The sequence below is a fragment of the Neofelis nebulosa genome, chromosome 12, assembly GCF_028018385.1.
Source record: "Neofelis nebulosa isolate mNeoNeb1 chromosome 12, mNeoNeb1.pri, whole genome shotgun sequence".
Taxonomy (NCBI): Eukaryota; Metazoa; Chordata; class Mammalia; order Carnivora; family Felidae; genus Neofelis; species Neofelis nebulosa.
In genome coordinates, this window is record NC_080793.1 from 21,365,246 (window position 1) to 21,508,062 (window position 142,817).

General features: G+C 43.4%; 3 protein-coding genes, 2 long non-coding RNA genes and 1 pseudogene across 12 annotated transcripts in view; 2 read left to right on the plus strand and 4 right to left on the minus strand.

Annotated features, from left to right (window-relative positions):
* Window positions 1-1,590: 1,590 nt before the first annotated feature.
* Window positions 1,591-43,156, minus strand: SLC31A1 (solute carrier family 31 member 1). The gene is made up of 5 exons (XM_058694480.1): window positions 42,997-43,156; window positions 9,216-9,381; window positions 8,578-8,650; window positions 5,983-6,151; window positions 1,591-4,918 (listed from the first exon to the last, which is right to left on the minus strand). Exons 2-5 carry the CDS (start codon window positions 9,312-9,314, stop codon window positions 4,717-4,719), a joined length of 543 nt encoding a protein of 180 aa, XP_058550463.1. The 5' UTR covers window positions 9,315-9,381; window positions 42,997-43,156; the 3' UTR covers window positions 1,591-4,716.
* A 173-nt stretch (window positions 43,157-43,329) lies between these two features.
* Window positions 43,330-101,646, plus strand: FKBP15 (FKBP prolyl isomerase family member 15). 4 transcript variants are annotated; one of them, XM_058694471.1, is made up of 28 exons: window positions 43,330-43,487; window positions 52,864-52,979; window positions 60,356-60,440; window positions 60,889-60,958; window positions 64,740-64,814; window positions 65,143-65,241; window positions 67,561-67,710; window positions 68,473-68,541; window positions 70,329-70,475; window positions 72,760-72,902; window positions 73,401-73,458; window positions 75,966-76,073; window positions 78,284-78,386; window positions 78,871-78,977; window positions 80,442-80,556; window positions 82,164-82,273; window positions 82,565-82,672; window positions 83,121-83,215; window positions 84,027-84,105; window positions 89,239-89,404; window positions 91,918-92,054; window positions 93,994-94,149; window positions 94,708-94,860; window positions 95,831-95,953; window positions 96,548-96,655; window positions 96,939-97,609; window positions 98,443-98,539; window positions 101,026-101,646. In XM_058694471.1, exons 1-28 carry the CDS (start codon window positions 43,435-43,437, stop codon window positions 101,101-101,103), a joined length of 3,579 nt encoding a protein of 1,192 aa, XP_058550454.1. In that variant the 5' UTR covers window positions 43,330-43,434; the 3' UTR covers window positions 101,104-101,646. The 4 variants fall into 4 exon arrangements, with proteins under 4 accessions (XP_058550454.1, XP_058550452.1, XP_058550453.1 ...); XM_058694469.1 differs by having other exon boundaries at window positions 43,331-43,487; window positions 84,027-84,129; window positions 89,233-89,404; XM_058694470.1 differs by having other exon boundaries at window positions 43,331-43,487; window positions 84,027-84,129; window positions 89,233-89,404; window positions 94,723-94,860.
* On the minus strand, window positions 67,971-68,092 carry LOC131492308 (U4 spliceosomal RNA; annotated as a pseudogene).
* Window positions 98,224-112,768, minus strand: SLC31A2 (solute carrier family 31 member 2). Of its 4 annotated transcripts, XR_009251471.1 has the most exons (5): window positions 112,636-112,768; window positions 108,917-108,983; window positions 106,211-106,400; window positions 103,196-103,451; window positions 98,224-98,447 (listed from the first exon to the last, which is right to left on the minus strand). XR_009251471.1 is itself a non-coding variant. In XM_058694477.1 (4 exons), the coding sequence occupies exons 2-4, from the start codon at window positions 108,981-108,983 to the stop codon at window positions 103,277-103,279; spliced, it is 432 nt and encodes a 143-aa protein (XP_058550460.1). In that variant the 5' UTR covers window positions 112,636-112,768; the 3' UTR covers window positions 102,471-103,276. The 4 variants fall into 4 exon arrangements, 3 of the variants coding, with proteins under 3 accessions (XP_058550460.1, XP_058550461.1, XP_058550462.1); XM_058694477.1 differs by lacking the exon at window positions 98,224-98,447 and having other exon boundaries at window positions 102,471-103,451; XM_058694478.1 differs by lacking the exons at window positions 98,224-98,447; window positions 112,636-112,768 and adding an exon at window positions 111,917-112,272 and having other exon boundaries at window positions 102,471-103,451.
* Window positions 98,550-100,784, plus strand: LOC131491475 (uncharacterized). Its single transcript, XR_009251472.1, has 2 exons — window positions 98,550-99,551; window positions 99,790-100,784. It is a non-coding gene; the product is annotated as an uncharacterized LOC131491475 (long non-coding RNA).
* A 25,932-nt stretch (window positions 112,769-138,700) lies between the features above and the next one.
* Window positions 138,701-142,817, minus strand: part of LOC131491476 (uncharacterized) — a 6,931-nt gene continuing 2,814 nt past the window's right edge. For both annotated transcript variants that reach the window (XR_009251474.1, XR_009251473.1), the window contains exon 4: window positions 138,701-139,463. This is a non-coding gene — a long non-coding RNA (uncharacterized LOC131491476). The remainder of the gene's footprint in view (window positions 139,464-142,817) is intronic.

Consider the following 142,817-nt stretch of genomic DNA (forward strand, 5'->3'; position numbering starts at 1 on the left):
CTCCAGATAGGGAAATTGAGTACATTACCTCGAAGCCTGCAAAGGCCAGGATAGAAGAGAAAAAAAAAAAGGCGGGGTGGGGGAGGGGAGAGAAACTAGCTTCTGTCTTAAGCTGTCACTTCCCAGCCTGAATAGGCACAGAAGCATGAAAACATTGAGCCTCCTTAATTTCTTCTTCCCTCCTAATCAGCCAATACTCAGGGCTGTATATGTAAAGACACTGTATGGAGTGCGTTATACAGATTATCTCATTTAATCTTTAACTCCTGTGAGAGTACTAGATCCTAATTTTACAAAAGGGGAAACTAATGCTCAGCTATTAAGGGGTAAAGCTGAGATTTGAACCCAAGCATATTGATTTCTGAACCCATGTCAAAACTTTATGGCTACACTGCTCTCCTAGTCTCCCCCTGCTGGGTCTACAATGTGAGGCTATCAGGGGCAGAGTGAGAGGATGCCATTCCAGTTCGCAGGAAATTTCCATGCCATTTTATGTATACAGGAGACATTTACCAGATGAGTACATAAGGGCTTATTGCAGCATAAATCCTTTTAGACACAACTAAAACCCCATGCATAAATTGTTATTCCTTAGGTCCTAGTGTTCATTTCTAGAAAATGGTCAGGTGCTCGTGAAGAGATATTAACCTCATCCCGAAGAGCTTACCTTTCAGTTCCTGAAAGCTGGAGTAAAAATCATCAAAAATATACTTACTATCGTCCAGTTGCCTATTAAGTGCTAGGTGGCTTATACATATTGCTCCCAAGTTGAAAATGGTACCATTATTGCCTTTTTATAAATGAGAACACTAAAGTTTAGGGATTATCAAAATCACTTGCCTAAGGTCACACTTCTGTTTTTTTTTTTTAATTTTATTTTTGAGAGAGTATGAGCAGGGGAGGGGCAGAAAGAGGGAGACACAGAATCCGAGGCAGGCTCCAAGCTCTGAGCTGTCAGCACAGAGCCCAACACAGGGTTCGAACCCACGAACCGTGAGATCATGACCCAGGCCAAAGTTGGAGCTTACCCACCTGAGCCACCCACGTGCCCCAAGGTCACACTTCTGGTAAGTGGGGGAGCCAAGATTCAAACCCAGGTATGCTGGACTCCAAAGTCCATGTTCCTCATACTACACTATGGAGGTGACTAGGGATGGTCCTGGATGGTGAGATGCTTTCTGGGGGCCAGTGAGTAGGAATGGCAGATAACAGCAGCGTTCTGGCATTTCTGAAGGGATAGGCAGGGCCAGCGCTCACTTCAAGCCTTGGTCGTGAAGATCCTAGAGGCCCAACTCAGGGCCTCTTGCCCAATAGCATAAACACCGAAGAAGAGATTAGGATATGGTGGGTTAGCTTTTAAATTCAGGAATCCGTGGTATGCTGAGTTATTTGCAGCTTCATGAAGACCCTGCCTCCTGTGAGAAATGTCATGTAGATCTTCTGGCATGTACTCGCTCGTCATTTTAAGGAGAGTAGGACGAAAATGTAAAGGGATCAAAACACTTAAAAGTCTGACATCTTAAAAATTGATGGTAATGGCCAACAAAAAGACCACTTACTCTACTGTCACTCTGGGCAGAAAGACATGCATAGAATCACAAAATCAAAATATTTATTTTGTTCTTTTACATATGACACTGTTAAAACATTCCTACTACAGCAATACTACTCTCCAGGAGCTTACAATCTAAAACGGTCAACATTAATTGTAGACTCAGTGATTAAGGCATTATATCAAATGCAGACTTTGTGTCTTTAGATGTATCTTCTGAGAGAAGCAGCTGGAGAGAGCAGGATCAAAATTAAAGGACATGAACATGTAACCCCTGCCCCCTCCCCTTCCAGCTCCTTATAAGAAACTCTGTGGCTAGATCCCAAGCCCAGAGCCTCAGTCTGAAATAGAATTCCAGACAGTCCTACCATAGAAGTAGTGAAGAAACCTTAATTTTTCATTTGCTGTTGGACACAGAGGACTCCCTGTTCGTGGACAAGGGGCTGAGTGTTCCTCCAACATAGACTGGAGACAGCACCTAAGATTCTGGGACTCTGCAGGTGGTACTAGTAGGCAGCCCTTTACTCAGCTTTTTATAGACATTCCGGCAGAACAACTTCTCCTCAACGCGTGCTTAAGGGGTTTTACAACTTCTGACAGGTATCTAGATCCCCTGCACAGCTATGTCCACTGCATCAGGAGGGCTAAGGAGATTAGTAAACCAGATACATGGGATTAAAGACTGAAAAGACAGAAAGGGAAAGAAAAGCCAAAGAAATGGCGCTACAGGCTTCTAAGAGATGTTGAACAGGGAAGGAAGAAAAGAAATTTGGATCCAGAAGGAACAAAGAAGTCAGGCACTAAACTGATGAACGGAGATACACAAATCAAAGTCAATGAGATCATTAACACAATCCAAGAGCTCAAGAAAGATGGAATTTAAGGTTTCAATTGTTTCTCCTTCACTAGCTTCTTCCTTTGGCAACCTAATCTAAGAATTGCTGGAATTCAGGTTTTACATGACACTCGATCTTGAATACCTGAAGACCTATCCCCAACTGATGTTTCTCTGTTGAGTTTCAAACTCACAGCACTTTGTCTTAACTGGCCTCGATTTTTCTTACCTTACTGATAAAGTCCTGTTTCTGAAAAGGATATTTTATAGCAGCTCATGCCAAGATTTCCAGAGAGCACCAGGGTCACCATTAAACATTGAGTCTTATTTTCTCATGGTTTTATTATTCCTTGGCTTCTGAGATAATAACAGGCTATTTACACCTTCCTGTTGGACTCTGTCGCTACCTGTCATTCACTCCACTCTTGCTAAATATCAGCACAAGTGGTTGGAATGAGAGAAAAGCACAAAACTCTAAATCTTCGTTCTTAGATTTTACCCTCGATCCAGGAAGCTGATAACCCTCTCTTGATTTAAAGCCATGGAACTACACATTCCTTGCTCTCCAATATTTAACTGGCACCCACAGAGAAAGTACAAACTTCAAAACCACAACAGAGACCAACAGAATAGTTGTGTTTTGTCTCCTCTGCCCTGAGGCACGATTGGAGTCTAGCACCAAGGAGGGCAGGATTTAGACTAGCACAGGAAGAGTCACTTCATGCAGGTAGTTTGGACTGGGAACGAGACTGCAGTGTAACCTAACAACTGAACAGAATAAAAACCCAGTGTGGTTCTTCATTGAGAAAAAGAGGTTTTGGTCACATGTGATCTAATGAAACCCCAGAGAGGAACGAAGATGGTCATGTAGAAGATGAGGACCTGCTTGGTGTGGACATGGATGCTGGGGGCTGAGGAAAATCTGATGATCAGCAGACCATACCCTAAACCTCTCCAAAGAGAGGGCTGGGCTTTTGCCCTTCTGACCCATGACTAGCTGATTTTATACTGCAGCTCAAAGGTCTTCCTCAATCTTCAAGCTACTTCTAAGAAACCACAGACCTTTAAAAATAAAGACTAGTGATTTCATACATACTGATAAAAGTTACTTTGGCTATAGCCCTTGGGCACACATACACACAGCTGGAGCAGGATAGATGTTTCTGGAATGATTAAGTATTGACCAGCAGCATTCAGTACACGAGTTAAGCTTAGACATATCACCTACCACCAGCAATTCAAACTCCTGTGCCCAATACCAGGTAGCTCACCGCACCAGGTGACACTTCCTTAGTTTTAAAACAGAGATTTTTCAAAGCGTGGTCCCCTGACCATCAGCAGAATCATCGCCTGGGAACTTGTTAGAAATGCCAATTTGGGGGCTCTGGGTTGAGGCCCAGAAGCTAGTGCTCTAACAAGCCCTTCGGGTGATTCTGATGCATGCTCAAGTTTGAAAACCACTGGTTTAGAGGCCAACATAAGAAAACAATAACGAAAGAAAATGATTCAAAGTCTTGATTCATTCAGCTGTGACAATCCAAGGTACCAAGTCAAAGTATCAATGGTTTTATTTTAAAATATCTATTTCTGTTTTCTCAAATTGATTGTCATCTTTTTTTTTGATTGACAAGTTCATTCTAATCAAAATGTCAAGTAGGAACACAAGTTCATGAGCCAGCCACCTAAGAATGCACACTTCTGCACGCCCCAGCCCTGTGTTTAGTCTCAAACCACCTTCTACACACTACAAAGATTCTGACGCAACACATCACAACTAGTGAAAGGCACAATGTATTTGACACTTATCGAATCCAAAGACTGGAACTCACTTTCAAGTGTTAAGTTTGGGTTCTGGGTTTAGTTGGGCCAGAATTTCCCTCAGCTTCCATCGATCCTAGCTGAATAGAATCTCCTTCCATCACCGACCCAGGAGAAACCCACCAAATTCACACACTGTCTGTTAACAAAATAAAAACAGAGGACTAAAAAAGGAAGCAGGTGATCAAGTCTTGAATAGAAAGCTACCTGGCTTGGACAAGAACATGTAACTTGGATCTAAGATGATGAGGGAGGAGAGATTCTGAGGGAATCTCAGATCATTAGAAAAAACCCAGGGAGGTTATCACCTTAGCTCAGAGACTAAAAGCTAAGCCTCTGTTGAGTAGGGGTGTGTGTGTGTGTGTGTGTGTGTGTGTGTGAGAGAGAGAGAGAGAGAGAGAGAGAAAAAGGAAATAAGGAGCAAGAAGGGAAGATTGGAGTAGGAATCATGTCTTTCAGTCTTGAACTGCTTCCCACTGCAATCGATAAGGCCGCACCATGGAGTTGAACGCTAATGGCAATGCTCTGTGATGTCCACCACCACTGCCTTCTTCCAGCTGAAGAGAAAGTATCCTGTGCCAGCCCCCGCTGCTACTGCAATGCAGAGGTACCCGTTGTAGGTCATGAAGATGAGCATGAGGAAGTAGCTGATGACCACTTGGATGATATGCAGCACTGTCTGCAGGAGGTGGGGAAAGCTCAGCATCTGTTGCCTGGAAAACAAAGAGGAACATAGCAATCAGGGACCCTGAGCAGTGTCTGGGCAGCTCAAGAGAAAGGGGGACAGTTCTGGTCTCGAGCTCAGCTTGAACGGACTCCTCACAGCCATCCAGGCAACTCATGGCTTCTTTGTGTATGTATGTTGTATACGGTCCCTGGAGTGAAACATGATAGGGCTGCCGGGTTAATGAGGATCGGCCAGATACAGTTCTATGTCCGCAGGAGGAGGAGAGGAAGGAGGACTAATTCCCTAACTTACCTCTACCATGGATCCCAAAACAGAAGCCCTGAACCCTCCCATACTTATTTGAACATTTTCAGGCCTTCCACCTTTGCAAAGTTCACATTCTAAAAAACAGAAATAGAATCAAGGGTTGGGTAGTATAGTACAAAGTATTTACAAGGGATCAGGAGGCGTGGCTATCCCCTCTGTCACTTACCAGCTCTGTCACCTTAGGTAAGTCACAACATGTTTGGGCCTCAATAATACTGCGCTTGCTGGAAAGCAGCATATTGGTCTGTAAGAGTCTTCAAGGACTCCAATTTATTTCAGTTTTTTTTTTTTTTTAACTTATTTTCAAAGATAGAGAGAGAGAGAGTGCGTGGGCATGCATGAGTAGTGGAGAGGCATAGCCAGAGGGAGGGCCAGAATCTCAGGCAGGCTCCACACCATCAGCAGAGTCCGATGCAGGGTGAACGCATGGACCGTGAGATCATGACCTGAGCTGAAATCAAGAGTCGGACGCTTAACCTATGGAATCACGCAGGCACCCCTCCGATTTAGTTTTTAAGACCTACATTTCTATTAAAACTCAAAAATCTCGAAAGGCATTTGCCAATCTGTGGGGAAAAACCAGGAGTAATCTAAATACTTTCTTTGACGGAATACAGGTTTTCTATATAGTCTTACACTGTAAACCAAATGAGACTAGAGCTGGGTAGATATAGAATCACCAGTAACTCAAGAAGAGGGCTATTGCTCATAAAAGAGCTGCTTTGCTGCTTAACTAATCCAGCTCTCCAGAAATTCCCTCTGGATCTGGTTCAGTCTTCTTACCCAACAGTTTTGTGTGTCTCCATAAGGATGGTTCCATTTGGTCCTGGGACAGGCATGGAATTGTAGCGGATGCTGACTTGTGACTTACGCAGTAGGCTCTCTCGGGCTATCTTGAGTCCTTCATAAAACATTGCTAGTAAAAACACTGCCACGAAAGCTCCCGCCATTTCTAAGTAGGGAAGGAAAAGATGGTGGTATGGTCAAACATGCAAAATCACTAGGCGGTGTGCTGTCCAAGCTAGAGAGACAACATAAAAAGGGCTCCTTTCAGTGTCTGAACACATTACATTGTTACCTCTCTACTGCGCAGAGAGAAGAGAATAGCAAAGACGGTGGGTGTGACGGTGTTAGTGAAAACCATTGCCTCCACTGAAGAACCTACTCATTTTCTGATTATGATACAAAAAAATCATCTGAACAACAAAAACCTTTAGGTCTGGCTGCTTGATGTCATAAATTTGCTGAACCACACAACATAGAGTACGCAAAAGGGGAATAAGACAACATTGTAAAGTGCTATTTCCTTGAGCAAAGAGAAAAAAAGAGACCTAAATCCAGAAACAGACTCTTCAGGTGGCTGGGTGGCTCAGTAAGTTAAGTGTCTAACTCTTGCTTTTGACTCAGGTCATGATATCGTAGTTCATGAGTTCAAGCCCCGTGTTGGTTGGACTCTGCACCGAGTGGAGCCTGCTTGGGATTCTCTCTCTCTCTCTGTCTCTCTCTCTCTCTCTGTCTTTGTCTGCCCCTCCTCCACTTGCATGTGTTCTCTCTCTCTCCCCTGGCTCTCAAAATAAATCAAGTAACTTAAAAAAAAAACAAACACATTGTAAAACAAATATTTTTAATGTTTATTTATTTTTGAGATGGGGGAGCGGGGAGGGGACGTGGGGGAGGGCAGCGAGAAGAGGACAGGGGATCTGAAGCGGGCTCAGCTCTGTGCTAACAATAGAGAGGCTGATGTGGGGCTGAGCCGAAGTCAGATACTTAACTAACTGAGCCACCCAGGCACCCGAAAACAGACTCAACTATAGAGAACAAGCTGATGGTTACTAGAGGGGAGGGGGTTGAGGGGGGGATGGGTGAAAAAGGTGATGGGGATTATGGAATACACTTGTGATGAGCACAGGGTGTTGTATGGAACTGCTGAATCATTGTATTGTACACCTGAAACTAATATAAGACTGTACGTTAAGTAACTAGAATTTTAAAAACTTAAAAACAAAGTGCTATTTCTTTCTTCTAAAGTTTATTTATTTTGAGAGAGAGAGAAAGACAGAGAGAGAGAGAAAGACAGAGAGAGAGAGAGAGAGAGAGAGACAGAGAGAGAGAGAAAGAGAGAGAGAGCGCACAAATGGGGGAGGGACAGAGAGAGAGAATCCCAAGCAGGCTCTGCACTGACAGTGCAAAGCCCAACGCGGGGCTCAAAGTCACTAACTGTGAGATCATGACCTGAGCCAAAATCAAGAGATGGCACTTAACTGACTGAGACACCCAGGAACCCCAATAAAGTGCTATTTCTTGAATAAACATTTTAGTTCTAAGTCTTTCACATTGTTAATAATCATACGAATATACTCAAACTCCAGATTTAACACACTACTTGAACTAAATGCTTCCCCTTTTCTCCAAATTGATTTTGTGGCTCCAAAGATATACCTTATGAAAGCAGTTTAACTGATGATTGAGCTTGAGCAATTTGAATTTAAGGCATACCCACTTAACATTACAGACACACAGAAATGGGTATTAGTTATCTGCAAAGTAGGAATGACCCTAAGATGAGCCATGCCAAGAATCAGGAATGATGTAGACCAGTTTGGTATGCTAGAAAGAGCACAGGAGTAGGGAGGTCTAGAAAGTCTAGATCCCTGTCCTATCTCTGACATACTAATGCTATGTGATTTAGGGCTAATCATTTCAGCATTTGACCCTTAATGTATCTATCCATATAAAATGGAAGGACTATACTGGATCAATAGTTTTCTACCTAGGGTTATTTTGTGGTTTATGCAAAATGCTTATGTCATTTTTCTAAATGTTTATTTTTGAGGGGGCAGGGGGAGAGAGAGAGAGAGAGAGAGAGAGAGAGAGAGAGAGAGAGAGAGAGACGCAGACAGAGAATCTGAAGCAGGCTCCATACTATCAGCGCAAAGCCCAATGTGGGGCTTGAACCCACAAACTGTGAGATCATGGCCTGAGCTGAAGTCAGATGCTTAACCGACTGAGCCACCCAGGCACCCCCTTATGTCATTTTACCTTGACTATAGTCTTACGTCCAGGATCAATAACTTATCAAATAAGGAAGCACTCTAGAAAAGGATGAAAGGAAATGGATTGCAAAAAGACTCCTATCTGGTATCTAAATAATTATTTTTCAGAAACTCTAAAACATGTTATTTAAGGAAGGTTTACTGTAGGACCAAAATAAGCATTGTGTATCCTTACCTTCTAGGCAGTTAATAGGAAGATGATTATGTATCATAACCATAACCATTCAGTAATTATGGCAGAAAAAGCTGCTGGGTTTCTAGATTCTTTGTCACTGCCTCTCATGTGTCATTCTCGAATACCACCTGATGATGAAGGTTTACTCACCTCCAGCTGTATTGATCACCAAACCAGAAAATAACAGTTCCACATTCTTAAAGCCAAAGTAGAAGGTCATAGACTGCCAGAAAACCAAAACAAGTCAATTAGAGATTTCAGGTAAAGAAGCTTAGAGCATTTGAAAGTATCAGTTCTGGATTGTAAGAAACCTTCACTGAAGTGGGAGGCTCTCTACTTCATTTTAGCACAATCACCATAGACACGCTCTACAAGTATTCTTCCTTGTCCCCACCACCAACTTCTCTCTCTCTTTCTAATTTTAATTCCAGTGTAGTCAACAGACGGTGTTATATTAGTTTCAGGTACACAATATAGTGACTCAACAATTCTACACATTATTCAGCGCTCATCGTGATAAATGCACTGTCCTTTTCTCTTTTCCACACAAAGCAGAACTTAATTCAGAAAAGGGTCAATTTTGAATGGAAGGAATACACAAGAGCCCCAGAAATCCTGGTTCTGGTGTGGCTCTGAAATTAACCTGCCACGTGGTCTTGGGCAAATCACTGGTCTTGTCTGAGTCCGTCTCAGCTTTTCCTCATCAGTAAACTGATCTTTAAAGATGATAACTTGCCAGTCTATTACCCAAGTGGGGGTAAAAGGGCCGCCTCTCCTGAGGTACTCACCATCATCATACCGTCCATTCCCCCGCCATGAGAGTGGTGGGCCGAAGTAGTCGGGTGGTGGTGGTGGTGAGGAGGCACCGTTGTACTGTTGTCAGCCATATGGCTTGTGCCCGTATGGTGGGAATGGTCCACGATTGCAGGAAAAGTTGAGACTCGGCAGAAGATTCTTTAAAGAAAAAGAATTATATATACTGACTTCATGATATAAAATCTTGATTATCTTTTAAATTTTGTTATTTTTATACACCTTATTTTTTAAATGTTTATTTTGAAAGAGAGAGAGAGAGAGAGAGAGAGAGAGAGAGAACGAGTGGGGGAGGGGCAGAGACAGAGGGAGACAGGATTTGAAGCAGGCTCCAGGCTCTGAGCTGTCAGCACAGAGGCAGATGTGGGGCTTGAACCCTCAAACTGTAAGATCATGACCTGAGCCGAAGTTGGACGCTTAACGGACTGAGCCACCCAGGTGCCCCTAAAATCTTGATTCTTGATAACTATTTGTTTCTGTGGGATTTCATCCAATAGAGATTACCTTTGAGGACTGGTGCACAAGGGATTTGTGCCTAGGGTTTCAGAAACTTAACCCTTACTCTGCAGAATTGTTCTTTTGATAGGTATGTTCAAAGTACATCTAAATTTAAACATAAAAAGAAAAGTAGTCTCTTTGGGTTGCAAGAAACAATTTGTATAATGGACAGATTGATGTCATTAATGAAATTTAACTTCTCTAAGGCTTTCTAACCATAAATGTCAGTAGATTAAAAAAAAAAAAAAGTACTTCAAATAATTCACCTAATTGGATGGCCTGTGTTTTATCAAGATATTAAGAATACATTTTCACGTATAGGACAACCAGCCTTCAGCTAATTTAAACTTGAAGAAAAGGTCTATTACTGCCCTAGGCAAGCAATGTGCTCAGAAGATACAATTTCAATCTTAGCTGAGCATTAGAGCTAAGAACACTGAAAACAGGTATAAATTGAATATTCTATATTAAATTAAGTCCAGACGACTGGATATTCAGCCTTGTGTCTTTACTGTCACATTACTGGTTTACTGCAAAAGTCCACCTGGGACATAAACCAAGGAGCAAAAACTCCTGTAGCTGGGGTGGGGGTAGAGAGTGGGAAGCTGAGAGTGAGGTGTTGGTGGATTCTCTTTATGTGTCCCTCAACTCCAGTCTGTGGAGGAAAAGCGTGCTTTAGAAATTCCTGAGCCTGAGTGTGCCTCTCATTCAATCAATCAATATTTATCAAGCTCCTACTATGTGCCAAACTCTGAGCTAAGTGCTAGTGATTCTGTGAATAAGACAAGGTACCTCATGGAGAGAGAAATGACAAAGTAAACAGAACAATTTCATGGTGTGATTAGTGCTGTGAAGGAAATAGGGTAATATGGCAGCATTACTAGGAGGTGGAAAAAGGCATATCTTAGACCAGGAAATCTTTTTAGATTCAGGGAGTTATGTATGTCTAACTTAAAAGCACAAATATTCAGTCACCTATTTTCCCCTCTTCAAACTCCCGTCTCATGATTCTATGACAGCAAGCTTAAGAAACAGGCTTGTATTTCCAGCAAAAGATGAGGCAAAGTATCAGTAAGGGATAATCAAAGTTCAACTCTGAATTTAAGTAATTTTCATGCCAGACACTATATTATTTCGTAATTATAGAGCTTGACAATCTGGTATTATTAATACCATGGACATAAAGGACATTTGTAACAGGCTCTTTGTCCACAAAATTTTTATAGCACAGAGTAAAAACAGAATACACACAAAAATAATCAACACGACAGCACCCAGAAAATTTCAGTAGTGGGAGAAATGTAAGTGGGCAGCAGTTTTCGGATAAAAGAATCATGGTAGAAGGGAGAGAGCATTGGTATCTGAGTGATGACAGATTATAGTTTTTGAGCCGAGCAAGTGCAGTGAAGCAAGCATGAGAAGACTTTTGCCAGCCAGAAAGACTGAGAACACATCCTCATAAAGAGACTCAAGTACAAGTCACAATTTGTTCTCTTCCAATAAGAGTTTGAAAAGTGATTATAACAAAAGAAAACCATAAAGGATAACTTCATTTCACATTATCAACCCGAATCCTGGCCACTGATTCAGTGATTATTTGCAGTGTCTTCCGGTGTAAAAGACTGAGGGAAATAAGATACAGAGATGAACCAGACATACAGTCTTTCTCCAAGGAGCCTCAATGCTAAAAGCTAAACAGGGAAACCGAACAGTTTTAATTTTTCATTTTGGGCATAAGAAGACATGTAAAGAGCAGTTTAAAAAGCAAGATCTTAGCACCACAAACTAAAGATTTGCACCCCTGAAATCCTTGATGAACTTTCACATATTCTTCCCATTAACATTTTAAGACCCACAGGTTCCTACTTGTTTAGGTACCTCATTATAGTTAGAGACACCTGCTCAATGAAGACCTATCATCAAATCTCTTCAGACATATCACTGGCCCGATAATTCATCTGTCCAAATCTAAAGAACGCCTTTCAAAGTATGCACCTGTTTTAAATGTCATCTTTGTAGGATAAATTTCACTTTCAAACATACTAGGAAATAGAATCTATTTTCTTTCATTGTGAGTGGACAATAGATTTCTTGTAATGGAATCCTATGCAAGGCTTGCCCCATAGCGTATGAATAGGAAGGTACAAATCTGGTGGATTAATGTATATACATACACTGCAGACACAAACTCGAACCAATCCTGGGCTCGCTACAAGTCTGTTCCAGCAAAAATGCCATGGGAATATATATATATATATATATATATATATATATATATATATATATATATATCTTAGAAATTGATTATTAAAGCATAAAAAATAAAAGCAATTATATTCTTTTCTCTTCCTACTTGACTTTTCAGTGCTGTGTCCGATGTGTTTGGATAATTCATCTTCTATAGCAAATCAAACACATCTAACCCCTTCTCTTCAGAAGAGAAATTCTACTTACAGGAGGTAAACTGGCAGTTGGTTAGTGTAAGTCTGTTTCTTTCAATAGCTTTAATCTAAGAAGATCCAAGCTCAGCTTCTTCCAGAATAAAAATGGGTACTGAATTGAGAATAAATCAAAGAACAGTGGCACAGCAATATCATTTGCTGTTTCAACTAGTAATCTGAAAAAAATGGTTTAATCATGAGTTGTGCTCTTTTGTCTTTGGTTTATTCAAGCTTCTCTCAACTCCACAGCCAACTTGAACTACTTGCTGCTGTCCAAGAACTTTTTTCTCTAATATAGCTCCACCTCACTGTCTCCAAGAACTAGGTTCAAGGTCTACAAAGTAGCTATAGTTCTTTTATGCAATTTCTTGATTTGTAAAAACCTCTATCATTCGCTTCTCTTCTTATCTTTATCCTTCTACTTCATCAAATTTACAAATTATTTATACAGAATACCAACCAAAAAAAATAATAATCTGAATATATCACTCAAGGATAAAACTGAAAAAAAAAATCTGAGTATTCCTAGCTTTCAACCCACAATAAAATCCATCTCCAATATTTATTTACCAAGCTGAGTGTATAGCTAGATGAAAAAATTAGGAATATAGTACTTCTGTTTATTTTGCAATTCAGGTCAACTAGTTTTCTCTAACAGAGTTCATGAGGGACCTGTGCTGGAGAAGCACCTTCACTTTAGATAACAGAGTGATGAGCTCAACTACACAGCTGGAAACATAGTCAAAGAATTTTGAAGGTGCTCTGGTTGTACAACCTGGGAGACTCACTCACCCTCTCTGGAGCTGGTTCCTGGCCAGTAGAATGTGGAGGACTACTGGGAGGGTGACACGAGATAAAAGGCTTAAAGCATCTAGCAGAGTGCCTGACAAGTGGTAGTGTTATCATTCCGTGGAATATGAGGAGATAAAAGACATTAGATCAGGAAAATCCAATGGATAAACTTTGTGGGAGAAGACAAAACCAAAATATTATGCTTGCTTTTCTCCTACAAAGTATTCTAGCCAAGACCACATTCAAGGCCCTTTCTGCTTATCCTGTCTCCTAACCGAGAACACAAAGAGGCTCTCGACACTCATGTGTATAGTTCAGAATTGCTCTGGTTTGAAATAGTTCCTTCTAGCATAGACAAGTCCCTGGATCTTTCAGGAAATACAAGAGAAAGGTTTAGGATCTGACTACAGAAATCAATCAATCAATCAATCAATCAACCAATCAATCAAGGAAGCAAGCAAGCAAGCATAAGCTTCTACAGAACTTAGTTCATACAGAGTATAAGAAGTTTATTTCTCAGAAGACTTTACACTATTCACTTTCTATCTTATCTTCAGTTGTATACTTGAAGTCAGCTATATGCCAACTTGTTTGTATTGCCCTGAATACTATCAGATGTGGAAAATGAGATGGCACATTCTATGCTGAATGCCACATAGCTTTGTATTTTGTTCTGTCTTTCCCTTTCCCCCACTTAGTAAGTATTGTGCAGCATTTATACAAATAGGTTCTAGAACATCCCTGTATTCAGGTCTAATTATTTCTCAGTCTACTTCTGAGGATCATCGAAAAAGAAGTTTTCTCTATTCCTCTCAAAACAGGCACACTGTAAAGCACCGAGAGGGCCAGATTCTTTGCAAAGTCTAGCATCTTCAGCAAAATAAACGTGAGTTTATGAACAGAAGTTAGGAAATTGGCAAGAAGGCTAAATTCTGATGCCCATTCTGAGTCTTAGCATTGACTTTCCTTTTAATGGATTTATTCTAAACCTCAAATTCTTTTTTATTTTCCTGGTACTGTACAACGATGGATAAGAAACAATAATCATAGGGACTATGGAGATCAGACCCCACAAAAAGACTACACAGAAGTAGTCAGACATCGGCCACATGGTCCCTTTTCTCCAGCTCAGACATAGTCTGGAACCTTAGACAATTGTTTGAGACTGCCTACAGTGTTTCCTGATAAAGAAAATAAGGAAGAGAGTTTTTATTTTTAAAATGATAAAGGTCATGTTCCTCTTCAGATGTGTAAAACCATAAAACAAAGACAAATCTATCGAGTTGCTCTTCTGCTTTCTGCAGTCATTATTTTTATTGAGGACTTCTAAGCTTTCGGCAAGCACAGATAGGGAAAATTCAAGGTCACAGACACTATGCTACCATAAACAGGGATTCATGCTTATGGACTATGTTCTCATGATCAAGCAACCAGTTAAACTGGACTAATCCTGCCTTTTGATGACCTGTACGGGGTCAGCAGATATTCTGAGAAATGGCTCTGGCCTTGTTTCAAGTGCCCCTATAGGTAACTTCAAAATTCCCTTGATGACTGTAATTCCACACTATGTTGTCCTTTGGGGAGGGAGGCCTCTAAGGAGACGCAGAGGTAAAGGAGAGATATAATGCAATAACAAAATAGGGTCTAGGTGTACCTCCATCACATGGCATTCCAGCCCAATATACTAGAGTTTTGTTTTGTTTTTTAAGCTTATTTTTGAGAGAGAGTGCACGCGTATGCGCGCTTGCGAGTGGAGGATGGGCAGAGAGAATCCCAAGCAGGTTTGGGGCCCGTTCTTACAAACTGTGAAATCCTGACCTGAGCTAAAATAAGAGCCAGATGCTTAACCAACTGCACCACCCAGGCACCCCTACTAGGGTTGTTTTGAGAAAAAGTAGTGGCTCCCAGTAAATAGAAGGGGGAAATATAATGATGAACACATAGGGGAAGACCCTTCCCCTTGAAGGCTATATTGTTGTTCCATTCATCCCTCGGCCCTGGCCTCATTCTGATACCCCAAACTGACTGGCAGAAATATTGGTCATAATTGTATGACCACAATAACCACATAACCCACCTAACGCTTTGGATATTTTAGCTGCCTCTCCTTGGCCTGTGTCCTTCTTGAGGACACTGAATTTTACCAATTTTATTTATAAAAGGCTTGAGTAAATCGTAGGTTTACACAGGTTCTCAGCCAGTACTGGCAAAAACTTACGAAGTTCTGCCGCATCAATGTACTAAATACAGTTAAGTAAAATTATGCAGTAGAGGTAGAGAGAAAATAGGTCAGGTCAATAAGAAAAAAAAAGTAAAAGTCCCTAAAATCACAGACACACACATAGAGCTGTCCCCAGATTAACTCTGACAGGTGATGGGACATGATAGTGATGAGGGAAGGGAGCTTGGAGCAAGCTGAGGGCAAAATACAGGCTGGCACCCCATGCCCCCGCCACCCTGCCGGTGGAATATGTGTGATATTCCTCAGACACTCCCAGCTACCCAAGAACAAAGGAAAGGGGTTTAAGTGCTTGCCATGGCAATCTGGGAAACTAAGGCAAATGAAAAATTAAATTCCCTTATTGCCTACAGCCATTGACAAGTCCTCGAACCAGCAGAGTGACCTTGACCTCCCTCTAGGATCTCAGCTGCCTCAAGGATAACACTTTGCTAGGGGCAAAAGAGAACCTTGGCTTAACATTGTCCCAACTTCACCGATCCTATAAGTCCTATAAGTCGATCCTATAAATCCTATAAGTCGACTTCCTTTATCTCAACTGCCCCAGGATATATGCTGGCAATCATACTCCAAGTTTACGCCAACACCTGCCCGCCCCCCCCCACCCTTAATATGCATCCGAAGGGTCTCATGACTGAGGTTTTATTAAATGGTAATAAATGGTGTTTACCTAGCAACAGCTAGCCCCTCAAGGTCCTGGAAACCTTGCTTCCAAAATTCCTTAGCGACTTCCTATATCCCTGATCCTCTCCCAACCTGAGGGTATACAATGAGTTACCTCTCACAACCCCAATGCAGCTCTTCCTGACCATGGGTCCTGTCCCCATGCTTTAATAAAATCACCTTTTTGCACCAAAGTCTTCAGGAATTATTTCTTGACCATAGGCTCTGGACCACCCAACCATCAACCCAAAACTTCATCAACAGGGCACTTGCTACGACTAAAGGTTTATCAATGGTCAGAACTCAGGAGTATAACTGCCAAAAACCCACCACTAACACGACTACTACCAATACAAAAATACTTAAGATTTTTATCCTTTTAAAAATTCTTCAATGAAACAAAGGCTACTGTTGTCCCTTCTAACTTTTTGCCTTTGTTGATAATAAAAATAACTCCAAGCGATCACCTACAACAAATTCTCACTTTCTTTTCTTCATGGCAATGGCTAGGCTGATCTGATAGAACTGGCAAAGAATTCATGTAGTGATTGTTTGCTAATTTCAGTATTATTTTCTTTTTCTTCACCATCTAGCATAGTGAGCTCTACCACTTTGCACCATCCCCTGAAAGCGCCTTTCATGGAAAGAAACCAAACTAAGCAGTTTACATACCCAATAAGAGCAGAGTCTATGTGGCTGAATTACTCATATATCAGACTAATGGGCTTCACCAAAGGTAACTGCCAGAGTCATAAAGGGGAAAACTCCTTCAAACAATTACATTTAAAACTTAAAGAGCCTTCATTTATGAGTAGCCAGTGATCTAGGCAAACAAGAAATGTGGCGTGGACTGACAAGTTTTTAGAAAAATAAGAGGAGCCAGGAATTAGTTAGAGTAGCTCTTTACTGAGAAGTTCCTAGGTTAATAAAAAAGACTAAGAATATCTATGTTAATAGAAAGGACGATAACTCAGCTGTCCTGAAAATCTCATTCTAACTATCCACAGAAAACACAAGATAGCAGACTCTGATTCTATCTCATTCTAACCATCCACAGAAAAGACAGCAAGACTTGTAATCTGATTCTAATCAAAGCAAGACGAGCACTTTGTTTCCAGATACTGGTTCAAGGTCACCCTTTTCTATCATAAATTTCATCCTCCCACATCTCCGGTCCACCTTATTAAGCTGCTCAGGCTCAGCAAGGTAGATAAGAAACTGGCTGGGGCAGGACAGATCCCGGAGGAACTGATCACATGGAAACCTTTACTGGCAGAGAGGGCTATCATTTTCAACAGAAAGTACGCTAAAGACAAACTTAATTTTTAAAATACTCATTGTCCCATTTCTAGATCACCTAAGCCTTGTGGGCAAGCCTGAATGAGCCAGGCTATTACCATGTAAGCAACAAAATATAAAGGCAAGAGAACAAGTTTAAATGTGAAAGGAATGCAGGTGATAAACACTATATTGGGCAAGTAATTTTATATTTTATTTTATTTTTTTTTATTTTATTTTATATTTAATTTTCCGTAACTGTATAAACACTGAATTATATGATTAATCAAACTTCACCCAGAGCTAAAACTTAATTCTATATTTTTTCAGTTCAGTTTCCAGAAGAATAGAATGCTTTTCTATCCCTATCCTTATTATTGGGTTGTAAGTTCTATGAGGACCCTGTCTTGTTTATTCATGAATCTCCTGCATTTCCTAACATCCTGCACACCGTAGTAAGTGCTTGCTGAAATAAATTGTTTTTCTCTGTACTTCTTCCCTGGCAACTTAGACATAAGACAGACAAATCAATTCCTTAATCTGTTAATGACACACTGGGCAAACCTCAATTTCCTCTCTACCACTTTAGTGACTCTGAAATGCTATGTAATAATATTTGATGGATATGCTTAGAAATTATTCAGTAGTTCTACATTAAGAAGTAGCAAAATGTAGTTGATATAGAAGTAACACAGGGGCGCCTGGGTGGCTCAGTCGGTTGAGCGTCCGACTTCGGCTCAGGTCACGATCTCACGGTCCGTGAGTTCGAGCCCCGCGTCGGGCTCTGGGCTGATGGCTCAGAGCCTGGAGCCTGCTTCCGATTCTGTGTCTCCCTCTCTCTCTGCCCCTCCCCCGTTCATGCTCTGTCTCTCTCTGTTTCAAAAATAAATAAACGTTATAAAAAAAAAAAAAAAAAGAAGTAACATAGACAAGTTGAACCTAAACATTGTTTCTTTTTTTTTTAATGTTTATTTATTTTTGAGAGAGAGAGAGAGAGCACAGGCACAAGCAGGGGAAGGGCAAAGAGAGAGAGAGAGAGACAGAGAGAGACAGAGAGACAGAGAAACAAAGGATCCAAAGCAGGCTCTGTGCTGTTAGCCCAGAGCCCTATGCGGGTCCTAACCTCAGGGACCTCGAGATCATGACCTGAGCCAAAGTCCGATGCTTAACCAACCAAGCCACCTGAACTTTTTTTTTTTTTTACTGTTTATTTATTTTTGAGAGAGAGAGTGAGCATGTGCACATGCGTGGGGGAAGGGCAGAGAGCGGGACATAGGGCTGGAATCCATGAACTGTGAGATTATGAGCCAAGCTGAAACCAAGAGTTGGAAGCTAACCAACCGAGCCACCCGGAAAAGTTGAACTTTTTAAGAGTTGGAAGGGGATTATGAATTCATCTAGTCCTACTTATTCATTTCATGGAAGCCTAGAGTATGAAACCACAAAGCACTTGGGAGAATCTAATATTTACATGTTCTGGCCTAATCTGCCTTCACGGATACTTTTATAAAATGTTTGGTGACAAATGTAAGGAGACTGTACACAAAACTCACACCTGTTTTTAAAACGGAAGGAAGAGGACATACCGCTGTTGACCTTCCAGTGGTGTGAAATGCCAAATCCAGATCCTTTATATGAATCAAAATCTCTAGGGCACTAATCCTGGGTAAATGGCACTCTCTTGCAATGGACAGTAGAGAAAACAGACCAAACTGTAAGATAAGATCAACTCGAAAATACTTTTACTCTGCGCATCTACCCAATGAATCACGGTGTGGAACCTGAACAAATGGTATGTGGTATGAAGTAATGGGGTCCCTCACCATCTCTCTTCTCAGAACCAGAGGTGCTGAGAGCTTAAGCAATGCTATTTTAGAAAGCTCTGGAAGCGCCTTTGCTAGAACTTATTATCTATCTTCACTCCCTGCCCAGGACTTAAGTCTTTATTAAATCTGCCTTATTATTTACCCAATGTCACAATTTGGTATCCATTAAATGTCACAGTTTTGATCACCCTTCCTAATCCCAAGTATATTACAAGGTTCACCCAGACTGCTTCCGGTTTTGCCACCAGCGATTCTCTTACAAACATGGGTTTTCCTAACAGTACCCCCTACCCCGTTCATCTTAATGTGATACACCAATGACAAATTCATCTACCTAAGGCATGGCTCTACTTATTTGTTAAAAAAATTCCACTGCCTACGAACCTCTCTCCCTTGTCTACTAACCTCCTTGTTCTGAGATCACAGATCTCTAAAATGAAGGCCTCAACCTACCCTTCTGCCTACACATACTTGGAGTTCCAGTCGAACAAGTCTAATAGCCCAAAGCTTTAATTGGACAAACCCCACACTTTTCTGTCTGGTATCTTTGCTCACATTGTTTCTTCAGTCTGGAACGCCCATCCTTACAATCTCTAATGCAACGAACCCTCCTCATCTTTCAAGGTCTCCTGCCAAGCCCTCTGAACATTCAGAGCACATTGTGCCTTTCCTAAGAACTCCAGCTTGGACTAGGTCTCACAAAATACCCTGAAATGTTGTTTTGATCTTTTCAATCTGTGCCTATTTCTGTCATCGTGTTGATAGAACAGTATTGAGAAAAGGTAGGAGACACAGTTGAATGGAGTACTTCTCCAAAATTCCTTCTCAGCTTAATCAATGGCAGACATTTAATGAGCTCCTCTTGAATGCTTCTCCTTCTTGGCCCACCCAAGGAGAGAAGCCTAGCTTGGACAATTAGGCCTAGAAAAAGATGCATGGGCCACTTCTTCAACTATATACAGACCACCTGAAATTGAAACTTGAATGCCCTCTTAATCTGTGGGTCATAGAAATCTCACGAAGAATTGGAAGGACCAATCACATGGAGGTCATTGCATGGAGCTCTGCAGTAACATACAAATTCTGTAATAACTGTTTGAACATGTCTAGGAATTTCTCAGGCTAGCATGTTGCTCCCTTCTAGAAATATAATAAAGAAAAGTCTCTCTTTCCAGACAAACCAAGTACAGAAGATGTTCCACAGGAATCTGAATCTTGCTATTTGAGGATGATGATGTTAACAACCAGTACTCAAAACTAAACCAGTATTTGTACTCCAGGTACTATTTGCATGTATTTCTGGAGCTATAATTGCATTTTAGGCTTCACTCCCCTGAACTACCTACCTACTGTCTGCAAAGAGAAACCTAAGTATCTTCATATCTAACTTTTGATAGTGGGTATGCTTACTTTATGCTCACTCTCTGGCATTTAGGTTTTTCTATCTGTTACTGACTTACTTTCCAGCCTATTTCAAACTAATCCTTTTTGCCAATATTCCACTGAAACTGATCTACTTACTTTTCCTGAATAAACTGAGCACTTTGACATTTGTATGCCTTTTTGGCTTGTGTCATTCCCCTAATTCCTCTCTCTCCCCCCATTTCCTGAATATGTGCAAACCATTATTAATTCAACATTTATCCAGTTAAATACACCAGAATTAGGGTGAAGTTAAAACATGGCCCTTGCTCTTCTGAGTTTACAATCTAGCTCATTCTTTTTTTTTTTTTTTAATTTTTTTTTTAACGTTTATTTATTTTTTGAGACAGAGAGAGACAGAGCATGAATGGGGGAGGGTCAGAGAGAGAGGGAGACACAGAATCTGAAACAGGCTCCAGGCTCTGAGCTGTCAGCACAGAGCCCGACGCGGGGCTTGAACTCACGGACCGCAAGATCATGACCTGAGCCGAAGTCGGATGCCCAACCGACTGAGCCACCCAGGCGCCCCCAATCTAGCTCATTCTTTTTTTTTTTTTTTAATTTTTTTTTCCAACTTTTTTTTTTTTTTATTTATTTTTGGGACAGAGAGAGACAGAGCATGAACGGGGGAGGGGCAGAGAGAGAGGGAGACACAGAATCGGAAACAGGCTCCAGGCTCCGAGCCATCAGCCCAGAGCCTGACGCGGGGCTCGAACTCACGGACCGCGAGATCGTGACCTGGCTGAAGTCGGACGCTTAACCGACTGCGCCACCCAGGCGCCCCTCTAGCTCATTCTTAAAGGATTATTTAATATGCCATCTCTTCCATTAGGTTTCCCTTGGAATCTTGACAGAAGAAATCTCTTTTCTGAATTTCCCTGGCAGTCTTCTCTTATGGAAAATTTGACTTACAGTTCTTAAAATACATGATGAAAAACACCATTTTTATACAGCAAGTTCCTTAAGGACAAGTAAACTTTCTAATTTCTACCTCCTTACTGCATCTGGAAGAACATTCAACAGACGTTCATTCATTCCCAAAGTACCATCCACGTAGGTTTCAAGATCTACCACCAGTGAGCCAGATGCAAAAAGACAAGATTCTTGCCTTCACGGGGCTTACTCTAGGAAGAGAAAGCCCTCATTAAGTATGTAAACAAATAATTATGTCTAAGTGTATATAATTACAAATCGTGATATATGAAATGAAGGAAATAAATATGGCACTGCAGCAGAGAACAGAAAGAACCAATTTAGATGGCAGGGGAGAGGCATGTGGAGAGAGAGACAAGCCCTCTCTAAGGAGGTAACCTTCAAACAGACTGATAAATAACTGGAGTTGGGTAGAAAGGTAAGGGAACAGCATCCCGGAGGCAAGAAAAGAATCAAGGGCATTCAAGGTCAGTATGAATAGAACACAGTGAGTCATTTTAAGGGGACTATATTTTATTTGAAGGGCAACTGGCAGCTATGAGGGTAATGAGCAGGGAAGGGATATGATTAGATTTATATTTTAATAGAGTACTTTTGCTGCTGTGTAGAGTAACTGGCCTTTATTTGCTCTTCCCTAACATTTTCTGCTCAAGTTCTTCTGTGAGGTATTCACAGGAAAAAAAAAAATCCTTATGGAATCATGGGCTATAATCCTCTGATTTGCCAGAAACCAGAAAGACATCTGTTAAAGCTTTAGAAGGATCAGAAGAACCTTCTAATGTCTGGGTTATAAAATGGTTTGAGGGTCAAAATTGAAGAATATTCTACAAGGACTATCCCGGGTTGTAAGAGCTTTTCAAGTCCCATGCCACCCTTTGTCAATGAGAGTTAAGCTTACAGAATATTGTTAAGAGCATGAGTTTGGAGCCAGATGGCATTCAAATCCTGGCTTGGTTAATTTCCAGCTGAGTGTCATGGTGACATTTCCTATAAAACTTCCCTGGGTCTTTAGGTTATTAGTGGGTACTGTGTACAGAGTATGCTAAAGAGACTGTGTCCAGATTACAATAGTATTTGGATAAATGATTCAAATTTGGTAATGTGCTCAATAGAAAAATATGATAAAAGTAGACTAAGCTCTCTGCAGGACATGAACGGCAGACTGAGGTACATGGCAAGTACTTAATAGATTTTTAGTGGATTATACAATCTATACTATACATGGAAACCTTCAACAGTGATAGAAACAACTCCATTTTTCACTTATACCTTTTCAAAACATTAGCAACAAATCCAGAATTAATGTGATTCCAGTTTTTAATTGCTCCAATGTTTTGAGGACAGTGGAACACACATTAGACTGAGTCTAAGATCTGGATTCTGGTCCATGCAACTCCATCGCTTTATGTTCTTTCGGATAAAACACCTATGTCCGAGTTTCTCAATTTTGGCATTACTGACATTTGAAGCTGAATAATTTCATTGTTGAATGAGCTGTCCTGTCCATTGTAGTATGTTTAACAGCACCCCTAGCCTTTACTCACCAAATGCCAGTGGCACTGTCCCAGTTGTGACAACTAAAAATGTCTCCAGACATTGTCAAAAGTCCCCTGAGGGGCGAAATCACCCTACCTTTCTGAGAACTACTTTGATCTTGGAGTTTCAGTGTCTCATCCAAAACTCGGGGAAACATAGAAATAACATCTGTTCGCCTTTAGGGTTGTTACGTCATTCAAATGAAATAATGAATGGGAAGAAATACTGAGGGGGAAAAAGACCATATAACATATGTAAAAGCATTATTATTCAGTGCGTTATTATTATTTTGAAGTTTTTACTTCTATTCCACTCAGTTACCATACTGTGTAATACCAGCGTCAGGGGCACAATCAGTGACTCGACACCCACACACAACACCTGGTGCTCATCACAACAAGTGCACTCCTTAATTCCCATCACCTGTTTCACCCACCCTGTCCACCTCCCTTCTGGCATCAGTGAGTTATTATCATGCTGAGTGATCAATAATGAGGCTGAAGAAAACTATTCACATCTTGCTTACAGGATGCATCGTAAGGCTTAGGTTAAGGCTGTTATGCTGTCTAATACACCTTCTAGGCATTCAATAAATATTTGTTGATTGACTCTAAGTCTGGGTCCAATAATCACTTCATTTACTTTTGTGGCATGTTCTTAGGTCATTCTGCTGAGCTACAACAGTGTAGTGTGCTTCCAAACTTAACGGCACTTGAAAGATGGGCCTGGGTTAAACGAGAATGGCTACGCATTTTGCAGATGGAAAATTGAGGTACTCAAGGTTAACAGACTGGCTGAGGTCATCATGTGGCAGTCAGTCTGGTGGCAGTCTGCAATTAGAATCCAGATTCTGACCTCTAGCGCTCTATCATTTGTGCCATGGCACTTTCATCCACCCGCCTTGTGTCTCCGTCTCTTAACACAAAGTCAGCTATTCTGCTTTCCAGCTGCAATCCTGGAAAATTGCGATAAGGAAACAGAGTTGCAACTTTTTTTAATTAAAAAAAAAAGTTTATTTCTTTATATTGAGAGAGAGTGAGCAGGAGAGGAGCAGAGAGAGAGGAAGAGAGAAGATCTTAAGCAGGCTCTGCACTCTCAGCACAGAGCCAGACCTGAGGAACCATGAGATCATGCATGACCTGAGCTGAAATCAAAAGTTAGAAGCTTAACCAACTGAGCCACCCAGGCACTCCTGGGGTTGCAGTTTTTAATGAGAGAGGTTTACAAAGAAAAGTGGACCTATTTTTATTGGGAGGCACACGTGGTTATTCCCTGTCTTCGGGGTAAACCAGTGCCAAGTTATCCAAGCGCCTTGCCAAGTCTCTAAGTCCTTGCCCAGTAAGCTGCCCCGGAGGAACTAAGTCTACTGTTAGCTACCCCTAGAGCAGTTGCACTGCTTTCTACTGTGCTACGGCATACAATTTGGGCTAAAGTTGTAACCTACAGTAATCCTGACTGTTCTACCTCTACATGGCTCTAAGTAAGGTAAGAAAAGACTTCTCTCCTTACCTACTTTCTCACCTAAGTAAGGTGAGAAAAGACATAGCCCGAGCTCCAGGCCACATTTCAGCATTCTGTTAAAAGTCACACAATCCCAAAATGCCATCATTCTACTATAGGTTTTCAGTGTCAGAACCAGAACTCTTACAGAATAACTTGTAAGGGCACCTGGGTGGCTCAGTTGGCTAACTGTCTTGACTTCAGCTCAGGTCATGATCTCAGGGTTCAGGAGATCGAGCCCCACACTGGGCTGGGCTCTCTGCTGTCAGCGCGGAGCCTGCTTAGGATCCTGTCTCCCTCTCCTTCTGTCCCTCTCCCGCTCTCTCTCTCTCAAAAATAAACATTAAAAAAAAAAAAAACTAAGGGGCACCTGCAGGGGCTCAGTGGGTTAAGCGACCTACTCTTGATTTCGGCTCAGATCATGATCTCATGATTTGAGCTCTGCGTCCAGCTCTGTGCTGACAGTGCACAGCCTGCTTGGGTTTCTCCCTTTCTTCCTATCTCTCTCTCTCTGCTCCTCCTGCTCTCTGCCATGTGCTCTCTCTCTGTCTCTCTCTCTCTCAAAATAAACAAACATGAATAAAGATTTAGAAATAAAATAAAATACCAGATCACCTCTAATTATGCCTCTGTACAAGCTTTCAAATGCTGAATATCGTCACAGAGTCATCACTCCCAACCAATCCTCTGGATAAATTGCAGCCACCCTTAATCCTTACCATTATTATAATTTGAAAGAATACTAGAGAGTAAAATCAGGAAATTTTGGTTCTAGCCTAGGTTTTTCCATTATTTCAGGTAATTTAATCTTTATGGGCACAGTTTCCTCAGTAAAGAAAATAACTCATCTTTAGGGCCTATTTCAATTAGAAAAGTTTAGGTATATGTAATATTTTTCAATGAGAAACAAATGCATATCTGTCTTTTCTAGATGCACTGTGAATATTGATATGCTTTAGACATTCTAACATCTCAGTGGCTTTAACACTTATCAAACACATTTCAGAGCATACTGTTCATATCGCCCTGTAACATTTTCCAATTCACCAATCTTAACCATCTCTTCTGAGAGATACCTTGCTGAAGCAGAAACAGTTAAGAGCAAGAGCCCTCTTGGTCTGGGAGTCAGCCTGCTAACTGTTGAAACTCAAAACAAGTTACTGAAACTTTGTGGGATAATAGATCCATAAAAACCAGGAAACAAAATCTCATAATATTTTGAACATCAAAATGTAAAAATACATATGAAAGTGACTGGTACATTAATCACATAGAAAACAGTGTTAATTTCCTCCTAACTCAAGGGTTTCTTTCAGTGTGTCCTAGGACCGCCTGAATCAGAATCATTTAGGATATTTGGCAAAAAATGAAAATTATAGACCCCACTCCAGACTAGTGCATCTTCTCTCAGGGAATGTGCCTCAAGATCTAGACATTTATCAAGCTATATAGGCAATTCTTAACACCCTAAAATCTGAGAACCATAGTTCTGAATTATAGAGATGTATAAAATAGATATATACTACTCAGAATCTAAGGACTGGATGTTTAACAAGTGAGAGCTTAAAGAAAAGAAAGAAAGGAAAAGAAAGCCAAGATTCAACCAGGGACTAAAATAAAGCATTGTTTGTTGTGATATTCCAAAAGGGGAGAGCTAGCCTACCCTCACTTAAAAGGTACACATACCATCACCTAATAATCAAAGAACTTTCTGGGTTAACATTGAATTTAATACCAAATGGCTCATCTTTGGGATTTGAGAGAAGTTTTTCCACCTACTATGTGAATAAAATCTCTGAGTTCCGGATGAAGAGGAATTTATACATCTCTTGTAGTTTTATTTTTCTAGACTAGTTGTGAAATATACTAACTGAACTACTTGAAAGACAAACCTCAAATAGGAAATGCACTGTTTTACTGTCTAAAAACCAAACGAAAACCAAAAATCACCCCCCCAGAAAAAAAAAACCAACCCCAAAATACAAACAACAAGACCCACAAAAAAACCAAACCGCCGTGTGAAGAAATTGTTGGATATAGTTCCCAACATGATTAATGAAATTAAGATGGGCTCCCAGGGTCTGTTCCTAACCAACCATTAGCTCCTGCATTGAAACCGGAAACTCTGAGGTCCTGAATAGCCTACCAAAAGCAACCAAAAAAATCATGAGCAGGAAACTGTGGGCAGAAAAGGTATTTTCCCTTTCTTTTTTATGGTGGCTCTCCAAGTACACAAGGGAGTATAGCCATTCCCCTAACTGGTAAGACTGTACCTACTGGTTGTGGGCCCTTGGGCAAATTACTTAATATCTCTGTCCCTCAGCCTTTGTAAAATCAGGGTAATAAAAGTAGCTACCTCCTAGGATTATTTTAAGAACTGCTATAAGGAGCTCACTAAGGTGACAGCATAGTAAAGAGGGCAAGTTAGCTTCCTCAGAGATAGGGATGTCAGTGGCACTGACCTCATCACAGTGTGCACCCAAACACATAAAACCCTGGAATACTGTATTGTATTACTTTTTCATCTACTGTTCTTGGCATAAGGGCAATTTTCTGTCTTTGATTTGTCTTTCACCCCCTACTCCATAGCTAGTCTTTCTTCCTAACCTTTGCTATTCTCATTTTGGGAGTTTTTGGGGTGAGCTAGTGAATCCTAGCCACTTACCTTCACACACAGGGTCATCCTTCACCTATGTTGAATTGGGTGGGTCAGTAATTGCTTTAATTTGATCCTAATCTGCATCTCTATTCTTTGAATGTCTCAAGGGGCACCTGAGTGGCTCAGTCAGTTAAGAGTCCCTCAGGTCATGATCTCACGGGTTTCTAAGTTCAAGCCCTGCACTGGGCTATGTGCTGACAGCTCAGAGCCTGGAGTCTGCTTTAGACTCTGTCTGCTACCCCCCCCCCCCCCCCACCAAATAAATAAATAATAAAAAAAAAATTGGAAAGGTCTCAAATCTTCACACTTCTTTCTCCACGTCTTCTAATTATAATTATAAAAGATATTTTCTATGAGTGGTTTCCCCACCAAGCAATTAAATTCTCCAACACCAGCTGGGTGTCCTACAATTCAACTGGATTCTGACACTGCTCGGAGACAACATCAGATTCCACAGGTTAAGGGCTTAGTCCTCTAAGACTGCCCTCCACGTCAGATGCCAATTACAAACTTAGGTTGTTGCCTGTGTTTCCAACTGGATATAAAATTAAAAGTCTCCAAACCCTTTCTCTTTGGGTTCAGCTAATTTGTTAGAGCAGCCCACAGATTGAACTCAACAGATTACAGATTTATCACAAAGGATATTAATACAAATTACTAGCCTCATGAAGAGAGGGCAAGGTCCGGAACAAAGGAGCTTCTGTCCTGGTGTTTGGGACCCGGCACATGTAAGCATTCTGGATTCCCAAGCTAAAAGCTCTCTGAACTTTTTTTTTTTAATGGAGGTTCCATGACAGGGGCGTGATTGATTAAAGATTGGCCACTGGTGACAACTCGATCTTCAGCCCCGTTCCCCTCTTAGGAGGTTGGGGGCTGAAAGTCCAATTCTCCAATCATATTGGTTTGCTTCATTGGCAACCAACCTCAGGAGACCTCAGGGCTTTCTAAAAGTTACCTCATGGGGCGCCTGGGTGGCGCAGTCGGTTAAGCGTCCGACTTCAGCCAGGTCACGATCTCGCGGTCCGTGAGTTCGAGCCCCGCGTCAGGCTCTGGGCTGATGGCTTGGAGCCTGGAGCCTGTTTCCGATTCTGTGTCTCCCTCTCTCTCTGACCCTCCCCCGTTCATGCTCTGTCTCTCTCTGTCCCAAAAATAAATAAAATAAAAAAACGTTGAAAAAAAAAAAATTTAAAAGTTACCTCATTAGAGTTGGATAGAGGCCTGGGAGGAAGGGCAGGCAAGCTGCTATGTAGGATATAAAGGTAGAGAGAGGATAATATGGTGTGTGGTGGGTCCTTGAAGTTCCAGGAATATTTAGTGTTTTGATTTCACAATCAAAGAAAAACTAAATAAAGTATAATAATTTATTATAAACGTTTTCAATTATCTGCACATTAGTCTGAATGGTATAATTAACTCCTATGTACCCACTGCCCAACTTCTACACTTAGCAACTCAAGGCCAGCCTGGTCTCATCTATACCCCATTCATTCCCATGGCCCATATAATTTTGATGCAAATCTTGACTATTATGATATTTTATTCGTATGCATTTCCACATCTCTAAAAGAGGGGGACCTTAGAAAAAAAACAAGAGAAAATACAATACCATTAACTCTCCTGAAAAATTAACAATTCTTTATTCATCAAGTGTCCAGTTTGTGTTTGCATTTCCCCAGAGTGTCTTATTCATTTTTTAAGAACATGAACTTTACTTAGAAGGTTAAGTGACTCAAGTTCATGTTCTTGATTTCCTACTAAATTATAGACTGCTAAAAAAGAAGTTACCTCATTATAACATAACACAGGGCACTTATAGCTCTCATCACTTAGGAAATCTCAAGGATTTTAGGAGTTCTGTGCCAGAAATGGGAGGCAGACCATATATTTCTTATCATAAGTCACAATATCACACTTTAAAAAATGGGTTTTAAAAAAAATTTTTTTTAAATATTTATTCTTTCTGAGAGAGAACCTGAGAGAGTGTGAGCGGGGGAGGGGCAGAGAGAGAGAGAGGGAGACACAGAATCTGAAGCAGGCTCTAGGCTCTGAGCTGTTAGCACAGAGCCTGATGCGGGACTCAAACCCACAGACGGCAAGATCATGACCCGAGCCAAAGTTGGACGCTTAACCGACTGAGCCACCCAGGTACCCCAGAAAACTGTTTATATTTCTATAGTCATTTCACTAAGATTCTGAGAAGGAAAAGAAATGTGCTCAAAATGCCATCTTGAAATGGAAATAGGATACATTATATTTTTACCCATCTCATCTTTTTTACATCCTAATTTAAGAATAGGGAAAGGGTAGTAATACTGCCCCTTAATTCTAAGCTATAACATAGCACCATACACCTTGTGGTATTTCTGAAACCATAATAAAGTAAACTCTTTTCATGTAGCTAATGGCCCTTTAACAAGCTGTCCAAATAACAGGCAGAAAGAAGCCTAGTGAGGCATCTAGCTTGAGCTACCCAGCAGTAACTTCCCTGGGAGCCTGACATTTAGGAAAGCTTATATTTGAAAAGATGGGACCTACCTGGGGAAGCTGTGTGTTCGGCCCTATCATCCTCTCATCTGTAACTTTAGGAGGTATAGTGTACAAGAGGGCTGAGCTATCTCCTATCCCACAGAGTCTTTAAGTGTTTAAAGCATGGTTCATAGACAAGTGTCTTTATTCTAAAATCAGAATGGTCAAAGGGCACCTGGGTGGCTCAGTTGGTTCAGCGTCCGATTTTGGGTCAGGTAATGATCTCGCGGTTCATAAATTTGAGATCGGGCTCTGTGCTGACAGCTGGAAGCCTGCAGCCTCTTCAGATTCTGTGTCTCCCTCTCTCTCTCTGCCCCCCCCCCCCCCCCGCTCATTTTCTCTCTCTCTCTCTCTCTCAAAAACAATAAACATCAAAAAATTTAAAAAAGGGGCACCTAGGTGGCTCAGTTGGTTAAGTGTCCAACTTCGGCTCAGGTCATGATCTCACGGTTTGGGAGTCTGAGCTCCACATCAGGCTCTATATTGACAACTGAGTCTGGAGCTTGCTTCAGATTGTTTCTCCCTCTCTCTGCCCCTTCCCCCGCTCATGCTAGCTCTCCAAAAATAAATAAACATTAAAAATTTTTTTCTAAAAAATCAGAGAAGCCAACACTAATCCAATTGCCTCTTCTAAACATATGACTGCATTTATAAGCCAGAGTTTATATTTATCTAATATTCCCTTTTATTTTTATGATTTCATACACATGAGACTTGTGGGAATAAAAAGATACATGTTTATTTTGAGATGAACCTCCTAGGTTATTGCTAGAGTGTGTCTAACTTCACAGCTGCCACTAGTGTGTAGTTAAGTAAATAAGGTCCACATTTTTAACCACAGTACAAAGAATGGCTGTGGGAGCCAGAAGGAATGTGTGTGTAGATTTACCCAAACACACACCCACCCACACATACACCCTTCTTCAAGACAATTTACTCGACTTTTTGTTCCTTCCGGAATCATAATAGGTGTGCTCAGGGGTCGGTTGGAAGGTGTGTCATATATGGGGGTGGGGGAGGGAAGGAGAGATACGGCACCTTGAGTGGGTAGCGGGATAGAGGCTGGATCACTCAGACATCTACTCAACTCAGTTCAACATTCAATTAGTATCAAGTACCCTCTGCCCCAAGGGCTTTAGAGAATGTTGTGATGACGCCCATGGAGGCTCTAATTGAAACCTACTACCTACAGAACAAATTTCACAAATGGCTTAAGACACCTAGAAAGAGAATGAGATGGAGGTGAGAAATGGAGGCAAGGTTAGTAGGTCCAGTCAAGAAGTAAGAGGGGATGACAGAATTTCGATCTGCTTTGTGCCCCTAGCACCTCAGAAAGACATGTGATTGCTAGAGTATCACCTATTTCACAAAATTATCACATTCCACAATCATCAAAAACCTGGGAAGCAGGTGAAAAACATACACCAACAGACAGATCTCAGTTAGGCTCTCCTTTATCTTTCTACTTTCATTCCCTACATAGACTGTCATAAACAGCTAATCTTCTGAATCCTCTATGAGGTGATGAGGGAGCATAAGGTCAGCTCAGGGCAAAGCACAAGCTTAACAACCGTCCCACTCCCACCCCAGGTGGGATATATAGGACACTCCTCAGGCACCCCTGGCTGCCCAAGAACAAAGGGAAGGAAAGAAAACAAATGGCTCACCGATAGAGATCACAGTCATGCAGGACAGGGGTATCCTTCAGTTTACAAATATCTTAGTAAATTACAAGGAAAAGGCAATCTTATCAATAGCCTAATCTCCAGAAACCTATAGACTCAGTTTCCTAGATTCCTTAATATCACCCTCCCCTCTATAGTGATGAAGGGAACAAAGCCAAGAAGGAAATGGCAGATAAAATTAAATTTCCTTATAACCTGCAGTCCATTGACAAATACTTGAGGTAAACACAGAGTATAATATTTCTCCAGGAACCCCCTACAGTCATATTGTTAATGCCTTACTAGAGGAAGAACAACCTTAGCTTGATAATAGTAAGGCCTCTGGCTTCTTAGAGTCCTGTTTAGCATATGAAAGTCCTTCTGGGGGAAAAAAAAAAAAAGCCCTTCTGGAGACCTCCCTTTGGCCTTTACCTCCTCCAACTCCATAGTATATAACCAGTCACTCCTCACAACCCCAGCAGCTCTTTCTTCCCAGGGGTCCTGTCCCGGTGTTTTGGGTTTTTAAAAAAAATTTTTTAAACATTTATTTATTTTTGTGAGCGAGAGAGACAGCATAAGGCGGGGAGGGGCAGAGAGACAGAGACACAGAATCCGAAGCAGGCTCCAGGCTCTGAGCTGTCAGCACAGGGCCCCACCCCAGGCTGTAACTCAGGGACTGCGAGATCATGACCTGAGCTGAAGTTGGACGCTTAAAGGACTGAGCCACCCAGGCGCCCCTAGGTGTTTTAATAAAATCACCTTTTTTGCACCAAAGAGGTCCCCAGAATTCTTTCTTGGATGGTAGGTCCAAAACCCCACCACTCCAAAACCCCATCGTAAGTACTGGTAAAAGTAGTTAGGCAATAGCTCTCTTTTGTCCTGAGTTTATAACATTGACCTTACAAATTAACTTCTGAGTAATAGCACACTGAACAGCACTAGAGAAATCTATAGGATTGTAAGGTAGTAGGTGACTTTTGTCAAGTTTGCAATTCAACATCATTTTGGTAACGTTGCATACTTGGCCTTTACTTGAGATGTAGTCTCTGAATAAAAAGAGATTAAAAATTAAGATGTCTGGGCGCTTGGGTGGCTCAGTTGGTTAAGCGTCTGACTTTGGCTCCAGTCATGATCTCATGGCTAGTGAGTTCAAGCCCCACATTGGGTTCTGTGCTCACAGCTCAGAGCCTGGAGCCTGCTTCAGATTCTGTGTCTCCTCTCCCTGCCCCCCTCCTGCTCGCACTCTCTCTCAAAAATAAACATTAAAAAAAAAATTAAGATGTTTCAAGAAAACGATACCTTCTCATCTCTTTTACTGTTCATTTTCAAGTAAAATCTCATAGAATACCAGAACTAGGAGAGTGTTTAATTATCAGTCTGATGTACATACCCTTTGAGCCAGCACTTCAAGTTGACCCTTGAAGAACACAAGGGTTGGGGCATCGACCCACAAGCAGGTGAAAATCTGTGTATAACTTTTGATTCCCTCCAAACTTAACTACTAATAGCCTACTGTTGACCGAAAACCTTACTGATAACATAGTCCATTAATATGTTTTATATCTTATATATATTATGTACTGTATCCTTACAATAAAGTAAACTAGAGAAAACAAAGTTTTATTAAGAAAATCATAAGGAAGGGAAAATACATTTACAGAACAGTACTATAAAAAATCCACCTATAAGTGGACTCATATAGTTCAAACCTACCATGTTCAAGGGTCAGCTGTATATATCCTAAAGATACATTGAAACATATGTCAACTGTTATAGGAACAAAGTTATCTGTCAGAGGACTGTGATAGCAAAAGATTGAAAATACAATGTAAATAGGGGCGCCAGGGTGGCTTGGTCAGTTAAGAGTCTGACTTCGGCTCAGGTCATGGTCTCATTGTTTGTGAGTTTGAACCCCCCATCAGGATGTGTGCCGACAACAGCTCAGAGCCTGGAGCCAGCTTCAGATTATGTCTCCATCTCTGCTCCCCTCCCCTGCTCGCTCTCTGTCTCTTTTTCTCTAACATAAAACATTAAAAAAAATTAAAAAAAAAATACAATGTAAATGTTCATTGATTGGGCACCGATTAAATAAATAAATAATCATATTTCCATAAAATGGAATTACTTTGCAGCCATAAACAATGAGGAAGCTCTTGGGGTGCCTGGGTGGCTCAGTCAGTTAAGTGTCTGACTCTCGGTTTTGGCTCAGGTCATGATCTCATGGTTTGTGAGATGGAGCCCCGCCTTGGGTTTTACACTGACAGGGGGAAGCCTGCTTGGCATTCTCTCTTCCTCTCTCTCTCTGACGCTCCCCCACCCCTGCTCTTTCTCTCAAAATAAAAAAATAAACTTAAAAAGTATATACATATTATTTGTAAACATCTATACTATCAGGGTACAAGAAAGTGGTAACTAGGTCCCTAGGAGGGGAACTGGTCAGATGTGGGTAAAGAGTAGAAGGAGCGTTTTTCACTAATATCTTACATATTTTGAATTGTCAACCATGTGAATATATTTCCTATTCAAAAATTATCAAGTCCAACTCCCTTATTTTACAGATGGAGAAACCGAGGCCCACGTTAGTAAACAACAACGCTAATATACTCTTTATTCAACTGAATCCGTAATACTTACTTCTCACATAAGGCCTCTGTAACAGCGGTCTAACCACGTACCCCGACCCTCTCATTTCTTCAGATGGTTCTTCAGATGGGAAGCAGCTAAGCAGGAGGGATTTCTGAGCTTTACATATCCTGCTTTAGTGACAAATAACATAGAAGCTCTTGTTTCTATGGCCCACTCTCACCTTTCCGTACATAGAAGATCAAGTGTACAACATTTTTCACAAAGGCCTTTGGCGAAGCTTTTATTTACCTGGTCTGAATAGGACAACTTAAATTTGATATGTCAAGCAAACAAACTGAAAAGGTCTTTTAGTTATGCAATGATACAAGGGCCTAAGTCCAATGGGGAGTGGACCTCCCAGCTACTATACTCCATTTCTCAGATACCCTTTGTTGTTGGCTAAGCCATATCCTGAAATCCAGCAAGCACAAGATGCACCCTTTCATACTCCTCTTACTGGATCCTTGTGTAGTCTTGACACATTTCCAACGTGCTGACCACAAGTGCTTTAGTATGATTTACACAGATTACAGTGTTTGACAGAGAGTGTGGTAAAAGTAGCAAAAACACTGGACTAGACACAGGTGGCCCCGGGCTACAGACACATGCGCCATACGTTAGCCACATGACATTAAGCAAATCACTCAAGCCAACAAATACTAGTTTATTGCAAAATGGACATAAAAATACCTACACTCCATCAACTCATAGGGTTGGGAGGATCAAATAAAATATGTCAAAATACTTTTAATTCTAAGTTATAGTAAGGATGAAATCCTATTAGTAATAGCTTGCTTACTCATTAGATGACAAAAACTCTGCAAGGAGATGTCCAAATCACACATACGGCTCACTTCCACGTCACTTAAAGTATATAGCCTCTTGGGGGACCTGGGTGGCTCAGTCGGTTGAGCGCCCAACTTTGGCTCAGGTCACGATCTTATGGTTCGTGAGTTCAAGCCCCACATTGGGCTCACTGCTATCAGTGCAGAGCCCGCGCTTCAGGTCCTCTGTCCCCCTCTCTCTGTCCCTCCCCTGCTTACGTTCTCTCTCTCTCTCTCAAAAATAAATAAACATTAAGAAAAATGTATACAGTCCCTTACAGTTTGATTTAAAGAACACAAGCTAGGTTGTAACTGGTGGCTCAGTGGGTTGAGGATCTGACTCTTGATATCGGCTCAGGTCATGATCTCCCGGTGGTGGGACTGAACCCTGCACTGGGCTTAGCACTGAGCATGCAGTTTGCTTGGGATTCTCTCTCCCTTTCTCTCTGTACCTCCCCTACTTAAAGACTCTCTCTCTCTCTCTCTGAAAGTAAATAAACTTAAAAAAATAAAATAAGATAAAAAAGAACACAAGCTAGTCAGATAAACATACATTGGCAAAGCATTGCTTTAACTGCCTTCCTGTTATAATCAAAGGCAAAGGTCCCCCTTGCTTAAATTTTCCTTTTTTTCTTTTTAAGTAGGCTTCCCGCCCAATGTGGGGCTTGAACTCATGACCCGGAGATCAAGAGTCCTATGTTCTACTGACTGAGCCAGACGGGCACCCCTAAATTTTCCTTCGGTTATATTACAAAGGATTTTAATCATCTAGATCATGTTTTTGGTTTGCCTCTGAAGAATATTGGGAATAAATTTGGTGTGAAGCAGAAACTAGAAAGCATTTTAACTGCTACTACTTTACTCCTCCCTCCCTTTAATTAATAAAGGATGATTTAATGAAAATGCACTGAGAGAATGTAAACCAGAAAGAGAAAAGTTGTTTATTACCTCAGATTGAGGTTGCATGGTGTGGTAGAGAAAGTACTGGGCTAGGAATCAGAAGACCTGGGTTCTAGATCTGGCTCTTGGGACTTACTGTATTTGTGACCCTGAGGAACTCACTCACTCACTCACTCATTCATTCATTCAGTATATTGTGTACCTATTGAGTGATGGTACTGTGGTGAACTCTTATCCTCAAGAAGTCCAGTCTGTTGGAGAAGAAATACATACAAACAATAAAAAACAGTAGAAGATGTACTAAGATACAGATCATGCAGAGGGCTGTGTGGGAGCTGATAAAAAGCCATCAGAAAAGGTAGGAGGAAAAAAAAAAAGGAAGGAGAGAGGAACAGGGTGGGGGTGGGGGTATACTTAGCATTCCTTTGCCTTTTATTTTATAAACCAAAAGACTAAGTTCCAGGTGCTCTTAAACTGCTTCAAAATTGTGTAAACAGCACATTTTTCACAGCACCTCTACTACCTATTTAGAGAAAAGACTCAACCTGACTAACAAAAAAGGTGCTCTAACGTGTCACTGGTCGCTAGAGTTCTGCTCTCGATAGATAGAGATTCCCTCCAAACCATTTATCCATTTACTTCTGGAATGCAGGTTTCCATGTCAGTATACTGTATTGCATAATGTCCTCAGCCTACAAAAGCAGGTTGTATACAGAAGCCTAGGGCCTTTGTGTAAAAGGAAAAGAGGTAGGGTGGACCCTTCTCAAAGGTTTCCTTCTCTGCAGGGCTTTGCATTCCTAAGGATGGGCCCCTCCTCTGCTTGGGAAGGTCACCTAAATCTGAAATGATATCACTCAAAGCAATGGAACTTCAAAAGCATTTCCTTCCCAGTCCCTACTGTAAGATTTCTTTTGGCATAAAAGGCTCATTTTAAAGTATTAAGTATCACACTTTTGATGACTTCTCATACTTAGTCATGATCTACAAAAAACTTCTGATTTTTAAAGTGGCTTTATTATGCTAAAAGCTGCCTGTGGGAGTGCCAGCATCATCAACCTGCCCTCCCTTCTCCCTCCCCATCCCCCAATCGTGCCAGGCTTGCCAACCTTAAATGGCAGTTATCTGGGGGATGCCTGGTCACTGATTTATCTGACATCTTCCACCAGTTCAAGTCATCTTGCCATTGTAAACACTTGCTTTTCCAGTGATAATTATGCCACCTTCTTCTGTTTTGCAGCACTTCAAAAAGGGATCAACGCAGAGCCAAACCAGAACCGGGAGAGGCAAAGAACAAGGTTCAGAGACTCCTAGGAGTATGGCAAAATTGTTCCCTTTAGAGCATTTAGTTTTATTTACAGTCTGGAACCTTTATTTTTCTCATTCAAAACTGAGATTATAATCCGAAGAAAAACTGGACTGAGGTTTTTAACAGCTAATACCCATGCACCCAGTAGTGTTTACCATGCCTTATCTCATTCAGTCCTCGGGTCAACTCCACGTTCCAGGACTGTTAGAAAAATGAAGTGGATACTCACATGGGGCAGAGCTAGACAGAATTTTACTTTTTACATCATATACTCTTAAACCACTTGAATTTTTTCATATAACTCATGTCATGTAGGATAAATAATCCCATTTCCCACATGGCTAAATACAAACTTATCCCCTTGGCCTTCAAAGTATTAAACAAATATGGCCCTGCTCTCCTTTTCAATCTTAATCCACTACTTCCTGATGTGTTCTGCTGTCCTACAATATTTTTTAAAAATTTTTTAATGTTTATTTTCGAAGAAGAGAGAGACAGAATGTGAGTGGAAGAGGGGCAGAGAGAGAGGGAGACACAGAATGTGAAGCAGGCTCCAGGCTCTGAGCTATCAGCACAGAGCCCGACGTGGGGTTCGAACACACATACTGTGAGATCATGATCTGAGTCGAAGTTGGACACTCAACCGGACACTCAACCGATTGAGCCACCCAGGCGCTCCTGCTGTCTTATACTCTTAGCAAACCATCCCCACAGAATTCTCTTAACCAATTTAAATAACACAGTAACCAGGCTATTTTCTTTTCTTTCTTTTTTTTTTTTTTTTTAAATTTTTAAATGTTTATTATTTTTTTTTTTAAATTTTTTTTTTTTTCAACATTTTTTATTTATTTTTGGGACAGAGAGAGACAGAGCATGAACGGGGGAGGGGCAGAGAGAGAGGGAGACACAGAATCGGAAGCAGGCTCCAGGCTCCGAGCCATCAGCCCAGAGCCTGACGCGGGGCTCGAACTCACGGAGCGCGAGATCGTGACCTGGCTGAAGTCGGACGCTTAACCGACTGCGCCACCCAGGCGCCCCTTAAATGTTTATTTTTGAAGGAGAGAGAGACAGAGCATGAGTGGGGGAGGACAGAGAATCTGAAGCAGGCTCGAGTCTCTGAGCTGTCAGTGCAGAGCCCGAGACAGCCTGATGCAGGCTCCAACCCACGCACTGTGAGATCATGACCAGAGCTGAAGCCGGATGCTTAACTGAACTACCCAAGGCCCCCAGTTGATTCATTAACAAACATACCTGATACTCTTGATAAGCACACAAATTCCCTAAGGGAATCCCATGATATTAGAAAATAGCCAAGGGGCACATGGGTGGCTCAGTTAAGCATCTGACTTCAGCTCAGGTCATGATCTGGTGGTTCATGAGTTCAAGCCCTACGTTAAGCTCTGTGCTGACAGCCCAGAGCCTGGAGCCCAGTTAGGATTCCATGTCTCCCTCTCTCTGTCCCTCCGCCACTGGCATGTGAGCATAGTCTCTCTCCAAAAATAAATAAACATTAATAAAAAAAAAGAAATCAACTTATGCCAATTGTGTTTACTGTTATAAGAATATAATTTAATAAAGTATTATGTAAAGCAATTAAATGTAAGTGAGAAGAGGAAAACAACAGCAGCAGCTAATATTTTCTTACTACCTACCAGATGCTGTTCTAAGTGCTCCACATGAATTGACTCATACAATCTTCACAAGATCCCTAGAGACTGGATACTGTCACTGTCCCTTTTTTCCAAAGGAGAAAACCAAGCAACTTGCTCAAGGACTGCATAACTAATAAACGGCGAAACAATTTGGCTCCAGACATTAAAAGTTTAGCTACTATACTACATAGACTCTCTGGTAGTTACTTCTATGAAAACCAAGTTGAAAGCTTTGCAAAGACTAGATAAAGATGAGTCACACAGATACAGACAACTGTACTTTGTAAGTCAAAGTAGCCATAGATAATATGGCAACAAATAAGCATGGCTGTGTTCCAATGACACTATTTCCAGAAACAGAGGGCTAGGACAAGATTTGGCCGCCATGCTATAGTTTGCAGATCTCTGGGACCCACACCCTAAGAAAAGGCTTATTTTATGAAAACTATTAAATGTTTCTGTTGTTGTTATTGTTTTCTTAAGTAGGGTCCACGCACAATGAGGGGCTTGAACTCGTGATCCTGAGATCAAGAGTTGGGTGCTCTATGGGCTGAGCCATCCAGGTGTCCCAAGAAAAGCCTTATTCTTTTTTATTTATTTACTTATTTTGAGAGAGAGAGGGCATGTACAAGCAGGTGTGCACAGGAGGGGCAGAGAGAATCCCAAGCAGGTAACACATTGTCAGCCCGGAAACAGCTTATTTTAAAGAATGGCAAAAAGATGTCTATGCTTTAAGTTAAAATTAAATGTTTAAGATCTGTGTGTAACTAATATCTGAATGATTCCTTGTTTTAACTTATTTTTGTTGTTGGCCAATTATTGGCCCTAACTGCGTCAGATAAAAGGGCAACTCTTGTGCCATAAGAAATTTGTGACTTCTAGGTTCGAGATCGAGCCTGCACTGACAGAGCTTGGGACTCTCTCTCTCTCTCTGCCCCTTCCCTGCTTACGCTCAGTCTCTCAAAATAAATAAATAAACATGAAAAAAAAATTTAAAAAAAAAGGAAAGAAAGAAAGAGAAAAAGAAAGAAAGAAAAAGAAAAAGAAATTCGTGCCTTCTTTCCTGCCTTTTTGCTTTTGCCAAAGCCACCCCCTCAACCTGGAAAACCTTACTTTCTCATTTCACTAGGAACCACCCCAGTCATCTTCAAAGGCCATTATCTAGACCCACAAACTCCACCAAACCAGATATGATCTCTTCTTCCTTTGAAATCCCACAATAATTAATTTCTACTTATGGGACTTACTTTGCTATGTCTTCTAAATTATTTGTATACTTCAATTATCCCCGCTATTCAACCATAAGCACTTTGAGGGCAATGACTTATTCGTTTTCCTATTCCTTGCCAATACCCAGCACAGGGCCTTACACATAGAAGGTTTTCAGATATTTCTTGAATTGGGTTCTGACATTCTTCTGTTTTCAGTGACTGAACAGAAAGAACACTATACCAACTCCCCCAAACCTATATTCAATTCATATCACTATCACCACACCTATGATCTAACCTGGTTATAACTTTAAACATTAATAGTTTTTATAGTTTAATATTTACAATGCATTCACTAGTAGACTAGTATGGGTGTGCTTATATACAAGAATTATCATCTCTGTGGCAAAATTACTGAGAATTTTAAAGGAATTGTTAAAATTGCCACTTCCTAGCTAATCTTCAGGGGTCAATCCATTTTATAAATACACCTAAAAACTGTGTACTTAAAACAAACAAAAATGCTTAATTCACACTTGAGATGAGGGTTGTGCTTTACTTACCTCTGCATCCTCAACAGTACTTAATAGATGTCTGGGTCTAATTCACTCCCAAAGTGTTTAGGGAGTCTGGCCCAAGCTCAGAGTGAGTTAGAAGGGCTGGGATGGGAATTCAGGTTTCTTGATTCCTGGTCCAATATTCCAGTTCAGGAAGACAGTGGCTTTTTAGTGTACCCAATCTTACTGAGGACGCCTTACCATTATCTTCCCCTTTCTCATACTGCTGATCGGAACTAGCAGCTGTGTTCCCACAATGGTGACCTAGGCATGCATGTTTGTGGTGTCTCAAAAATGTTGATCCAGATTTTATGTTCCTGCCTATCTAAAAAGGCTACTTAAATACCCTGCATGAAAACATTCCCAACTCAAGAATTCAAGATAAGCACTCAAATGATCCTTTAGCATTAAAAAAAAATGTTTATTTTTAAGAGACAGGGAGAACTAGTGCGTGTGAGTTGGGGAGGGGCAGAGAGATAGAGAGGGAGACAGAGGATTCAAAGTGGGCTCCTCAGACGGCTGTGAGCAGGATGCAGGGCTCAAACTCACAGTGAGATCATGACTTAAGCTGAAGTCAGCTGCTCAACCGACTGAGTCACCCAGGTGTCCCAATCCTTTAGCATTTTTTAAAAGCACTATTCAAGGGTGCCTGGGTGGCCCAGTTGGTTTGAGCTTCTGGCTCCTGATATCTGGATTCTTCTCCTTCTGCCCTCCCCCACTAGCCATCTTTCTTTCTCTCTCAAAATAAATAAACATTAAAAAAGAAATAAAACACTATTCTGATGTTTCAGTGCTGGAATGACAATGATCAGTACGAGGAAGAGGAATTAGAAAGAGCTATGTAAATTACTTATGCATTTCATTCTTTCTTTCCCTGAGAGATAGCCAAGTTCATAATCTAAACAGAGCTATGGCAAAGGGTTCCAGTTCTAGTGCTTAGGTTCCAGTGGCATCATTGTTTTCACACTGTCAGCCTTCACTGCTTTAACCATCTTAATCTTTAAAATAAACACAGGAAGCAGACCACAGCCCCATCCCTCGGTTTAACAAAGGAATCCTAACAAAAATTAGTAACACATAATATTTCTAGCTACTCGATTTCCCTCTTTCCCCTCCCCTAGAGCTTTAAACAATAGTAAAATCATCTTCAATTACCAAGAGACTAAGCAACCCTGACTGTTCATAGCTAGTACAACATATCTATCTTTCTGGAAGGCAAGAGTCATTGCTGGGCTCACTGGGTCCCACGTGCAAAAAATCCTAAGAGCATAAGTTAAGGAATGGGAACAAGGATGAATTCCATTACTCACTGTAACAAAGAATAAGAAACCATTATTGCCAAGAGGGTACAGTACTCTGTGGCACAGGTGACCTCAAGATGAATAAAACTGTCCCTGCCCTTGAGGAGCTCACACTTTAGTACAAGTACACAAACTATAATAAAAAGCAGAACCAGGGAAGTACCAAGAGGTGGGAAGTTCTCTAGGAGGTGAATCACTATCAATCACTTCACTTCAGTATCATGTTAACAGACTAAAACTTTCAGGTAAGGGACACTTGTTATACTAAACTGTTTGGGAGAAGCCCTGAGTGAAAGACATCTATGGAAACGGATGCTATGCTACAGAGGCATCTGGGTGGCTCAGTCAGTTAAGCGTCTGACTGTTGGTTTTGGCCCAGGTCATATCTCACTTCTTGAGTTTCAGCCCTGCATTGGGCTTTGCGCTGACAGTGTGGAGCCTGCTTGGGATTCTCTTTGTCCCTCCTGCACTCTCTCTCTCAGAATAAACTTTAAAAAACTGTTTAAGAAACGGACGCTACATTATCTGCCTATCTACACCTTGGCTAAATCAGGCCTAACCAGAGATGGTTTCAGTAACTCTACCAGGTTAGTCAAAGAAACACTTACCTAAGACACAGAGAAGGTGGAAACTGAAGAAAGAGAAGTCCCCAACAACTGATGTTGACTTAGGTCTGTGGCAAGAAGACGAAGCAAAACCCAGACCAAGACTGGGACTGGGATTTTTGCGCTTCTAAAGTTTTCTCCTTTCCAACACTCACCCCCAGAATATCCCAGCTCTTCTGCACCTCACTTGCATCGAGAGGGGAATTCTCTAAAGATGTATGCCTCAGTCCAGCAATGAGCACTCCGTAAAGGTGCACAGTGCTTAAAACCTGATAAGGTTCTTGCTCACCCATCAGCTTGCTAACTCCTGAACCAAGAGAGGAGGAGGGATCCAGCCCCAGTCTGCCTGCCCTTTACTCTGTGTGACCTAGGACTAGTCATCCAAGGGTTTATTACTCCGTTTCCCTATTGCAAATTCTGGGATTGTGAGGGGACTGGGATTGAATTCGATGACCTCTGAGGTCTAAAAGCTTCTTGACCAGCCGGCACATGGAATTAGTGGACAAATAGCCCGTTGAATAAACAGTGAGGTCGGCCACAGGGCACAAGCGATAGGGACGTCAAGCCCGTTTTATAGACGGGGAAAGTGAGGCACCGAACACCCTGCCCCAAGGTCACTCTCCCTATGTCACTGTGGGGCCTGACCGAAAGCGCAGTTCTCCAGTCTGCCAGTCTCGGGCCCTTTCTCCTTTCACAGAGCGGATTAGAGTCGCATGGAGGGTCCTTGTCCCGGAGGCGAAAGGGCTGTTCCTGTGCCAAAGGTGGGAGAGGGCGGGGGGGGGGGGGGGGGTTGCTTACCTTCCAGATCCAGTCTTGCCACCAGCACCTCCCTCTTGGAACCTTAACCCGTCACCAATCGCACGACTCTTCCGAAGCCCCCTCCACTTATGCCCGGCTCGACGTGTCCACGACAGCCACCGAGGCCGCGGATTCCTGCCCCTGCCCCGCCCCCTGCCTCGTTGGCCAATCCCTGCGCAGGATTTTGGAGCTCCCGCGGATTTCACCGCCTCTGCAGGCTGGAGAAGCTTTAGGTCACTGGCGCGCGTGCCTGCGAGGCCCTCCCATTTGCCTTTCCCCCACCTTCTCCAGACCTTAGGCCCCTCCCGGCCGATCAACCGTGCGAGAGTTCGTCCTGCCGGAAAGCAGCACGCTGCCGCGGCATTTCACGACGTCAGCGGAGAAAGGCCCCGAAAACCTTCCGACTTCCCCCCTTGCGGCTGGGTGAAAGGCACCGCGATGTTCGGTGCGGGAGACGAAGACGACACCGACTTCCTCTCGCCTAGCGGCGGGTGAGTGAGAAGCGTGGGACCGAGGGCGTGGCTGAGAGAACCGGGCAAATGGTTGGAGGGGTCGCTCTCAGACTTCTTCCCTACTTCCGGGTCCAGACCCCTGCCACATTCCGGTGCTCTACAGGTTTCAGAATCCCGGCAGAGTTCGAAACTACGCTGTATCTGTCCACCTCGATTCTGGACCCGGCATGTCCCGTGGCACTCAGTATGGCCCTAGGGTTCGCCTTTTGCTTTGTGGGTCAGTTTCTCCTTCTGTGAAATGGATTACTGATGAGAACATCTGCCTCAGGGTTTTTATAGGAGTCAGTTGAGGTCGATATGACACTTTCTGTTCCCCGGGGACAAGGCAGTGACACTTCAGAATTGGCCCTTCTGGGTCAGCTGCAGCATCCTTCAAGGCCCAGCTCAGATGGCACCTTTTGGTCCTTTCGCGACAGACCCAAGCAGAATGCATTGCTTTCTCTTCCTTATTCCCACAGCTAGGCTGATTACCTCCATCCTTGCAACACCGAACCTATTAGATTATGAACCCTGACGGAACAGGGACTGCTTAGGTCGTTCATCTATGTCTAGAGCTCAGCGCTCTACTTAGTGTGTGCTCCGTCAGTGCCTGTTGAATGAATGATAGTTGTGAAATTGCACTCTAAAGCTTAAAACCAGTAAAAGAGACAGCGGTTGCTATTCCCTGTCGCCAGTCATTGTGTCTGTTAGCCTGGGGCACAAGTCTTCACGTGGCAGGATTTTGTCTGTTCTGATAATCAGTTTAGCCTTTTCCCTCAGGTTGTGTCAGTAGACCGCTTGACCTTTGAAAGTGAGCTGCCAGTCCTGATCCTTGAAGAGCCTTTTTTGAACACATGTTTAACAAATTTAAGAATGTACAGAGAATGATGAATACATCAACATACACCCCTCATCTTACTGACTACTAACAGATTAAGCTTCTGTGCCTGCTCTCAAGATGCTTCTACTCCTGTTGGAGAGTTCAGTACAAGAATGACCATAAAATGACTCTGGCTGTCTTGGTCTTCCATAGGATCTTTTGACTTACTCTGTGACTGAATTTGTATTACCTACTCTTAAGTCCTTTCTTCACCCTCACCACCCCATTCCACCCTTGCTTTCACTTTGGATGGCCCACATCCACTGAGTTCCACTTTGGGTTCTTTTAGTTGCTCAGTTATTTTAAGAGTTAAGCAATGCTTTGAGGGGCACCTAGGTGGCTCAGTTGGTTAAGCGTCCAAGTTCGGCTGATGTCATGATCTCATGGTCCATGAGTTCAAGCCCTGCATCAGGCTCTGCTGACAGCTAGGATCCTGGAACTTGCTTCAGAATCTGTTTCTCCCTCCGTGCCCCTTCCCTGCTCACTCTCTGTCCATCTCTCTCTCTTTCTCTCAAAATAAATAAACATTAAAAAAAAAAAAAGAGTTAAGCAATGCTTTGGTTCCTTTTTCCCTATTCTACCTAAAACACTAAAATTTCTACATATTCCAGCCAGTTGCTGTTGACATAGTCAGCTTTTTTTTTTTTTTTTAAATTTATTTTTGGGACAGAGAGAGACAGAGCATGAACGGGGGAGGGGCAGAGAGAGAGGGAGACACAGAATCGGAAACAGGCTCCAGGCTCCGAGCATCAACCCAGAGCCTGACGCGGGGCTCGAACTCAAGGACCGCGAGATCGTGACCTGGCTGAAGTTGGACGCTTAACCGACTGCGCCACCCAGGCGCCCCCATAGTCAGCTTTTTGATTTAGGCCTAACTCACCTATTTAAAACAAATTAAAAAAAAACCCATTAGATGAGCTAGCAATTAGATCCAGTTAAAAAATAACAAGATGAACCCAATTTAAAAGAGCAAAAGATTTGAATAGATATTTCTCCAAAGAAGATGTACAAATTGACAATAAGTATGTAAGAAGATGCTCAACGTTATTAGTTATTAGGGAAATGCAAATCAAAATCACAACAAGATACCACTAAGACAATAATGGGCCGGTAAGCATGTAGGGAAATAAGAACTAAATATGGGGAGAACTTACTTTGCATGGTAGTGAGTTACTGTAAATATGGCCATGCAAGCTGAAACTGTACAAAGCAAGCTTAATAATCAATGGGAAAGATTATAATTGTTTCACAGCCCTTAAAATTTTTGGTTGAAACAAACTGTTGGTACATTGAGATTTAGTGTTTTATTTCTTTTTAAAAAAAACTTATCAAGAAAAACAGTCAAGTGCTTGACTTCTCTTTGTATAACTTATATGGAGTGAGCATTTTTTCTGTTTTGGGAAGTTGTCATATTTCTAAGTTTGGATCAGCTTCTGATACTTTATCCTTTGTGTTTTCAATGTTGTAAAATACTTGTAAGAGTTCCTTTAATGTGAAGTTTTTGCCTTGTCATTTCTTCTAGGACATTTGTCATAACCACTTATTTATATTGATGTTTGCCTTCATTAAATTCCTCCGACTCTAGGGGCGCCTGGGTGGCGCAGTCGGTTAAGCATCCGACTTCAGCCAGATCACCATCTCGCGGTCCTTGAGTTCGAGCCCCGCGTCAGGCTCTGGGCTGATGGCTCGGAGCCTGGAGCCTGTTTCCGATTCTGTGTCTCCCTCTCTCTCTGCCCCTCCCCCGTTCATGCTCTGTCTCTCTCTGTCCCAAAAAATAAATTAAAAACGTTGAAAAAAAATTAAAAAAAAAAAAAAATAAATTCCTCCGACTCTATATCTAGAGTCTCTCAAACAGCAGTGGTGTCAATTCCTCAGTTTACATTTCTTCTATAACTTCATTTATATATGACCCAAATTTCACTTCCAGCATTATCATGTTAGTTTCTGTGCTGCACTTTTATCTTTGTTGGCCAATTCCCTCTTTTGAGTATCTATTTTTGTAAAATGTCACATAAGTTTATCACTGGGAGACAAGACAGCACAAGCACATGCTTTGCTCTTTGTCTCTTGAACTGGAAAACAGGTGTGCAATATCCAGTCACCAACAGACTGAAAGAAATGACACTCTTGGTCACTGATCATACGTGTGTCTGTCGTGTAGTGATCTGTGGACTGAAGAGCTAGCTGCAAAGTTTGCACTTTATGCATTTACTTACAGTTAATATACCTTTATAAGTGAAATTTGCACTGTGCTGTTGAGGGACGAGTATTAGTTTAATTAAGACATACTAATTGAAGATGCTGCATATAGGAACTGTGTAAGCTGAGGGCTTCTTGTAGTAGAGCAGCAACTTCCATAAAGCAAAACTACAAGATATAAAAGGACAAATAGACACATTAATAAAGAAGACTGTAACAAACATCTCCCAAACCTAGAATAAGTGGATAAAAAAACTAGTAAGGATATATTTTTTAAAAGAGGGAAAGAGCCTTTTGAATCAGTATTTTAAAAAAGTTTTTTTTAATATTTTATTTATTTTTTTAAATTTTACTATTTTTTAAATGCTTATTTATTTTTGAAGGAGAGAGAGACAGGGTGTGAGTGGGGGAGGGGCAGAGAGCGAGGGAGACACAGAATGTGAAGCAGGCTCCAGGCTCCGAGCTGTCAGCACAGAGCCCAACGTGGTGCTCGAACCCATGAGCTGTGAGATCATGACCTGAACCGAAGTCGGACGCTCAACTGACTGAGCCACCCAGGCGCCCTTAAGATTTTATTTTTAAGTAATCTTTACACCCAAAATGGGGCTCAAACTCCTAACCCCGAGATCAAGAGTCACATGCTCTACCAACTGAGCCAGCCAGGTGCCCCTATAAGAGATACTTTAAGTTCACATTCTTCACTAGGTGAAAATATTGGGGAGAAGTCTATAAACGAATGTTAGAGCTCCCAACTTTTATGCAGCGAGCAGTCTGCTACTGACTGAAAATGACAGGATAAAAACAGTCATGTGCTCTTTTCCAGATTGCTGGCCGGAGATAGTTCTTGGTGGCTCAGCTGTGCTGCTTTTCTGAGTAGGCCCATCAAGGACATGAAACATTTTAGTTCTGGGCATTTATCTATGCTCTTAAACGTAGACAGCAGCTAACTGAATGATAAAAGACTTAGTAAACAAAGTTGTGCATATAACTTATTTTTATTCCCAGTAATAACCAGAAAAAACAAATCAAATTTAAGATTGAGAATATCATAAGTTTTCCCAGCAGTCTCTGATTTATCTATTCCTTCTTTGTTTTTTCCTGAGGAAGTGGAACATGTGACAGTGGGTATTGCAGTTGCTTTCCACTTCCTCTTATAACTGTAATTTGCTGTAAATATACTTGCTTATTAATTTTCATGTATTTTGACTTGCCTTGATTCCATTTAGGATATTCAGGCCTGTTAGAAGTGGGAGCATTAGTGTCTTGGATGGCTGTCAAGATGATTGATAATCTGTGTTCCAGTTTCCAGGCCTCTTCAAACCCATGCTTAACCTAGAAGTAGTAATCAGGAAGCTTGCCTTTTTTTTTTTTTTTTTTTTTTGGCTCTTTTCCTACCATGGTGACTTTGAAATGAAGAAATGTGTGAGTGTCTGCTTAAGTGTATGGTATTTCACTTCATCCAATACAGATAGGAATAAGGCACAATTCTTGCCCCTAGGAAACTCCCAGTTTAGTAGTGGAATAAAACCAATCCAGTAATAATAATCACAAAGCATTTTTAAGAGGCCAGTTATGTAAATACTTGTTTTTATGTAATACATGTTTTAGACTATATAAAAGGTATATGTAGGCAAATCTGATTAACATAGTAATGAGAAGCCACCAGTGTAGAGGTAGAAAAAAGAGAAATCTAGGGGCACCTGGGTGGCTCCATTGGTTGAGCATCCAACGTCGGCTCAGGTCATGATCTTGCGGTTTGTGAGTTTGAGCTCCACATTGAACTCTGTGCTGACAGCTCAGAGCCTGGAGCCTGCTTCAGAGTCTGTGGCTCCCTCTCTCTCTGCCCCTCCCCTGCTCGTACTCTCTCAAAAATAAATAAACATTAAAAAAATGCATAAAAAAAGATAAATATGGAACTTGATTATCAGAAAGTATTTTAGGTTCTGTAAAGGATACAGAAAAGTCTAGATTCTAATGTTGATTCTGCCCCCAGTGAGGAGTGTAACTTTAGACAAATCACTTCTCATCTTTGGTTCCCCATACCCTAGTCTATTAAATATTAGGCTTGCCCTAGGTGATCTTTGAGACCTTTTCCAGTTCTATATTTTTGTATTTATGCTAATAGCGTTTTATAGTTACAGGTCAGTTTGTGCCCTGATTGAGCATGCTTTCTCCCTTACAGGGGTATCTGAGTTCAAATTACATTTTAAATATATATATATTTTAAGTTTATTTATTTATTCTTGAGAGAGAAAGGTGGGGGAAGGGCAGAGAGGAAGAGAGAACCCCAAGCAGGTTCCATGCTAACAGCGCAGAGCCTGACATGGGACTTGAACCCACGAACCCTGAGATCATAACCGAAATGAAGAGTCAGACACTTAACTGACAGACACCCTCAAGCAACATTTTTAGATAACAGGAAATATGCACATGTGTCTAAAATACATACTCTATGCCAGGTACCATACTAAGTATAAATATACATTATCATATTTACTTCTCCCCACCGATCAATTAGGTGGTTTTTACTATTATACCCATTTTACACATGGAAAATTAAGGGTCAGAGAGGTGAGTTGCCCAGGATCACATAACTATAAAGTGAAAGAGCCTGGATTTGAAATCAGGCAATCAGATTTCTACTAGACTGCCATGTGCCCATTATTATTATTGTAAAAGTAGGTGTTTGATGCCATAGTTCATAAAAGAAATACTTTAACAGGGGCGCCTGGGTGGCTTGGTCGGTTAAGCGTCCGACTTCGGCTCAGGTCATGATCTCACGGTCCGTGAGTTTGAGCCCCGCATCAGGCTCTGTGCTGACAGCTCAGAGCCTGGAGCCTGTTTTAGATTCTGTGTCTCCCTCTCTCTCTGCTCCTCCCCTGTTCATGCTCTGTCTCTCTCTGTCTCAAAAATAAAAATAAACGTTAAAAAAAAAATAAAAATAAAAAAAAAAGAAATACTTTAACAACAAAAAATCCCTTTTTATTAAAATATATTAATATAGTATAACTGCTGTGTGTTACTGCTTTTGATGAGAAAAGAAAAGGAGTATGAAACTAAGGCTAGATAAAGACTTTGGCAACTAAATGCATTGGCTAACATTTATTTTTAAAACGTAATTAGTGCCATGATGACTTCCCATAATTATAAACATAGACTCAAGTCCAGAGTTAGCAAGCCCATTCTTGCTACCAAAGAGAAATGTGTACATTTGAGAATACTTTAGAAGTAGAAAAATAATAATTTACAAGAAACTTATGCCCCTAAGTCTATATAGAGTTTATCTAAGAAAATTAATAGAAAATAGAATGGATTTGAAAGATAATTGGGTTGACCTGGCTTTTGGATTGGTTTTGCAGTCATCAAGGCTGGCCTTTAGAGCATCTATGGAAACATAGTTTACATGACATTTCTGTCTTTCCCTTGAGAAAAACATACCTGCAAAATTAAAACAGCAAATCCAATGCCCATACCCATACTAAAGATAACAAGGACATTCTTTTCTTGTCACTTATTTGTGCATAAACTCTTCTATGTTAACTAGGTTCTAAGTTTTGTAAATTTTTCACTGTGTTAAAGGCATTGCCCAAATCTCCCAGAATCTTATTCTTTTAGGGAATCTTCCCAGACTGTCTCCATAAAAGGAGAAATCTTGGTTTCCTTTTAATTTTATTAACATTTGTTGATGTCTTATTTAGGCCAGTACTGCTCTTTATGCTTGAAATCTCATTTAAACCTCTTAGTCCTTTAAAGTAGGCATTGTTGGTCCCATTTACAGGAAACTTATAGTACACTATCTTGAAAGAACAGGGTAGTAGTTGCAGATTATATTAAATTTATTTTGCAAAATGTTAGTATGAAACTTTAAAATTATTGAGGGAAAAGACCCAAAAAAGCTGTGTAGTTTCAATATATTTTTTAAGATTTTGTGTGTGCGTGTGTGTGTGTGTGTGTGTGCTTTTTAAATTTTTTTTGTTTTTTGTTTTTTTGTGTTTTTTTGTTTTTTTGGGTTTTTTTTTTTGTAATCTCTATACTCAACAATGTGGGCTCGAACTCAACCCCAGATTAAGAGTCATACGCTCTACCAACTGAGCCAGCCAGGCACCCCTCAATATTTACATTACCTAAACCAAAGATGCCTTTGGAGAAAAGGAGCTCAGAGCTAGACTAGACTTTGAGTTCATTTATTGAGCCTGTTACATACCAGACCCTAGGCAAAATATTCAGTCAAGTGGTGATTACAATAAATTGTCAATTATCATGTTATATAATTACTGATTGATAACATATTAATCTATGTGGAGTATAACTCCATACAATAGCTGCCTGATATATATCTCATATTACAGTTTGCAATTATTCATTATGTAATGCCAATTTCTTTGTTAGAGTATATAAGCTCCTTGAAAATAGAACCTAGTTTTGCTCATCAATATATACTCAGCATTTAGCACAGTGTCTGATACATCTTTCTTGAATGAAGGAAGAAGACTCCTATGGGAGTTCCTAAGAAGGTCATCTAACTTAGATGAGATTTGAGATTAGGGGCAGCTTCCAGGGGAAAGAAGGAAGAGGAAGAATGTTTTAAGCAGAGGGAACTGCATATCCAAAGCTAGGGATTAGAAAGAGCTTGCCTTATTTGAGAAACGAAAAGTTCTGTGTAGCACACAGTTGGAGATGAGAAGTGGTCAGATAGGAAGCTGGGAAAGTATGGAGAGGTGAGGTCTTGAAGGGCTTTATAAAGCCATCTTGTGGAGTTTGGATTTTTATCTTGGTAATGTTGAGGTGTTATTGAGGGTTTTAAGTAGGGAAGAGACTTGGTCAAGTTTAGTTTTTAGAAAGAAAACTGTGAATGCAGTGGGGAGAATGGATAAGAAGCAGATAAGACCAGGGCAAGGAGGTGAGTCAAGAGGCTATTGGAGTAATTTAAGCTAGATGGATATGATGGTGACCTGAACCAGGCAAGTGGCAGTAAGAATGGGAAGTGCAAGGGTTCAAAAAGTACTGAGCAAGTAAAATCAAATGGACTCAGGGGTTGGTCATGAACACCAGGAGGGTAAAAGGCAGGGATGATGCCCAGATTTCAGTTTTGGCCGTGTATGTTTGCAGAAGAGTTAACACAGGGGATGTGACAACATCATCCTTAGAAAGTCCTGTTTACAAGGTTGGCTCTTGGCTGGCATCTGGGAACTTAATTGGTAAACAGTTCCACACACTGATACAAGCTTCCCATAAATGATGAAGTGACTTACTGTGCCTAAAGTGTTTATGCAAACAGTATGGTTTGTACTGCACCTTGCCTTCTTTCTGGGAGTGTAGAATTTTGGTTCAGGGGCGCCTAAGTGGCTCAGTCAGTTGAGCGTCCTGACTCTTGATTTCGGCTCAGGTCATGATCCCAGGGTCGTGGGATCGAACCCCCCCCCACCAAGGGAGTCTGCTTAAGATTTTCTCTTTCTCTCACCCTCTCCTCTCTCCCCCACTCACACACTTGCTTGCTTTCTCTCTCTCTCTCTCTCTCTCTCTCTCTCGGAAAAAAAAAGGTTGGGCAAAAGAGGAAGAGTTCAAGGAACTAAACAAGAAGCCAAAGACATGGGAAGATGAGAAGGATCCCATGAGCATTTCTTGATGTCTTACTTGGACCAGTTCCTCCTCCCACCCCTGCAAATATCCCCCCAGAAGTCAAGGGAAGAGTTTGTTTGAAGAAGAACAAATTAGTTGACAGTGTAAAAAGGCAGCATGAAGACCAAATAAGATAATGACTGATAAGCTGTGTTTAGTAACAAAGAAGTTGTTGGTGACCTTAGCAAGAGCAGTTTCCTTGGAATGGTTGGGGCATAGGATTCATTGCAAGGGATGGTAAAAGAATGGTTCTGCCTATTAGGTGAAATGGTAGGACCATGTTTGTTTGATGGAGTAAGTATGGAGTACAATTTTATTTCAGTGTAATAAATTAGTAAAAGGTAGGAAACTATGACTTACTAAAGGCAAGAATTTATGGTTTGAAGAGACCACAGAGAGCATCTAGACCAATCACCTCAATTTACATACAGAGAAACTGAGGTCCAAAAAGAAGAAATGCCTTGATCAAAGTCCTGAGGACAGGCAAGGTCAGCTGATGCTGTTCAGATCAGAAATACAATCTTGATTTTGAAGACACTTAGCTGTCACTTCCAGTATTGAATGGCGGGATATACAATCAAGGAGGTATTCGTTCAAAGTTGGAGGTGAGCAGCTTTTATAATAATTCCGGGTTTGAGATATGTCAAATGAAATGTCATTTTCATTTTCTACTAACAGTGCCAGATTGGCCTCTCTTTTTGGCCTGGATCAGGCATCTGCTGGCCACGGAAATGAATTCTTCCAGTACACAGCCCCAAAGCAGCCTAAGAAAGGCCAGGGAACAACAGCAACAGGTAAGTTATGAGGTTACGATTGGCCCCTAACAGGTTAGTTGGAAGGATGAACAGCCTTCCAAAAGTGACATGCCTCAATCAGTCTGGCCAAGCTCACCGCCAGCGGTGCATTCTCTCTCTAAGCTCTGAGATTGAATTCCAGCAGCTGGACAGAGTGTGTCCTTTGTCGGAAGTTAATGGAGGGAGGTCTCAGGCAAACTCTTTTACCTCCTGTGAACAGCACTCTCTAAAACTGCCTGAGGTACTCTAAGTAGGCACTGTCCAATGTTTCGGCGAAAAGGAAGAGCTGCTTTTCACTTCTTTTACCTGGATAGGTTAGATGTATCCTGACAGTGAATTTTTCCCAATTAGACAGTGATGCTCAGTGCTATATCCCCCGTACCCTTCATTGTGATGGAGATGCATTGAATGAACATTTGTTGAATGAAAGGAGAGAAAAGGGCAACTAATATTTCTAAAATGCCTGCTATGTGTCTGGTCTCAGATGCTTTACATAGATTGCCTTGTTTAATTATCTCAACAGTGCTGTGAAATAGGTAAGACTACCCCCAGTTTAGAGGCTCAGAGAGGTTTAGGGACTCCATCAAGGTCCTACAGCAGTAAGTGACATAATTGAAATTTGAACCCTAACCTGATTCACTCCAAAGCTCTTCCTCTATATTTTGCTTTCTTTGTGTAAGAACCTGAAGAGGAATGAAGGACCAATAGAAATAACCCTAACCAGAACAGATGGTAAGGGACATTAAATTAAGTGTTTCCTGAATGAAGATGAAAGTATTGAGTGCCTTTTACATACTAGGCACAATGCTGGCCCTGAGGATGTTGTTGGGGTATTGAGGGTTTTGAAGAATTGCAACGGATATCATATGGCCCATAAGCCTAAATTATTTACTGTTTGGCCCTGTACAGAAAATGTTTGCTGACCTCTGCTCTAAATCTTACCTGTCACTTTTAGCATTTTGGTGTAGATTTCTGGTCCTGTTCTCCAAGCCATCACCTGGCCAGATTTCTAGTAGGATATGCCTCTACATTTCCTCTGGCATATCTCTTCATCAGCAGTGTGATTCTGACTCAATTTAAAGTGGTTGAGTTAATGGATGTGGATTAAAATAAACAACCCCAGTCCCCACCCAATGAGGTAACTTGATTTTGTTTTAACCAGAAAACAACAACTATTAGCTAATTACACTTTTAAAGGGAAATTATAGAGGCATTTCAGCTTAAAAATTACCTACACAGTAATGTAAAAACATTACATTTTATATCTTATGTAAAAACATCAGCTACAAAAGACAAACCTATGGATAACATTTACAACAACACCCGTTGAAAAGGTATCTTCATGAATATCCCAAAATATAAGCAGGTCTGGACAAGCCACAAGGCTGTGTAGTATCAGCATTTGCGTGGGAGCATACAGGGTAGTGGTGGTATATCTCCATCAGAAAATGGGAGAACCCCAAGTAGCCACCAAATGTTCTTGGAAAATATGGCAGGCCAAGCTGAAACTGGAAGGCGTTTTGCCCACTCTAATTGTGGCTAAGTACAAGGGGTTGATAACGGGGACTGGAAGAGCTAGAGTAGTCTCACTCCTATGAGCTATTTTTTTTTTTTTTTCTTTTTAAAAGTAGGCTCCATGCCCAGCATGGGGCTTGAACTCATGACCCTGAGATCAAGAGTCACAGTCTCTACCAACTGAGCCAGCCAGGTGCCCTGCTCCTATGAACTTTTGAAACTCACCCCCTAGCGTGGCCTTCCAGGACAGGCCCCCACACTGAAAAGAGCCTTCTGGGAGTGGAATTAAAATTGAAGAAGATAGGGACATATTAGAAGTGAAGAAGAGAAGATCCAAATAAAAGTAGGGATGGGGTGGGGCACCTGGGTGGCTCAGTTGGTTAAGTGGTCACATTGGGCTCAGATCATGATCTCACAGTTTATGAATTCAAGCCCTGCATCAGACTCAGTCCTGACAGCTCAGAGCCTGGAGCCTGCTTCAGATTCTGTGTCTTCTCCCTGCTCCTTCCCTACTCGTGTTCTGTCTCTCTCTCTCTTGTTCAAAAATAAATAACCCCCCCCAAAAAAAATTAGAAAAAAAAAAAAAAGTGTAGGGATGAGGCACCTGGGTGACTCAGTTGGTTGAGCCTTCTACTCTTGATTTCAACTCAGGTCATGTCCCAGGGTTGTGAGATTGAGCCCTGAGTCAGGCTCCACACTGAGCATGGAGCCTGCTTGAGATTTTCTGTCTGTCTCTCTCCCCACTCCCTCTCCCTCTCTTTCTCCCCCCTCCCCCTTCCCCTCCCCCTCCCTCTCCTCCTCTGCCCCTCTCCCCACTTGTGCTCTCTCTCTCAAATTAAAAAATAATATGGCACGAAAACAGACACTCAGATCAATGGAACAGAATAGAGAACCCAGAAATGGACCCACAAATGTATGGCCAACTAATCTTTGACAAAGAAGAAAAGAATATCCAATGGAATAAAGACAGTCTTTTCAGCAAGTGGTGCTGGGAAAATTGGACAGCGACTTGCAGAAGAATGCCTGGACCACTTTCTTACACATACACAAAAATAAACTCAAAATGGATGAAAGACCTAAATGTAATGCAGGAAGCCATCAAAATCCTCGAGGAGAAAGCAGGCAAAAACCTCTTTGACCTTGGCCACGGCAACTTCTTACTCAACACGTCTCCAGAGGCAAGGGAAACAAAAGCAAAAATGAACTATTGGGACCTCATCAAAATAAAAAGCGTCTGCATAGCGAAGGAAACAATCAGCACAACTAAAAGGCAACCAATGGAATGGGAGAAGATATCTGCAAACGACACATTAGATAAAGGGTTAGTATCAAAAATCTATAAAGAACTTATCAAACCCGACACGCAAAAAACAAATAATCCAGTGAAGAAATGGGCAAAAGACATGAATAGACACTTCTCCAAAGAAGACATCCAGATGGCCAACTGACACATGAAAAAATGCTCAACATCACTCATCATCAGGGAAATACAAATCAAAACCACAAAGAGATACCTGTCAGAATGGCTAACATTAACAATTCAGGCAACAACAGATGTTGGCAAGGATGTGGAGAAAAAGGATCTCTTTTGCATTGTTGGTGGGAATGCAAGCTGGTGCAGCCTCTCTGGAAAACAGTATGGAGGTTCCCCAAAAAACTAAAAATAGGACTACCCTTCAGCCCAGCAATTGCACTACTAGGTATTTATCCAAGGGATACAGGTATGCTGTTTTGAAGGGACACATGCACCCCGATGTTTATAGCAGCACTATCAACAATAGCCAAAGTAAGGAAAGAGCCCAAATGTCCATTGATGGATGAATGGATAAAGAAAATGTGTGTGTATATGTATATATATATATATATATATATATATACATATACACACACATACACAATGGAGTATTATTTGGCAATCAAAAAGAATGAAATCTTGCCATTTACAACTACGTGGATGGAACTGGAGGGTATTATGCTAAGTGACATTAGTCAGAGAAAGACAAAAATCATATGACTTCACTCATATGAGGACTTTAAGAGACAAAACAGATGAACATAAGGGAAGGGAAACAAAAATATAAAAACAGGGAGGGGGACAAAACAGAAGAGACTCATAAATATGGAGAACAAACTGAGGGTTTCTGGAGGGGTTGTGGGAGGGGGGATGGGCTAAACGGGTAAGGGGCACTAAGGAATCTACTGAAATCATTGTTGCACTATATGCTAACTAATTTGGTTGTAAATTAAAATAATAAAATTTAAAAAAATTTAAAAATAATAAATAAAAATAAAAGTAGGGATAGAAATAGAATCAGGAAGTCTCAGGAGGGAGCCACCATATTTTTTAACTCTGCAAAAGCAACAGAAGAGGGAGCTCTATGAAGTTAGGAAAGCCACTTGAACCCTATCTCCTTCTAAAAATTGAGAAAAGCAGATTTCACGTTAAAATGAGCAGTAGGAACTTAGCAGAATCCAACTCCATGTAAAATTATAAGAACAAAGAGAGCAAGAAACAGAATAATATCCCTACAGTGAGAGCTGTAGAGATTCTGTGAGAATGTTTCTCAAAAACTACCACCACCTGTTTAACATTAAGAAAGTAATGTAAGACATGAAATGAGAATTAGAAAATCTCAGAAGTAAGTGACAAGACTCAGGCAAGAATTAGAGACGTAAGAATTATTTCAGAAATGAAGGCTAAACGAGCAGGAACACAAGAATGAATACAAAGAGCAGATCATGCCTGAAGAAACAGAAGGTTAACAGAAGGACATTTTTAAACAATAAAAAATTTGAGAGATAAAAATGTTCCAAAAGAAAGTGTGATAAATATTAAAGATGGCAAAGAAGATCCAATACGTAGAGTGTGTGTGTGTGTGTGTGTGTGTGTGTGTACACAGGAAGGAAAAAAAGGGGGGAAAGAACAAACTTTAAAAACTATAGTTCAAGGGGCGCCTGGGTGGCGCAGTCGGTTAGGCGTCCGACTTCAGCCAGGTCACGATCTCGCGGTCCGTGAGTTCGAGCCCCGCGTCAGGCTCTGGGCTGATGGCTCGGAGCCTGGAGCCTGTTTCTGATTCTGTGTCTCCCTCTCTCTCTGCCCCTCCCCCGTTCATGCTCTGTCTCTCTCTGTCCCAAAAATAAATAAAAAATGTTGAAAAAAAAATTAAAAAAAAAAAAAAAAAACTATAGTTCAAGAAAACTTTACTCAAAAAAAAAAAAAAAAGATTTGAAAGCACATATTAAAAGTCCTTGTCAGTGGGGAATTCAAGAATCTGCAGTACTGATTTCAGAGAGAAGGAAGTGCTGAGCCAATAAGATCCCACGATTGTGAGCACCTGACTTACCTTCTAGCAACTCTGTGAACAACCTTCCCTTTCCAGGGCATTAGACAACCAGAAGAGTATCGTGGGAGAAGCTGAACTAAGCTTCTATCCTGAAGGAGGATGCTAGGCTGACCTTGGGCAGACAGTAATTTTTCTCAGCATTTCACACTTGTCCTAATAACCTGCCTCTGACCTTAGTTACTTTTTTTCTTACAGCTTATCAAGAGAAAAATATTATTGTAGTGTTACATACAACTGGACAGTAGCGGTTGAATTAACAACTATGTTGTAAGTTTTTACAAAATAATAAGGAAAACATGAATAACAGGACAGTAAGCAAACAACGTAAGTGGCAATTCATCTAAACAAAACAAATGACCATTACAAATCTATAGAAAATATTCCATCTCTGCTTCATTGTAATCAGTAAATGCAAATGAAAACAACAATGACCTGGTATCTCCCTTTTTCTATTGCCCAGCTTCGTTGGTAAAGATTTAAAGAAACAGCCCCCTCTTTTTAGCAGGGGTGCAAAGCTGGCATATTCACGCTGCTGGTAGGGGTGTAAACTGATGCAGTAAGGCATTTGGGCAGGACATTAACAAACCTTTAAATGTTTTACACTTCTTCACTCCATAATTCCAGTTGTAAGAATTTGTTCTAAGAAAGTAATTAGTGGTACATACAAAAATGTGTTTTCAGGATGATCACCATAGCATTATTTATAATAGAGGAAAATTGGAAACTGTCCAAAGAAATGTCAAATAATAAGACATTGAATAGGTTCTGGTAGAGTCATAACATAGTATTTTATGTAACCACCAAAAAGTATTTTTAGGATTATTTTATCTTTGTTTTGGAGAATGCTTTAAAAGAAATACTAATACTAAGTAAGAAAAGGAGATTGTCGGGGCGCCTGGGTGGCTCAGTCGGTTAAGCGTCCGACTTCAAGTCAGGTCACGATCTCGCGGTCTGTGAGTTCGAGCCCCGCGTCGGGCTCTGGGCTGACGGCTCAGAGCCTGGAGCTGCTTCGGATTCTGTGTCTCCCTCTCTCTCTGACCCTCCCCCGTTCATGCTCTGTCTCTCTCTGCCTCAAAAATAAATAAACGTTAAAAAAAATTAAAAAAAAAAAAAAAGGAGATTGTCAAATTGGAGTATTAATTTTGTTTAAAAAATATAGGAAAAAAGCTGTCTTGAAAAAGGAACTAGGAATAAATACATCAAATTATTAACTTTTATTTTTAACTGGTGAGACTACAGGTCATTTTTATCTTCTTTATCCATTTCTGTATTTGCCAAGTTTTGCATATTACAGAGTACATGCACTCTATAATCAGAAAAAAAGATGTGTCAATATTGTTAAAAAACAAAATTCAACTGAATAAATTTTAAAGATCTTTCTGACTTTATTCAGTGATTCATAAAATTGGGCAGCCTCCAATCTAGCAGGTAGAAAGGAGCTCTGAGGAGTTGAAGGAAAAGGACTCTTACAGAGAGAAGGAAGTAGGAACAAGGAAGTTACAGGAGGCAAAAAAGCAAGATCGCTATTGCAGGATTACTTTCCTTTAGTGGGTGGCAGGGGTCTATTATGCAGATTGTCTGACTGTGCTGAGCTGGGAATTCCTGATTAACTGGTTTAAGATTCCGTTTCAGGGAGAGCCAAAACTATGAGTTAGTCTCCGTTTGGTGCCCTGGGGCTTTAGCATAAGTGACTCCATTTTAAACTTGTCATCTTTTTAACAATACAAAAAGAAAGAAAGAAATCAAGCAAGGATACTTTTGAAAGTAAGTTCTTGGTTTCTTGTCTTTACCATTGTTCTCCCCACATTCATGTGGTGAGTGTAAATATGCAATTTTCTCTTAATATACTGTTTTATTTAAAAAAAATTTTTTTTAATGTTTATTTTTGAGAGACCGAGCGTGAGCAGAGGAGGGGCAGAGAAAGAGTGAGACACAGAATCTGAAGCAGGCTTCAGGCTCTGACCTGTCAGCACAGAGTCCAACGCGGGGCTTGAACTCACAAACTATGTGATCATGACCTGAGCTGAAGTCAGATGCTTAACCGACTGAGTCACCCAGGCACCCCTAAATATACTGTTTTAAAACACTAATGTGACCCTGTACCCTGCAAAAGTTAAGTAATGGATATGACCTGAATATCATCATAAATTTTCTACCCCAAAATAAGGGCAGGAGAAATAACTTTATTTATGTTTATTATAGCTGGCCAAATATTGGAGAAAAGAAAGTAGATGGGATAGGACCTTGCTGTGTTTGGAGTGGAGGCAGAGTCCTGGATTCTAGTCCTAGGCTTGCTGCTATCATTGTGTAAGGCACTGCGGTGCTTAGAGCCTCAGTGTCCTCATCCCCAGATGAGGTCATAGGGTTGTTTTGCAGATCAGATAAGGCTAATGGTCATGAAAGCACTGTACCACTTAACTGTAAAATGTAAACAAGAATTTTGAAGCCGCTTTAGTGGTTAAAATCAGTTTCAGCAAAGACATGAATGACATCTTTTGTTTTTTTCTTCGTCTTCAGGAAATCCGGCAACACCAAAACCAGCACCCAGTACAACAGGCACTTCCACCGTATTGGTTGCAACAGCAGTCCATGCGTATCGATAGTAAGTAGCTGAGAAGGAGTGCTCTCTGCAGGTGGGGTTAGGCGCCCATCTTTTCTCAATAAGCCTCTGTTCATTGTGAAATAAACTGCAGTTAGGCTGCACAGTCCTTCCACAGGCAAAGTATCAGTAATGCTTTTGAACATTTCAGTTCGAGAATTCGGTATGTAAAACCCTGAAAAGCCATTATCTTGTATACCTTGTGTACTAGGAAGTGCTTGTACCCTCAACAACTGCCTTCTTAAGTGCTGAAAGAAAGCCACTTCACTGAGATATTATGAATAGATATTTAGAGAGTAAAGAAGTTGTAGAAGAGCTTTAAATTACGAACTGCTCACCTGTGTTGTCTTCTTGAGACTGAATGACTGGATTCCCCACTTCTACATGGCAGAAGAGAAAGCTGAGTTTAAAGAATTATTAGTAATACCTGTTATTTTTCTTGCTTCTCTAGCACAAACGGTCAGTATGTAAAGCAGGGCAAGTTTGGTGCTGCAGTCCTGGGGAACCACACAGCCAGAGAGGTGAGAACTCTTGTGTGTTTTCAGGTGTCCCAGATCATACTGTTGAGCTGGTTTGTACCTACGCTTGCCCAGTGTCTCACGTATCAGAGGATTAGAATGATTGTTTGTTTGTATTGAATGTGAATTTTTAATACAAGATACATAGTAATAGTTATAGTCCTGTCTTGCTTACTATTGTGCATTAAAACAAAGCAACCATTCAGTCTTTTAAGTTTGACCTTTGTGTTATGGAACTAGCTTAAGACTTTGGAGAGTTTTAGAGTAAACCATTTACTAAGGACAATCCTTTGTTAGGTAATGAACAACACTTAGTGTTCTACTTAGAGCATTCTGTCTTTACACCTGAATTAATGACTGGTGTTTATCCTTTGAAAGTTTGACAATGAGTTGGGTAGTTGATCACACAGAATACTATTGGTTTGGATCAAAAAGAAGATATGGCTAGCAGCCCGGAGACTTGATTTCCTTGTGTGGGTTGTCTCTAGCTTCAAGTTCTGCTCCAGAACATTTTAAACGTTGGTGAGAGCAGCCCAAGAAATTATGGAATTTCAGAGGTCCAGTGAACTAAGGGCCATGCTCCTGAGACACTCAGAGACCTAGATAAGATGGCCTGTTCAGGTAACTAATGTAATAGACAACACTCATTTGTATTAAAAACAAACAAAAAAGCCTAACTGGAAATTTGGAAACACACATAAAAATTGTGGGACTAGAATAATGAACCCCCAGAAACCCATTACTAGGTTCTAACAGTTATTAATCTTGTTCCATCGTTTTCTTTTTTTTAATGTTTATTTATTTATCTTGAGAGAGAGAAAGAGCGCATGCTAGGACGGGGCACAGGGAGAGAGAGAATACCAAGCAGTCTCCATAGACAGTGTCACAACCATGAGATCATGACCTGAGCAGAAACCAAGAGTCAGACACTCAACTGACTGAGCCACTCAGGCTCCCCTCTTCTTAGTTCATCTTAATTCCAGCCTGTCTTCCTTCTTCTTAGTCTTATTTTGACTACATCTCCAGCATACAATTTTACCTGTAAATACTTTAGTATATATCCCAAGATCTTTTTCCTAACATAGCCATTATTCAATTATCACCTAAAAAAACCCACAATAATTTTTTGATCTCATTCACTACCAGCTAGTGTTCAGATTTACCAGATTCTCTCTCTCTCTCTTTTTTTTTTTTAGTTTGTTTTAATCAGGATCTAATAAGGTCCATACATTGCAGTTGGCTACCATGTCCCTTAAATCTTTCATTCTCTCATCCAGAGGTACATAGTGTCTAATTATCCCTAATTTTGTTATGTAGTAGCCATCCATGATTATTATCCAGATGTATTAATTCATTAGGAGTTGCCATTGGATTTTAAAAATCTGGTATTGAGACTCCACCAGCCTTCAGCCCCGATAAGATGCAGTAGGTTATGGCAAGCAGCAATTCCCACTGCAACAATTGTAAAAAAAGCAGGTAAATTGCAAAAATTATATTTTAAAATTCACTGGAGAGCTCTAGAAAAGACGTGGACTAGAGGAACTAAAATTTCAAAGAGAGAAAAGCCGATGAGCCAAGTATTTCCTTCTCTTGGTTCTTTTGCTGATGTGCCTAGGGGTGGACCAAGCATCAGGTATGGCCCAATCAGAGAGACCTCTTGGGGGAAAGAGATACTGGCAGAAGCTAGAGGAGCTCCAAACACAAGATTAGTTTTTCCCCATGGGACATTTGCAGAATTCTGGGGTGGCGTGGAAGTCCAGAGGCTGTGCCAGAAAGGCAGAGGGAAACTTCTGTCATCTTGTGGTGCATAGGAGATAAAGTCCTACTGTAGGGGGAGTACCTGTAATAAGCAGCAAGCAACAACTTTCATCTCAATACATTTGCTAGATTTTGAACTTAAGGGGGAGGAGAACCCAGCTCAGAATGTCTGATGGGCAGAACTTTCAGGACCAAGGAGTCAGAGACCTTCTGGGTTCTTAATCAAAAGTCAGGGAAGATAATGCTTGAGATAGAGACAACCCAGAAGTAGGTCAACTCTTGATAAATCTATGAATCTTCCCTAACCAGTTCAGCCTATAATTGGATTGGATTGAGGTGATCAGCCCCTCACTCTATCTGCCTAACATAGGATAAGAAAGTACTTTCTGGTACCAGATTGTATGTGAGCCCCCAAGTTCTTCCCTCCCCTCTGGAATTGAATTGTAATTATTTGCGTAACTATGATTTTGTGTGTATGTGGGGGGGGGGGGTTGGGTGGTAAATATAAATGAAACAAAATATTTTCAGGAGCACCTGGGTGGCTCAGTCTCAGTTAAGTGTCTGACCCTTGGTTTTGGCTCAGGTCATGAACTCACAGTTTGTGGGTTCCAACCCCGTATCGGGCTCTGTGCTGACAGTGTGGAGCCTGCTTGGAATTCTCTGTCTCTCTCTCTCTCTCTCTCTCTCTCTCTCTCTCTGTCTGCCCCTCCCCTGCTCGCTCTGTCTCTCTCTCTGTGAAAATAAATAAAATTATAAAAATTAAAAAAGAGAGAAAATATTTGCCATTTTAACCATTTTTAAGTGCACAGTTCAATAGCATTAAGTACATTCATGATACTGAGCAGTGTTCACCACTGTCTATTTCCACTTTTTCATTACTCCAAACAAAAAACTCTGTCACCTTTAAACAAACTTCCCATTCTCCCTTCCCATATCCCCTGGTAATCTTTAATCTTTTCCTTTTTTTAATACTTACTTATTTTAAGAGAGAGGGAGAAAGAGGGAGGGGCAGAGAGAGAGAAAGAGAGAGAGAGAGAGAGAGAGAGAGAGAGAGAGAATCCCAAGCATGCTCTGTGCTGTCAGTGCAGAGCCTGACGGGCTTGATCTCACAAACTGTGAGATCATGACCTAAGCTTAAACCAAGAGTCGGACACTTAACTGAGCCAACCTGGCATCCCTCTAATTTACATTGTCTCTATGAATTTGTCTATTCTAGATATTTCATATAAGCGGAATCATACAATATTTGTCATTTGTCCTTTTATGTCTGGCTTATTTCAATTAGTGTAATGTTCTCAAGATTTATCCATGTTGTAGCATGTTATCAGAATTTCATGCCTTTTCAGGGCTGGATAATATTCTGTTGTATGTAGGTAACACATTTTGTTTATCCATTCATCAGTTGATCGACATTTTTGGTAGTTTCTCCCTTTCAACTGTCGTGAATAATAGTACAGTAAACATTGGTGATTATCTATTTTCAGCTCTTTGGGGGATGCGCTAAAGGTGAAATTGCTGTGTCTTATGGTGATTCTGTTTAGCTTTTTGAGGAGCTGCCAGACTGTTTCCACAGCAACTGTACTGTTTTACATTTTCATAAGCAGTATGTGAGGGTTCCAATTTCTCTAATACCTTGCCACTATTTCATTATTTTTCCTTTTTTAAAAATGGCCGTTCTAGTTGGTGTGAAGTGGTACTTTTTTTGGTTTTAATTTGCATCTCCCTAATGACTAATGATGTGGAGCATCTTTCTATGCACCTGTTGGCCATTTGTAGATCTCTTGTCACCCCTCATACCAATGGAAACACCGACAAAATAAAGGCATTGCTAATTACAGTAAAAGAATAAGGCCAAAATGAGAAGCGATTAAAATGGATATAATTTAAAATCGAAGCTTTCAGCAATCAACTGAGTTTTGAGTTTTATGCCTCTTTGAAGCACAGCCCCTGACATCTTACTGCTGATTTTGTATTGCCTTTTCACTTCCGTTCTCTTTTTTTTCTGCCTATCTTTACTTGAATACAGTATAGGATTCTTCTTTATATCAGTCAACAACAGCCAGTTACTGTTGCCAGGATTCATCTGAACTTTGAGCTCATGGTAAGACTTCCCATGTTGGAATCATTAGCTCCTTTGGGAAGGGTTTATAGGAGAGATTGGTCTGTGTGTACCTGGTAGGAATTAGATCTACTATTTCAGCCCCTGGACGTCTGTGTGGATGTCTTAACAGAGCCTGTCGAACAAGTCTCTTGCCTGCCTTCTGGGAAATGGACCAAGGGTGGTTGGTGGAGGGCAGGAGGGAAGAAGAAAGTTCCCTATCTCTCTTTGGGTCCACTTCAGTCAAGGCCCTTCTCAATGAGTTTAGGCAGTCAGATGATGCACTGTGCTACCTGTGGTTGGGTTATCCTAGTATCTCTCCTTTCCCCAGGTTCGGCCCAATAACTATAGCACCTTTTATGATGACCAGAGACAAAACTGGTCCATCATGTTTGAGTCGGAAAAGGCTGCTGTGGAGTTCAATAAACAGGTAAATACCATCTTATTCTTATTGTGAAAGGCCAAACACTAGTTTGGATTTCTCTTGATTTAGGAAACTATATGGAAAACTTATAACCTGCTATGTGTTGTTAGTGACAAGCATAAAAAAAAAACCCACTAAATTTGTCACTTGAGCTTATTGTGGCTCAGAGAAATAATAGGAATGTTTATTGAAATTGCTTGAAAATGTGACTTTCAGAGCAGAAAGGCTTACTGCAAACTTCTTTCAAACATTTTTCACTTTATAAATTATTTTAAGGGATAAATAAAACTATCTTTCAAAAATAGTGTTTCAAAAGAACTTTTATAATGTTATATGATCCTTGTAGAAAATTTAGAAAAGCATTTTTTAAAAAATCACTTGAAATCTTAGTGTCCGAAGGAACCACTATTAATATGTTAGATTTCTTTTTTCTTAAAAAAAAAAATTATTTATGTATTTATTTATAAGCTTTTTTTTTTTTAACGTTTTAATTTCTTTTTGAGAGAGTGCAAGTGGGAAGGGGCAGAGAGAGAGGCAGACACAGAATCCGAAGCAGGCTCTCAGCTGTCAGCTGACATGAGCCTGATGTGGGGCTCAAAACCATGAACTGTGAGATCATGACCTGAGCTGAAGTCAGGTGCTTAACTGACTGAGCCACCCAGGCGCCCCTTATTTATTTATTTTTAAGTTTATTTATTTATTTTGAGAGAGAGAGCATGAGGGAGGGAAGGGCAGGGAGAGAGGGAATCCCAAGCAGTTTCTGCACTGCCAGCACGGAGCCCAATGCGGGGCTCAAACTCACAAACCATGAGATCATGACCTGAGCTGAAACTAAGTCAGAAGCTTAACAGACTGAGCCACCCAGGCCCCTGTTTCCCTTTTTCTATGGGTAATATATGTAAATAGGCATACTCCTTTAAGAGTTCAATATTTTGCTTATTTTTTTTAACAATGTATAATGCGTTTTTCCCCACCTCATGAAAAATTATTTGGAAACATTGTTGAAAGCTGCATAGTATGAATGTTCTTGAATTTATTTAACCATTCCCTTACTTTTAGACATTTAGATTGTTTTCAGTCTGACATGATACTGTAGCAAGCATTGTATATAAGTCTGTGTCTTCTTTTTTTTTTTTCCTGATTATTTACTTGCGCTAGATTTCTAGATGTGGAAGATTGTGTCAAAGAGTCCAAATATTTTTTGGTTCTATAGACAATTTGGCATACTGCTTTTCAGAGAGATTATAATATTTCACATTCATATCTGTTCTCTCACTATACCTTTGCCAACATTTAGAATCACCTTTTTCTTTTAGTCTGATTTGCTTGGTAAAAAATGATGTCTCATTGTAATTGATTGCAATTATGAAATCTTGTTTTTTAACTCTATTTATTTATTTTGAGAGAGAGAGAGACTGAGTGAGCAGGGAGGGGCAGAGGGAGAGAGAGAGAATCCCAAGCAGGCTCAGCACTAACAGTGCAGAGCCTGATGCAAGGCTCAAACTCACCAATCATGAGATTATGACCTGAGCCAAGATCAAAAGTCGGATGCTTAATTGACTGAGCCACCCAGGTACCCCATAAAACCTTTCTTTTAAGAAAATGAGTAGCAAATTTTTCATGTGTATCATGTTTAAAAATGACCATAATTATTCATGAAGATGTGTCTGACTCTTTTGTCTAAGATTTGTGCTAAGGTAATATGACTAAATCTGTAAGCGAAGATGCAAATTCTGGGAATGCAGCATGATTTTGTAAATGGCCTTTTTTCTAGTTTGTCTTTAGAAATGCCTTTTGAAAGTGTTGTAGAAGCTCTCCTTTCTTTCATAGGTTCCTAAACACTGAAATAGTAAAATCATCAGAGTAATGCTAGCTAATGCTTTTTGTGTACTTACTATTCTTTGCCAGGCACTGTGCCGAGTGCTGTGTTTGTATTAACTACAGATACTCCAGACACAACTACAGATAGTAACTACAGATACGAATACTGTATTTGTATTAACTAAGTTGTATAACTTAACTGCAGAGTTTTTATCTCCATTTTACAAAATAACCTGTATGAAATAAGGTTCACAGAAGTTAAGTTATTTGGCTGAGGCCATAAGTTAATAAGTGGCAGTTGCCCAGATCTGTACCCAGACAGTCTGACTCCAAAGCCTTACTCTTAAGCACTTTGATTCCTGGCAGGATTACTGACTTCAGAGTGGTTTATTCCTAAACACGTAATCACTTTTGTTAGTAGATAGCACTGTTTAGAAAAGAGCATTAACGATAATATTTCCTGAGCTCGAACTAAGTTTATGCTGCTTTGATTTCGTCTCACAGGTGTGCATTGCCAAGTGCAATAGCACCCCCTCCCTAGATGCAGTGCTCTGCCAGGACCTCGTTGTAGTGGAGGGCCCTGCTGTAGAAGTTGGAGATTCTTTGGAAGTGGCCTATACCAGCTGGCTCTTTCAGAATCATGTGCTGGGCCAGGTAAGGAAAGGTAGCCTGCAAGTGCTTTTGTAACTGAAATAGCATGAGGGCTCTTCATATGTAAAGCATTACTGCTGTGAGTTGCTGCTCTTGGCAAATAGAAATCTTTCAGGGACCCTGCTCTGACTGCTTTTGGTGTATAGTCATGAAATGCTAATATGTTCAATCTGTTCAGTGCCACCTGGTCTCATCTATTTAGAATGGAAACCAGTTTCCTCCTAAGTATCACTTTTGGTAATGGTTTGTGTGTATGTCTTTGTCCTTCTATACTGGTTTCAAACTTGAATTTATTCTGATGGGATTAGGTCTTAAAACTTGTATTAGCAATAATCACACCTCAGATAAACCTCATTGGCTATGATACTGCCAACTGCACAAAGCTTAAAACTTCTTTTTAGACTTCTTTTTACAATTGTTTCTTTGTTTTTTTTTGTGTAATAGATACTGGAAATAGAATGGACTTTTGTGTTTTAATATCATTACGCTCTCAAAAGCAGTATGATGTGATAGAAAGAATTTTAGACTAAGTCAAAAAAAATGGACATTCAAGTCCCAATTTAGCCATGATGTGGTCCCTTCTTTTTGGGTCTTTTAAGAACTACCCCCCCCCCCAACCTGCCCCTGCCCAGTATATTTGACATTCCTTATTCCAGGAATACTGTGCTAATCTATATTGACTATCACATTATTATTATTATTATTATTATTATTACTATTATTTTTGGAAATTGGCTGACCTCATTTACTTTGATCAAATTGCAGGTTTTGGATTCTACTGCTAACAAAGATAAGCTGCTTCGCCTGAAATTAGGATCAGGAAAAGTCATCAAGGTACAGTGTTAACTGTGTTCTTTGTATGACTTTATTAATTGCGGTGGGCTTAATTTAGATTAAATTTGTGAAATTTCTAGCCTGGGTGCATTGAGTCCAGAAAGGTGTGGTGAAAAAGTAGGAAAAAAAAGTTCCACGTGATCTGGAAAACTACATGGGAAAATTTAACCTATGAGAATATATTGAAGATGGGGACATTTTTTTTTTAAGAATTTTTTTTTTTTTAATGCTTATTTTGAGAGAGAGAGACAGAGTGCGAGCTGGCGAGGGGCAGAGAGAGGGAGACACAGAATCCAAAGCAGGCTCCAGGCTCCGTGCTGTCACCACAGAGCCTATCGCGGGGCTCGAACTCATGAACTGTGAGATCATGACCTGAACGGAAGTCGGATGCTTAACCAACTGAGCCACTCAGGCGAAGATGGAGACATTTCTTTAATTCCTACTGTTTCTTTTTCATTGTGTTACTGTGAGGAAATTATTAAGTCCTTCTTGTAGCCTCATAGGGAGAGAAGTGAAACTGTTTCTTCTAGAATTGTATCATAATGGGTGATTTTTATCTGTCTGAGATGCTTTGAATCAGCATTTTCCAGTCGTTGTGAGCAGCTATGATATAGCAGGCAGAACACTGGGATTGGAGTCTGAGGACTTGGGTTCACACTGTGAAGTTTTTCCTTACCAACTGTGCAAGTTTATAAAATTCAGAGTATTTTACAAATGTGAGCTATCATTGTGTCAGGAATGTAGAGGTGTTACAAAGTACTCATTGGTAAAAGTACTCATTGCCACTCAAGTGACAAAAAGGTTTTTGGTTTTCTTCATAGCTTTGTTTATCACTCCTTTTCTTAGAATCTTTTGGAGACTTTCTTATAGATCATAGGAGTTAAGGCCTGACCTTTAAAGCTAGATGGATCTAGTGTTACATCTTGGCTTAACAATTCACTAACAATTTGATCTTGGGTTAGTTACTTAAGCCTCCCTAAGCCTCAGTTTTCTTATCTGTAAAATGGGGATAATGCGCCTAACCTTATGAGGTTATTTTAGGGATTAAACAACACAGTCCAAGTAAAGCACTTACCAGAGTACTTGGAAAATGTGTTTAATGAATGATAGCTTTTATTTCTCTCTTTTTTAAAATTTATTTATTTTTTACTTTACATCCAAGTTAGTTAGCATATAGTGCAACAATGATTTCAGGAGTAGATTCCTTTTTTTTTTTTTTTTTTAGGAGTAGATTCCTTAATGCCCTTTACCCATTCAGCCCATTCCCCTCCCACAACCCCTCTAGCAACCCTCAGTTTGTTCTCCATATTTATGAGTCTCTTCTATTTTGTCCCCCTCCCTGTTTTTATATTATTTTTGCTTCCTTCATGTCTTTGTATCTTAAAGTCCTCATATGAGTGAAGTCATATATTTGTCTTTCTCTGACTGACTAATTTCGCTCAGCATAATACCCTCTAGTTCCATCCACGTAGTTGCAAATTATTTCTCTTTTAATACCATTCTCTCCTCCAGTTTCTCTCATTATCTAAGATAAGTGTATTTCATCTAGCCCCAAATATGTTGGCTTTTACAAGTGAATAGAAGGAGTATTCTAGATATTCTTATAACCGGTGGCAGTTGGGGGGGTGGGGGGGTTGGCAAGGGGAATAGTTGAACTTGATCTCTCTAGGATCTTTAGAGGTCCAAATCTGAAAGTGTGGATGAGAGGATCCTAATCCCAGCACTTCATTTTGTCTTATGAGAAGGCTTGTGTCTGATAAGCTTTTCCTCTTGTCCGATTCCTGAAGGCCTGGGAGGATGGGATGCTGGGCATGAAAAAAGGAGGGAAGCGGTTGCTTGTCATCCCTCCAGCCTGTGCTGCCGGCTCTGAAGGGGTAACCGGATGGACTCAGTCGCCAGACTCAATCCTGGTGTACGAGGTGGAGATGAGGCGGGTGAGTGAAATTGTGCTGTTTTGTGTTTGATGAGTCCTTTTTGCCATTAAGTAAAATGGATAAATATGTTTGAAAAACAAGTTCAAAGACTTTTTATTTTATTTTTTATTTTTTAAAGAAATGGTATAGTTGGAAAGAGCTACAGCTTTGGAATCTGAAGACCAAGGTTTATGTCCTTCCTGGTGCTCTGTTGAGTCTAGAAGAGGTAGTGACTGAACAAGTTAGTTCTCTACACTAACTTTTTTACTCTGTCTGTAAAATAGTGGTTCCTATCCAATGTATGTGATTTTTGCCTTAGTATTTCCATGGCTACAAATTTAATTTATTTTGTCTCTATGTTTACATAATAATGCAAAGATATCTGTACATAGATAGAGATACTTAGCTTCCTCTCTCTGTCATGTTGTTTATAATAGTAAAAACTGGAAATAACTTAAATATCCATCATTAAGCAACTGGTAAGTTACGGTTTTTCATGGAGTGGACTTTTATGCATTTCTTACAGAATATGCAAAATCTGTTGTTAAGTGAAAAAAGCAAGTTGCAAATTAGTATGGATAGTATGATATGTGTATGTATAGTATGGATAGTGTATGCATGTGTATGTAAATATATAAAATATTTATGAACAAACATATAAAAATGTATATACACAGTCATACACATGTACATATGTATGTCTGTATCTATACAGATAGATACATGTATATTGCCCATATCTTCATAGGAAATTTCTGGAATGTTAAAAAAAAATGATTAAAAGTGACTTTTTCTGGGGAATGGAAATGGAGTTCAGAAACTTTTCTTTTGTACATTCTCCAAAATTTTTATCGTGAATATGTAGAATTTCTACAATAAAATTTGTAACAAATTGTGGTTAAATTAATGCTCCCCTCCAAAAAAAAAAAAAAAAAAGACTTTGTTTGCTTTTACATTGTGTTTGTTAGGTGTGCTAGTGTTTGTGACTATAAAATATAATGTAGAAAATAAAAATTATGATTATCTTCACTGTGGCTGTTCTTTCTGCTGCAACCAATAATATGCTTTTCTTCTCAAGGACTTTCCTAATTGAACACCTTTATCTCTGCTGAGTCATTCCAGCCTTCTTTTACTGATGTGCTTTGAGCTGCCTTTTCCACAGCTTTTATATTCTGAGTTTTCCTTTGACTTTGAGGAAGTCATGATTGGTCTTGGATAACAAACCAGGGCACCTGTGTGGCTTAGTTTGGTTAAGCGTCTGACTTCGGCCCAGGTCATGATCTCACAGTTCGTGATTTCAAGCCCCATGTCGGACTCTGTGCTGACAGCTCGGAGCCTGGTGTCTGCTTTGGATTCTGTGTCTCCCTCTCTCTCTGTCCCTTCCCCGCTCATACTCTGTGTCTGTCTCACTCTGTCTGAAAAATAAATAAACATTTAAAAAAAAAAGCAAACCAATTTGAATCCATTAAGACTGGCATTTTGTAACCATGAGGAAAAAAATACTCCATATTACTAATAATCAATGAATTACAAATTGACATGCTTATTAAATTGACCAGGCTGATACAGAATGATAATACCCAGTGTGATGAGCATCAAGAGAACATTACACACTACTTGTGGAGTAGAGAGAGAGGAGTTCACCCTTTGTGGTGTGAAATGTAGTGGTGTATACCAAAAGCCTTAAAAATGAACATACCTTTTCTCCAACTGTTTAACTTCTGGGAATTTATACTTTGGGAAAGATTATGTGCAAAGATATAGATAAAAAGTCATTCATAGAAGTATTGTTTATGATGTGACAGGGAAATTAGAAATGAACTGGATGTCTAACAACTAGGAATTGGTGAAATAAATTTTGTAGCAACATATTTAAGACTTCGGTTTCCATAGTCTTTTAGAGACTTTTTCTTCTAGATAATAGCAGGTATGGGTATGGCCCTTGAAGTTAGACATACTCTTCAGTAGTTAAAAATGATGTTGTAGATTGGTAATTTAGTAACATGGAAATGTATTACTGAGTGAGCAAAGCAGGTTTCAAAACAATATGGTCCCTTTTTTGTAAAAAATATACAAACACATAGATGTGAAACACTGCACAGACTCTAGCAGTGTTATTGTGTCGTGGTTGGATTACGGATGATGATGATGATGGAGATGATGATTGGCTTATCTACATTTTCTGATTTGCTACAAGGGAACAGGTAATGACTTGTGTAGTGAAGAATAAGTAAAAGAAAGGAGGGCAGAGAAGGCAGGATCTCTTTTTTGTAGCCTGTTCCACCTGTGGTTGATCTCTTCCCAGGTCAAGTTTGCCAGAGATTCTGGCTCTGATGGGCACAGCGTTAGCTCCCGCGATTCCGCCGCCCCTTCTCCCATACCAGGTGCGGACAGCCTCTCTGCTGACCCTGTTGTATCACCACCTACATCGGTGCCTTTCAAATCAGGGTAAGATCCTGAAGTTGTATCATGCTTTTTTATTGTCCATAGAAGCGATCCTTAGAGGGGTTAAGAAATAAGGTATAGTTGCAAACTAAAATAATTTTAAATAATTGGGAAAAAATGAGATGAGGGAAGTGGGGAAAATATTTGCTTGAAGATTTTTCTGACAAAGAATTGATTAATACTCACAGTCTTTTAAACCACTAACTCAGATGTATATGAATACCTGCCAGACCATGGAAGAAAATTGGGTAAAAGGCATAAACATAAAGCACATACTCAAGGGGAAAAAAATGGAAATAATCAAAACAATTTGAATGGAAAATTATTCATTTTCACCAACTTTCAGAGATTGTGCAAACTGAAGAATGATTAAAATTCTCTTTCACAGCAAGTGAATTGACAAATGTTTTCAAAAACAGTTTGCTTATCTAATATGATTGAGACTTAAGATTATGGATTTGGGATTTTTTTTTTTTATCTTAGCATGTGTGTTACTTTCAGGGAGCCGGCTCTTCGTATCAAATCTAACTCCCTCAATGAACAGCTGACAGTAAATACAGTGAGTATGCAAGTCTGTCTCCCTCACCCCAAGTCTGCTGAAAGGTTTCATGTGCCTAGGGTAGGATAGACAAAAAAAAAAAAAAAAAAAGTTCACTATTTTATTAATTTCCCCTTCCTTGGAAATTAGTATAAATTAGCTTGGGCTTCTACAAGGACAGACCTGTGTTCAGATCTTTATTCTGGTAAACTTGTGGCCTTGAGAAAATTATCTAACTTCTAGTTCTCAGCTTCTTCATTATTAAAGTGGATATAATTCTCATAGTTCCTTTAAAGGGTTCTTGTGATCTGTTTGTAAAGCACTAAGCTTAGAGCCTACATAAAGTATGCCTTCACTTTATACTTAAGAGATTTTTATGAAGTTTAAATAAAATAATGTCTGTGGAGGTGTTAGCATTGTGTATGGCATACTGTAAGCGTTCACTTAACATTAGCTCTCGTTATTATCATGATTACTGCTAACAATGTGTGGCTTCACGCTTTCATTGTCTTAGACGAATCCTGCACTAATTCACCAACTAGTTGACTTTGAGGCAGTCACTGGGCCTCTGTGTTTCTCTGACTGCAAGATGAGAAGACTAGCATACGGTTGTAGTAGAATTTGGATTTGAAAGCCTTTGGGAGCATGAACACTGTTCTTGACTGCTGCCCTGCCTGGTCGGTGAAGGCATCTGAGTTTGCCGCATGAGGATGAGATGAAAGCCCTGGGGCCTTCGCCTCCATGCTGGGAAACAAGATAATTAATTGCGTAGAGTGAAACTGATGATTAATTTCTCTCTGGCCCTGGTTTACTTGTTTATAATCAGCCTAAAGCAGGAATTATTAAACAAATAATTGATTTGGTATGTATAACGAGTGATCTCCAGAACCCCAAAACTTGAAGCCAGAGAATTAAGAAAATTGAAAAACAATGATAACCTCAGATCTTCAAACGGTCACGAAAATTATTTAGTGTGGGTTCTCTGGTACTTTCTAGGCAGAGCTATTGTTGTCACCTGTTTCTAAGCTTCAGTAACTTCCAGTAGACAATTGGTCTTCAAACTTTTAAAAAATTTTCTTTTGTCTTTTACAGTTTTTTTTTTTTTTTTTTTTACATTTATTTATTTTTGAGAGAGAGACAGGGCACAAGTGGGGAGGGGCAGAGAATGAAGGAGACAGAATCCGAAGCAGGCTCCAGGCTCTGAGCTGTCAGCACAGAGCCCGACGCGGGGCTCGAACTCACGGACCGTGAGATCATGACCTGAGCCGAAGTCGGACACTCAACTGACTGAGCCACCCAGGCGCCCCAATAGTTTTTTCTTTTTTTTTTTTTTTTAATTGAGGCAAAACTCACCATCTTCTTTCTTTTTACATTTAAGTTTTTATTTTTTGTTTTGAATAGGTGATTACATTCATACGTTTTGATAATGATCAAAACAATACAAGAAGATATACATTGCGAAGATTCACTCCTGCCCCTATCCCCATCTACCCCATCCCATCTCCCTCTCCTTTTAGGTAACTGCGTTTATTAGTTTCATATATATTCTTTTAATGTTTTTAATGCAGCTGCAAACAAATAGGAATGTATATTCTATTTTTCCATCCTTTCACAAAAAATGGCATAGTATATGTGTTGTCCTCCATGCTTTTTACATTATGGTATATGTAACAGTATCTTTCCGTGTTAGCATACCGAAAGCTTCCTCGTTCTTTTTTTAATCTCTAGATCGGGCTATGCCACTGTGTGGATATGGTATATCTAGTCCTCTTTTGACGGGCCCGGCTTTCTTTGATTATGTCCCTCTGATCAGTTAAAAAAATGAGAACATGCACCCAATATATATCTGTTTACAAATTGTATAAAGTACTGTCCATCCCTGTAATAAATAAGTTTAATATCTTATGTTTATAACCGCTTAAAATAATCCAAAAATAGAGGTTATGGTCATTTCTTTTTATGCCCAATAGATCATCATATATACCCTCAGGGTATGTACTCTCCACTCTGAAGGCTGCACTTGAACAGATATAGAGGCTTCTAGCACAGGGACTAGTGTGTAGTCAATGCCAAGTCAGAGTTATATGAACCTGAATTTGGAACAAAGAGCTCCTGTTTCCTTCTTTCCCCAAATCTTTTCTGAACATCTATTTGCTGAATTTCTCCCAGGGTTTTCAGAGGGTACTGTCATCTACAATGCCTCTTTCCCTTGATCTGTATATAGTTTTTCACCTGTAAAATGAGAAGAATTACACCTGGTGGGAGACTTGATTGAAATAAGGTAATACACGTGGAACCCCTGTGTTCATTCCAACATACAGGGAATTATTTTTTACTGCTATTATTAATTGTGACCCGTGTGTGCTTTCTTTGGCAAGAAATATTTAATTCTTATTTTGTAGAAGAAATAGGTTCAAATCAACATGGCAGGGGGGCTTACTGAAGGATTTGATTTAAGAGCCAAAGACATAGGACTAAAGTAGTGAGCCTTGATTATAGTGATTTTTGTGACTCTCTTCTCTTTTTAGAATCCTGATACAGTCAAAGCTAAGTTGATCTCTCGGATGGCTAAAATGGGCCAGCCCATGCTGCCCATCCTTCCACCACAGCTGGATTCCAATGATTCAGAAATTGAGGTATGACCCCCTGTCTCTGTTAGAATGAATAGTGCTAATATTTCTACCTTGTGTCCTTTTGGTTAAAATTATGACTTTTTCTGCCTGTAACCCAGAATCCTGTGGAGAGCTTATATTCAAAACGATGCAGGTTAGTATTGGTACATGTGTTTCCACTGTGATTAGTACTTCCCCTCAGAAATGGAAGCAATCTCATACATCTGCCACAAGAACAGGCAAGTTTTAAGTAGTCAGTTTAGCCTTCTTCTAGAATCTCTATTGTCAGTAAAAACCACGCTTGAGGCAGCATGGTGCCCAAACCATGAAAGATGCTCAATTCATATTGGTTGATTGAATGTCTAGATTCTCTTCGGACATGTTGGTGTTCCCACTGACATTACCTTTTGCTGAGGATCGCACTGTTTTGTCTTTTGGCTTTGTGTATGGTGTGGTTGTTTTGAAGTTAAAAAAATTTTTTTTAATTTTTTTATTTATTGCTTTTGAGAAAGTGAGCAGGGAAGGAGCAGAGGCGGGGTGGGTTGGGGAGGGGGGGTGGGTTGGAGGTTCCGAAGTGGGCTCTGTGCTGACAGCAGAGATCATGACCTGGGCCAAGACTGGACGCTTAACCAATTGAGCCACCCAGGCACCCCTGAATTTCAAGAATTTTATTGCAATGAATTGTATCAGTTTTTTCCCTATGTCTTTTGCTTTTGACATTATGCTTTGACATTATGTTTTGACATTATGTTTAGAAAGCTTTCTCACTTTCAGATATTATAAACATCACATGTGTTTTCTAAAAGTATTATTTCATATTTTGATCTAAAATTTTTATCCACCTGGAATTTGGTGTATGATATGAAAGTAGCTTAGTTCTAACTTAGCTCTTTTCCTGTTGGTCAGGTCCTTATTGAATAATATCATCCTCTCTCAGTTGAACTGAAACACATAACAGATTGATTTTTAGGATTCTTTGACTTTGATATAAAACAAAGCAAAGGTGATGCTCTTGAAAAATTTTTCCAAAATAGGCTTTATTTTTCATCATTTTGTTTTATTTCTTCCTGGCAAAGCTCTAAGTAGTTTTGAAGTTCAAATTTTTTTAAGAGTTCTTTTTTTTTTTTTTTTTTTTTAAGTTTCTTTCTTTATTTTTGAGAAAGAAGGCACACAGGAGGGGCAGAGAGAGTATCTCAAGCAGGCTCCATGCTGTCAGCACAGAGCCCCACATGGGGCTCAAACTCATGAACTATGAGATCATGACCTGAGCCGAAATTAAGGGTTTGTTGCTTAACCAACTGAGCCACCCTGGTGCCCCAGGCTCTCAGTAGATTTAATGTTTTAAAAGAGGATAGGATTTCTGGGGCCTCTTGTTATAAGTACTCACTGTAAATAATATAATTAACATAAATAAATAAAGCATTGTTTTCTTCAAAGGCAACTCAGTGTTCTGTTAGCTCTATTTTTTAAATTCCTTTCATTCTGTTGTTAGACATTTAGGCGGATTAGAGCTGCAGTGATGTGAAACTGTCATACTTTTCCAGAAATGCATAATACATTTTTGAGAATATGAGGGGACAAGGGGAAGTTCTAAAGTAAAAGAATGTCAAAGAGATTTCACCCTTCGAACTGTAAGATAGCGGATCACAGTCACCATATTTTGTGACCCAAGTTTGTCTTTTCCTTGTACGAATTGGGCAAATGTTCAGAAGATAATTTTGTTTAGAATTATAGTAGAGACCAACGTTGCTTTGATTTTTATGAAAAGAAAGAATGGGGGAAAACACTCTAAAAAGAGACCCAGTGAACCCAATCTGTCTGATTTTAAGTGAGTACCTTGAGGTCTGTGGGGATTATTTGGCAGAAGAGGAGAGGCTATACTGTTCCCCGGGTTTCCTTGCAAGAGAACCCTGTTCTCTGGGAACACACTAGGTCAATTTTAAGGTAACTGCTCGCTTGGAAAATGATACATTCTGGAGAGCGGTCACTACAGCTGCTTTAGTCCCTAAAATATCAACAACTTAGAATGTTTGAAGAAATTAACTCTATTTAATTATTTGGTATGATTTATAGGGGGAAGGGATCTCCCACAGCCCACACCCTAAACTCTTGCCTTTCCTTCCTCTTCTTTGCCTAAAAACACTGGGGGTAAGCAGGTTTAGGGTAGACGATCAGCCTCAGTCTTCATTTAAGGACCCAATACATAGTAACCAAAATGTTTGTTCCTGTTTCAGGAAGTGAACACTGTGCAAGGAGCTGGACAGCCGGTGGCAACTCCATCCATGCAGCCCTCTCTCCAGCCAGCGCATCCCGTGCTACCGCAGATGACCTCACAAGGTAAGGAACCTCTCTGGCTCTGTGGCCTTGAATTAAGTCAGCACCAGAGTTATCATCCCTGTTCCTTACATTGTTAGGCTGCATTGTTTTAGTATTGAGAACCGGATTAGAGTGTAAAACTTGTCAGTTTGTCCCTCGGTGGGGCGCTTTCAGCCCTGGAGATGGATTTGGTCTGCCTGCTGTGTCTCCTGCTGTGGGATATTGCCAGTTTCGGAAGTGTGCACTCAGCTAAGGAGACACCCCCCTGCATGTAATTCTGTACTTCCCGTCAGCTGATGGGACCATAGGTCTGAGTCACATGTGCCCGAGACCCCCAGGTTCCTTGTGCCAGCCCGTTGCTGAGATTCCAGTAGAGTTGGTTTCAGGAGAGTAGATGAGGACAGTGGTCAAGTCCGGAGTGTGTTGTAGCATGTAAAGTTCTAGGCCAGACTTCTGCCAAGGAGGGCAGGATGGATAATGGTGAAAACTTTTTGCTTTATCTTAGCACCTCAGCCATCTGTTTCTGGACTCCAGGCACCCTCTGCTGCCTTAATGCAAGTGGCATCTCTCGATTCCCACTCAGCTGTGTCTGGAAATGCCCAGTCCTTTCAGGTAACAAGGTTTTTAAACCACATCAGTTATAAGCTGTAACTTACTAGGTTCTTGTCAGTGTCTTTTCACCTTCCTGCACAGATTGTACCGTAGCGATTCCCCACATCGGAATTTATCACTCTCCCCCTTCCTGAACCGCCACTATCTTATCTCTAAACCAGACAAAGGATCACCTACCTTACAGCTTGTTGTAAAGCAGAAATGTGAGAACAGGCAAAGCACCCGGTACAAGGCCTGGCACATGGTAAAGGCCCAGTCAGTGTTTGTTTTCTTTCCTTTGCACATGTCTCCTTGAAGGGTGTATTCAAGTCCTCTGTGTTCTTTTCTATCTAGCAGCTGATAGGCTAACGTTTTGCATTGTACTTAGCAGAACTGTTGTAGGTTGAGGGTGGAGTCTCTATGGAGACTCTTTCTCTAGTTATCTTCCAAAAGAGATCTCCTAAAGTAAGTTTTATTCTGTTTCACAGAAGGCAGTGACAGCAGTCTGTCTCCTCTGTTGACATTTGCCAGGACAGTGGATTCTTTTTACTGCCTTGACATATTTGGTGGATAAAACATACCCCCAGTAATAAGAGGGCCTCACTTCCTTGGTGATCTATAGTGGAAGGGTGGGAGTGATGGCTGGTGAGCTAGGTCCCATTGGTGGGACAGGGTATGTCAAGAGTGAAATAAAGGCCCAACTTGCCCTCTCCCCACTGCCAAGTGGACAATTACTATCCTATAGCCTGAGTTTTTTGTTTGTTTTTTGTTAATAATGGCTGGGTAGGTAGTTTATCTATCCCTGGAAATGAGCTGGATTTCCTTAACTCAAGGAAGAATAACCATCATCATTTAAATGAAAGCTACTGTTTATTGAGCATTTCCTATCTGCCAGGCCCTTAACTTACCAGCTGTTAGGAACTTTACATATATATCACTTTGTCTAGTCTACACAACCACCCTGAGTGGAGTTATTATTTTCATTTTATAGTTGAAGGGACCACAGTTCAGGAGAAAATGAAAGCTCTTGGTCACAAGAGCATCAGAATCTAGCAGGGAAGAGTCATCCTTTGGAGACTGGTGGATTTACTTTGAAATCTCAATGAATACCTGTCCTGTGACCCCAGTGGAGCCTCAGCCATGTTTCTTTAGTTTAAAAATTTCTTAGACCATCAGTAGGCCCAGTGGCTGGGAGACGAATCCCTACTTAATTAAATCATACTGCCAGAGGACTGGGGGGAGTGACCTGAGACACACTTCCCTCACTTTCTGGGCAGGACTTTAGTGATCACGCACCACTGGATGACACAGATAACTCTCCTGCTGCAGTGCCTACCCAGTACCGAACTTGATCTACTCTGTCTCCACCCTTAACAAGGTTGCGTCTCCTTCCAGCTTAATCTCTTTATGCCATCAAAGACAGATTAAGCAGAAAAGAAAGACGTGAATGTTTTATAAACTGGCTATAACTTGGCATTTTCTCAGCCCTATGCAGGTATGCAAGCCTACGCTTATCCCCACGTGTCAGCCGTCACCTCCCAGCTGCAGCCCGCGCGGCCCCTGTACCCCACACCGCTCTCTCAGTCTCCCCATTTTCAAGGTAGGGAGCGGACCCCATGGTTTCTCATCTTCTGCTCCCCTTCCCTCCGCTGCCAGACCGTTTTCATATTCACTCCAATAGATTTCTTCCATTTTTTTTAAATAGCTTTCTTGAGAGGGGTGCCTGGGTGGCTCAGTGGGTTAAACGTCCTGACTTTGGCTCAGGTCATGATCTCACCGCTTGTGGGTTCAGGCCCCGCGTCGGGCTCTGTGCTGACAGCTCAGAGCCTGGAGCCTGCTTCAGATTCTGTGTCTCCCTTTCTCTCCACCCCTCCCCTACTCTCTCTCTCTCTCTCTCACATAAATCAAGGATTTTTTTCAGTAAAATTACAGAGTTGTGCAACCTTCTCGGCAGTCCAATTTTAGAACGTTTCCATCATCTGCAAAAAACCTGTCATGCCCACTTTCTGTTTTGTTTTTGCATTTTCTCCTGCTAGCCCTTTTACATTGCTCTGTCAGAGTGGTTCTGTAGAGTTTATAGAAAACTAAGAGAATAACATGTTGGGGAAAATTGTGAGAAAGCGTGGTGACTGGGGGTATTCAGTATCTCAAATGGAAGCTACTTTGTTACCATTTTTAAATTATGCAAATAATAAGCTCTGATAAAAAAGTCAACACAAGAGTATAAAGTAAAAACTTCCTGATATCCATCATTAATATCCCTGACCGTGGGAAACTGTTGTTAACAGTTACTTGGGTAACTTACAGGTATCTTTCATGCATGTACAAGTGTCTATAAAAAACTCATTGGTATAAAAAATAAAACAATAAAATGTAAATTTTGTATTAAAAAACGAAAGAAAATGAAATGTAAATTTTATGTTTAAAAACCAACACAAACTAAAACCTAAATAGCTGGAATGCTATCCTACCTTCTTATTCCGCAGCTTGTCTTAGGACAGCGGTAAGAAGAAGACAGCATATCCTACAACATAATTTATGGTCCCGGAGTGGTAAGGGTTTCATGGATGCTACTGTGTCTGGAGCCCTGCCCCTTCTCCATCTGGGAAACCATCTAATCTCTTCTCCTCTGTGAAATGTTCCCTGCTTGTTAACATCCCTACCTTTTCTCCTCCCACAGACAGAACTGTGTATATGTGTCACCAAAGAGTTAATCTTTGCTTTTCTCTGTGCTCCTTTTGTACCTTGTACATGGTCCATCTCTTGCACTTAAAACACTCTGTTGTAATAATCTGTTTTCATGTGAGTCTCCCCACCAGACTGTGAGCTCGCCAAGGGCAGACCCAGGTTTCATCCGTTGCTGAATCCCTGGTACCTGGTACGATGCCTGGCATGCACTTGGATGAGTGGAGAAGTAATCTGAGCTGTTAGTGCTATGGCAGACCAAAGTGGGCATCCTTGTGCCCTTGGACCAGACTGTCTCCCTCAATGCATTTTGCAGGAGCATAGCTTACTATTAGCTTTGGAGCCCTTTTCCTCTGTGTTCTCTATATCTTCTCCTGACAGTGTGAATCGCCTACAGCATTTCCCAGTATTTTTGAGATGTTAATTTCTTTCTTTCCTCTGCTGCAAGAGCTATTGGTTTTTCCTCATACAGTCTCCTCTGCTCCAGTTTCATAAGGTTCTTTTTGGCTTATGTCTGTTTAGGATCCAGTGACATGGCTTCGTTTCTCATGACTGAAGCCCGGCAACATAACACTGAAATTCGAATGGCAGTCAGCAAAGTGGCTGATAAAATGGATCATCTCATGACCAAGGTGACTGAGTCAGGGTTGGGGCTGTGTTGAAAGTAGGGGAATGAACAGGGGGTGCAAATAGGGAGCAACCAAGACTATGGGTAAACTCTTCCTTGGTTTCCTGTCTTCCTAGTAGTTAGTAGTTATTTTCCTAGAAGGTTAGTTTTTATTTTGGAATCCAGGTGGCAGAAGAAAGCTAGTTTATGTTCAAGACTGTCTCAGAAACTCTTCAAAAAAGTGGTCAGATCTTGGGTAAGTTTTATTTCTTCATTTAAAAATTTCTCACAAAGTCCTTCCCTCCCCCTTTTGTAGGTTGAAGAGTTACAGAAGCACAGTGCTGGCAATTCCCTGCTGCTTCCCAGCATGTCGGTTACAATGGAAACCAGCATGATTATGGGCAACATCCAACGAATTATTCAGGTGAGAGGGATCAAGAAGAGAACACAGCCTGCGGGTCTTGCCCCCTTCTCTCTCAGGATGCACTACGCTTTAAAACCTCTGCAGCACAGATAGAGAGCTTGTGATAAATGCTGCACTGAGTTGGGAAATTCTGGAAAATCCATTATGTCCTAATTTGAGTCCAAGTGCCTCATCAATATTGAGTCACAAGAAAACTTTTTTTTAGACTGTAGTTTGGAATTTTGCTTCATTTTATGTCCATGTATATGTTTAATCTATTGGGCATAATGATTTGTATTCATCAGGTGTGGTTCGATGTTTTAAATATTATATCTATATGGACATAAGTTCTAGTTTTTTAATCTCAAATTTTATAACAGTGTTACCTATCAGTTCAAGCTGATTCCCTTATATTTCTGGCACTTTTCTCTTAAAAACTCAAGTTATACATCATATATTTTGAATTTAGGAAAATGAAAGATTGAAACAGGAGATCCTCGAAAAGAGTAGTCGCATAGAAGAACAGAATGACAAGATTAGTGAACTAATTGAACGAAATCAGAGGTAATGACAGGTACGGGGCACTGGCTAGGATGGACAGAGGGTTTCATTTGTAAATGCCCAAGTTAGATAAGCATGTTTGTTTAGTGTAGTTTATGTGTACTTCTGCTATTTGTTTCCTGCCTGTCATGTGAATTACTGTTTGTTTTCTGAGAGGCATTTTGGTAGAAAGAGCACAGTAGGCTGTGATATAAGGCAAACCTGTGTTTGAATCCAAGCTCTGCTCCTCTTTTGTTGCGTGGCTTTGTGTATTTATTTATTCCTCTTGGCCATAGTTTTCTCATCTGTAAAAGTGGTGTTAATACGTAGAAAACCCTTAGGAATACTGTCAACTCTTCTCTCTTTTGTGTGGGCTGACTCTATTTCATCAATGAGAACTTCACTGATTTCCATATAAAGCCCAAACATTGTGTAATTTTTCTAGATCCTTCTGAAGATATTAGGGGGCGGGTCAGGGGAACATGTCACAGCATATAGCATTTCACTTAAAGAATCATTCTTCCATATTTCTCTTTTCTAAGGTCTCTTGATTCCCACTTGTGGAGGGATTTGGGGGGGATAAGGGCTTTCTTTTCTTCCTTCCTCTTTTCTCTTTCATTCCCCCTCACCATACATGCTTCCAATTCCTCTTCTCTTCATTATGCAAGGCAATACCTCCAGCCCCGGTTCTTACCTCCAAACTTGATTACTGCAGATCTAAGGAAAACAAAAGTGCTTTCAGATTGTTTTTTGAAGTGTAGAGCAATGTTGTGAGCACTGATTGTGCCCGGTATACATTCGGTGCTCGATAAATGTCTTTTCCCCTATTTCATAGGTATGTTGAGCAGAGTAACCTGATGATGGAGAAGAGGAACAACTCGCTTCAGACAGCCACAGAAAACACACAGGCAAGAGTATTGCATGCTGAACAAGAGAAGGTAAAGTAACAAGGGAGAGGAAAGCCCATCAGGATGTGTAGAGCTCAGGAGTAGTCCTGTGTACGGACTTAACGATCTACTTTTCAGCAAAAGTTTTTGCCATCATTGGGAAAAGAACTAGAAAGCATCCAACAGATTTTAGTATATCCACCATCCAGACTTCTGTTTTATAATATGCTTTGCAATGGGTTGACTCAAAAACTATCCTTGATCTTAGTAATTTAAGGTGAGGATTACATCATTTATTAGAAAACGAAATTTATTCTGTTGACACAATAGAAAATTCTTATGCCACATAACAAACACTATGGTGAAATTTAAGGTTGGTTACTTTGTTCCTTCACCTGCGTCTGCTGGAGCATTTTGAAGTACTGCTGTTTGGCTTTAGTCAGTTCAGAAGTAGGAATTTTGACTGTTCCTGGAGTAGCTATAAGCAAGACTCTAGTGGGCCTTGGGCTGGGCTGGGCTGGTTCGGAAGCTCACTCCTCCTGTCTCTGCTCTGGCAGTACTGTTTATCCGGCATGGATTCCTCCTTGTTTGGGCTACCATTCCTCAGTTGGGAGCCCTTGACCCCATTGTCTGTTACCTCAAGTTTAAGAAATGGTTTACCTTTTCTATTTGAATGTTTCTTGGAAACTTGAAAAGTTGAGTTGAATGCATTTGATAACCTTGTGGAGTTTACCCACTTCCTCATTGGCTGATCATGATGAGGATTCCTTACTTACGTCTCACATAATTTTTCATTCTTTGTGTTCTCTTAGCTATTTCTCCAGGGAAGAAATATCTCCGACCTCTTAGCCTCTGATGAGCAGTGTCTTGCCTAGCACAGCCCCATTCCATCCTGATCCCGGTCCTTCCTCACTGCTACTTTCCACATCCCTTGTTTGTTGTGGCTGACTTGTCTGGCCTGGGTCAAGGTCAGCAGCCTATGACATTGGCATCACCAAACAGTACTGGGGTCACTTCACCACTCCCATTAGCCATACTTTTTATTACTTCTCCTTCCTCTACTTTTATTTTTTCTCTCCTTTACTCTTTCTTTTCTTTTCTCTTTTCTTGTCTTTTCTTTTCTCTCTTCTTGTCTTTTCTTGTCTTTTCTTGTCTTTTCTTTTCTTTTCTTTTCTTTTCTTTTCTTTTCTTTTCTTTTCTTTTCTTTTCTTTTCTTTTCTTTTCTTTTCTTTTCTTTTCTTTTCTTTTCTTTTCTTTTCTTTTCCTTTCTTTCTTTGTTTAATCCATAGGCCTGGCAGGGACACCCAAACATGTTTGGTCTAGCTGTTAGACCTGTTATTCAGGTCTAAAATGATTACTAGAACTTCTAGATCAGTTGTTCCCAAATGCTAGTCTGGTTGCCTCAGAACCCTTGAGATGCTTGATTAAAAAATACATTTTCTTAAACTTCATCTTGAGATTCTAATTCAGGATATCTAGCCGAAAGCCAAATCTGAACTATTAAAAAGCTCCTTTTGATTCTGATGCACAGCCAGCTAAGGACCCTGCTCTTGTTAGTGGTTTCTTTTGCGGCAATTTCTGGACGTGGCAGCTGGGCACATTTGTTTTTAGTAATTTCACCATGTGATTCTCATGCTGAGTATCAATGGGGGTGTGTGTGTGAGTTCCAATAAAATTTTATTTACAAAAACAGGCAGCAGGCCAGTTTGGCCCGTGGGTCAGGGTTTGCCAACCCCATGAGTTAGCTTATTAATCCACCCACGTGATTTGTATTGATAAACAGAAATTCCTGGCCCGGTGCCTGTAACTGGTAGATGTTCTGTCTGTAAGAGCAGAAACATTAGTAATAATAACAGTGGTAGCAGCTGCAGTATGTTAAGTACCCACCAGGTTCTAGGCACCCTGCCTGCTTCCGCACATCGGAGAGCATCTCCTGGACTAAGGATCACAGGGCTTGGTGGGCGGGTACCAAGTACCACATGCCTCACTTGGCCACTTTTATTCCAGGGGAACTTTCAAGGCTCAACTCTCCCCCGCTTGTCTTTTGCTCCACGTCTTTCTTACTTAGCAGTCGTCCCTGTGAAAATTCTCCTAAAGGGAGATAATTGAGGTCCTTTAATCCCTGGAGACAGTTCTCTGCCTTCAAACACAGCTCAGAAAATTTTGGCTGAGTGCTCAGTGGATATTTGGTAAATGGAATTAATCATTATTTTTTTTTTTTTTTTTCTGTGACAGGGTTAGTATTTCCACATAAAATCCTGGACTAATGCAAGAGCTGTCGGAGGTCACTTGGTTTACAGAGGATCAAACTGCGACCCAGAGAGAGTCAGAGACTTGCCTAGGGCCTCACTTCCAGTCAGCTATGTCCTTTTTCCTTTTGGAAAGGAAAATTGCCATTTTTCTTTGGTACCATTTTCCTGCCTCTAACTTGAATGCTCTTTTTCACTTGTTTTTCTGAATTCTTGGTTCTCCCTGCCTTTGCTTTCCTTTCCTATTACTCATCCCTTCACTGTTTCCTCTGCGCACACATGTGTGTTTGGGTGAAAGTATTGCTTTTCATGCTTCTAACAGGCCTTTCTAGGTAAGGCCCTGAGCCGAAAAGAACTTTTGAGTGACCTTTGACTTTGCTTGTCCTTTGGTGAGGGAGGGACCACCCATCCCACTGCCTCCCCTCCAGGGACATACAGCCCTTCCAGTGGTCTTAGCTGCTGTGAGTCCTTTGTGAATGGCCCTCGCTCTGATATCTGTGAACTCTCGAGCCACAGACAGACATGATGCTCTGTGGGTGCTGTGTGAGCTCAGGTCCCATTAGGCCACATGTGGCAGGACAGTGACTAAAACTTTTTTTCTACTTGGGGCGGATGAAAACCCCTCTTCTCTCTGGAAGTTCTAGATACCATTGTCCTCTGTGTTTAACAGGTAAAAACCTAAGGCTACCACACAGCAAAAATAAGTATCTTAGAGGTCACTCCAAAGGTCTCATACTGTTAGAAGAAAAAATTATTTGGGCACTTACTGAAATAGTAAGGAAGACTTTATTCAGTATTGTTGCAGAAGGAGAGAAAGATTGGGCTCCTCCAAATACAGTAAGGACAGATGGGGGATTTATAGCTAAGGAGCAGAGTGAGGGTCAGTGCCAGAAAATGACTCAGAGGAGACATCATGGGTAGGGGGATTCTTGGCTAAACCGACCTAGTAGGATTCTTGCTAATGACAGGCCAAGGACTGAGATACCAAAGGTCGAGGATGAAGAACTTGTTCAGATATCAAGGACAGGGGTTGTCTCTGAATGGACATAGCAGGATTCTTGCTAAAACTAGGCTGGGCAGGCCACAGACAGGATGGGAGGCCAAGGTCAGGGACTCAGAGGAGTCTGACTGAAGTTTGGTCAAGGAGAGAGTCTTTGTCAGGGGGTTCTCAATACTCATTCATAGCCTGTTTCTTTTTATTTTAGATACACTTTTAATTTGCTTTATTTCCCCCACTTTTAGGAGAGCCAGAATATCAGATTTTATTTTATTTTATTTCATTTTATTTTTTAAACTTTTAAAAATGTTTTATTTATTTTTGAGAGAGAAAGAGAGAGAGAGGGAGACAGAGCATGAGCAGGGGAGGGGCAGAGAGAGAGGGAGACACAGAATCCAAAACTGAGCTGTCACCACAGAGCCTGATGTGGGGCTCAAACCCACAAACCGTGAGATCATGACCTGAGCCGACGTCAGATGCTTAACCAACTGAGCCACCCAGGTGTCCCCAGAATATCAGGTTTTAAACGTAAGCTAGAGGGGCGCCTGGGTGGCTCAGTCGGTTAAGCGGCCGACTTTGGCTCAGGTCATGATTTCGCGGTCCGTGAGTTCGAGCCCCACGTCGGGCTCTGTGCTGACAGCTCAGAGCCTGGAGCCTGTTTCACATTCTGTGTCTCCCTCTCTCTGACCCTCCCCTGTTCATGCTCTGTCTCTCCCTGTCTCAAAAATAAATAAAATGTTAAAAAAAAAATTTTTTAAACGTAAGCTAGAAAACCAGTAAAGGCTTTGGAAAGCTTAAATCTGCAGGGGTGCAGTGAATACCATAAGAAGGGAAAAGTGACAGTAAGAAAGTAAACAACTATAAATGCACAAGTAGATAGTACAGGAGGAGGAACGGGAGTAGCAGCGTAATAGTATAGGAGAGATGGTCCAACCACATCAATACTTCACTGTCCAAAATCAAGACTGGTCACCAGCCGAGCAACTGTTCACTGCCTTTCCTGTCATCTCATTTCTCCTCACTTTTATGGGAGCACATCAGTTCAGGTGACGAGACTGTGGTATTTGTCACTTGTTTACCATTCTGTTCCGTTGACCGTCCTCTTAATCATCACGTGTACTGCACAGACTATCATTAGAGGGCTCTCCAGGGTAATCACTGTGGTTTCGCCGGATGTTACTCGAGCACACACACGCAGCTTCTCTTAGGCCAATCCAGGGCACCGTTTGCAATACGTTTAGCCCTCAGAAAAACTGAAACGTTTCCTTCTTTTGTTAGCTCTGTTCTTCCAAGAACCCCCAGCACAGTTGCTCTCATGTGGCTGAGCTTTCCATCGTAATACTGCCAGTGGTCAGGACCTCTAGGGAGAAGCTGCAAACTCACAAGTTGACGGTGTTGAAGGTGTTCAGTTTAAATTTTAAAAGATCCTTTTCTTATTAAAAAAAAAACATACGTGTTTATCCTAGGAAAGTTAGAAAACGGGCAGGGATACCATTTCTCACGTATCAGATTGGTAACATTTAATAGTAGGCTGTGGCTCTGTCCCCGACGTCTTCTCTCATAGCCCATTCTTGATAGTTGCGTGCAGGATAGATGTATCACAATTTGCTTCATCAAGCCCATTTCCCAGCATTTTATTTTTCCATTCTTTTGCAACTGGAAACAATCGGCAGTGAAGATCTCGTGGCAAAATTTTTGTAATTTCGCTGAATGCTTCCTAAGGACGGATTTCCGCAAGGGAATTCATGGACCAGAGACGCATATTGAAGGCTTGATTTCGGTTTAATGCATGTTGAGGGTTAGCTCCCTTCCTGCCAGTTCAGTCAGCAGAGTGTGTGCGGTTGGGTCCTCACTTGGAGGCAAGGGACAGCTGTGTTTGAAGTGGCGTCATACTTTGTTACTATTCAGGCCAAGGTGACAGAAGAGTTAACAGCAGCCACCGCTCAAGTCTCTCGTCTGCAGCTGAAGGTGACCGCTCACCAGAAGAAGGAAGCGGAGCTGCAGATACAGCTGACAGAAAGCTTGAAGGAGACAGACCTCCTCAAGGGCCAGCTCGTCAAACTGCAGGCAGAGCTCTCAGGTGCGTCGTTGGTGGAGGGGCTGTGACGTTTGCCGTTTAAGCTTCAGGAATGAAAGTGTGGGGCACCTAGGTGGCTCATTCAGAACAGCACGTGACTCTTGATCTCAGGGTCGTGAGTTCAAGCCTCACGCTGGGGGTAGAGTTTACTTAATAAATAATAATAATAACAATTATTATTATTATTATTATTATTATTATTATAAAAAGGAATTCAACCGTGTCCTTCCTCCCCATCCATTTGTCATGACGCTCATGAACTTTGCTTGGGAGGGACTGAGGCAAAAATGAAAGTAGGCCTGTATCAACCTACACGATTGCTTGACATAAAGGACAACTAAAGAATGGACTACCCGTCTGGATGGACCAGCCGCCACTCTTCTACTTTGTTTGGGCCGGTGTTGCCTTCATTTCCTTTGAGTTAATGGGTTCCTCTAACTCGTGACTCATTGGAAGTTTAAGGAAGAAATGCTTCCTGTGGCGGTTGCCTTCTTTTTAGAGGGTGGACTCCAGCCCTTCAGTCTGGCTCTCCAGCTTGGCCTACTTCCTCTTATGTTGCTCCGTTCATCTTGGCTCTGGACATCCTAACCAGCCTGCTGCAGCTTCAGCCCATCCTGTGGTTCTTGTCTTGTTCTTCCTCCATGCTCTTCCCTGGACTTGGTGTGTCTGCTGTCACCAATGTTTGCCTCTAATTCTCCAGAATTCATTCTTTCAGAAACTTTCTTGGTTTTTTTTCCTACAACATTTGATTTCCTTTAAAATCCTTTACCTCTAAGTACGTTATTCTGACATTATCAGAGTTAGCCTTAGATCAGCACGATTTACATGTCCGTGTTCCCTCCTAGAATACAAGCCTCTGGAGGACAAGGATGGTGTCTTGCTCATCTTCGCTAAGTCCTTTTCTCCAAGTTAGTGTTAGTTCAATGCCTGGCACAAAGGTGCTGCTCAAGACACGGGGCCTTGAATAGAAGATTTGGGAAGCCCAGAGTGCTTCATGCACCTGATTCATGCACCTTGGTGTATAGGAACAAATGTGGAAGGCACAGATGGGACTGGAGGTGGGGCATAGCTGGAGCAGCAGCAGAACTGGGAAGAAGCAAAGTTTGCTTGCCTGAAAAGAGCTAAAAACACTGATGTCAGTCATTGGAGTGATACCTTGAAGATATACCCTTTCCCTTTTAGAGTGTCCCCTGGGTGCATCTGAGGGACAGTCTTAGATTTGAATGTTGTACAGATGTCTTCTTTTCTGCTTTGGTGATGCCCTAGGACGATTACTTCTAAAGCGCCATAAGGGTCTCAAAAGTTTTCCCAACAAATGTAACTTTGAGGTGTTACCTTTTTTTTTTTTTTTTTAAATTTTTTTCTTTTTATTAATGTTTTTTATTTATTTTTGGGACAGACAGAGACAGAGCATGAACGGGGGAGGGGCAGAGAGAGAGGGAGACACAGAATTGGAAACAGGCTCCAGGCTCCGAGCCATCAGCCCAGAGCCTGACGCGGGGCTCGAACTCACGGACCGCGAGATCGTGACCTGGCTGAAGTCGGACGCTTAACCGACTGCGCCACACAGGCGCCCGAGGTGTTACCTTTTTAAGAAATATTACAAATAGCTTTATTTGAGCATTTATTTGATGTTTTATGTTTTATTATTTTTTTTAAAGAGAGAGATAGTGTGAGCTGGTCGGGAGGGTGGGGGGGGGAGAGAGATTGAGAGAGAGAGAGAGAGAGAGAGAGAGAGAATGAATGAATCTTAAGCAGGTTCCACACTTAGCACAGAACCCAACACAAGGCTCCATCCATGACCCTAGGATCATGACCTGAGCTGAAATCAAGAGACTGAATGAGCCACCCAGCCGCCCCTGTTTGATTTTTTTTTTTTTATGTTTATTTATTTTTGAAAGAGAGAGAGAGGCAGTCTGCAAGTGGGTGAGGGGCAGAGAGAGAGGGAGACAACAGAATCCAGACGGAAGCAGGCTCCAGGCTCTGGGCGGTCAGCACAGAGTCTGATATGGGGCTCAAACCCATCAACTGTGAGATCATGACCTGAGCCAAAATCGATCGCTTAACTGACTGAGCCACCCAGGTACCCCCCTGTTTGGTGCTTTAAAAGCAAACTCTTGGTAGAATGTCCCAACTACCAAGAAGGTTGGGAGTATCTTACCAGGCAGTGAGACAGGGCCTGGACTAAAGCTAAATAAAGATCAGTTCAGTGTGTGGAGCCGATGACTGAAAGAGGATTGTGGCAGTGATACATGTCTCCAGTGGTTTCGGACTGCTTCAAATGTTTCCTTTCAATTTTGTAGAGAAGGTGACACACACAGAGAAATGAGCATGGGTCGGTGAGGGTGTTGGTTCGTGACCTGATACACCTTTTGCTGGTCAGTGAGTTGGTGCCAAAGGGAGTGAGAGGAAGGCGCTCACGTGGTTGAATTGGGAGACCTTGGGGTGCGGTTTGGAGGAGCGGCTGGGATGCCCCTGGTTGTGTGGCTAGTAGTCTCTTTGTCGTTATATCCCAGAGCTCCAGGAAACCTCTGAGCAAGCACAGTCCAAATTCAAAAGTGAAAAGCAAAGCCGGAGACAACTGGAGCTCAAGGTGACCTCCCTGGAGGAGGAGCTGGCAGATCTTCGAGCTGAGAAAGATTCTCTGGAAAAGGTGAGTTCTACAACTAAAGTTTCTCTGTTGGACCCAGGTGGCCAGGATCAGCTTTTAAATTTTTTTTTTTTTTTTAACGTTTATTTATTTTTGAGACAGGGAGAGACAGAGCATGAACAGGGGAGGGTCAGAGAGAGGGAGACACAGAATATGAAGCAGGCTCCAGGCTCTGAGCTGTCAGCACAGAGCCCGACACGGGGCTAGAACTCATGGACCGCAAGATCATGACCTGAGCCGAAGTTGGCTGCCTAACCGACTGAGCCACCCAGGCGCCCCAGGATCAGCTTTTAATAAACATTTTTATTTTCCTTTAAATGTTAACAGTAGCATGTGTTCATTGTAACAAATACAAATAAGACAGAAAAGTATAAAATCAAAAATAAAATTTATCTTGTTTTCCTCTCCAATCTCCAGCGTTAGAGGTAACAACTGTAAACAACGCATGATTATCCGTGCAGGTTGTTTTCTGTGTGTATAAAACATATGTACACCTGCACTTACGCATACATATATGTACACGGATCATTTTTTAACGATAAGATAATTATGCTTAATGCTTTTTTTTTTTTTTTTTTAACATCCTGGACATTGTACTACTAAGAATGAGAACTTTCTCATTCCATTTAACTACAGCATAGTAGTCTAGTCTACTGTGAGGTTATACCATAATTTATTTATTCATCTGTTGATGGATATTTATATTTCTGTTTTTTCACAATTTCAGGCATTGCTGCTGTAGACATCCTTGTATTATATATTTATTTTTTGTGAATTTATTTGAGCATTTCCATAACCTTGATTGCTTGGATTAGAATTGCTAGATCACAGGAAATGCTACACATCTAAAGTTTTAAAATGCACATTGCCAGATTATTTTCAAAGAAGGGTATGCTGGCTTACATTTCCAGCATTGTGGAAGCCCGTTTCTCTATATTCTTTCCACCTCGGCTTATGTCAGTTTTTCTAATATTCATAGTCTGATAGGTGCGGTATGCTGTCTTGTTTTAACATGTATTTTTGTTAGTAGTAAAGCTTTCATATATTTAATACCTATTTGTATTTCTTCTGTAAATTTTCTTTTTAATGTCCTTTGCTCTCTTTTCCTGTTGTAATATTAGTTTGATTTATAAACATTACTGAGGGTGTTCATCCTTTGTCACTCAGAGATGTTACAAATATTATTTAGTATTTGTAGTATCTTTTGTTGTGTTAAAATTTTAAGGTCAGCCTAAACTAGCCCCATTGAACAAAATGGGAACATTCCTGGTTTTTTCCTCTGTTCTGGAACAGTTTAAATATGAAAAGAACAAACTGTTTCTGACATTTCTATAAAACTCTTTAGTAAGGGCTTTGTGGCCTGGTTCCTTTTTAGGGGATAAATCTTGGTTTTCATTTTCAGTTTCTTCTGATTTTACCAGTTTTTTTTTTTTTTTAACCTAATTCCTTCTGATTTTTGGGGGGGCTGTTTTAGTTTTTCATTGTTACAGATACCACTACAGTGACCACCCTTGTAACACAGTTTTTGTGGGCATGATTTATTGCTTCCTTAAGATAAATGGTAATTTGTGAGATTCCTGGGTGTGTATATTTTGAAATTCCTTTCACAGGACTGCTAAATTGCCATCCAAAGAGAGAATACCTATTTATTTTCCTACTAGCAGGTATGAAAGTGTCCACTTCCCTATGCTCTTACACTGTTAAGATATTTACCATCTCTTAATAGAATTGTAGATAAAACCATTCTTGTTTTCCTTTCTTCTTGTCACAATTTTTCTCGTCCAGTAGCTGAGAATGTTAAATATAGAAGGAAAATTAAATTTAACGTTGAATTGTTTCCAGAAGGACCCAGCAGGGTCCAAAGCTACCACCAATATCACCACCTTCTGCATTGATCCTCGGTCAAACAGCCAGAGCTGACGATGGTTCTCTTATTCCTAAGAACCTCTCTGAAAGGAAAAAGAAGTCTGCTCAAGAGCGCTGTCGGGCCGAGGAGGAGATCGATGAAATCCGTAAGTCCTACCAGGAGGAACTGGACAAGCTTCGGCAGCTCTTGAAAAAGGCTCGGGTGTCCACAGACCAAGCAGCTGCAGAGCAGGTAACGGGAAACTGACGCACTTGGAAATAGGCCTTCAGGTACATGATCATCCTTGGAAAAAAGGGATTTACTTGGGTAAATCAGGCGGGGAAGCCCGGGAGAGTGGCAGGGCACACCTGGATCTCTAGTCCATTTGACAGAGACCTTTCTCCTTGTAAGTTCATAAATTCATATTTGTGCGTCTAACTGTTGAGTGAATTGGTGCCCTCAGTTTGGTCACCTCTGGGAACTTTGACAAAACTGTTTCTTCTGAACCTGTAAGGTTTAGGGCCCAGATTCTGAAAAGTGTGATCACGTCACGGTCCTGTCCTCTCGCAACCTTGCTGGGCAGTCACACCTTTATCTGGTTGGAGTAGTTTTTAGACTCCCGACAGCCAATGACATCTGTGTCCCTACGTTTACAAAGTACATTTACTTTGAAAGTAATCAAGGTCTTTCAAATAGTTGTGTTCCTATGAAGTCTGGGCTGTTAGCTTATTCTTTTTGCCTAATGAAAGATGGGCTTCCCTAGCTGTGACGGCTCTCGCCCGGGATGCGGTCATTCCATTCTCCTGGCAGCTGTCTCTCGTACAGGCTGAGCTGCAGACCCAGTGGGAAGCAAAATGTGAACACCTGTTGGCCTCTGCCAAGGATGAACACCTGCTGCAGTACCAGGAAGTGTGTGCGCAGAGAGACGCCAGCCAGCAGGAGCTGCTCCGCCTTCAGGAAAAGGTAGGTGTTTCTCCTGGGCCAGACAGCTTGGCACGTTTAATGTGACGTGAACACGTGGAGTCTCGTAAATTCTTTTGAACCTAAAAGATGTTACCAGCTCGAAAACCAAAACCAAACCACACTTGCTCAATTCTCCGGTCTGTCAGTAGTCTTACTGATTTGGGATGACAGGTCTGTGACCTCGGAGAGAAAAGGCAGCACTAGTGTTCTGGAAGGTGTTTAATTCCATTATTTGGTCATTTATGACGCAAATCTTTACTGAGTGCCAGTTGGACTCCAGATACCGTTAGGGAAAGGGCTTACAAAGGACTCTGCCCTCGAGAACCTCACAGTCAAGAAAGGGAGACAGACACAGATCAGCACTGAGTGCTGTGAGGCGCAGAAGAGGAAGTGCCTAAGGGAGCAGAGCCAAGAAGGACAAGTGGCCTCGGGAAGGTGAAGAAGGCGGCAGAACACCCTGGGCGGAAGCACACAGATGGGATGGGGCGTGGGTATGGTAGACTCATTGGCACGAAAATGACAGAGCTAGAAGATGGGTAGGGTCTTGGTATGAAAGTCCCCACGTCTGGAGGTCACTGTCCACCCTTACAGTATCTAGTTGAAAATCTTGGACGCACAGGTGATGAAGGCAGTCTTGCAGGTGAATAGGCTTCTTCTAATGACTGGTGTTTATATGTCTGTGTCCCTGGACTTACATCCCCCCTTTTCTCATCATGCTCTTGACCTGGTTAGAACAGTGCGAGTGGCCTTACTGGGGAAGCAGAGACGAAATTGTGAGTTGAGGCTGAGTGATGAGGAAATAGAATGCCCTGAGTCAGCAGGCCTGGGGTGGGCGGGGCGTATGGACACCAGCAGACCTTCCTGAGGTTAACACTGATGCTTAGGATGGTTCTGGTCCTCCTGGGTGTCCTGACTTGGATCTGGCAGTGCAGGCTCCCGAGGCCATGGCCACGGTCTGGTTGTTTTGCAGTGTCTAGCCCTCCAGGCCCAGGTCACAGCCCTGACAGAGCAAAATGAACAGCACACCAAAGACCTGGAGAACAAGTCCCACATGTCTGGGGTTGCAGCTGCTGCCACTGACCCCTCAGAGAAGGTGAGTATTTCGAAGAAGCAGCCCAGGTCGTATCAGGGGATTGATGAGCGTAGCAGGCATTCAGAAAGAATGTGGCCAATGTGTTGTGTTGATAGCTTTATTTTCTGCCTTTAGTGATAGACCACTTGTTTGACTTAAGTAAAAATTAACCCCTTGGAGCCCGTCACTTTGGTGGCAAAGCCCAGAGGGCCCTATCCTGAGGTTTTGACAGATAAGGGAAGTGCCTCTAATTCACAAGAGTGAGGAGCGTGCCCAGCATCTGGTACCACTAATCCTCATAGCCCACGGCAGCTCCGGTGGTGGCCATGGTGGGAAGAAGCAGCAATAAATGCTGTTTAAGCAGCTGTGGGCACACGTGTCACAGCTCGCCTGTCCCTGGTAGCCCTTCCATCCAACACGGTTCCTTATTTAACATCGTCCTCCACAGTGACAGCCTTCGGCGTCTCAGTTCGTGACCAGCTGTGTTGTCTGATCGGTTCCAGGAGGCTTCATTTCAGCCCTCCAAACGCCTCTCTAGAGCTGACACGCGTCCCTTGATCACTCCATTCTGGCAGCATACAAGTTTTGTTTCGCTCTCCTCATGTCTTCACACAGGTCAAGAAGATCATGAACCAGGTGTTCCAGTCCTTACGGGGAGAGTTCGAGCTGGAGGAATCTTACAATGGCAGGGCTGTTCTGGGGACCATCATGAATACCATCAAGGTGTGGCCGGCTGTTGATTGTTTCACTGAAGCGGGTATCTTGTTGCTTAAGTACCTTCCAAGGGATCATAAATTTCAAAGGTATTCCAGACTGTTCATCAATAATTAGGATAATTGGAGTGACTTTTATCTGGATACCTAAGGGCAGCCTCCTGTGAGAGGAAGAGGCAAAGTCAGTTGAGCTGCATGAGTAGTTGTGTAAACAGGGACCAGGGACGGAAGTGATAGGAATGCCTGCTGTTTTCCTCTTAGCGGTCCTCTCCTCCTCCTTGGCTTTTGAACAGATGGTGACTCTTCAGCTGTTAAACCAACACGAGCAAGACAGGGGACAGAGCAGCAGTGAAGAAGAGGAGGAGGAGAAAGAAGAGCGGCCTCGGCAACCTTCATTCTCAGGCAGTGCTGGACCGCCTCCAGCGCCCCTGAGCAGGGAGATGCAGGGGTCCCCCTCACTGTCACCGGAGCAGGCAGTCCAGGAGGCTGTCCCCCCGCCTCCTCGGGTCCTCCCCACTCCCCAGGAAGAGGTACAGGGAAGGGAAGGGGAGCCCTCAGAAGCAGAGGCGCTCTCAGAGATAGAAGAGGGGTCCCTCTCACCTGAACTGACTTGTGGCCCCTCCCAGAGAGCTCTGGGGCCTCCGACTTCCATTCCCCCTCTGCCTCCGGGCCCCGTACTTGTGGACTCTGAGTGCGAGGAGACACTTGCCAGCCCATTGGAAAATCCCTGTGTTGAGGAGCCAGAAAGCACTGCGAGACTGTCCCTGACTTCACACCTCTTGAAGGGGGACCCACTAGCCTCGGGGTCCGAGAGTCCAGGAGAAGAGCCTCAGCCTCCAGAGCTCAAGAAAGACGAGGATGTTGCTGGCTCCGCTGTTCCCTATAGGGAGCCAGGGGGTGCAGAGGCGGGTTCTCCAGCTGTTGGAGCAGCAGGCGGACCCAACCGCTGTTCTCAGCACACCAGGTATGTCTGCCTCAGCAGGGTTTCCAGAACAAGGCGGCTGCACGTGGAGGTTGCCGCTGGTTTTTCTAGGGCTGATAACGCATCCTCAGAGGTGGACTGTCTGATTCACTTATTCATTCAGTCATGTAATGTGAGAGGCTCTGTGGTTGGCACTGTGATAGGGTGGTAGGCAAGGCAGATTTGGTTCTTGAGTTAAGGAGCTTATAGTCTAGTGGGGAAGACAGACAAATATTTATGTATTATAAAAGTATGATAAGTGCTTAAAAAAAGAAATTCTCTATTATTATAATAGAGAATAAAGGGGGAATTATTCTACTTTAGATAGAGAGGTTAGGGAAGGATTCTGAGAATGCAGTCTTTAAACTGGGACCTAAAGAATGGAAAGGAGCCTTCAATGCCAGGAGTGGGAGGAAGAGACTGCAGAAAGCAGGAACAGCACGTGTAAGGGCCCTGTGGTAGAAAGGGACATGACACAATCAAGGAACTAAAGAAGGCACAGTAAGTAGGAGAGTGGTGTTAACCTGAGATTGGAGAATGAAGTAGGGACCGAGTCATGTGAGATTTTGTATCACTCTTAGAAGTTTGGACTTTACCATGAAAAGCTACTAAAGGGATTTAAGCAAAAAAGTGACACGGCCTGATATATTCGTTTTAAAAGATCACGCTGGCTGTAGGTTATGAAGGGAGTAGGAGCGCCAGAGGCTAGCATGGAGGCGGGAGGAGTTCCTGGGTGGTCATCACAGCTGTTGAATTCTTTCCTCGTGTGGGCGCCGTGGGCTGGAACAGGAACAGCAACATTGTCTGTGACTTGATTTTCTTGACTTTTCCTTCAGTCTCCCTGGGGATGAAGAAGATGAACTGTTTAAAGGGGCAACTCTGAAAGTTTCAAGGCCCAAAGCACAGCCTGACGAGGAGGATGAAGATGAGGTGGTAAGGAAATCCCAGACCCTGCCGAGTTCTCCTGCCACTACCTGGGGGCCCTTCCCCGCTGGCCCTGAGAAGAGGACCGGAGTCTGTGGGTGGCCCACACCCTGGGCTCTGTGTGCAGCGCCCTGTGGGAGCAGGCTTGGGGCTGGGAGGGGGCAGCTCTGTAAGCAGAGGGGGGATGGGCAGATACCACTTCACTCCTGAAAAAGGATCACGATCTCTGTCCATGTGGGAATGGTTTCTACTGTCAGTGAAGGAAGTTGCGCCGCTCAGTCCTGCATTGAAACGCTACAGCCTCAGGTTCCCTCAGGTCTGCTCAGAGACCATGTGCATTATACAACCTGAAGGGACTTGGAAGGTCTTGTCTTGCATCCTTATTCATAGACAGAGAAACTGAGGCTCCAAAAGGTGGTTTACCCAAAGCCACAGAGGGAATTAGTGGCAGAGCTGGGCTCCTCCTGAACTGGGCACCTGTTTCTGAGCCTTTCTGCTTCCCCAGCCTGCTTTCCAAGCTGCTGTCTTGTTTTGTCACCACAACACCCAGGGTAGAAAACAGCCTCGCTCTACAGAGCTCCAGGGTGGCGGCCGGAAGCAGCTTGCCCGTGCAGCCTGTCCCCACTCCGCAACGCCAGGCTGTCACTAGGACATTCAGCTGCTCTGATGGGAATGTCACTAGAGGAGGTGTGGATGGAGAACACACACCAGCCTCAGGCTCAGCCTGTCCCAAGGACAGAAACGTGCGGTGACTGGGGGCACATTTTCTCCCCTCACATGTCAGCCAGAGTGGGCTTTGCCTTTGGCCAGAACCAGTGGGTGTGGCAGAGCAAGGAGCTGGCTTGCATCTACCAAAACCTTTCCCTCCTGCCTGTGCCCCTGCGGGACACGCACCATTTCCTCCTGTTAGCCTTCAACAATTACATTTCCGTTCAGGAATTCTGCATATGAATTCTGCACTTGAAAATAAGAACGAAAAACCAATTGAGTATCCCAAGTGGCTGCCCTAAATAGTTGGAGTGTTTAATTAGCAGTATATTATTATTATTATTTTTTTTTTCAACGTTTTTTATTTATTTTTGGGACAGAGAGAGACAGAGCATGAACGGGGGAGGGGCAGAGAGAGAGGGAGACACAGAATCGGAAACAGGCTCCAGGCTCCGAGCCATCAGCCCAGAGCCTGACGCGGGGCTCGAACTCACGGACCGCGAGATCGTGACCTGGCTGAAGTCGGATGCTTAACCGACTGCGCCACCCAGGCGCCCCTAGCAGTATATTATTGGTATTACTATGAATACTACCAAGTTAATTCCTATTTCCGGGGTACTCTGAAAACCTCACAGACATTCTCATTGAATACGCTACTAATCCAGTGAGGTAGGCACTTTTATCCTGTTCTATAGGAAAGAGGACTGAGGCTCAGCAAGTTTAAATAACATGCTCAGGGTTATCATGCTGGTAAATGGAGAGCTGGAATAGAACAGAAGCAGTGAGCCACATTTTTATTCACTACTGTCAGAGCGTAGAGATCACCTAGCTGATGCCCAGCGAGAGGCACAAGGTCTGTTAGTTGGTGGTGGAGATGGGATCAGCCCAGGCACCCTTGACCACATCATGCTGCCTTCTGTTTGGCCGGCCCTGTGAAGACTGACCCTGGGCCAGGGTAGCTCAGAGCAGGAAGTATCTTAGTAGGGGGTGGTCTGTGCGTGCCTTTCTCCGGCGTCAATCCCTGCTGCCCCCATGGGACCTGGTCCCCACCAAGCCAGAAGAAAAGGCCAGGAGCTCAAGTCATGAAAAGTAGGGGAATTTCCTCCATAGCCCGTTAATCCCCCTTTTCCTACTACCCGGGTGGAGGAAGCGAGGGAAGGGCCAGTGAGATCAAGGATGCGGGGGCCGTGGCCCTGTGTTCCTGGGCTTTCTTCATCTCTTGGCTTCTCCACTTGGTAATGTGGCCAAGCCGCTGAACTCAACTCTCTCTCAAATGGCGGGGTCACATCTAGAACCAGACAGGCCACCATGGGCCACAGCAATGTTTTTTCGGATGGAGCTGTATTCTTTCCAGCCTCCCTTCATCTTCCTTCATCTTCTCTCTCCCCTTAGGGCTGCTCTGCTTCTCTCTTTCTTCCTCCTGCTCCCATCTCTCCCCTATCGACCCTGCTTTTCCCACACGAAATGTGTAAGTCACTGCATGAGAAGAAACCTGTCAAATCGATACATGTGTTTCACAAATAAATGACCAAATTAGCCAAACAAAGTTGGTCTTCTTGTGTCTGTGTTGGAAGATCGCCTCCCTTCTCTGCCTGCTTGTCTCAGCTTTATCTGGAAGCCCAGGTTTGATGGCCTCGGGGTTAGTCCTTTCAGTAAAACCGTAACCAACACCCTCCTTTCCAACCTGGAGCCGGGAACGGGTGTCAGTTCACTTCCCCTCACACAGGCGGAAAGGCCGTGTGGTGCAGGGACAAGTGAGGACTGACTACTCTTTCCTGTTTTGGCAGAGCTTGAAGGGACGCCCGCCCCCGACACCCCTTTTTGGAGATGATGACGATGATGATGACATTGACTGGCTGGGATGAAGCCCCAGGAAACCGGTGCAAAGGTTTCTCTACCGCCCCTTCCCTAAGCGCGATTTTGCACAGCCAGCCCTGGGTCTAGACGAGCCACAGGGGGAGGTGAAGGTGAGCGTTCTGAGGACAGCGGTGCAGATATCCGAGTTCCCCAGCTTCTGAGCGCCCCGCCCGGCTGGTCCGAGAGGAGCGTGAGCCTGTCTTCACAACGTTGGGGTCCCGCCTCAGTGTCCCGTTGGGAGGAAAGGCTGGTGGGTAGCCTCCAGCCAGTCACCTACAAGAGTCCCGTCCTCTTGTGAGCTTTTTAGTCTCTTCACTAACTCAGACTGATCTGCCTCCCGATGCTCAACCGTGCACCAGCAACAGAACCTGTCGCCTCGGGTGAGGTCTCCCTGGTGGAACCCAGGGTGGATTACACTGTCTAAACCCCGGTTTGGTTAACAGCCTTCCCTGCAGTCCTGGGACATGTATCTTTTCTCTGCCTTAAATCTGATACAAGAGGTCAATGAATATTTGAAATTAACAAAACTCAAATAAATGTCTGCAATGGAACTTGACACAAGCTCTTGGGGAGAAATCGAATTTGGTGCTAAGGCAGGCCGTGCTCCTCTCTGGGAACCTCAGGGTAAGAGTTGTAACAGACCTGGGTTGGTTAACATGCACAAAAGCATTAAGACATACTCCCTGGGTACCCCAGAACTCAGGCTTTCAAGGAATGTCCCCATTCGTCCCAGCCGTTGAAGGCTTGGGGCATCGTGGTTATCTGAGAACCCGTCATTTCGTTCGCTTGATCTGGCACACTCAGTCTTGCACCCTAGGAAGCCGTGGACAGAAGGTGGGAGGGTCCAAACGCTGCATTATCATTCATCATGGCACCTGAGGGACTGATTCTCCTCCCCCCCTTTTTTTAAGTTAATTTATTTTGAGAGGGGGAGGGAAGGCGGGGTGGAGAGAGAGGGAGAAAGAATCCCAAGTAGCCTCTACACTCAGTGCAGAGCCCGGTGTGGGGCTTGATCTCACGACTGACATCATGACCTGAGCCAAACTTAAGAATCAGATGCTTAACCACCTGAGCCACCCAGGCATCCCTGATTCTTCTCTTTGAGAGCAGCTTCCTTTCCCTGTGGACTCAGGGCCAGGGCAAATGCTGAGAAGAGTAGTGAGAAAATATACGTGGTCATTTTACGTCTTCCAAAGACCATGCAACCAGTCTTCAAAAAGAATAATTTTAACAAAAACGTTCCCTGGTTTAAAATGTTTGTAAGATAGGCTCCTGAATTCCCATGGCCTGACACCATCCTTTGTGAAGACGGATCTTTTGTGAGCTTGTCTGCCATAAGTGGGGCTGGGCAACAGAACTACCATTGACTCAGCTCTGTTGTTGAGTGCTTTATACAGACTGTCTCATCTCCATGGCCCTTGCAGAAGACACTGTTACCCCATTTTATAGAGACTGAGGCTTCGAGGTAAATTAATTTGTTCAAGGTCACATAGCTATGAAGCAAGAGGACAAGAATTCAGATCCTGGCCAGCCTATTCTAGAGCCTGGACTCTGGTCCACCATGGTGGCGACCATCACTGCATTGAGGGAAGAGGGCAGTGGTGCTTGTAAGAAATACAGGCTCCTGGGCCCCATCCCAGATCTCCTGGAACAGAATCTCTGGACTGTTATGGTAAAATACAAAGCACGGACTTTTCAGTCCCCACAGTCTACATACAGTCAGCCTCGTGCCACTGGGCATCATGTGGTCCTAGCCAGTTACTCTCTTAGCCTCCCCCTCATCTGTGCTGATGAGCGGATTCGGGCCAGGCTGCCTGGCCCTGCCTCCTAGCTCTGCCACTCACAGTGCTCAGCTTCCTCTTTTCTGAGACGGACAGATTTCCTACCTTGTTGTGAAGGTTAAATTAGTTAATACTGTAAAGTGCTTAGGACACTGGCATGTACAAAGCTAGGTGTCTGTTAAATTTTTAAAAATTCAGGTTAGTGAAGGTGCTACCTTTTGTGACTTGGCCCTGAAGAATGTCCACATGCTTAGTCTACCTAGCTTCTCTAGAGCATAGATTTTCTAAAAGCCTTCTGTGCTGTTCAGGCCCCACACACCTTTAGAGGCTGTATCAAACCAAAGAGGTTGCCGGTCACCCATGGAAGTGCTCATCTCAGCAGTGCCCAGGGGAGGGAGCCTTAGCCGCTCAGCACGGATAACTGGATACGTTGAGGCTGCATCAGCGAGACCGCACTGGACACTGGAAACCTTCCATCCGTCATGACACAGAACAGCCTTCCAGTTTCCTGCTGAGGCGCGGAGGTTGTGCTGGTCAATATTGAAGGTGGCACATACTTTCTGTTGCTGTTGTCACTGTAAATTAAAGAGGGGGGTTTGATGTATTTTTGCTTCTGGCCTAGGGAGAGAAGGTGCTTTGCAGTCTGTGTGACAAACCGTTGTTTTTCTCACGGCACAGCCCCCAGTCAGTATTTGGTGTGTGAGCATAAGAATGACTGTCGGCTCGGCTAAGGTTGTGGGGTGTCTGCCTGAGTGCGTGGCGTTTCAGGGCTGGCTTCCCTGAGCACAGAGTTGTCTTCATAGCAGGTGCACAGACTCAGTCTCAGCTCCTGCTGAGTTATAAGGTGGGGGGGGGGCGGCTTGTGCTTGCTGTCTCAGTGAGGAGAAACACAAGAATGGTCACACGTCATTTAAAATATATATATTTATTAAAATGTATATTTCTTTTTTAATCCCCAAAGCTTAAGACCGTCTTCCATCTAGCCCGTGAGGTACTTGAACGCAGACATTACAGTATACAGCAGTGATTTTCCCTCCCTGGGTCTCTTATTTCCTTTTTCTGTAACGTGAACTATCTGGAGAGTTCCATCTAAGTCTACAAATGTAATGCTTTGGTTTGATTGCTTATTGTGTCTTCGGTCAGCAACCCCCATGGCTTACCCAGTATTTCAAGTGAATGAAATCATGTTTCCCCACCAGATGATTATGGCTGAGCAGGAAGTAATAAATAGAGAACGTTAAGTATTGAATATTCAGTGCAGTTCTCCGTTCTGCATAAAAGAAGGATCCGGATCAAAGGAGGCATTGGAGCCATGGAAAGTGCCCCAGACACCTCAAGCCCTTAGACTGTCTTCCTCCCTCAGGCAGTGCTGTCTGATGGGAGAAGCTCCCTATCCAGAGGATAAGTCCAGCTCCTCTGCCTTTAATCTGCTGTCACTCACTCTGCCCACAAGAAAGAGAAACAGTTCCCAGCAGAAGTTGCTGTCCATCATGAATAACATGAAGTCATTTCATTAAAAATTTTGTCTCGTATTAATGTGCAAAATTGCCAACCAGGGGTTCAATGGGGAAAATGAAAAATCTTAGTTTGTTCTCATGATCCACAGCAGGGGACAATCTTTATGTGTCCCAAAGGCAGAAAAGTGAGAAAAAGGAGCCAGTGTGGTCTCCATCCCTCAGACAGAAGAGGTCAGGAAGGCCAGTGGAAGATGCTCCTCTACATAAGGCACAAATCACGAGAGCAGAAGGTATCCAGCTTCCATGACCTTCGTCACCCAGAACCCATCTCCCTGTCTTGAAGATCTTTGGAAATTCTTAATTTTTGAGTCACAGAAATAAATCATCATGGGTTCAGCAACCCTGTCCCCAGGTTCTGGTCTCTCCACTCTCCCTCGGGCCACAGAAGCCTTACTAAGGCACAAAATGACCGTGCCCGGGCCCTGTGCATGATGGCTGAGGACAGAGGTAGCTGCGGTGGCCTCCAAACTCCAGGCAGCAAGTGCCGGCTTCAGCCGAAAGTCTCCAAGAGCTGGGAGCGAGGAGAGGAACCGCCATCAGAAGAAACGGGAGACATGGGGCTGGAATTTCAATGTCTGGAAGAGGGGGCCCAGCTCTCTCTAGCCCTCGGTGCCCGCAGAGCCCTCACCAGCTAAACCATGCTGAGAAGTGGGTAGGCTAGGTAGTATCCTACAGCAGAGCCAAGGATCACGCCGAAGAAAATCCAGGTGTTGTAGGACATGACAGCCAGCATCATGAAGTAGCCTATGACCACCTGAACGACATGGATTAGAGACTGGCCAAAGTGACAGAAAAACCACCTAGATGAAAAGGAGAGCCATGTTAATGTTGGTAATGAGCTGGAAGCTAGGAGCTGGTGTCAGGAAGCAGAAAGAGCAGCTGAGTTACAGGACCAGCTTATTTGTAATTTGTATGCTTCACCCAGAAGAGATTTCTTTTCAAAGAGCTCTATGAGAAACCACTGACGGGACAGGGCCTTGTACAACGAGCCTTGGATAATCACTTCTTTACTACATTTAGCTCTGAGCTTCCTGGCATCCTAGGCAAAAGGGAAAATGAGACATGTATTCTGTCATGTCTGATAAAGGATAATACAAACTCATCAATCAGTAAAGCAGATTTTTTTTTTCCTTCTGAATCTACTGTGGGAGGCAATACTACAATGGAAAGAACATGGGCTTTGGTGGCAGATCAGCTCCTGGCTCTGCCACTTAACACAAATAACTTAACCTCTCTGAACTGAAATTTCCTCATCAGGGAAACAGGAATAAGAATGCCTCCCTTGCAGGGTGGGTGTGTATAGTAGAGACGCCCGTGTAAGGAGCAGGCAGGCTCCTGACGCACGGCTGGAGCTGGAGAGAGGGCAGAACTGGGACCCTACGGGACTGCCTTATCAGACTGGGATGGGGAGGAGGGGGAGGAGGGAGGAGGGGGCTCCCTGACCCAGATGGATCCACTGCCGACAGCAATTCTTACTACTTGTGTAGGGACGGCTGCAGATTCCATCCTGGGTTTGGAAACCTTAGTGACCTAAGAAACTGCTGAGATTTGGAAGGGGGCCGGGTGGACACCCGTATTGCTAGGCAGAGGCCTGCACAGAGTTCTGAAGGTCTGAGCCTCCCAAGTGGCTGTTCACAGCTCTGGCCTGGGCATCAGGTGTCCTCACTACTTACTCACGGTAAGCACTTCGGCAAGTTTTGTTCCTTGGGCCTCGATTTGCTTTCTGTGAAGTGGGGCTAATGCCCTGTGGGCCCAGCCTCTCTCTCAGGGTGACTGTGAGTAGTACTCTGCCGTTCCCCACACACTGTGCCTGTTACCTGAGGCGGGCTCTGCTGACCGGGGCCGAGTCTGAGGCTGAAGAATCCTGGTCTGTCTCCTCAGTGAGCTGCTGGCTGGAGAGGACGGACACACTCACTACAGCCTGGTGGAGCAGCTTGGCTTTGCCAACCTTGATGCTTTCGTACAACACGGCCAGGAACAGGACCACCAGCACGGAAAGGGCCATGCCTGTCAAACGAAGCCGAGTTGCAGAGACCGGGCCGGGCAAGCCGTGGTCGCCTTCTGGCAGCTTCCCCTGGGGCCTGGGATAGGAGGCAGGAGACCACCTCCACCCATTCCCTCTGAATCCATCCCATCCGCCTCTCTCGCATCTTCTCCCCCTGCCGTGGGCTCAGAACTTCACTGTCTCTTTCCCTCTCTTTGGCCTATCGGGGTATGGCTTTGAGGTCAGGAAGAGAAGCCCTCTGGGAAAGGTAGGGTCCTAGGGTGAAGAAAACACATGCCACCGCCCCCAGCTGCTCCCCCTGCAGGGGTCACAAGTCTCTGTCAAGACTGCTTTTTTTTTTTTTCTTTTTTTGAGAGAAGGCACAAGCAGGGGAGGGGCAGAGAGCGAATCCCAAGCAGGCTCCGCGCCCAGCACAGAGCACAATGTGGGACTCTATCTCACGACCTCAAGATCACCGCCTGAGCTGAAATCACGAGTCAGACACTCAACAGGCTGAGCCATCCAGGCGTCCCCTGTCATGACTTCTTGTTAAGGGAAGAGCATGTACAGTGAGGTTCCATTTATGAGTATGTACATAGAAAAGTCTGGAAGAAGGGAGATTCAGCAAAGGAGTCATAATCATCTTAGCAAATTAGGATGTAAGAGATTTATTTTAGAGAGAATGAGCGGGGGAGGGGCAAAGGGAGTGGGGGAGAGAGAATCCCAAGCAGGCTCCATGCTCAGTGCAGAGCCCGACATGGAGCTCGATCTCATGACCCTGGGATCATGACCTGAGCCGAAATCAAGAGTCAGACACTCAACCGACTGAGCCACCCAGGCACCCCAGGATATAAGAGAGTTTTATTTTCTTCTCACCTAACTTCCCAAAGTTTCTACTGTGTTTATTGCTTGTATAATAGTGGGGGGGGGGGGGGGGGGAACCAGTAAGTTATTTTATGGAAAACATTAAGTGCTTACTAGGGCTGCTGTGTAAAATTAGCTGCTAATTGCTACTTTGGTTTTACAAGACAAGAGGAGGGATACTAAATGGTCCAGCTATAGTTATTTTATTGGGCTCCCAGGAGGAAATCATCTACAAAAGATGCAGGTTATTTAAAATATAAAATTACATGTAATTACATGCATATGGTACAAATTCAACTGGTGCAAAAGGGTATACAGTGAAAGGTTAGTCTTCCTCCCAGCCCAGTCCCTAAAACCCCAGTCGTCTCCCTGGAGCGTTTTCCTCCATAGCTTTCCAGGGATCCTCGCTGTCAATATAAGCCTTTGTCTGAACGACAGCATCCTGTCTGTGCATATTCTTCTGCATCTGACGTCGCCATCCAAGTACACCTTGTACAGAGGTTCCCCTTAGTTCACACAGATCTGCCTTATTTCTGGGGTTTCATAGTGTCTGTGATAGAGTCTATTTTCCAAAGACGGCCACCTCACCCTATCCCTGCCAACGTGCTCTGCTTATAATGTCAGCATCCTGCCATCAAGTGGTGGGGTCCATGCCCCCCACCCTTTAGGCTGAGAAGACCTTTGTGACTTCCTCACCCAATATAGGTGGAAGTGAGGTTCTGTGACTTCCAAGGCTGGGTCTTAAAAATCCCATGCACTTCCACCTCGTTCTCTTGACACACTCGCTCCTTGGAACCCAGCTGCCCTGCCACAGGAAACCGGGGGGCCATAGGAGACGCCACACGGAGGGCTTCGGCCAACAACCTCCGCTGAGGTCCTCGCTGACAGCCAGCAGCGAGCGGTCGACTGAAACATGAGGAGGTCTTCAGGAGGACTCCAGTCCCAGCCACTGTCTGACTGCACCTGCCTGAGAGGCTTTGAGGGGGACCGCCTGGCAGAGCACAGTCGACTCAGAGCCTTGAGAAGGGGTACTACCGACTGGGATCCCCGGCATGGTAACCTGCTGAAGGCATGATCGTGATTTATTTGATCGACGCCTGCAAGGACGGGCATGTGGGCCACTTTCATTCTACTTTTAAAATGCAGTTATTGAAGCTGAACCAGAACTCCATCGTGAATTCGGGCCCAGCTCTGCCTTTTCAAGTCAAAGCCCTATCCTTCTCTTGTAAACTGGTGTCTCGTCTGAAGCCCAGCCAGCAGCGGCTGCTCTGGGTTTCTGAACTGACGCTGGGCATGCTATGAAGGAGGTGCTAGGAGACAAGACACCTCGATCTACTTCTGGCTCTGAGGGTTTACTCGCTGTGTGACCCTGGATGAGTCTCTTTCCCTCTCTGGGCTTCAGTTCCTTCTCTTGTAGTAGAGGCAAAAGCTGTATCCTTGGCCTCTCTCTGGGCCTTTGTGACAGTGAGATAACGGTGCCTTTTGGGATCTGAAAAGCAGTGCTTGCAAATGGAATTATAAATGCAAAGTTCCTGCTCAATGTTAATGTAAGAGGAGTCAGGCCCTTACATTTAAGCCCACTTAAATGTCCACAGAGCATAAAGAGAACCCAGGCTGTCCACTGCCTAGAGCTACCAGGCTTTCCAAGCTACAAGCCTAGCTTCTCAATTCTTACCTGCAGGACTGTGGACACTCCAAAAATCAAACAGAAGCACCACCTCATCGGAGAAAATGAAATGCATCTGAAAGAGAAAGGAATCTGCATTACAGGGGGCTTAGGGCAGTGGAAGTCATGGCCCCTAATGCTCTCCAGCAGCCTCCCCTAAAGGCCCAGAGGAGCGAGGTCACTGGTCTTAAGTGCAGGAAGGGGCATTAGCTGTCCCCAGGACCAACTTGAGGCCAGGCCGGGCAGGGACGCACCCGAGGCCCCACAGCAGGTGCACAGCAGAGCTATCATGGAGCTGGTCCTGCTCCAGGTGGAAGTGAGGTGTGGGGACTACCACACAGGTCGGTGTTGTCAGGTCTCGCTGACATGTCCCCTCTGTGCCCTCCAAACCCAGTGGGGAAGCACCGGACTGTGGAACGGCTGCCTCTCTTACCCTGGGCCCTAGCCATTCTGTTCCAGCCATGTGTATCCTGGAGGGGCCAATGCCGCCGTCTCCACGCTGTGCTCCACATCCGTCTGCTCATTTTACATTAAACATTTGGTGACCCCATTCTGTGCCCAGCATTCTGGACAAAGGTTAACATCTCTGCCCTCGATGAGCTCTCCACCTCGCAGAAAGAAGGAAGGCAGAAGCACAGACCACGCAGCCGCCATCCGAGTGCCCTTCTCAAAGAGCGCCTTGCCCATCCTGTGTCGGCGGGGGGCATCAAGGGTTCTTTATACATAATCTCCGTTCACAACAGCCCTGTGCGTGACAGGGACATTTAGGCCCATCTCATGGAAAGGAAACTTGGGTAAACTAGCCTCAGAGGAGTTAAGTAATCTGCTGAAGGTGCCAAGGCTAGGAAGTTGGCAGAGCTGAGATTCTAAGCCGGGTCTAGTTGGATGCCAAGCCAGGATTCCAGGATGCTATGCTCCCCTCGATCGCCAAGAAAGGAGGACAAGAAGGGAGCCAGGTGGCGATTCTCAATACCCACACCAGGCTTAATGACTGTGTCCGGCAACATTAAAGCCGGAGGGATCAATATTAGTCCACCGTCTCAGGGAAAGGAAGGTCCTCTCTCATCACTGGGTAAGTAGGACCTCAGTCCTCAGCAGCGGCTCTGCAAATACCGTCAGGGCTCCGCCAGCTAAGGGGACCCTGGCTGAGTGGGATCAGATGACAGAAGCTTTGCCTTCTAAGGCAAGTATTAGAATCCCCAAATGTCAGAGCTAGAGTGTCCTTAGAGAGTTTCTTTTATTGTGATATAATTAACATGTAACTCTATATTAGTTTCAGGTGTACAACATGATTCACTATTTGTATATATTGTGAAATGATCAGCTAGTAAGACTAGCTTAACATCCATTACTGCTCAGTTACAGATTTTCTTCTTGTGATGAGAATTTTTAAGATCTTGTATTTTTAAGAGCAACTCTTAAATATACAATACAGTAGTATTAACTATAGTCACCATGCTGGGCATCACTTTTTTTTTCTCTCAAAGGGTTTTTTTTCTTAGTCCCCTGGCTTTCAACTCCGTTTTGTTTTGTTCTGTTTTTGGTGTGTGTGTGTGTGTGTGTGTGTGTGTGTGTGTGTGTGTGTGTTGCCAGGGATCATTGGCAAATAAAATCTTCCTTGTAACTCCACCATATAAAACCCGGGGTTCTGAGTGAGGAGGGGAGAGAGGTCCGAGCTCTGCAGAAACTCAGTGTGAAAAACACTGATCTGGTCCCACTTGGCCCCTCTCTACCTCCATCTCATTCCCAGATGGGGAAAATGAGTCCCAGCAGGGGAAGGGATTTGCCCAAGACCACATAAGAGGAAAAGGGAAACCTAGGAATCATATAAAAATCATGTTGAAGAATTCTGAGATAAAAATAGCTTTTTATACCCCTAATGGGAAAGGGGTACCTGCTTAATGTAAAAAGCTGAAACAGTACCAAAAAGAAAGTATAAATCATTTTGAGTCCTACCAGCCAGACATCCCTTGTTAAGATTTCAAAAGCATATACGTTGACTTGGCAAAATGTTCACAAAAGATGGACATATGAAAACAAACAAGCACCAATCGTCCTGTGAGACTCCATTTACACTGGAGTTACACTCATTCAGCTTCAACAGAAGCCTTGGGCACCATCTCTGCGTTGGGAGCAGAGGGGGTATTGCACCATATGCCCCCTCTCTGGGTTCACTTAATAAAGCGGTTGGCATGACTGGAATGTCCCCAACGGCTAGTTAATCAGAGAAGTTCCCTAACTGGCTTCCTTCTATCATCCTTGGGCCTGGGCCAGCGCTCTCAGGAGCCTCAAACAACTTTTGCTGTGGACTTGAACACCCACAGAGCAATAAATGTAATTCAGCTGACAAACATTGATTTTCGTTTTGCTAGGGATGCAGATGCTGCAGATACGGAGACAAACGAGACAAGTCCTTGGCCCTCACAGAACTAACCATCCATCAGGGGAGAGGGAAGGGAAGAGATCATTACAACAGGTGTATGTAGTTCAGTGCAAGGGAGGCACAGAGGATGCTTCCTGGGGGTGCTGGGGATTAAGCCCCCTGGGGAGGTACCTAACCCAGCCAGGAAGACAGATGGCTTGGACATCTGAAGCAGGGGGTGGCGCGGGGGGGGGGGGTTGCGCAGGAGGCAGCCAGGGGGAAGACGGAGTTTAGTATGTTCTAAGCTGGAAGTGCCCGGAGAGTGGTTCCACCTACTGGGGAGTGAAGAATCGGGGGAAGACAAAGCCTCGCCTACCCTTGCCTTTTCAACTGGAGAACAAGACTCAAATCAGCAATACTCTGAGTTGGGGCTGCATTTTTCAGTGAAACAGGGCCCTGTGGTCAGATATGCATGAGGCAGCGCCCTACCCTCGTTTCCCCACTTGGGTGGAATCTCAGCCTCCAGACCCCACGTCTAACTTATCTGTGCCTTATTCAGGGCCCCACCCTGAGCAGGGAGAGGCTGTGGTGAAGAAGAGAGCAATCATGGACTTGTTTTCTTTACGTTCTCATCTGCGGTTACTTACACTTTGAGAAGCGCTCTCTCATTTATAAACCCAAGAGTTCAGGGGGGAGCTTATGTCCCCGTCCTGTGCTGCCCGTCTCTTCCCCTCTATTTCCCCTTTTAGAAACCCAGTAGGAGGTAGGGGGTGAGCCTTCGACTAAGTGACCAGTGTTGGCTTCCTGTATCCTCAATTCTATGACATTCTTCGTGGGATGTATTACGATTTCTTCGAAGACCAAAGAGTCTGACAAGCTGTCATTCTCTCCCAGGTGAACTCCACCTAAAAAAAATAGTCTGAAATGCCACTTCCTACCCAAATGTAGGCAAGATGGAAAGTACCTGGGTCTGGGGTTTTTTTCCCCCCAGAGATTCAGACCACAGGCTAGCCGCGACAGAGAGCCCCCCCCCCCCCCCCGGGCGTGTTCTCGGTGCGTGAAGTGCACCGGGCCTTAGCTCCTGATGGGGGCCTTCTCGTAATCTCCGCCAAGTCACTGCCCCCAGGGCAGGGAACCCTCGGCCAAGTCCGTCTTCACCCGCCGTGCCTCCACCGCTCGTCCGGTCGGGCCGGACTGACTCCCAGCGGGAGGCACAAATAAGAGAAAACCCCAAAGCAAAGCCACCGCCAGCTCCGCCTCCCGCGTCCCCCCAAGGCTCGCTCCCGGCCAAGGGGCGACGGGCACTCGAGGGTCCCGCCCGGGCCACCCGCCCCGCGTCGTCGCTGTCGGCGGAGCCTGCACTCACCTTTGAGGTGAGCGTGCCGAGCGGGCGCTGGAGCTGCTGCTGCTCGCTCGGGGCTCCCAGCTCCGAGTCCGTCCAGCCGCCGCCGCCGCGATCGCGACCCGGGCGGCGCGGTCACATGTCGGGGTGAGGCGGGCGCGCGGGTGCCTGGGAGTTGTGGTCCCCACGTGAGGCCTCACTCCGGGCGGCCTGGGGCGCACCCACGGGTCCCCGAGCCGGCGGCGCGCCAGCTGGAGTCGCCAGCGCAGCGGGGGCTCCGTCCTGCGCACCGTTTGGCTCCTTACCCAGTTTTGCACTTGACCTGTCTTTGCAATTATCATTTAAAAAGTTTATTGCTCTTCTAATAACGCGAGCAAAGCTTTACACGAGTGAAAAATTATAAAGTCCATTCTATGGGCAAAATAGCAACAAATCAGGAGTAAATTAAATTATGCCCTCGGCTTTTAAATGTGGCTGTTCTTTTTCTATCTTTTCCAATCTGATAAGCAAAAAAGCAACACACAGTTTTAATTTTAACTTGTATTTCTTTGATTACTAGGGTGGTAAACTTTTTTCTTATTGGTATCTCTGTTTGTGTATTGTCTGCCCGTTTTATCCATCCAATTTTTCGAGGGGCAGGGAATTTTCTGGGGGATGAGTGACCTTTAACAGTATTTCATTTTTTTAATGTTTATTTATTTTTAAGAGAGAGAGAGTGCAAGTGGGGGAGGTGTAGAGAGAGAGAGGGAGACACAGAATCCAAAGCAGGCTCCAGGTTCTGAGCTGTCAGCACAGAGCCTGACGCAGGGCTCAAACCCATCAACCATGAGATCATGACCTGAGCTGAAGTCAGACGCTTAAACTAACTGAGCCACCCAGGCGCCCTCATTTTTAAATACACAGTTGTCCAGTGGGAAAAAGGAAACCTCAGAGAAATCTTACCAGAGACAGTAATAGTAGAGGACTTGAGCCTGGAGTGTGACCTCAGTTCAAATCCTGAGCCAGCAAGTATTGGCTTTGGGACCTCAGGCAAAAGGTATTGGGTTTCTGAGCCTCAGTTTCCTGGTCAATAAAATGAAAATAATGACAGAATCTATGTCATAGGGATGTTCTAAGGCTTAAATGAAGCCTCGTGTATTAAATTTTCAGTACAGAACCTGGTTATGGGAGCTTGCTCAATAAATGGTAGCCCTTGTCGTCATTAGCACAGATATTTCTGGAGAGGAAGCAGATCGCCAAAGGTCAAGACACTTGCTCAGGGTCAGGCAGTTTGTAAGAGCCTCAGTCTGAAGGATAGTGGGGGTTAGAGGGGCGTCAGGGATCAGGTCAGCCTCAGGGAAAGAATATGGGACTGACATCATGAGGGGGTCTGGGAGGGAGCCCTGCTGAGGGGAATGCTCTGGTCCATGGAGGAAGCTCATGGATATTCTTGAAGCATCTGGGTCGCAAGAGCTTGGGAGGGATTTGGAGATTTGGGTGTAATTTTTCACCTCCCTGGGCCTCACCTGGGAAACAGGAGTAAGAAGACTTGACCTTCACGCAAGCAGGCTCTCTCATGCGTTCCCTTAGCCCACACCTCCATCCCCCCGTAGAAGAACTGACAACACAGCTTTATTCATTTGCCTGTTTTTGTTGGCTTTGTCACAATCCGGTGACCTTCACACTTAGTTCTAACTTCCTCATGTGTGTTATGGCTATAACACTCTAGCCCTGAAGTTCTAAAGTGCCCCTTTTCTTTCTGAGCCACCAGAGACTCCCCTCCTCCAGTCCCCGGGCAGAGAATCTGGTGCCAACCACAGAATCCCAGCTCGTAAGATCCCACCGCAGCCAGTCAAGCCTTGGTCCGCAGCCAAGAGATCGTTTCTGGATTCTGTATTTTGACAGTCCTCTCCTCCTGAGGAACAACAAAGATTCTGCCCTTGTCTTTTCCAGCACATACCTAGAGCCCCCAGACAGAATCCTCAGTCAGGAAAGATGACGCTGCCTCAGATGTCGCAGAGATCTGCGAGGGGCCCCTCCAACGGCGGCACTCAGCTCATGTGTGGTCAGTTGGTGGAGGGGAAATCTAACCAGTCATCTCTCCTTCTGACACTCAGTAGAGGAACTTGAGGCCTCGCGAGAAAACTGCGTGCATAAAATGTTACTCCTGCAGCATATCTGGCCTCACTGTGCAGGTAAGGCTGTGGGACCCCAAGGGTGCTACCCTCCATCTCTGGGCCCCAGTGAGGGGCGGAATGGATGACCTTTAACTTCCCCTTCACATGCCGACGATCTGCGGTTAGAAGTGAGCGTGAGGTTGGAAGCCTCGCTTTATGACTAGGACTTTTTTGTAAAGTAGGCACCACACTCAGTGTGTGGCTTGAACTCACAACCCAGAGATCAAGAGGTGAATGCTCTGCCGACTGAGCCAGCCAGGCACCCCTGTGGCTAGGACTTTTGTATGTTTTCCATGTTGCTGCATTCAACTAGCCTCCTCTGTTCTCCCCAAACCCTGTTATTTTATGTTTATGCCGTGACTAGCCTTATGTATCTGCCATGTGCGACACAGGAAGAGTAGGACATTCGAGGTTGGCCAGTGTGGCGACAGAACATGTGTGCACATGCGTGTGTGTGTGTGTGTGTGTGTGTGTGTGACTCTGTTGGTGAGACTGGAGAAAGCAGGATCCAGGCTAGAACAAGCCAAAGGCTATGTTTTAAGTCAGGAATTGATTTGGGGACAAAGGAGAGGCAGCGAAGGGTTTTTCGTGTATGCTTTTCTCGCTGCATTTCCCCCTTGTCTTTCCCGAATGTCACTCTCCTGGTGAGGCCTACCCTGACCACCCTGTTTAAAACTGCCATCCCTCTTGGATTCCCTGTCCTGCTTCCTCTGCTCTGTGTCCCCTTAGTACTTACCACCTTGTGACATACTATTTAATTTGGTCATTCATTCCTTCTTTCTCTCTGCTCAAATAGATCAAGGAGAACAGGGATTTATTATTTTTTTAATGTTTATTTATTTTTGAGAGAGAGAGAGAGAGCACAAGTGAGGGAGGGGCAGAGAGAAAGGGAGACACAGAATCCGAAGCAGGCTCCAGGCTCTGAGCTATCAGCACAGAGCCCGACGTGGGGCTCAAACCCACAAACCGCGAGATCATGACCTGAGCCAAAATCGATCGCTTAACTGACTGAGCCACCCAGGTGGTGCCCCAGAACAGGGATTTCTGTCTTTTTGTTCAGGAAGGTACTCCTGGTTACTAAGTAACATAGTTCATGTCACCAAGCAGACTATTAATAAATATTCATTGAACAAACGAATGAATCCCGGCAGGTAGATGGTTTGTGCTTCATTGCATCAGAGGAAGGAAGTGGTAGAAACCCAAGCAACCTGTGAGACACAACAGTTTCGTTTGTCACGAGCGTTTTGGCAGGTTTGGGCAGCTTTTGGCAGGGCAAGACAGGCCAAGGAGGAAGGAAGGGGGGAGGTAGTGACAGCTAATGGGTATGGTGTTTCTTCCGAGTGATAAAAATACTCTGAAATTAGATAGTTGTGATGGTTGCACCAGTCTGCGACTATGTTAAAATTGTACACCTTATCGTATGTGAATTATATCTCAAGAAAGTTGTTATTTTTTTTTTTAAGGCACTGAAGATTTTATATATTAGGTCTTTCACTTTCAGAGCTCTGAGTTACCAAGTTAGAAAACAAAAAGAAAAATGTGAGGGGCGCCTGGGTGGCTCAGTCGGTTGAGCGTCTTCATTCGGCTCAGGTCATGATCTCACGTTTCATGGGTTCAAGCCCTGCGTTGGGCTTGGTGCTGTCCACCCAGAGCCTGCTTCAGATCCTCTCTTCCTCTCTCTCTCTGCCCCTCCCCTGCTTATGTTCTCTTTCTCTCAAAAATAAACCTTTCAAAATAAACAAGCAAACACTAAATTAATTAATTAATTAAATAAAATCTGAATTCTCTGAGGCCACCGTGTTGTGAGGAAGCCCAAGCCGTATGGAGAGTCTCTGCATAAATGCTTGGGCTGGTGGTGCGCTTGTCTCCCAATGTCACCTGGCATCAGACGAGTGAAGCTGTCTTTGATCCCGCCCCGTTGAGCCTTCAGATGACTCTGGCCTCCACAGACATCTTGGTGAAATTGCATAAGAGACTTCAAGCAAGAGCTGTCCAGCCAAGTCCTTCTTGAATTCCCACAAGATCTCGGGCAAAATAAAATGGTTGTTTTAAACTGCTAAATTCGGGGATAATCTGGTAAACATTAAAAGAGCCGGAATGTTTATAATCCAGCTGATTTCTTCTTCTTCTCTTGGATTCATTTTACAGGAGGTGAGGTGAAACTCGGGGTGGGGAATGTTCTTAACATTTTCTTTTTCTGAAGGTTTTTTTAAAAAAGTAACCATTTGTTTAATAATGTATCCTCCCTCCACACAGAGGCTTTGAAGCAGCTTACAGACAATCAAGAAAAGATAAAAAATAAGTGAGGGAGGGGCGCCTGGTGGTTCAGTCGGTTAAGCGTCTGACTTCGGCTCAGGTCCTGATCTCTCGGTTCTTGGGTTTGAGCCTTGCATCAGGCTCTGTGCTGACAGCTCAGAGCCTGGAGCCTGCTTCGGATTCTGTGTCTCCCTCTCTCTCTGCCCCTCCCTGCTCATGCTCTGTCTCTCTCTCTCAAAAATAAATAAACATTAAAAAAATTTTTTTTAAATAAGTGAGGGGAAAATTTGCAATGATCAGGGAACCCAAGTGATGAAGTTACTCAGAAGAGCCTCTGGAGAGAGTGACTCTAGCACTGAATGCACAGAGAGTGCTCGCCACCGGGCAGCTGTGACCGGGTCGTGGTGTGGGGTTTCCAGGCCCTGCAAGGGCCTCTCCCAGCAAGGACTCTCAGGGCACATGAGGGAATGTGCTAGGAGGAGTCACCTGTGGGCGTCTGTGCATTGTCTTCAACCCTGGGGCTTTGCCCTTCTTGGAGGCTGTGAACTTTGGCTCTGGACCTGGATGTTCTTAAGAATGATGGTCAGAGCCCAAGTTCCTCCCTGCTTGAGACATCTGTCTGCACCGGCTCCATCACCACCAGGACTCTGAGCTTCTTCCGGAACATGACCCTGCTCATCCTGGGTTGTTGAGCACGCAGAGGGCAGCTCCTGGGGGTTCCTGTAGTCTGTTTCCAAGTTCTCAGGGAGCCAGGACTGTGCTGTCTCTCTTTCTTCCTGCTGGGGAACTTCCCACGCTGCATTCCAGGCCTCTGCTCCCCCACGGTCCAGGGTGCACGTAAGTGCCTCTGGCCTCCCCATCCATCTCCTTCCTGATCCAAAACCTGCTAGGACGAAGAACACCATGGGCCGGCCAGCCTACCGTGAAGGGGATATTAGTTTCCTATGGCTACTATTAAAAAAATTACCCCCAGTTTGGTAGCTTAAAAACAACGCACATTTACTCTCTCACAGTTCTGGGAGTCGGAAGCCTGAAAACCAGATTCACCGGGATGAAATTAAGGTATCACTCCTTCCGGAAGTTCTAGGGAAGAGTCCCTTCCTTGTCCTTCCCAGCTTCTGGAGCTGGCTCCTGCATTCCTTGCCTTGGGGGAACTTTCCACCATCTCCAAATCCTGAAGGATTGCAACTTCAAATCTCTCTTTAAATCTCACATTGCCTTCTCTCTTGTGTGTCCAGTCTCCTTCTCCTTACTTCTAGAGGACATAGTTTGCAATTATATTTAGGATCTATCCAGATAATCTAGGATAATCTCCCCATCTCAAGATCCTTGATTTAATACTGTGTGCAAGTCTCGTTTGCCAGATAAGGTAACATTCACAGGGGCCAGGAGTTAAGACCTGGATACATTTTAGGACCATTATTCAGCCTAACAGAGGGAACATCAACATTTGTGACTTTACTGCCTGTCTAGAAGGACCTTCAGCCGGGGGTGCCTGGGTGGCTCAGTTGGTTAAGTGTCTGACTTCAGCTCAGGTCATGATCTTGCTGTTTGTGGTTTCGAGCCCCACGTCGGGCTCTGTGTTGACAGTTCAGAGCCTGGAGCCTGCTTCGGATTCTGTGTCTCCCTCTCTCTGCCCCTCCCCCTCTCACGTTCTATCTCTCAAAAATAAATACACACACACACACACACACACACACACACATAATTTAGAAGGGCCTTCAGCCAAACCAGAGCAAGCAACAGGATGACAGAAGGATGAAAAGGAAAAGACTGGTTTCTTTGGCCTCATTGGCAGGGGCGGTTCTGTGCTGACTCCTTCATTCTCGAGGCCAGGGCCGAGGAGGGGAGCAGCACCACGAATTCTCAGGCACAGGCTCCCTGCTGGACTTCATGGGGACTCTGACCTGAGTTGTCCTGACAGGCTCCTTCCATACCCGCCGTGGGGTTGTCCACCTCAGCTGCAGAAGACTCCCAGGCCTGGCATGCCTGCCTCCTGCAGGAAAGGGGGGGGGGCTTCGAGCACTTCCCCTCGGAGCTTCGTGGAGCTCGCAGGGCCAGCCCCTCGGACTGTCCCCGCACACGCAGGATCCAAAGGTCTGAAAGACAGAGCTGTCCACATCCTGCTCAGCTGTTGACAGCAGATACACAATACTTTTCCAAAAAATTGTGGTAGGGGCGCCTGGGTGGCTCGGTCGGTTGAGTGTCTGACTTCGGCTTGGGTCATGATCTCGCGGTTTGTGAGTTTAAGCCCCGTGTCGGGCTCTGTGCTGACAGCTCGGAGCCTGGAGCCTGTTTCTGATTCTGTGTCTCCCTCTCTCTCTCTGACCCTCCCCCGTTCATGCTCTGTCTCTCTCTGTCTCAAAAATAAATAAACGTTTAAAAAAAAATTGTGGTAAGATAGACATAACATAAAATTTGCCGACTTAACGATATTTACGGGTTAAGCACATTCACACTGTTGTGCAACCAATCTCCAGAACGTTGCACCTTGCAAAACTGAAACTCTCTCTGTTAAACAACTCCCCATTCCCTCCCCCACTACTCTCCCTCCCCCCCACCTTCAGCTTCCGGTAACCACCATTCTATTTGCTGTTTCTAGGAGTTCAACTACTCTCAATATGACATATAAGTGGGGTCACACAGTGCCTGTCTTTTTTGTGACTGGCTTATTTCACTTGACATAATGTTCTCCAGCTTTACCCATGTTGTAGCATATATGAGGGTTTCCTTCCATTTTAAGGCTGAATATATTCCACTGTATGTAGAGACCACATTTTGTTCATCTATTCATCTGTCTGTGGACGCTTGGGTTGTTTCCACCTCTTGGCTATTGTGAACAATGCTGCTTTGAATGTGGCTATACAAACACAAATACTTTTTATCATTTATTTATTTATTAAAATTTTTTTGAGACAGAGAGAGAGGCAGAGGGAGAGAGAGAGACAGAGAGACAGCACAAGTGGGGGAGGGGCAGAGAGAGAATGAGGGAGAATCCGAAGCAGGCTCCAGGCTCTGAGCAGTCAGTACAGAACCCTACGAGGGGCTCGAACTCACAAACCGTGAGATCGTGACCTGAGGCAAAGTTAGACACTTAACGGACCCAGCCACTCAGGCGCCCCCACAAATACTTTTTAAAAGTAAGTGCTTTCCAAGAGTCTTGACCCTGCACTGCCAGTTCTTATGGAAAGAAACTGTGAACTGACCCCATCTCTCTTTCCCTACGGAGGGCCCATGCTGGGTGCAGAGTCCTGAACGTGTCCCTGAAAATCTTAACTAGATCCCGACTGCACAGTATTCTCTAATTCCTTAATCTTGGGCAGAGCAGGCTCCAGCTTGTGTATGGAAATTTTCCTCTTGGTTTTCTCCCCCTGGTAAGAAAGGAAAAAACGGATGTTCATCCCCAGCAGCCTTAAAACAAGCCAGACAGGAACATCTTGGGATGTCTACTTGTTCAGCTACTGTGTGTATTTTGGCCCTTAGTGGATCATGAATCAAATGATCACTTGATACTGGAGGAAGGACCCCTTGCAAAAACCATTTGGATTTATTTACCTTATCTCTGGGAGTATAGTGAAGCATTCATTTGAAACAGATGAAATTGCTGACGTTTTATCACTCCTAACTCCCCTCACCGGCAATTTCACACAACAGGTCAAGCAAGAGCTGGGCCAATGGCTTGGATCTGGCAGGGAAGGGAGTCAGTGGCAGACAAACCCGTTGGCTCTGACTTTGGAGGAGACCAAACTGGTTCTGCTTGGAGAGTAAAGGTTGTTTTTCTGCCTTGGGGGTGGGGATGGAGGTGGGGGTGGGAAACACTGTAGAGTCAGAGCTCTGGTCACAGTCTGAGGCATCAGTGGTTAAATTATATACATACTCATTAGGAAATGTCTTCGAGACATAGCTCTATCTCTTCAGGTCTTTCTGGAGAGGGAAGGTGAGACCCCAGTAGCCCATCAGTGGTCCAGGAGGAACCCCTTCTTACCATGTCTGTTCTGAGCAGCCTCCACTCTAAGAGGCAGCATGCCAGACCTCCACTCTGCACCTGCTGACTGGGGGGGAGGGGGGGCTGGACAATTAGTGCTGTTTCTATCTTCCTTTGGTTGATATTCCCTACATATAAACACATAAAAAGGGATTCTTTCTTTTTAAAAAAATTTTTTAAGTTTATTTTGAGAGAGACAGAGACAGAGAAGGAGCAGAGGAAGGAGCAGAGAGAAAAAGAGGGAGACAGAGAATTCCAGGCAGGTTCCATGCTCCTGGCGCAGGGCCTGATGTGGGGCTTGAACTCATGAAACCACAAGATCATGATCTGAACCGAAATCCAGTCAGACGCTTCACCCACTGAGCCAGCCAGGTGCCCCTAAAAAGGGATTAATATTAAGGAATGCTTAATTCAGCCAACCAAAAGATGGGTGTAACTTTGGCAGTAAATAACGGAAGCCCCCACAGTGACTCAGAGGCAAACCCAAAGGACCAGATGAGCAGCTCACATTTTATTTGTTCGCTCAACAGACACATCGCACTGTTTGTGCCTCGGATACTGCAGACAAAGAACCACCTGGAGGTTTATCAGTCAGCGAGGTTTTTTGCTTTGAGTACACAGGGGTCCAGGGGGCTCTCTCCCGCACATGCCGAATGTACCCTTCTGACAAATCACAAGCGATGGGCGGGGAGAGGTTGACCACAAAGCATTGTGGATGAGGGGCCACCTGTGTGTATATGAGGAACGGACGTGTGCGTGGTGGGTGCGTGTGCAACTGTGCACGTGTGTTTGGAGGCTGTATGTATATGGTTCTGTACTTGGGAGTCAGAATGAGCGGTGAGTCTGGGTTTGTGTGAGCTGTCACGTGACGTGGGACTGTGGCTGAGTGTTGGAATGGTGTGTGTATGTGTGTGTGTGTGTGTGTGTGCACATAGAGGTCTACGTGAGTGTGGCACTTCCGATGAAGAGGGAGAGAGGAATGGGCAGTGCTCACCGTCGGCCATGAGAAAACCCCCGGGAGGTAAATGTGGGACGCAAATGCTGCAGAGATGATCCATGTCCCCAGTCCCTTGCTTGGCAAACCCGGGGGCTCCCTGCCTTCAGCTGGAGTCAGGGCTGATTTACTAAGCGCTTTAGTAGACCCAGGGCTAGTCTATCTGGGTCCTACTCTCAGCCAGCTGGAGAAATTCTCCTCCCGTTTCTTTGTGCCCTGAGACACCCTCCTCCACAGACCCCTGCCTGGTTTGCAGAGGGGCAGATGAAGTTGTCACCTTCCAGAAAGCTGTCAACACATGTTTCTGTATAAATGGATTGAGCCCAAGAACCAGATAAGGTGGGGGGGGGGGGTGACCTAGCCTGTCTCTCTAGATACAGGTCTTCTTCCTTCAGAGGTAAACAGTAGTGGACATCCCCTGCTGGACTGAGACTCAGGAGGCCCGACTCCAGACTGTGCTGTCTATTGCCCTAAAAGCTGAAGAAGGTCATTTCCCTCCTCAGGGACTCTATGGAGGGATAAAGATAATCTATAACACAGAATCTCTAAATTGTCTTCTTTGTCAAAGTTGTTAGTAAATAGTATTGTAATGATCCGTCAGCTTGTCTGTCTCCCCCACTAGAATGTGTTACAGACTGAAGGTTTGTGTCCCCTCCTTCACTCACGCAATTCACATGTCGAAGCTCTGATTCCCTGCGTGATGGCATTGGGAGGCGAGGCCTCTGGGAGATAACTAGGTTTAAATGGGGTTATGAGGGTAAAGCCGCACAATGGGATTAGTGTCCTTATGAAAGAAAGAAAGACCAGATCTCGACCTCTCTCTGCCCTGTGAGGACACAGTGGGAAGGCAGCTATCTGCAAATCGGGAAGGGGGCTCTCCCCAGGAAGGGAATCTGCTGGCACTTTGACCTTGGACTCCCCAGTCTCTGAAACTGTGAGGACAGATATCTGTTGTTCAAGCCACCCAGTCTATGGTATTCTTTTAATTCTTTTATAGCAGCCTGAGCTGCGTAATACAAATGCGGGGTTTTCTCCTGAATTTCCAGGGCCTGCCCGAATTTCTGGCATATATAAAAGATGACGGTAACAATCTAACAGCGATATCTAACAGTTACCGAGCATTTACTGCGTACCTGATTCTATGTTAACCACTCCACGTGGATTATTTTTTCTAATCAGCACAAAAACCGATGGCATGAATGTTGTGCTCATCCCCATCTTTTTAGAGAGGCCACGTAGCTTGCTCAGGGTACACAGCTGGTAAAGGACAGACCCTAAGCAGTCTGATTCCAGAGGCCCCCCCTATGGGCCTATGTCTTGCTTGGTTCTGTGTTCCCAATCCACTACCTCTAGATGTTTCCAGACATGCGGTTAGGTGCTTGCTCAATGCTAGGTTGACTGAATAACAAAAGGCCAAGCATCGTTTCTGAAAATGTTCCAAAAGTGACCACAAAATCAATATGTATAAAACCACTGATGTATAGAACCATACATGCAGAAGAAAATGTGTGTGTGAATAGAGTTATGGGAAAAACACTTTTTCCTAAAGTGACTCTCACCTTTCCCTCAATTTTGACATCAAAAAAAATTGTTTTAATGTTTATTTATTTTTGAGAGAGAGAGAGTGAGAGAGCGCATGTGAGGAGGGGAGGGGCAGAGAGAGAGAGAGAGAGAGAGAGAGAGAGAGAGAGAGAGAGAGAGACAGAATCCGAAGCAGGTTCCAGGCTCCAAGCTGTCAGCACCAAGACTGACGTGGGGCTCGAACTCACAAGCTGTGAAATCATGACCTAAGCTGAAGTCAGACGCTTAACTGACTGAGCCACCTGGGCACCCTGCCTCAATTTTGACTTCAAAATGATGCAAAACTTAACAATGTATTATTAACGTGTTCACTTAGTGAGACATAGTATACACTTCAGTGAATTTTGACAAATGTATACACCTGTAAAGCCATTACTCCAAGCAAGATATAAACTTTTCCATCATCCTAAAAAGTTACCTTGTGTCAGGGCGCCTGGGTGGCTCAGTTGGTTAAGCAGCTGACTTGATTTTGGCTCAGGTCATGGTCTCACAGTTCACGTGTTCAAGTCCCATGCTCTCTCTCAAAAATTAATAAATAAGACTTAAAAAAAAAACAATTACCTTGTGCCACCTTCTAGTGAATTCTTCCCACTACCCACCCCACTTGCCCTCTACAACTGTTTTGAGTTTTACCACTATAATTTATCTTGTCTGTTCTAGAACGTCATCTAAATAGAATCATGTAGAACATTCTTGTGTCTGTCTCCTTTTGGTAAATCTAAGGCATCTGAGATTCATCCCTGTCATTGTTTGTAGTTCATTCTTTGTATGGCTGAGTAGCATATATCCAACTATGTGGATATATTATTTCCTGTCAGTCCGTATTTGGGTTGTACGTGAACTCTCACGGGCAAGTAATTTTGTGGACATATGCTTTCATTTTCCTTGGCTAAATACCTAGGAGTGGAATTGGTGTGCCAGGCTGTTTTCTTTCATACCCAGAGATCCTTTGTAATTGTTAGAAAAAAAATGTCCCCCCAGAAATATGACCGCTTAAAAGGGCATGTCTTCATCCTAGGGTCCCGGGGATTTCAAATGTTTTGTGTTCCCCTCACCGGGTATGTTGAGGGGTTCTGTCCCAACATTAGGCAGTACCTTCAGAGTTCAGAGTACGCATAGAAAAAACAGAACAAAGGAAGAGTGTGACAGCACAGAACTGTATGCAGCGTCTCAGCACGTTTACGGTTTGAGCAGATCGATGGAAGGCGCTAGCAGCCCTTGGTCAGTGCACTCCTTTGGCGCAGAGGCTTGGACAGCACTCAGCGGGAAGTCGGAGGGCAGTTTGGGCCTTGTCCGAGCCAGCCGTGTCCCGGCGGGGTGACCTTATAAGAAGTTGCGCAACCATCTCTGCGTCTCGCTTTCTAGCTCGTAGGCCTGGTGAAGTGAAGACAGACATTCTCCGCACCCTGCACGGGGATGAGCAAGGATACGATCTGCCTGAGTCTGACCTTGATAAACTGTAAAGCGCTGTGCAATGTGAGATAGCGTCACGTGGAGAGAGGCGGGAACACACGCAGAGATTGTTTTGTGCTCTGATGATGGCACTTAGGGCCACGAGGACTCAGCTGCCCCGTTTCCAGGGACTTCGGGCAAGGTCAGGCGCACAGGGACAATAACTCTTTGTGAGCTGCCAGCTGGCCCCGGGTGTCCCTCTCCATTGCATTCATCTCAGCAGAGCAGGCAGGGTGGGTGGGTGGAGGGGACTGTCAGGCTCTTTATTCCTTTACACCTGCAAGAGAATCATTCCCCAAATCGCAGCCCCCTCCACACCCTCCGCACGCTGTCTTGTCAACTCTCTCACTGATCGTTCTCAGCCCACCACTGCAGATGACAAAGGGTGAATGTTTATTGAAAAGTCTGTTTAGGGTAGTTCTAGCCACAGACGTCATGGATACATTTTGAATGGAGACAAACGGCGAGTGCAGGCAGCGTCACATAAGAGCTGCACTTGTTGGGAACTTTCCTCTAAGTGCGAAGTGCTCACCGCGTGAGGTGGGGGCACCACTGTCAGAGTTTATAGATGAGGAAGCGGAGGCACAGTTTAAAGGGAAGAACAGAGGTCCAGGAGTCTTGGAACCCGAGGGGCCCCTTGCTGTCACCATCAGAGCTACTGCCTGGCCCACCATCTTGGTTCCTTATCAGTAAAGTAACAGTGGGGATTATCTCCCTTTCATCTCTGACATCTTTCCCAGCACTAACATCCTGTGCGTCCGCGTCTGACTCTGGCTGAGTCCGACGGTGTCTCCGAAACCGTTCTCTCCTCTGCAAAATGGGGAGAACCATCGCCCCCCGACTGGTCTTCCGCTCAGAGCTGTGTGACAGTGGCTGTGTGAAGAGCTGAGATGCCCACTATGTGTCTCTGTTGTCCCCCCGAGGCCCCTGAGCTGCTAGGAAATGGTGGGAACCTCTGACGAGCGAGCGGGGAGATCAGGCCCTCCCCTCCAGCTCCCGCCTTCACTTAGAACGGAGAGGACAGAAGAAACAACAGAGGTTATGGGACGCTTTTGGCCCGACAGCACCCTGGGGTCATCTTGTTTAATACTTTCCATTTGATAGAAGAAAAAAAACGGATGCCAGCAAGGGTAGTGCTTTCTCCAAGGACCCCTAGAGAGCAGGGAAGAGCTGAGGCTGCACTCTGGCTCACTGGTTCCAGCTCAGTTCCTCTGCAGGACGTCAAGAGGCTCAGCGTGCAGAAGAGAATGCTTCATCTCTGGGCCCCATTCTGCCCTGGGCCCCATTCTCTGCCTGGGTTTGATTCCTGTCCAGCCACATTACAAGTAATTAATAGTCACATGTAGCTAGAGGCTACCTTACTAGACAGACAATTGTGGCTCCAGAAAAGAGAGGCTGTTTTATTTATTTGAGAAAGAGACAGGGAGAGAAAACCAGCGGGGGAGGAGCATAGGGGTGGGACAGGGGATCCGAAGCGGTCTCTGTGCTGACAGCAGAGAGCGCGACGCGGGGCTCCAACTCATGAACCGGGAGATCATGCCCTGTGCCTAAGTCTGATGCTTAACCCACGGAGCCACCCAAGCATTCCAAAGAGAGGCTGTTTTAATGGGGATTGGCCACTGGGTGGCGCTGGTGTTCATTTTGATCAGCGCTCCGGGGAATGTCTTGAGAGCAAGGTAACTGATTACCCCTGTCCTTGCCTCGCTCCACTCCCACTTCAGAAGACCTTTCTCAAAGAACCGCAGCTTGGCCGAGACACAGACTTCCTGAGAGAGGTAGGCGATATCTCATCTCCCCAAAGGCAGAGGGGCTTTGGCGCAGATCAGACGAGCCAGATGGTGGGTTAGAGGTACCACCTGGAGTGGAGTGCCCTCCAGTCCTGTTGGGCTTCCAGGTTACACAGGGAAAGGTGTTATCTTACGGTGCCCAGGGGAAACGTTTGCGGAACTTTACAAAGGAGTTTGGATACCCAAGCAGATGTTATCAAAGCTTTATTAAGAAAAGGCAGATTTTACACACCTGTGACCCATTTCTTAAGAAAAAAACCAAACATTTGAAGAGAGCCCTGACGTGAAATAATCTGATAGGAAATTCTAGATAACCACGAGTTCTCTGGAATTTTAGCCACAAGGCTCCTTCTTGTGCAAGCCTTGCAGATAAGCTTTAATCTATTCTTTGCTCTCTGAAAGAGGAGTACAGAAAGTCATTGCCAATGTATCTTGCATCTAACAAGACTAGGCCTACAAACGAAGCTTGCCCAGTTTCACCCTAGGGCAGAGTAGTCCATAGGAATTTCGTTATTCTCATACCGAAAAAAAAACCAGTAAATGTGTCGTGAGTCAGGGTAATTATACCCATTTCACAGACTGCGTAGGAAATGTGAATGGAGTGGAAATGTTGCAACAAAGGACATGGCCCAGTACTGGGCCTGCATTCTGCATTCTGATCTATTGGGAATAGTCTCCTAAGCTTCTTACCTTTCAGACACTGATCTAGCATGAGATCTGAATCTCCCAAGGATACCACAGTGGGGGCCATACCCTACGTCTATATTTTGAGAAGGTTGAGAGACGCCCATTTCTCCATTCCTGTACCATTTAGGGATTATACAGAATGACCTACCACCATGTGTGAAAGAAAGCAGTATAAATTCCTACCACTTGCACTATGATCCTTCTCTGAGCTTCTCAAATTTGCTGAGAGACCCCAGTCAAGCTGGGTTCTCTCTAAGGGGGCATTTTCCTCAAGTGTGACCTTCTAGGTGGGCCCAGGGCAGGAGTGCAGCAGAAGGAGGGGGCAGTGCTGGCCAGGGATCTAGGATCAGTCTTGCCAAGGACCCAGCGGCAGACTTGAGCGGGCCCCCAGCCCTGATTTACCACTAGATGGCTTCCATCTGCCCACCTGCTTCTCCGTTACATCTACCCCACACTGGTGCAATGAATTAAGACCAGCTCAGGATGTTAGAGGAGCAAAGAGGGTAAGGGAAGAGATATTTGAAGGCTTGGCCTCTGCTGGGACAGTCAACCTTGGCAGGTCTGAGCCGAATATTCCCTGGAGTTGGAGCAGTACACTTGAGAAGGAGAGGGGGGTATTGTCACCGTCCAGACTGGCTTGATCAGTGTAAGAAAGAATCATCACCTCGGCTTCTGAGAAGCTTTAGAGCTCAAATATTGCTTTTATTTTTTTTAAGTTTATTTATTTATTTTGAGAGAGAGAGAGCGAGCGAGCGTGGAGAGTGGAGGAGGGGACACAGAGAGAAAGAGAATCCAAAGCAGGCTCCATGCTGTCAGTACAGAGCCTGACCCAGGGCTCAAACTCAGGAACCATGAGATTGTGAGTCAAGCAGAAATCGAGGCAGATGCTTAACTGAGCCACCCAGGTGCCCCTCAAATGCTCCTTTTCTACACTTAAAAAACCTGGGTCCAGGGACATCTGTCAAATAGCCACAGAAATTATATGTGAAACATTATATCACACGTTCAGGGTCATTTCTTTAGAGAGAATCCCCGGCTTTCATCAGATTCACAAAAAAGAAAACAGCTACAATTCCTGTAGGAAAGATCTCTGAGTAAAGGAGAGAAATTACTTTGGACGGTTGTAGAAAGAATCACTTTGACAATAGTTCTTACGGAAGAATGAAATTCTGTTAGTTTTCTTATTGGAAAAAAATAGATTTCATGGCAAGATAGTGTAGAAATATTTGAGATTTGACAGCCACTTAGTGAAGCAATGTGCTTTTTCTTAAAAAAAAACACTTTATTGAGGTATGATTGACATGCAAATCTGACTATATGGAATGTAGGCAAGGTGATGGGTTTGGGGATACGTGTACCCCTGTGAAGCCATCACTGGAATCTGTGCCATAAACATACCATCACCTCCAAAAGTTTCTTCCTGCACAGTTTCTTTTTTTTTTTTAATGTCTATTTTTGAGACAGAGAGAGACAGAATATGAGCAGGGAAGGGGCAGAGAGAGAGGGAGACACAGAATCTGAAGCAGGCTCCAGGCTCTGAGCTGTCAGCACAGAGCTGATGTGGGGTTTAAACCCACAAACTGTGAGATCATGACCTGAGCCGAAGTCGGACACTCCACCAGCTGAGCCACCCAGGGGCCCCTCTCCCTGCTCAGTTTCTTAATTATTTTTTGCGATACAAACCTTTAACCTGAGATCTACCCTTTTAGCAAATGTTAAAGTATACAATAGAGTATTGTTAACTACAGGCACTGTGCTGGACAGTAGATCTCTAGGAATTCTTCATTTCGTATAATTGAAATTTTGTACCCTTTGACCAATATCTCCCTGTTTTCCATTGCTCACAGCCCCTGGCCGCCACCATTCAACTCTTGGCTTCTATGAGTTTGACTATTTTAGATTCTTCATATAAATGATATCACATAGTATTCATCCTTCTGTGACTGGCTTATTTCATTTAGCATAATGTCCTCAGGTTCCCCCATATTTTCTTCTTTTGTAATGGCCGAGTAGTATTTGATTGTATATGTGCCACATTTTCTTTGTCCATTTGTCCATCAGTGGATGCTTAGGTTGCTTCCATATCTTGGTTATTATGAATATTGCTTCAATGAATGTGGGAGTGCAATATCTCTTCAATATTTTGATTTAAATCCTTGGGGTAGATAACCCAGAAGTGGGATTGCTGGATGATATGGTTGTTCTAATTTTAATTTTTTTTTGAGGAAATTTATACTATTTTCCACAGTGGTTGCACCAATTTACATTCCCACCAAGAGTGCACAAGAGTTCCCTTTTCTCCACATTCTCACCAATGCTTGTTATCTTTTTTTTTTTTATGATAACCTCTAGATATCTATTTCCGTTATGTATTTCAGAGGCCAGAGAAAACCATTCCCAGGGAATATGGGATCAAGGGTTGGGAGTTGAGCTCAAGTTTGATAGGAATGACATTTCCTCCCTCAGGTGCCAGGCTGGGTGCTGGGCTGGGCTAAGAACTACCTTCCTGACTCCCACGAGAATAGTTGTCCCCGCCCCCCCGCCCCTCCCTCCCCCAGCATTTCATCCTGGCAAACAAGTGAAGCCCCAAGCCCCGGTGCATTGGGGCAGCTCACTAGGAAGCTACATTGCCTTGCTGGCTGGCGTGGCTTCTGTGCTCTGCCTGGCTGGCCCTCCCCGAGTCACACAGTGTCCCAGACACCAGGTGAAGGACCACACAGTGAGCAACAGCACCTGCATTGTCACTATGAGGCCCAAATATGTGAGACTTCTGTACCCTCACTCTGTACCCAACTTCATTAAAACTACGCATTTAAATTTCTTAAAATTTTTTTAAAGTTTTTATTTACTTATATTGAGAGAGACAGAGATAGCACATGAGCAGGGGAGGGGCAGACAGAGAGAGGGAGAGAGAGAATCCCAATCAGGCTCCATGCTGTCAGTGCAGAGCCCAATGTGGGCTCAAACTCACAAAACTGTGAGATCATGACCTGAGCCAAAAATAAGAGTCGGATGCTTAACCGACTGAGCCACCCAGGTGCCCCTGTATTTAAATTTCTATGTTTCTCTCTGGAAAATGAGATCCCAACAGATAGGAAATGTGTTTTCTATACCTTTATAACCCCAGAGCTTAGCACTAATTAAACGTTACCCACCTTAATCAGAGGAAGGATGTGTGTACTCCCCATGTGCCAATTATAGGGGCATTAACTACCCAAGGTTGAGCAACTACTTCAGATCAAGGTGACACTGTGACTTATTACCTGCCTGGTACTTGCAGATGTTGTAAGACATATAGCAGGTCTCCCATGCCATAGTTGGTGGTCTGGAGAGGCAGGTACTCACGGGGCCATATTAGAATGCACCAACACAGAAACAATGAATTAGAGGAGTCCTGGGAAAGTAGTGACTAATTCCAGCTTGGGAGAAGGGGAGGTGGGGACAAGAGAAGACTTCCTGGGCAGTGTCTCTGGGCCATGAACACTAACCATAGACAGGCATTCTGGAAAGGAAAACTGAAGCAAAGGCATGGAGGCTTTACAAAAGGGAAAGACCACCACTGTGGCTCACAAGAGTGCTGTCATGGCCTAGGTGCTTGGTAACTGCTTATTTTGGCTGCCCTGGCTGGGAGCCTGGTGGGCACCAATGTTAGTGGCCTGGATTTACAGAGGCAGTGATGGCCTCTGCCTTGTTCTTGGAGCCCCAGACAGCCACCCCTTCTTCCACATCAATCTGGGAAGAGCTCTGTTGGAGATTTGTCTGCAAGACAGCCCCAGGGGTCATTTGACCAAAAACCAGTTGGCTATGGCCAAAGATATAAACAAGGTCGCCTCACACACAATGGGCTTTCTTTGAGAAGCAGAGAAGCACTGTGACCTCAGAGGATCTATGTGCACAAGGTCAGTTTCCATTTGTACATGGAGAGACATGTGTTAAGATATGTCTACAAGTGTAAATACATAAGTGTAGTAAACGCATGTGTATATATGAACATGTGGACAAAAGTATGCACACATGCCCACACTTGCAGTGTCACATACCATTTGGGGCCATTTGGAACATTTTGGTAATTGTAGCAGCCCAGTGTCCAACAGACTATGTGCTCCTCACCAGCTTGTGCACAGGAAGTCTGCTGTAGGTACAGTGTTTCAGAGCCCAGTTTTGTAATCCTTCCCAGTTTCTCAAAATGGGCACCTGGCTGCTGACCAAGAAGTTGGCCAGCCTTACCTGGCAGGGGGGAGAGAAATATCATAAGGGCTATCTAAGGGCACAGACCCCTGTGCAATGGGGCAAAGCCAGAGAGCCACAGATGGTCTGGGCTGGGAGTTGTCTCCTCTATCCCCTCCCAGAGCCTGAATCCCTCCCATGGAGTTCCTCCCAAAGTCCACCACAGAATGGTGAATAAGTGAGGACTCACTTTTTCTTAGGCAGTCAACTTCTCCGATTTGCAATGTGCAGTATTGACCCCAACCATGTGTACCTCCAACTCTTATGCCAAGAGTGGGGATAATTACTGCCCTCTGGTCTTTTTGGGTCACCATTTACTCCACTGAGGTGTCTGCTTTCCTTTGTGTTTGGTGGTTCTCACCTTTCTTCTCATTGCCTTTGCTTCATTTACTTCCTATGCCTGATTTTCTGTGACTTCTCTATTGAAGAGTCCTCTGAAACAGCAAAAGGCTGATTGCCAGACTCAAGTAAGTGAGACTTTAGGGAACAGAGGGATACTTCCTAGGCTCATTCTTCTAGGAGTACCTTTTCCTGGGGGTGTTAACTGTTTCTCGCTGTCTGATCTACAGGCAGAGTAAAGAGGTCTGATTCCTCACACTCAGGGGCGATGCAATAGAGGGTCATGCAAATATGGATTTTTTTCAGTTTATTCACTTATTTATATTGAGAGATACAGACACAGTGCGAGTGGGGGAGGAGCAGAGAGGGAGAGAGAATCTCAAGCTGGCTCCACGCTGCCAGTACAGGGCCCTACGTGGGGCTCGAACCCACGAAGCTGTGAGATCATGACCTGAGCCGAAACCAAGAGTTGAACGCTTAAAGGACTGAGCCAGCCAGGTGTCCCCCAATATGACTTTAAGAGAGGCAATTTAAAATGTTCCTATGATGTGTGCCCTCCCCACCTTGGCACAGCTAAGTTGGCCTGTCTTTGTCAAATCTCTGAAACCAGTATGGTAGAGACCTCCATCTCCAAATTGTATCAACTTGAAAGACGCCATTTCTGGAAGCAACCTCTTTGTGGTCCTTTTTATAAAACAGCTTCTTGTACAGGGATAAATGAGGAACATTGACTGCCTCAGGCAGAGACCTCCACATGGAAAGAGTTATACCTGCAACTTTACACCTTCTCCTGAGGAGTGGACTTCACAATCCACGATAGGTCTTCTTCTGGGATCTCGACACCTTTTGGCCCCCATTAACTCTGAAGGTAGTGTCAAGATATTTAAGAGGCTAGAGGAAGGTATGGTAAGGGGGTTTATTCCTAATTCTTAAAACTAATTCTTTAAATCCAGTGTCTTACTGTTTAGTGAAGAAGGAGGAGGAACAATAATCTAGCACCTTGTTCTATACTTTAGAATGGTAGGTTCCCATACACTTTCTTATACACAGAAACAGATTTATTACAAGGAACTGGCTCACATGGTTATGGAGACTGACAAGTCCTAGGATCTGCTGGTGAATCGGTAAGCTGGCGACCCAGGAGAACTGAGGTCTAGCTCCACTCTGAGTCTCAAGGCCCGAAAAGCAAGAGAGCTTATGTTTTACTTCCAGTTCAAAGGCTAGCATGAATCTTCACAGGTGCAGAAGTAAGCTTCAGGTATACTCTTTGTGATGGAATGATTTGATTGTACAGCATAACCAGTTTTGTAGCTGCTGTTTTGTAGTGCCAGGTTGAAAGTTTGTTCAGAGGGAGACAGAGGAATATTTAAGTGCATTGTTTTTCCATTATAGTTCCAAAGACATTGTGTTGATTTTTCATAAGATTAGCAAAAGTAACACAGTTATTTTACATCTCTTCAATTGCTAGTGAAGATGTATTTTATCTGCACAGTTATTTTTGCATACTTTCTGTGTATATTTGGGTACTAACCTTTTATCAGTTCTCACCCTCTCCCATTCTGTTCCTTTCCTTTTAATATTTTATATTATATATTCATAGTATCATAGAATGTTGTTTCCTAGTGGTATACTCAGCAAGTATTGATGAAGACATCAAGACTCAAACTTGTTGAGTTTGAACTGGCAGGGGCTTTGAAGCCTTCTAGTTGAGGAACCTAAGCATTTATGTGTAGAAAATGAGGCTCAGAGTAGTTCAGTGACTTATCCAAGGTAAGGGCTGGTGAATAAAGAACATTGAATTAGACCTCATTATCCAGTAAAGTCCTAGCCACCACTTCAAATTTTCTCAACCCCCAGAGCTGGGTTTCTCAACCTAAGGCCATTAATTTTTGGGCCAAATTGGCTAGATAAATCTTGGTTGTAGGCTAGATAAATCTGTCCTATGCACTTCAGAATGTTTAGCAGCATCCATGGCCTCTGTCCTCTAGAAATCCAGTAACAAATGCCCCCATCTTTTATTTGTAGCAACCAAAAATATCTCTAGACATTGGCAAGTGTCCCTTGAGGGACAAAGCTGCCCCTGTTGAGAGCCACTGCTCTAGCAGGAGCTAAATACTTCTTAGGCTTTGTGGGGAGTGGTGAGCTCCCTCTGCAGAAGTTTAGAGCTAGAGCCTGGCACTCTCTCTGGCAGCAAGAGGTCATGGACAAACCCAGCAAGGTGCCCCATTCTAACTCTCCAGAGCTGGGAGTATGGATGCTGAGAACTCCTCTCTCATTATGATGGCTCTGAGTCAACCTTTATTCCACTAGGCTCACAAAAGGGCTGAACTGGCAGGCAGGGAATGGGCAGGGAAGAAGTGTGGTCAGCACACTTATTGCAGGCGAGGCTTCTGGCTAAGATAGAGGCATCATTCAGACCCCAGGAGAGTGACACAGGTAGAGTACAGAGCAGGCCTTCCCAATAGGTGTGTGAGATCAGTACCACGGACAGCTCCCGAGATAGAGGGTTTCAAATCCCAGATTGAAAGGGATGAAAGGAGTCCCTTCAAGCACAGGTAGTTTGGATCTGAATACCCTTTCCCTGCTTCATGAAGAATTGTCTGCTCTTTAACGATAATGTCCAATATATATGTTACTAAGATAACGTTCACAACTATATTATGAGATTACTACTATAATACTAATGTTACAGAAATTGGAAGCAGGCTTAGAGATTCCCTTGCCCCATGTTATACAGCTAGAAAATTGTAGCCTTCACAGCAGGACTGAGGATACTGGCTTTAATGCTTACTCTTTCCCTAATGCCTCTTCCAGGAAAAAGAAAAAAGGGGGAAAGGAAAATTAAAGTGATGTGTTGAAGATGGTAGATTGTACTAGCGTCCTTCCCAACCTCCTCTACCTTGGATCCCTCAGAAAAGCAGAGGAATATATAGAGTGGGACCCTCCTTTGCCCCTTATGCATTAAGTGTAAGCACATCATCATGAAGGCATGTAAGCCAGCCCTTCATGTCTTTATCTCCATTTTAGATAACGAATGTTTCAATGACCCATTCCAGTTCTCTGTGAAACCAGGAGTATGATATGTAACATGTCCATTTGATATCTCTTTGCCCATTATGGGCACTATTGGCTGTACAATGTGTTCCTTGAACTGAAGAAATATAACTTAGCAGTCCAAATTGGTACAGTCTTTTCTGTTCCAGCCCCCTTTTAGTACTCTGAGCATTTTCATCTGCTACTGGGTATGTGAAGCTTAGTCTAGTGTCTACTCTTGTCAGGATGCTTTTGTAGTCTCCAGGGCTACCAGCATGAATTTGACTTGCCAGCTATGAATGGAGCCTTTCTCCTGAGAAATCTACCCTATAGCTTTCTGCAGTCTCTCTCTTGCTAATAGGCAGCACTTTTGGCATTTTGTGCATCACAGGGTGCAAAAGAAATATGTCAACAGTCAGCCCATCTCTGCATTGCTGCAGTACCGTCCTGATGGCCAACTCAACTGAGTGCACCAGAATATTGGCTTGCCAGTTCCATTCACCTTACAGTCCTGAAAGAGGGTTCTTCTGATGGGTATTGACAAATCTTACTTTTATGCACTTCTTAAATTCCCATAGTGATTTCCCTAGGACTCTGCCCCATACTGGCATTTTTTTTTTTACTTGTCTAATTTTCCACTGCTCATCTGCCTAGCCACATGGACAGGCCATTAGCTACCATCCATGAGTTGGTAAAGACCCCAAACACAGGGTAAACAATATGCAGTTCAGCCTACTGAGCTGATTTGTTCTTACTTTCTTCTGAGTGTTGGTCTCCAAACATGATGCTATTTGTTCAACTTGGAACCGACATCTATAAACCAAGAAACTCTTTGTTAGTCAATAGAGACATATTCATAGGGCATTTCCCATGTGGTCATGGAATCCAGCAGCTCCTCAGCTGCTTCCAAAGTCAGTGTTAGGGGAAAAGAGGTTATCTGCTTGTGAATATGATGAGTACTTCCTTGCATGCCCCAGTAGCACGTTCCTGCATAAACCTTTTCCATTTTACTCTGGCTACTGCCCTCTACATTAAAGTTTTTCTCCAACATCACTCAACACATTTGTGGGTGTTTCAGGTTTCAATTATTTTATGTCCTTTATGGGGAAGTTTCAATTAAGCAAGCAAGTAATTGTCTCTCAAATGGTTTACATTGTACCACAGTATCCAGAAATTTTCTGGTTCCAGATCTCAGTGTTTGCTGCTGGGTGGTACTCATAGGCTTTTGCCATCAGTCCCAGTCTGTGGCCCACACAAGTCTACTCTATGGAAAATTTTTAGTACCAGAACTCCAGTTTCTAACATGTCACTATCAAGGGATAAACTTTTTGTCCACCAGGTATCCTTTTTTTAAAAAAATTTTAATGTATTTATTATTCTAGAAGCCTTATTCTTGATACAAAAGACTTTATGGGCAACATTCTGTTAAATATTGATCATAACTGCATGGTGATACAAAGATGAGATTCAAAGTTTATAACTTTTTCTATAGAATGCATGCATTTTCCTAGGCACATATACTAAAACCCATTAAATATTAATCTAAAATACATTATTAACAACATAATATGTGCAACACGTGTACTGATTTTCTCGAGATACCTTATGTAGAAAACCCAAACTCCCTTTTTTTAAAATTCCATTTCAGGGGCACCTGGGTGGCTCAGTCAGTTGAGCATCCGACTTCGGTTCAGGTCATGATCTCGTGGTTTGTGGGTTCAAGCCCCGCGTGGGGCTCTGTGCTGACAGCTCAGAGCCTGGAGCCTGCTTCCGATCCTGTGTCTCCCTCTCTCTCTGCCCCTCCCCCACTCTCACTTTGTCTCACTCTGTCTCTCAAAAATAAATATAAAAAAATTTAAAAAAATAAAAATAAAAATAAATAAATAAACAAATAAATAAATAAAAATTCCATGTCAATCTAAAGTTTCACCTTAATCCCATCAGTTACTGCATCCCCCTATCTTCCCAATCTGATCTAAACCCACCACTAGGACTTCAACAGATTTGGAATCAGTGCATTGGGTTCCTATGCCGATGAGTCTCAGAAGCTTCTTCTCCACTCCTTGGCCCTTTTACCCACACAAGTGCATATGGCTTTGGATCTCGAGTCAGGGACTGGGCCAAGGGACCTTGGCTCTCTGTCAATCCTTATCTTGATTAGTTTGTAGAATCATTGCCCCAGGCTATTTTAGGTCAGGCATTTCCTTGTCATCTTTGCCTTCTGGCTTTTAAAATTCTTCCAAACTGGGGAAAACAGAGATTTATTTAGGGCCCTTTAATGTTGGGGGACCAGTAGGGCTTCCTTCCAATATGCTGCATTAAGACTTTTGTTTTGACTCCACCAATGACCCCTTTATTCACCCCTTAAAAAAAATCTTTTATCAGGGTTGAAATTCACATAGCATACAACTCAAGTGTACAATTCAGTGGTATTTTGCTTGTGAAACTTTTTATATTGTATTTATATTGCGAAACTATCAGCTCTTTCTAGTTTAGATATTTCATCACCCCATAAAAATACCGGGTATCCATTAGATAGTCACTCTTCATCCCTCTATTCCCCCATCCCCTGGTAAACTCTAATCTCTCCTTCTCTATGGATTTACTGATTCTGAATAGATTATATAAAGGAATCATGTATGAACTTTTGTGTCTGGCCTCTTCCATGTAGCATAATGTTTTTGAGGTTCATAGTTGTAGTGTGCATCAGTACTTCATCTCTTTATGGCTGAATAGTATTCCACTGAATGGATATACCATAATTTGTGTATCCATTCATCCACTGATGGACATTTGGGTTGTTTCCACCTTTTGGCCATTATGAATCATGCTGCCGTAAACACATATATACAAGTCTCTGTGCTGATATTTGTTCTCGCTTCTCTTTGGTACATACATAGGGATGGGCCTGCTGGATTATATGGTAATTCTATGATTAACATTTTGAGAAACAGCCAAACTGTTTCCACAGTGGCTGTACCATTTTACATGCCCACCAGAAATCTTATTCATTTCTTGATGACTCTTCAAAGATTTCCATTCTGCTGGAATGATTCCCTTAGCTCTCTCTTGTCACTCACTCTAATTTCTATAGCCATCTGTTGTTTCACCATAACTTTTCCCTTTGGTAGCAGCTCTGATGCTAGAAGTTATAGCTTTTTAATCAAAGCCCATGCTTGGCCCAGCATTAGAATCTGCCCCAAACTCTTCTTTATTTTCATCTTAGCTATAGCAATAGCCAAGGGATTGTATATTTAGCTTGTATCTCATTTTGCATTTCCTTATGTATCCAGTGAGCTAACTGCATGGGAGTTGGATCTATTGTTTCTAAATTACACTGGTAATTTTTATCTCTAGTAACTGATAGCAGTGCAGCTGTAATTTCATACCATAGGTGACCCACTGGTCATTCAGAAACCAAAGGTTCATCAAATCCTGCCCCCTCATGTACCCAAATCAGGCTTTTGCTATGTGTCACTGAGCCAGGGTTGTTTTAATGAATCCCACTCCACATACCTACTACATTTTGGGGTTCCCAAGACCAGGTTCAGGTTTTGTAATTAATTAGGACTTACAGAACTCAGAAAAGCTGTTATACTCACATTATGGTTTATTACAGTGAAAGGATACAGACTAAGATCAGCAAAGGGAAGAGGTGCATAGGGCATGGTCCAGGAGAGTTCCAGATATGAGGTCCTAGTTATCCTCTCCCAATGGGATCGTGTGGGTGGTGCATCCTCCCAGCACCAACGCATGGCAGTATGCATGGAGTACCGCCAACTAGGGAAGCCCACCTAAGCCTTGGTGTCCAGGGATTTTATTAGAGATCAGTCATGTGAACATAGGTGATCACCACCAAGGCTGACTTCTGTCTCTAGCTCCTCCAGGAGACAAGCTGATACCACATAGCCCAAGGCCCCCAACATAAATCACTTTGTTAGTGTAGACTATCTGACATGGCCCAAGGCCCTAGGTAAACATATCAAGCAGGAAATTCCACAGGTTTAGAGGTTACATGCTAGGAATTGAGGGCATGAGCCAAACCTTCCTTTGGACAAGGTTAATTCTTCACTCTGCACACAGTAATTCATTGACCAGTCATACGTCACCACCAATTCTCTCTACACCACTATCACCAGTCAATTCTAATCCAACTGAACACTATCCCATGGAGATCAACTTCAGACAAGCTCTCCTGGCTTTCCTCTTCTTTCCCAAACTTGTCAGGAATCGGAATGCTGAAGTCTGCGAATGTCAGCCTCACCAAAAGAGGAAAGCATGTCTTCTAAGCTCAGTTTTCACATCAGGAAGAAGTTAGTGGACATGGGTTTATAGCATATCCATGGTCATGTGCCCTGGAAAAAAATAGCGAGAAAAAAACCCCAATACTCCTTAACCATAATCGAGAGGCATTTCAAGAGTCAGTAATCATGGAAGGTAAAAAAAAAAAAAAAAAAGAAAGAAAGAAAAGAAAAGAAAAGAAAAAATAAATAGACATTCTGAATATACATAAGGCTCAAGGGACCAAAGCATGTCCCCCACCTCAAAGAATGTGAGTTTACCAAGTCTGGTTCAGCCACATTTCATGAATATCTGAGTTTCCTCTTTAGGAAAAAAAAATTATCAAAGAATTTAGGAATTTTGGGGGTCAAGAAGATCAAAGAAATAGTCAAATTGAAACAGCACCGTGCTCCTTAAGAACGACTGGGAGACTTTGGGAGACTGTGCCTGGAAAACTGCCATAAGGTAGATGAGATCTATGTGACTTAGGGACTTCAATAAGCAAGCCACACCCGTAACCATGTGGCTTGTAAGATCTGGGGAAACCATGCTTTAAAGAGCAGCTTCTTGCTTACATTAATCTCCCATCAGGCACAGAATCCCAGCCCTCGCCCCAGGCCGGTCTGATTGCATTGCCCCTAACCTCAGAATGGCCTGGCTCCCACTGTCTCTGAGTCTCATCCCCAGAGCAAGGCCAATCAGGACCTGCAGCTTCCCAGATGCTTGTTGCCAACGGGGTAGCCAGAGAAAGCAGCCAGCATCAGCGGGCACACACTAAGCTTTAGGCTGCCAGAAAGAGCCAGAAAAAGGATGTGGCCCCAAGAGCTGAGAGAGAGGATGCTATGTGCCTTGATGAAGGAGAGCACACACGTTGGGAGGCAGAATGGACTGTGGGGCACCCATGTCATAAGAAAGAGCCACCCTGCCCAGGCCAGTAAGATCCTTGTTTGCAGGATTCTGCCAGTCCTGCCATAGAGCACACAGGTTCCTTCCAAATGAACCTGAGTAAAAAGATAATAAGCTATTTTCAGTGGCTTTAGTCCCAGTTAAAAAAAAAAAAAAGGCAAGGGACAAGAAGGCCTACTGCAAAAACCCATGGGAGTACCAGCTACTGCGCTAAGTACAAGCCCAGATGAAGACGATGTGGACGTTATGGACCCTGGGGAATCCTGGACCTTGGGGCGCGTGCTGACCTTGGAGCTGACCCTAGGGAAACAAGATGGATGAAAGTGGAGATTTCCAATATGCAAGGAAAGGCAGCACAAGGAGGAAATCCAGGCCTAGGAAGAGCTTTTAGACTGGAATTCCTAATTCCTGTTATCTACAAGGCTCCCTCCTACCCAGACCGAAGGAGAGGGATGCGTGTGGCCTTATGCAACCGTCAAGCGGTCTCTGAGGCCAGAACATCCTTGAGCAGAGGCATCGGCAACCATGAGAGAGGCTGCCACAAAAGTCAGATTCGATGCTCCGTCAGACTGAGTCAGGTTTAGTTTACTTCTACAGTCCTCAGGGGGCTTCTGCACTGAGCCACAAGCTCAGACCCAGGAAACCGGGTTCCTCAGGCCACTTTCCCCAACTGGGCCAGGCTTCCCTTTGGGTGATGGTTTTTCCAGCAAGTTAGGCGGAAATTCTTCCTTATTTCCTGTGCATAGAAATATCTCTAGAAGCAGCGTTTGCACGTACTTGGTCAAAAATCAAATAGCCTTGATATTAGCATCCTTTGAAGAGGATGGTCTCTTTCCCATGAGCAAAATATTTTACGGTTTCTTAATATATGTATTTCTTCTAACAGCTGAGTGCTGTCTTCTGTCTATGCTGTGTTCAGGATAGGAGTTTAGGGTAGCCCAGACTGTAGGCTCAGAGAACAAAAGAGGTAAGCTTTGACTCTTCCTGAGGGCCGTCTTTGGCTTCTCAAAGGTGACCAGGGGTGCAGAGAGAGAGATCAACAGAGGTGGCCCGCATCTACACATCCACACCTACTCCAAGGCACAACTAGTTTAAAATTTCTTTTTTTTCTTATATAAGAACAACTGAAAATACTATATAACTGTCAGCAGCTTCTCTCTGTGAGAGCATAAGACTCATCTAAAGACACAGATAAACCAGACTTTGTCCTGCTTTCTCACCCACCTTTCACTTCCTACAGCTGGGAAGGGGCGTGTGTGGCCAGATTGCAAAGAACGGACGCAACCGGCATTCCCCTTCAGCTTTCAAGATGGGTGAGGAACAAGTCACTTTCCATTTCACACAGTTTGGAGGAGCTGGGGGCGAAAGGGCCTGCTTTCTCCATGGCAGGAGAAAACAGTCCCCTGATGAGGGACAGCAGGCAGCTGTCCTCAAGAGCCCTGGCCATCCTCCTGGAGGCCTGACACCTGCAGCGGGTCCCCTCCTCCACCCTCCCGTCCTCTTAGCACAGAAGGGACCAGAAACACCAGCTCTATGGTGTGAGGTGGGGATCAGACAGGGAGGTGGCCGTGGCAGCTCCTCCCCACCTGGCCAAAAGACAGGTGTCTCTTACTCCATGACCTGTTGAAGATTCTGGAACACCCTTTCCTCTGCCAGCCCAGTGTGAGGGCCACAGGATGTGACTATGTGAGGAGTGACCTGGGCCGGCTGAAGTAAACTCCCCAGGTCTGGGGTGGGGGTTGGAGGAGGGTGAGGCAGGACCCTTTACTCCTCTTCCTCTCCCTGACGAGAGAGAAAGAGTGGGGAGAGCAGGAAAAGGTCTTCTTAGCAAAACCAAGAGTGAGGAGCACATGACATTGACAGCTTTACAAGGAATCTCAACATACCCACAAGGAGTGCAGGTTACTTTCCAGCGCTGCAGTGGGGACCTACTTCAAAGCCGGGAACACATACTTGAAGTCTACTTCTGCACAGCCCCCATCCCCCTGCCGACCTCACCCCCAGCGGGGAGCTGGGACAGGAGCAATGTCTACTGCCATATGGACAGACAAGGTGCTGGGTGAGCACTGAAGGGGTGAGGGAGGGGGTACCCTGTGGTGGGTTCCAGGCTGAGCCGCCCAGTCCTAGAATCAGGCTCAGGTGCTGTGTTGGTGTCTGCCATGTCTGTGGTCTAACTCTGGACATGACAATGAGCAACGAGGTCTCCCACTGAGCGCGGACGTTGGGGGAAAGGAAGCCCTTGCCATGTAGACTCTTCACGTTGGCTGGCTCGATGGCATGACTAGCAGGTCAAAAGGGCCAGTCAGCACTCATGGGTGAGAGTATTCCCCTTGCAGCCACACAGAGTGCCTTGGGGAAGTGAGGCAGAGAGTGAGGAAATGGGTTTGGCTGGCAAAGCCACCTGCTGGTGAATGACAAGGACACCGTGGAGTACAGGGCTCCTTCTTGCAAAGAGCATGTGGTCCTCCATTTGAGCATAAAGACAGCGCCCACAGGGCACTGTTTTCAGGCTGGGATATCCC

Excerpts from the sequence above, each read along its gene's own strand:
- SLC31A1 (XM_058694480.1), bottom strand. The coding sequence starts at position 9,314 with ATGGCTGACAACAGTACAACGGTGCCTCCTCACCACCACCACCACCCG. Across the intron at positions 8,651-9,215 it reads GAATGGACGGTATGATGATG|TCTATGACCTTCTACTTTGG; the intron begins GTGAGTACCTCA and ends GTTTTCTGGCAG. Across the intron at positions 6,152-8,577 it reads GGTGATCAATACAGCTGGAG|AAATGGCGGGAGCTTTCGTG; the intron begins GTGAGTAAACCT and ends TTCCCTACTTAG.
- FKBP15 (XM_058694469.1), top strand. The coding sequence starts at position 43,435 with ATGTTCGGTGCGGGAGACGAAGACGACACCGACTTCCTCTCGCCTAGC. Across the intron at positions 89,405-91,917 it reads ACTGCAGGCAGAGCTCTCAG|AGCTCCAGGAAACCTCTGAG; the intron begins GTGCGTCGTTGG and ends GTTATATCCCAG. Across the intron at positions 97,610-98,442 it reads CGCTGTTCTCAGCACACCAG|TCTCCCTGGGGATGAAGAAG; the intron begins GTATGTCTGCCT and ends CTTTTCCTTCAG.
- SLC31A2 (XM_058694477.1), bottom strand. The coding sequence starts at position 108,983 with ATGCATTTCATTTTCTCCGATGAGGTGGTGCTTCTGTTTGATTTTTGG. Across the intron at positions 106,401-108,916 it reads GAGTGTCCACAGTCCTGCAG|GCATGGCCCTTTCCGTGCTG; the intron begins GTAAGAATTGAG and ends TTCGTTTGACAG. Across the intron at positions 103,452-106,210 it reads GTCAGCAGAGCCCGCCTCAG|TGACAACAGCAACAGAAAGT; the intron begins GTAACAGGCACA and ends TTTAATTTACAG.